At 50.9% G+C, this 102,598-nt stretch overlaps 7 protein-coding genes and 1 pseudogene across 13 annotated transcripts; 6 read left to right on the plus strand and 2 right to left on the minus strand.

Annotated features, from left to right (window-relative positions):
• Nucleotides 1–31,213: 31,213 nt before the first annotated feature.
• On the plus strand, nucleotides 31,214–38,766 carry LOC309836252 (F-box only protein 17; the record flags this gene model as incomplete). Of its 3 annotated transcripts, XM_082676150.1 has the most annotated exons (7): nucleotides 31,214–31,562; nucleotides 32,271–32,382; nucleotides 33,336–33,395; nucleotides 33,912–33,944; nucleotides 34,324–34,419; nucleotides 34,896–35,031; nucleotides 37,193–38,766. In XM_082676150.1, 7 exons carry the CDS (start codon nucleotides 31,214–31,216, stop codon nucleotides 37,334–37,336), a joined length of 930 nt encoding a protein of 309 aa, XP_082532276.1. In that variant the 3' UTR covers nucleotides 37,337–38,766. The 3 variants fall into 3 exon arrangements, with proteins under 3 accessions (XP_082532276.1, XP_082532278.1, XP_082532277.1); XM_082676152.1 differs by lacking the exons at nucleotides 33,912–33,944; nucleotides 37,193–38,766 and adding an exon at nucleotides 35,594–35,787 and having other exon boundaries at nucleotides 33,366–33,395; XM_082676151.1 differs by lacking the exons at nucleotides 33,336–33,395; nucleotides 33,912–33,944.
• Nucleotides 38,767–38,927: 161 nt separating this feature from the next.
• Nucleotides 38,928–42,118, minus strand: MRPS12 (mitochondrial ribosomal protein S12). 3 transcript variants are annotated; one of them, XM_082676154.1, is made up of 3 exons: nucleotides 42,059–42,118; nucleotides 41,705–41,772; nucleotides 38,928–39,740 (listed from the first exon to the last, which is right to left on the minus strand). In XM_082676154.1, the coding sequence occupies exons 2-3, from the start codon at nucleotides 41,751–41,753 to the stop codon at nucleotides 39,370–39,372; spliced, it is 420 nt and encodes a 139-aa protein (XP_082532280.1). In that variant the 5' UTR covers nucleotides 41,754–41,772; nucleotides 42,059–42,118; the 3' UTR covers nucleotides 38,928–39,369. The 3 variants fall into 3 exon arrangements, with proteins under 3 accessions (XP_082532280.1, XP_082532281.1, XP_082532279.1); XM_082676155.1 differs by having other exon boundaries at nucleotides 42,068–42,111; XM_082676153.1 differs by having other exon boundaries at nucleotides 42,064–42,109.
• A 230-nt stretch (nucleotides 42,119–42,348) lies between these two features.
• Nucleotides 42,349–53,171, plus strand: SARS2 (seryl-tRNA synthetase 2, mitochondrial). The gene is made up of 16 exons (XM_082676335.1): nucleotides 42,349–42,635; nucleotides 46,599–46,694; nucleotides 48,216–48,245; nucleotides 48,824–48,964; nucleotides 49,047–49,101; nucleotides 49,445–49,508; nucleotides 49,747–49,852; nucleotides 50,538–50,585; nucleotides 50,833–50,941; nucleotides 51,260–51,305; nucleotides 51,390–51,477; nucleotides 51,575–51,684; nucleotides 52,352–52,445; nucleotides 52,541–52,633; nucleotides 52,746–52,811; nucleotides 52,899–53,171. The coding sequence occupies exons 1-16, from the start codon at nucleotides 42,369–42,371 to the stop codon at nucleotides 53,040–53,042; spliced, it is 1,557 nt and encodes a 518-aa protein (XP_082532461.1). The 5' UTR covers nucleotides 42,349–42,368; the 3' UTR covers nucleotides 53,043–53,171.
• Nucleotides 44,977–45,190, plus strand: LOC309836362 (large ribosomal subunit protein eL39-like; annotated as a pseudogene). The gene has a single exon. The product of its transcript is annotated as a large ribosomal subunit protein eL39-like (transcript).
• Nucleotides 53,172–55,485: 2,314 nt separating the features above from the next.
• CCER2 (coiled-coil glutamate rich protein 2) lies at nucleotides 55,486–57,472 on the plus strand. The gene is made up of 4 exons (XM_082676688.1): nucleotides 55,486–55,516; nucleotides 55,678–55,765; nucleotides 56,094–56,557; nucleotides 57,222–57,472. The coding sequence occupies exons 2-4, from the start codon at nucleotides 55,717–55,719 to the stop codon at nucleotides 57,309–57,311; spliced, it is 603 nt and encodes a 200-aa protein (XP_082532814.1). The 5' UTR covers nucleotides 55,486–55,516; nucleotides 55,678–55,716; the 3' UTR covers nucleotides 57,312–57,472.
• Nucleotides 57,473–57,612: 140 nt separating this feature from the next.
• On the minus strand, nucleotides 57,613–66,462 carry NFKBIB (NFKB inhibitor beta). The gene is made up of 6 exons (XM_082677141.1): nucleotides 66,197–66,462; nucleotides 60,188–60,293; nucleotides 59,772–60,105; nucleotides 58,880–58,968; nucleotides 58,532–58,789; nucleotides 57,613–57,790 (listed from the first exon to the last, which is right to left on the minus strand). Exons 1-6 carry the CDS (start codon nucleotides 66,373–66,375, stop codon nucleotides 57,695–57,697), a joined length of 1,062 nt encoding a protein of 353 aa, XP_082533267.1. The 5' UTR covers nucleotides 66,376–66,462; the 3' UTR covers nucleotides 57,613–57,694.
• A 280-nt stretch (nucleotides 66,463–66,742) lies between these two features.
• SIRT2 (sirtuin 2) lies at nucleotides 66,743–86,168 on the plus strand. The gene is made up of 16 exons (XM_082676413.1): nucleotides 66,743–66,834; nucleotides 67,668–67,714; nucleotides 70,862–70,910; nucleotides 71,170–71,283; nucleotides 74,766–74,807; nucleotides 74,968–75,074; nucleotides 75,203–75,259; nucleotides 75,931–75,999; nucleotides 81,272–81,401; nucleotides 83,201–83,260; nucleotides 83,585–83,640; nucleotides 83,794–83,870; nucleotides 83,957–84,008; nucleotides 85,032–85,102; nucleotides 85,250–85,316; nucleotides 85,437–86,168. Exons 1-16 carry the CDS (start codon nucleotides 66,819–66,821, stop codon nucleotides 85,590–85,592), a joined length of 1,170 nt encoding a protein of 389 aa, XP_082532539.1. The 5' UTR covers nucleotides 66,743–66,818; the 3' UTR covers nucleotides 85,593–86,168.
• Nucleotides 86,169–87,624: 1,456 nt separating this feature from the next.
• On the plus strand, nucleotides 87,625–94,810 carry RINL (Ras and Rab interactor like; the record flags this gene model as incomplete). 2 transcript variants are annotated; one of them, XM_082677889.1, is made up of 11 exons in its annotated part: nucleotides 87,625–87,713; nucleotides 87,913–88,072; nucleotides 89,328–89,430; nucleotides 90,387–90,459; nucleotides 90,543–90,607; nucleotides 90,864–91,013; nucleotides 91,099–91,497; nucleotides 91,899–92,216; nucleotides 92,477–92,608; nucleotides 92,760–92,923; nucleotides 93,006–93,121. In XM_082677889.1, the coding sequence occupies 11 exons, from the start codon at nucleotides 87,661–87,663 to the stop codon at nucleotides 93,066–93,068; spliced, it is 1,680 nt and encodes a 559-aa protein (XP_082534015.1). In that variant the 3' UTR covers nucleotides 93,069–93,121. The 2 variants fall into 2 exon arrangements, with proteins under 2 accessions (XP_082534015.1, XP_082534014.1); XM_082677888.1 differs by adding an exon at nucleotides 94,267–94,810 and having other exon boundaries at nucleotides 87,704–88,072; nucleotides 93,006–93,053.
• Nucleotides 94,811–102,598: the final 7,788 nt, after the last annotated feature.

Consider the following 102,598-nt stretch of genomic DNA (forward strand, 5'->3'; position numbering starts at 1 on the left):
CTCTTTATTTTATTGTGGTAAAATAAACATAGCATGAACGATTTTTTTTTTTTTTTTTTTTTTTTTTTTTTTTTGCGGTACGCGGGCCTCTCACTGCTGTGGCCTCTCCCGTTGCGGAGCACAGGCTCCGGACGCGCAGGCTCAGCGGCCATGGCTCACGGGCACAGCCGCTCCACAGCATGTGGGATCTTCCCGGACCGGGGCACGAACCCGTGTCCCCTGCATCGGCAGGCGGACTCCCAACCACTGTGCCACCAGGGAAGCCCAGCATGAACGATTTTTAAGCATACAATTCTGTGGCATTAGGTACCTTCACAATGTTGTACAACCACCACTAACCATTCCAGAACTTTTTTATCATCTCAAATATATATTTTGTACCCACTAAACAATAACTCCCCATTCTTCCTCTCCACCCCCAGCCCCTGGTAACCTCTATCCTACTTTCTGTCTCTATAAAATTGCCTATTCCAGGCACCTCATAAAAGTGGAATCTTACAATATTTGTCCTTTTGTGTCTGGTCTAATTCATTCATCTTAACTACTCCATGACATAGCATCTGTCTCCTTGTTGAGGTCATCTTTGTCATCCTTTAATGAAGTCTCATAATTTACTCCAAAATGAACTTGAACATCTTTTCTTGGCATTTAGGCTCTGCACCTTACTTTTTGTTGTATAAGAGAATGGAATCTTTTCTAAGAATTATATTTTCTAATTGGTCACTGCTATTATTAGAGGAGTCTTAATGATATTTTTGTATGTTGATCTTTAATCCAGCAGACTGGCTGAAATTTCGTTTTTGTTTTTTACAGGGAAGTTTTCTAATTAACTTGGATATTTTGAAGGTTTCCAGTGGGGTCCTTATATCACGCTGATGCTTCCCTTTTATCTCTAGTTGGTCACAAAGGTTTTGTTATAAATGAGTGTTGAACTCCATCTAATGTTTCATCTCCCTTAATTTGATAATATGGTGTGTCACATTAGTAGATTAAAAAAATTTTTTTTGATGTGAAATTGTCATAGGTAGGAAAGCGGACTGGTTGCTATGATATGCCACCCAAATACCCTCTTCAGGATGGAGGAATTGTTTCCACCAGCTGTCAGGAGTGTTGGCAGCTGGTGGCTTAGAGCTGAGCATCTGTCTGGTCAATGCCCTCAGCTGAAGAAAACCATCTCGCTTAAGCTTATGTCCCTTTCCTAGGGGCAGCCCATATTCCATGTCTGGTCAATGAGGGGACAAAAGCCTGGCTCCAGGGACTTCCCTGGTGGCCCAGTGGGTAAGATTCCGCGCTTTCAATGCAGGGGGCCCGGGTTCGATCCCTGGTCGGGGAACTAGATCCCACATGCCGCAACTAAACACGCCACAACGAAGATCTGCGCAGCCAAAATAAATTAATTAATAAAATTTAAAAAAAAAGCCTGGCTCCATGCCTCAATTAGGGACAACCCAGAAGGCCAGCCCACTCCAGTTTCCCTGTAGGATGGACTGAGGCCCTGCTGCAACCACGTCAGCTTCTCCCTGTGCCTTTCCTGCCTCCTCTCTTCCTTATAAATGTTGCCCCAGAGAGCTCTTCCCAGAAACCAGCTGTTTGGGCTGCAAATCTCTACCTCAAAGTCTGTTTCCTAGGAAACCCTACATGTCAAAAATGTGAATGTTATGTGTGTTTATTTATTTATTTATTTTTGGCTGTGTTGGGTCTTCGTTGCTGCACACGGGCTTTCTCTAGTTGCGGCGAGCAGGGGCTACTCTTCGTTGCTGTGCACGTGCTTCTCATTGCGGTGGCTTCTCTTGTTGCGGAGCACCGGCTCTAGGTGCACAGGCTTCAGTAGTTGTGGAGCACGGGCTTAGTTGCTCCGCGGCATGTGGGATCTTCCCGGACCAGGGCTCGAACCCGCGTCCCCTGCATTGGCAGGCGGATTCTTAACCACTGTGCCACCAAGGAAGTCCCATGTGTGTTTATTTTTAAACAAAAATAAAATAAATATTTATGTGTCCACCAACTAAGTTCTGGAATAGAACATTGCCAGTGCCTTAGAAGCCCCTTGTGGGTCCTTCCCCGTCTTTCCCCTTCCAGCTTACTCAGATATCATCAACATCTTGATATTTGGTAATAATCTCTTGGTGTGTGTGTGTCTGTCTGTGTGTGTGTTTAGTGTTTTGTACCTATGTATTGCATCTATATCTATATCTATCTATCTATCTATCTATCTATCTATCTATATCTTTGCTTTTGAATTATACAGCATGTATTCTATGACCTGCTTCTTTCATTCAGCATCGAAGTGAGATTCACCCATTTTGATGACATAGCTATCGCTTGTTAATTTTGTTCATTATGTGAATAAACTACAATATGCGCGTCTGTTCCACTCTTGACAGACATGTGTGTTGTCTCCAGTTTCGCGACTATTATTACTCACTGCTGCAATGAACGTTCTCATACCTGCCTCTGAGGTCATGGGCACAAGTGTCTCTAGGGCAGGGTTTCTTAACCTCAGCACTACCGCCATTTTGGCCTGGATAATCCTTGGCCGTAAGGGACTGTCCTGGGGTTCGTAGAACACTTAGCAGCATCCTTATTTTCATATTTAAACAATCATAAAGAATTTCAATCCAGGACTTCCCTAGTGGTCCAGTGGTTAAGAATCCACCTACCAATGCAGGGGACATGGGTTCGAGCCCTGGTCTGGGAACGAAGATCCCACATGCCATGGGGCAACTAAGTCCACACGCTCTGGAGCCCTTCAAAATACATGCAAAATCTGCTGCATCTCTGCCACCACCTGGCTCTGGTCCTGGGCAGGATTACCTCTCACCTCAGTTATGATTCATCTAGTTCAGAGACAGCAGGACCCAGGAAGGCGCCCCGCACGTAGTAGGTGCTGCATGCAGTAGGAGCTCATGTCCAGGCTGACTGATTGGCCTCCTCACCCCCTCTTGGCTGGGCTGTGAATTCACTTGGCCAGCGTCCTGCCATCCTTCCACTGTCCCCCTCCAGCACCCCCGCAAGAGCCCGATCTCTGATCTTCCTTCACGTCGACCCCTTGCATCCCCTCCTCCAGGCCATGGGGCCTCTGGCGTTTTTAAGAATTTGAACCTAGAGAATTCCCTGGTGGTCCAGCGGTTAGGACTCAGCGTTTTCACTGCCGTGGCCCGGGTTCAATCCCTGGTCAGGGAAGTAAGATCCCCTAAGCCACATGGCACCGCCAAAACAAAAACAAAAACAATTTGAGCTCAGCTGCTCCCCTCACACCCAGGGTGGTTAATTCCAGGCTGGTTGTACCCTTGCCACACTCCCATTCCGTTGACATAATAGTGGGAGTTGATCCATCCCAGGGACAATCTCCAAATCTCTGGTCTCCAATCCCTGTGGGACCTTCTAAGACATCCCCGTTCATCTCCGGATCACAGCCCTGACTTCAGCCTGGTCAGGAGCAGAGCCAGGCAAAGGGATGCTACATGATGCCATTAACACACTGGACGTCATTTAACTACCTCCTGGGGTTATGGCCAGGCCCAACAGTGAGACTTAGGAAAGAAGGCAGAATAGAGCTGGGCAGTAAACAGACCAGCTGATGCCAATCCAGATGTGAACCACCCGGCTAGTGCCGCAGACTTTCTCTGATTTCACTGGCTGTGAAATTGTACACATGTCAGGTAATGGTACAGCCCGACATGGGATGCAACCCAGGGGACCAGAACTTGGTAGCCTGCGAAGCCGCTTTGTTTTGGTAACTATTTAAAAGGGGCCCCGTGGGTTTCTTCATAACCAGCAAGTCAGAGCTCCTGTTCCAGTCCCAAATTCCCGGCCAAGAATCACCCTCACCTCACTAGTAAAATTTTCCTTATGAGTGTCTTTTAATGCCCAGTTAGTTGTAAGAAGGCTTACAATCAGAGAAAGTCAGGTGAACCCACAGAATTAATAGTTTTGTGTTATGTTTAAGAACCATCTGGGATATTTGGTATTTAATATATTTGAAATGTTTAAGAGAATCTGGCATAGGAGAAAATGTGACGAATGTGTCCTGCAAATGTAAGTCTTCCAACTTGAAGTGTGTAATTGAGTAATACATTATTTTAGACGTGTAATTTGTCACTGAAATGTGAAAGGGATTTTTTCAAACAGAGTAAATGGTACTAGAATATTTAAAAGATCTTGACACTCTTGTAATTTATTGTAAGAGTTAAATACTTGGGAAGGTTTCGCTTTGTAGAAGATTCTGTTGAGTGTCCAAAGAAAATTAAACAGTTAAGGACTTCCCTGGTGGCACAGTGGTTAAGCATCCACCTGCCAATGCAGGGGACATGGGTTCGAGCCCTGGTCCGGGAAGATCCCACATGCCGCGGAGCAACAAAGCCCATGCGCCACAACTACTGAGCCTGCGCTCTAGAGCCCACAAACCACAACTACGGAGCCCGTGTTTCACAACTACTGAAGCCCGCGTGCCTAAAGCCCGTGCTCCGCAACAAGAGAAGCCACCGCAATGAGAAGCCCGTGCACTGCAACCAAGAGTAGCCCCCACTTGCCGCAACTAGAGAAAGCCCGCGCAGCAAGGAAGACCCAACGCAGCCAAACATAAATAAATAAATAAATATATTTTAAAAATGTAAGTTGGGGTTTTATTAAGCCACACTGATGAAGGGCTTTGGATTTGACTGTATAGAAACAGGTCCTGCTCAGGGACTTCCCTGGTGGTCCAGTGGTTAAGAGTCTGCCTTCCAATGCTGGGGACTTGGGTTCAATCACTGGTTGGGGAACTAGAATCCCACATGCTGGGGGGCAACTAAGCCCAGGCGCCACAATGAAGAGCCCGCGTGCCGCAACTAAGAGCCGACGCAGCCAAATAAATATTAAAAAAAGGAAGAAAAAGAAACAGATCCTGCTCAGAACAAAGAGTGCCAGCCTATCTGCTTGTTCAGAGCCAATACCGTGGACAGTTTTGAGGAAAGACCACATCAGTGAGCTGCTGCGGTGGGTGCCCCCCCATCTCCTCACTGGTCCTGAATCATCGGCCATCCCGAAACTGGCTCCACCTCCACCCAGAACCTCAGCAGCTCTGAGGCAATAACTCTGACTCTTTACATTGGCAAATAAAATCATACTCCCAACAGGAAAGAAGAATACACATTGGAACAGCCACGTAAAGAAACAAATTCAAACCCACGGTGTCAGCACATTTGTGACATGTGTCAGTACAAGTAATTAGTTTTATAATCATTATAATATCACACAATTGCCTCATCTATTCGTTAAGGTATTTACAACGTTTGCAAAGATCTGATATGAGACTTGTGAAGGGTTTAAGTGATTACATTTGGAAGGAGTGTTTAATTGGTTAGGGAATTCTGATATAGAAGAATAACTGCTTAACGATTTTATCAAAGAACAAAGATTAGTTAGTATTGCTGTTGACACGCAAGCCCCATGGTTGTGAGCAAATCCAGCAGCACGGAAAAATGGCTGCTTGCATACATTCCTGGTGAGTAATGGGTAATTCTGCAGTAGCTAAGAAAATTTTATGCTGCACATACTTTTTCATAAGTATCACTTTTTTATTGAGATAGAATTCACATAACAAAACAATTAATCATTGTAAAGTGTTTGAGTCCGTGGTTTCTAGTATATTTAGAATCTTGTGCAATCATCACCACTATCTAATTCCAGAACATTATCATCTCCCCGTTCTCTGCAATTCCCCCAGCCCTTGGCAACCACTAGTCTACTTTCTGCCTCTGTAAATTGGCCTATTCTGGTCATTTCCATGTAAATGGAATCGGTACAGCATGTGGCCTTCTGTGTCTGGCTCCTTTAACTTATCAACAGGATTTCAAGGTTCACCCACGTGGTAACATGTGTCCATACTTCCTTTCTTTTTCTGGCTCAGTAATCCCATTTCAATAATTCCATTGCATGGAAATATCACATTATGCTTATCTATTCATTAATTAATGGACACTTGGGTTGTTTCCATCTTTTGGCTATTATGAATAATCCTGCTATGAACACTTGTGTACAAGTTTTTGTGTGGAGATAAGTTTTTCTTTCTCTACAGTATATACCTAGGAGTGGAATTGCGGGTTTTATGGGAACTCTAAGTTCAACTTTTTGAGCAACTGTCAGATTGCTGTCCAAAGCAGCTACACCGTTTTATGTTTTCACCAGCAGGAGTGTATGAGGGTTCTGATTTACCTGCACCCTCAGCAACACCTGTCATTGTTCCTTTTTAAAATTACAACCATGCACATATCTTGTGATCCAGCAGTTCCGCTTTTAGAAATATACACATACGATGATGACACACACTGTATATGGCAACACTGTTGGTAACAACAAAATATTAGAAATACCCTGTATTTCCATCAGTAAAGGATGAGAGTAAAACACGGGGTACCCCCATACATAAAAGTAAATAAATAAGGAAGCTCTCTATGTAATGATACAGAAAGATCATCAAAGTATATTAAATGAGGGGAGGTGGGGGAGGGATGGATTGGGAGTTTGGGATTAGCAGATGCAAACGATTATATATAGAATGGATAAACAACAAAGTCCTATTGTAGAGCATAGAGAACTATATTCAATATCCTGTAATAAACCATAAAGGAAAAGGATTTTTAAAATATATATTATACGGTAAAAGCAAAGTGTCAAACAGGGAGTACATGGTATGTTATTGTTTATTTGAAGAGAGTGTGTGTCTGCATAATTCCTTGTACATGTATAGAAAACCTCTGCAAGAACATGTCTGAATCGAGGGGAAAACTGGGGTAGCTGAGGGCAGTGGCAGAAGAGAGATTAGCCCTAGAAACCTTCTTTATACTTTTAAATTTTTATACCTTGTAAATATATTATCCAATTCAAAATAAATACAATGAGAAACTTTAAAACACTGAAAGCTAAACAAAACAGATCTGTAGGCCTGACAGAAGCTGGAGGCGACTTCTGCGTCATCCAGTTTGACCTTCACGCCACAAGGAAAATGACAACACGGTGAGACAGCAAAGTGACCTGCCTCGGGTCACTCAGTAATCAGCGGTGTCACCAGGAGATAAAGTCTGACCCAGAGCCCCCCCCCACCCCCACCCCGGGTCTTAGCACCTTAGAGGTTATGATACATTCCCATTTCTATAAAGTAATGGAATAGAAAAGGAAATCAGCTGACAAAGGGCTGGGGGAGGAGACTGGATTCATTTCCTGTTGCTGCTGCAACGAATGACCATAAACTCAATGGCTTAACACAACAAAAGTTATTCTTTTACAGTTCTGGAGGTTACAAGCCTGTAAAATATTTCGTGCCGCATTCGGCAGTATTCACAGGTCCCAGGGATTAGGGCACAGATATGTTCAGGGGGTCTTTACTCAGCCTACTGCAGAGACCACCCACATGTAAGAGATTCCCACACTTTTCTGGTAGGCAAACCTGCTAGAGGCTTGGGGATATGAATCAGAGTGAAGAGGTCATCGCACTCAGGACAGGACTGCAGGGAAGAGGGAGCCCAGCATGACCCGGGCTGTAGGAGACAGGCAGGAGTGAGAAAAAAGGGCCAAGGCAGGCTCAGATGATAGTTTTTCCACACTTCCTGCACCCTCTCCTCCCCCCTTCCCCAGGGCACAGGCCACCCAACATTCATGGGCAGGAAAACAAGAATCGAAGGGCGCTTCCCTAAAGAGATCCAGCTCTCTGCCAGCCTGAGGTGGTAACTAGGCTAGGTGTCAGCTTCTGGAAAAAGCCAGTCCTATTTCGGCACTTGTGGAGGAGGGGAGGGGCAGCCGGAAGTGGGGCTTCTGGTCTCTCACCATCCACATGTGAGGCTGGCCCGACAGCAAGCCCCACGCCCAGACACAAAGCTCCCATTCACCCTGAGACCTGGCGGGAAAACAGTCCAACATTTATAACAGGAAGCACAGTCCCATCACCTACCAGACACCAGCCTTGCTCCTCAGTTGAGAATGGCAAGGAACAAGCTAGATCATCAGACAGGAAAAGAAAACTAGCCCCGAGCAAGACAGAACCCAAAGGAAATCACCAATTCAAGACCCAATCAAGGGGACTTCCCTTGTGGCGCAGTGGTTAAGAATCCGCCTGCCAATTCAGGGGACATGGGTTCGATCCCTGGCCCGGGAAGATCCCACATGCCACGGATCAACTAAGCCCATGTGCCACAACCACTGAGCCCGCTCTCTAGAGCCCGGGAAACACAACTGCTGAAGCCTGCACACCTAGAGCCCATGCTCTGCAACAAGAGAAGCCACTGCAATGAGAAGCCCGCACACTGCAATGAAGAGTAGCCCCCGCTCACCACAACTAGAGAAAGCTGGCGTGCAGCAACGAAGACCCAACGCAGCCAAAAATAAATAAATAAATAAAGTTATTTAAAAAAAAAATAGGGAATTCCCTGAAGGTCCAGTGGTTCAGACCCTTCACTTCCCCTGTACCGGGCCTGGGTTCCATCCCTGGTCAGGGAACTAAGACCCCACAAGCTGTGCAGTGAGGCTCAATAAATAAATAACAACTTAAAAACATTGTTATAGTTTCTTACCCACAAACTTTCTTCATAAATTAGGCCCCAATCTCTTCAAGCAATAAGACCTGACTGAACTGACATCAGGTACTCATAACTATTCCACTAAGTAGTTCTTTCTACACACAATTTAACGCAGAAATATCACATGATCATGGAATGCTGCCCTGATCCTGCTGGGAATACTGCAGAATGCTGTATGTATGTTATATGCATTCTACTGCCTTCTAAATTTGAAAAGTAAAAAATAAACAATCCGGAATCCAAACCATCCAGTCCTAGGCCTTTCAGATAAGGGACTGTGTGTGGAGCGATACTATACATGCTACCAATAATACAACAATTTTACAACCCACCGCAGAAAATGCTTCGAAAGGCAGATGGTACAAATAACGAGAGCTGACGTTTACTGCGCGCTGCAGGCACGGACCTCACGCCGTCCTCACGATGGCGTTGTGGTGCCTTTCTGAGGCTTCCGGCGGAGGGGACCTGGGGAACCGAGGCTTAAACCCTTTCCTGTGTGACCACCAAGCCAGTGACTTGCACCTCGTGCAAAGCCTACGTATCTCTGGGCCTCAGTTTCTCAGGAGAGGTGTCCATGGAATAATGCATATTCCATTTAGCATAGTTGATAGGGACAGAGTAAAGGGACAAAGGAGGTGATTAGTTAATCCCACTAGGGGATTTTAAGTAGAGAAAAAAGTATGGGAGACCCCTGTAAGTTAATGATCACTCAAGAAAGCATGTTTGCTTAACTACAAAACCAAGCAGCCTCGCTTAGCAACAAAACCATGCAACAGAAGCATGAGACATGCCCCAAAACAATAAAACGATGGTGGCATGAGACCCATGTCTTGCCCAGTGAGCTCAGTAGGTTAATGATTCCTAGGATATGCTCCTCTGGGCACACTGAAAACAAAAATATAAGGAAAGGGTGACATTATACTGAACCCTGAGATGATTTACATTTTTTTAGCATACGTTACCGCCTTTTTGCTCATTTCCATTGTGCCGTGACAGTCCCGGCTTGACCATGGAGGGACAAGAAAACTCCCCCACCTCACATGGAGGAGGAGCTGATGATGGAAGCTCACCATCTACTCAAGAATGAGGAAAAAGGTGGTCTTCTCCCCCTCTCCACTTTTCCTTTGATTATAAAACTGTAGCCCACTAAGTTCTCCAGGCGTGGCACTCCCTTGCCCACCAGCTTGTAGGCCTCAAAAGCGTCCTATACTAATACTGTAAACTCTCTTCTTACCTGTCACTCTGCCTCTGCCTGAAGTCTCTCTGCCGGGAGACAGAGGAACCTACGCTCTACTAAGTACAGAGACGTGTTCTATCGGTTTCAGTGCCCGCGATGAGTGAGCGCTGGGGTAACTGGGACTGGTGACGATTTCCTAGGTTGTGGGAGGCCTGGAGCTCAGAAGACTGGCTCTGGGGAGGCTAAGGTCAGTCCTTGAGGTTCCTTGCGCAGTACAGGGCAATCCGAAGAAACTGTGCAGGGCCAAGGGCAGAGGTCAAGAGAGAAATGGGTCTTGGCCCCATCCTTACTGTGAACCTCGGATTAATTACCTTGTCTGCAATTTAGGGGAGGGGGCAGGTTTCTAATGTAGGAGCGCCCAGGTTGTCACCCCAGAGAGGTATGTTTGGCAGAGAGGCTCAACTTAAGAACAAGCCTGGGCTTCTGAGACACTACCACCCTGGGGACACAATGTAAATTCGAGAGAACCCCTGTGGATAGAAGCTCCTATCCAAGTGTTTCACACCAAGCCCAGGGTCGAAGTCACAGCTCGGCCATTTACTAGAAGTTGACGTATGGTGGGAGAGATGTTGTGAACGGCGAGGCGGTTGTAGGCAGGTGGCGGGAAAAGGAAGGAAAGACATGATTTAGGGGGGTGGGGGCAGCTGGGACCATTTCCACGGCGGGAGGCTCCCCGGGAGGTGGGACTCGCCCACCGGAGGTGCCTGCGCTAAGAGCCGGGGAACCCGGGTCTCAGATCGCGGGGCGCCTGGGCAGCACGTAACCACGTGGAGAAAATGTAGACTCTCAGAGGAGCGGGCCCCGAGATGCACGAGGGCGGGGGCTGGGTCTCCTCTCCGCCAGCCTTGCGGCAGCTGGGCCCTCCTCCCAGCTCCTACAGCCTCCCAGACCCCGCCCCTCCCTCGCCCCGGCTTCGCGCAGCCGCCCGCCCGCGGGATCTCACAGCCGTCCGCCCCGGAGAGGACCGACTGCCCAGAGCGCGGGTCCCGGGGCTCCCTGGGCGCGGCCGTTCCCGGGGAGCCCCCCGACTGCCTCTCAGAGCAGGGTGGGGAAGGGGATCCTAGCCCGCCGCCGCCTCCGAGCAGGCCGCCAGGTGAGCGCCGGGACAGGTAGGGACCCAGGTCGGGACCGGTGTCCCGTCCCCACTCGTGGCTGAGGCGCCCCGGGAAGGATTTCCGCCCCAGGCCCTGCCCGGAGGGGCGTGTCCCGAGAGTCCTGCGCCCTAGTGCCCCTTCCCGGCCTGCCCCAGCCAGCTTCTGCCCCTTTAAGTCCAGAGTTACACAATCGCACGTTTGAAAGCCCCAGATCGTTCGGAAAGGGCTTTGCTAAAAGCAATCCTCTAAAGTCCTCGCCTCTCCGCTCGGCTGCTGGCCCGCGGAGGCCACCATTAAATAAATCCCCCTCCGAAACGTACCCGACCAACACGTGTTCGCAGCAGCTGGTGAAAGGCCAGACCACTTTTTACCAATTCTGGTTTTTGTTTCCTCTGACTGGCGGAAAAATCTGTGAATCAGAAGATCTTAGAGCGCCGTTTCTCGATTTAGCAACTTGGGCACAGTATGTTTTTAGCTGCGGCCGCTCCACCCAATTTAAATTTTGTTCTAAGTTAACCTTTGCAGTGTTCAGTAATATTTGTTAACACTCCGTATCTTGATCCTTCAACTTTAGACAGCAGCTGTTTACCCCTTATTTTGAATATTACCAATATTCAAATTTACAATATTACCAACCTACTTTTAAAATAAATAATAACAATTTTTTAAATGTCCCAGTAACACAAGAACAAAAGACAAACGGGACAAAGCTTTGCATGAAATAGCAATCGTTTAAACAGCGCACCCTCCCCCGCAGCCAGTTTTAAAACTTTGTAATTAAATTACTTTTCAGAAATGGCAAAAGTAACTTGTGATCCGTGGTGCATGGTTTTAAACCTTTCTCTGCTTTTTATTACTCTGGTAGTTACTTCCAAATTTTTAAAGCAGATTCTTCCATTGTTATTTCTTAGTTTATCAATCATCTCCACGGTTTCCCTCCTTCCTAAATAATCATGACATTCCTTTTAGTTTCTCTATTGGCACTTTTGTAACATGAAATAAGTTTTGTCAACTTTTGTTTTCTTGTTCCATTAAATATATCTATATATAACTATATATATTTGTTATATATATATATGTATATAATCTGTTGACTCCCATTTTTGTATGGCCTGACTGAGGAATCTACTTTAAAAAATACACATATTTTTAATTTATTTGTTTGGTTGCACTGGGTCCTAGTTGTGGCTTGCAAGCTCCTTAGTTGTGGCACGCGAGCTCCTTAGTTGTGGCATGCGAACTCTTAGTTGAGGCATGCATGTGGGATCTAGTTCCCTGACCAGGGATCGAACCCGGCCCCCTGCATTGGGAGCGTGGAGTCTTAACCACTGTGCCACCAGGGAAGTCCCTAAAATATTTTTAATAAAGTATTTATATTTATTTAAATGCTAATTTTTCAATCCAGTCAAGTTATACATATGATTCACAAATCAAATAGAAAAATCTGCCTTAGTTTTTTCCTATGATAAAAGAAATATAATCTCTTTAAGAAAAATGGAAAAGGCAGGGGCAGTGTTTTAGATTAAAAGAGATTAGAGAGACATGAGCACCCCCAGCAGTGTGTGAGCCCCATCTTTGTTAGGAAGATACAGCTCCAGAAGACCTTGGGACAATGGGAAAAAGTGTTCATGGAGTGAAGATTAGATGGTAGAATGGATTTCTCTTAGTGGATTAAATGTTAGTATAGACTTATAGAGGGTCCTTATTCTTTCTTAGAAGATGCATGTTTAATAGTTCATCAAAAGAGACATTGTAAATCAACTATACGCCAATAAAAAATAATTTAAAAAACAAACAAAAACCCCTGTGGATCCCTGAAGTTACCCAAAGTCATCTTGCCTTGGCAACAGTAGCTAGTCCTCTGGAGTCACAACATACCAAAACAGAAAATGTAAAATGCAATTCAAATAAAATGCCACGTGGTTCAAGACCATCAAAAAAAAGAAAAAGGTTAATCAAAAGAGAGGGAGGGAGAGAAAGCCAATATGGCAAAATATGGAGCACATTGAGATATTCGTTTTAACTATTTTTTTCAACTTTTCTGTACGGTGACATTTTTATGGTAAAATTTGACGTAAATAAAGTAAGACAGTATAGAAACTCAGAGATGAAGACGTGCACAGTGGCACAAACCCTGGAGTCCTCCACACTGAGGTTCAAATCCCCGACCTGCTTGCCTGTCAGGCGACCTTGGGTCGGTTGCTTCCCTCCTCCAAGCCTCAGTTTCCCCAGCTGAAAAATAGCGCCTGCCTCATGGGGTTGTTGTGGGGCCTTCTGTGAGATCTTGTAAAGCACTTTCCACATGCCTAGAGCAGTTAGAGTGCAGTTAACATTAGCTGTTAGTATTTTGTGAAGGATTTTTCTTAACTACCATGGTCTGCTCACCTGGGAATAACTACTCATAACATCATCACTGCTCTTGAGCCCTTCCTTCTACTCCTTTTCTTTTCTGGAGATAGATTTTGAACTTGCCATTTTCTTTTTTTTTTAATTTAATTTATTTATTTTTGGCTGCATTGGGTCTTCACTGCTGCACACGGGCTTTCTCTAGTGGCGAGTGGGCGCTACTCTTCATTGCGGTGTGCGGGCTTCTTATTGCAGTGGCTTCTCTTGTTTCAGAGCATGGGCTCTAGGCGCGTGGGCTTCGGTAGTTGTAGCTCGCGGGCTCTAGAGCTCAGGCTCAGTAGTTGTGGCGCACGGGCTTATTTGCTCTGTGGATGTGGGATCTTCCCGGACCAGGGCTCGAACCCATGTCCCCTGCATTGGCAGGCGGATTCTTAACCACTGCGCCACCAGGGAAGTCCCAACCTTGGCATTTTCTCTTGCCGTTTTAAAATTCACTGAATGGCTCTGACCTTGCCGTTGCTGCAGTTTCATGTCCTGCTGTGCTTCGTTACCCCCTAAGGATCCCCTTAGCCCACATTCCTCCAGTCATGGCTTTAATGGCTGCGTGATTCTGACATAAGGAGGTGCAGCCACAGACTCCAGTCCCATAGATGGACTTAAGTGCTAATCGTCGTCACAGCGTTCACAATGGCAGCTAACACTTGTCGAGGGCCAGGCCTTGATCTCACTGAATTTCCCCATCACCATGAGAAGTGAGAGTTACTACAAGTCCACAGTGTCTTAGCCAAAACTTTTGAGGCCCAATGCGTTTGGGAAGTGACTATGAGGCAAGCCATAGGAACCATCCTGTACCTTAGATAAGATTCCTAGTGGGGCTGGAGAGTAATCAAACACACGGACATTTCTTCAGTGAAATGCAAGTTCATACCATAAATAAAACCTTCCATCAGTTCCAGGCAGCTCTGCCACCAAATGGGTCTGTGAAAGACTTAGTTTGCAGAGCTTTTGGATTTAGGGATTGTGGACGGGAGATGTGGACCTGCACATTTCCCACTTTCCAGAGGGGAAATCTACGCTTAGAGAGGGAAAGCCACATGCCCAAATTCACGAAGAAGTTTGAATTAGGGCTGGGGCGAACCCGGGGCTGACTGAATGTGGAACTGGCAACATTTCACCTCTCCCCAGTGCCACCTCCTCTGCAGGCTGTCACCAGCAGTTCCCAAAACCAATGTCCCCGGCTAGCCCTGTGAGGCCCCAGAAATGTCAGTGCTGCCTCCAGGGAATGAGATGATGCACGTAAAGAATTTCTCAGGATGCCTTACACAAAGAAAGCATCGACAAATATGAACTATTATTTGCACTCAGATGCAGTGCGACTGTTTCCTTCTTTGACTTAAATAATCATGGTGTTCACTGATAGCACTAATAATTGTTAAATGGCGAAATATAACACTCATACAGAAAAGTACATAAAATATACATGTACAGTTTAACAAATAATTATAAAGTCTATAACCAGCACCCAGGTCAACAAGGAGAACATTACCAGCCCCCAGATGCTCCTCTGGTTAGTAGCCCTTTCCATCCCCGCAGAGGGAACCAGCGTCCCGACTTTTATAATGCTCGTCTCCCTGCTTGGTTTTTTTAATATGGTGTTAGTACCTTTTAATATGTGTGTACATCCATGAGTAGTATTGATTGGTTTAGCTTGTTTGTAAACTTTCTAAGAGTAGAACCACTGGTGTGAGTATATAATTTATCATCTAAACCAGGGAATTTTGGAAGCGATAGGGGTCACTATTAACAATGACCCTAATTACCCTGGGACACTAGGTGTAGACAGGACTGCCCCAGGCCACCCAGCTGTCTGGTTGTCCTGGGACTCGCACTCTGGGTGACTTGTTGTGTCTGGCAACTTCACCCAAAATTATGCTTTTGAGGTCCATTTGTGTTGTTGTGTTTACTTGTCGTTAACTCTTTTTTATTGCTACTTAGTATCCCATTCTGTGACTGCCTTAATTTGTTTATACACCTTACAGTGGATGGGCACCTGGGTCATTTCCAGGCTGAAGCTGTTAGGGGCAATGCTGTCGTGAATATCCTAGTATGTGTTTCCTGGCTCTGGGGTCGACTTCCTGGGTCATGGAGAAGGCACATTTCTAACTTAAGTAAAAAATGCCTTGGGGGGCTTCCTTGGTGGCGCAGTGGTTGAGAGTCCACCTGCCAATGCAGGGGACACGGGTTTGTGCCCCATTCCGGGAGGATCCCACATGCTGCGGAGCGGCTAGGCCCGTGAGCCATGGCCGCTGAGCCTGCGCGTCCGGAGCCTGTGCTCTGCAACGGGAGAGGCCACAACAGCGAGAGGCCCGTGTACCGCAAAAAAAAAAAAAAAAAAATGCCTTGGGACTTCCCTGGTGGCGCAGTGGTTAAGAATCCGCCTGCCAATGCAGGGGACACGGGTTCGAGCCCTGGTCCAGGAAGATCCCACATGCCGTGGAGCAACTAAGCCCATGCGCCACAACGACTGAGCCTGTGCTCTAGAGCCCACAAGCCACAACTCCTGAGCCCACGTGCTGCAACTACTGAAGCCCGTGCGCCTAGAGCCCGTGCTCCGCAACAAACAAAAGCCACCACAATGAGAAGCCAGTGCACCGCAACAAAGAGTAGCCCCCGCTCACCGCAACTAGAGAAATCCCGCATGCAGCAACAAATACCCAATGCAGCCAAAAATAAATAAATTAAAAATGTCCAACTAGGGAATTCCCTGGCGGTCCAGTGATTAAGACTCCGCACTTCCACTGCAGGCGCGGCGGGTTCAATCCCTGATGGGGAACTAAGATCCCACATGCCCTGTGGTGCGGCCACATAATAAATAAATAAATAAATAAATAAAATTAAAAATACCCAACTAGTTTCCAAAGTGGTTCCACCAATTTTTACTCTCGTCAGGTGTGTATGGGAGTTCTCACTAGTGGCATTTTAAGTAAATTATGGTGACATTGCACTAGTTGGCTGGTTGGTTGATTGATTTTAATACGCATGATGTTCATGACATTTAAACTAGAATATATCAAAATCAGAAGTAACTTTGCCTCCCATTTCACCCATGCTGTGGCCCAGAAAGCAGCTGAATAACTGAGAGGGTGATGACAGTGAAAATGACAGAGAAATAGGGAAATTCAGTATGGTCTATTACTGTCTGCTATGAAAGATGGTGTTTAGCTCACTGTGTATTCGCTCCACTAATTTTTAATAGTTGTACTTTTTAAAAGATCATTTCTTATTTACCTTTGTAACTTTAAATTTTATGCTTCACTTGTATTTCTTATTCTGGCAACTTTTGATTCCCATGATACTGAGTGAGTGAGAGAAGCGTCTTGGCTTCCCCTCCTCCCACCTTTTCCTTTCCCATCTTTTGTCAGTTGTACACTTGCTTTCACACTGTCAAGGTTGATTACTTCTACAGTCTGTTCTGTTACACTATTTAAGTCTTACATGCTTTAACTGTAAAGTTTGCTGGGTTGGGGTTTTTTTTTTTTTTTCTTGGACAGCTTTATTGAAGTGCAATTTACTTACCATAAAATTCAGCCCTTTTAAGTGTACAATTCAGTGATTTAGTGAATTTACAGAGTTTTGCAGCCATCGCCACAGTTTTAGAGCATTTCTATCACCTCCAAAATATCCCTTGTGCCTATCTGTGATCACTTCCTGTTCCCATGTCCAGTCCCAGGCAACTACTAATCTTTCTGTATGTCTTTTCCGGACATTTCATATGAATCCATCATACGATATGTGATCTTTTGTGTCTGGTGATTTCACTTAGCATACTGTTTGGGGGTTCATTCTCATATTGTAGCATGTACCAGTACTTCATTCCTTTATTGTTGAACAGTATTCCACTGTATGACTATACCACATTTTGTTTATCCATTCACCAGTCGACGGACATTTGGATCGTTTCCGAAGATATAATGTTGCTATGCACTTTTGCAGTCAAGTCTTTGCGTGGACGTGTGTTTTCATTTCTCTTGGGTAGACAGCCTAATAGTAGAATTGCTGGGTTTCATGGTAAGTTTATGTTTAACTTTTTCTTTTTTTTAATGTTCAACTTTTAGATAAACTGTTTTCCAAAGAGGCTGTACCATTTTACATTCCCACCAGCAGTGTGTGAGGGTTCCAGTTTCTCCCCGTCCTTTGCCAATCTTTTGGACAATAGCCATTCTAGTGGGCGTGAAGTGGCATCACATTGTGATTTCAAATTGCATTTCCTTAATGACTAATGATGTTGAGCATCTTTTCACGTGCTTATTAGTCATTTGTATATCTTCTTCAGTGAAATGTGTATTCAAATCTTTCATCAATTTTTTTTTTTTTGCGGTACGCGGGCCTCTCACTGCTGTGGCCTCTCCCGTTGCGGAGCACGGGCTCTGGACGCGCAGGCTCAGCTGCCGCGGCTCACGGGCCCAGCCGCTGGGCGGCATGTGGGATCTTCCCAGACCGGGGCACGAACCCGCGTCCCCTGCATCGGCAGGTGGACTCTCAACCACCGCGCCACCAGGGAAGCCCCTTTCATCAATTTTTAAATTGGATTGTCTCATTATTGAATTTTAAGTGTTCTTTATATATTCTAGATACAAGTCCTTTATCAAATATATGGTATGCAAATATTTTCTGTTAATCTATAACTTGTCTTTTCATTTTCTTAATGATGTCTTTTGAAGTACAAAAGTTTAAAATTTTGATGGTGTTTAATTAATCCATTTTTTCTTTTATGAATCATACTTTTGGTATTGTATCTAAGAAATCTTTGCCTAACCCAAGATCATGAGATTTTTCTCCTGTTTTCTTCTAAAAATGTCATAGTTTTAACTCTTACATTTAGGTCTCTGATTCATTTTGAGTTGATGTTTGTGTATGGTGTGAGGTAAAGGCCTAAATTCATCCTTTTGCATGTAGATTTCCTAGCACAATCCAAAAGATTGTCTTTTTTTGAAAAGACAATCTTTATGTTAAGAGACCAGATCTTAAATGTTCTCACCAAAAAAGGAAATAATTATGTGAAGTGATAAAGGCATTGCTAATAAATAATCATATTGCAATATATAAATGTATCAAATCAACAGGCTGGAGAGTTCCCTGGCTGTCTAGTGGTTAGGACTCCTTGCTTCCACTGCCGGGGTCCAGTTTCGATCCCTGGTCAGGGAACTAAGATCCCACAAGCCACGTGCTGCGGCCAAAAAAAAAAAAAACAAAAACAAAAAACAGGCTGTACATCTTAAATTTACACAATATTAATTATATCTCAATAAAACAAAAACAATATTTTCCCCATGAAAACCAATAAACAGAGCTAGTATAAGGAGAATGCCCCTAGCCTCCAGGTCAAATGGATTCCTTTTTCTTGTACGTTATCAAATGGATATAACATGGATATGGTTTAGTGTATATCATATTTGTGCCATGACTTTCTTAAACAATTTTTTGTTTTTCCTGCAGTTCTTTTAAATAGCTTTACTTTTTCTCTTTTGAGAGAAGGATTTTCCTGTTTTTAACTCATCCCATCTATTTCTTGGAATTCTTTTTTTCTTCTTGACGACAGTCTTCCTTTTTTTTTTTTAAAAGACATTCTTCCTTTTTTAGTATCCTGTTCTTGTTTTGCTTTGAATTTCTTCTCAAATCTACGCGTACTCAGGACCAGCTACATAATTTGCAGGGCCCAGTACAAAATGAAAATGTGGGCCCCTTGTTCAAAAACGATTAAGAATTTCAGGTTGGCAGTAGCAGACCATTAAACAGGCATGGAGCCCTTCTAAGTACAACTCCAAAGGTCACACACCCATGAAGCCTGAAGCCGGCCCTGAGTGTACGAATTAGGGTTTTTCTTTTCCTTTACATTCTTTTGGCCCTCTGAACTGTCTCTGTTACCTCTGGGGTCAGTTCACTTTTGCTCTGCATGTTTATCTTTTTTTTTAAATTAATTAATTTATTTATTATTTATTTTTGGCTGCATTGGGTCTTTGTTGCTGTGCGCGGCTTTCTCTAGTTGCGGTGAGCAGGGGCTACTCTTCGTTGCGGCGTATGGACCTCTCATTGCGGTGGCTTCTCTTGTTGTGCAGCATGGGCTCTAGGCGTGCAAGCTTCAGTAGTTGTGGCACACGGGCTCAATAGTTGTGGCTTGCAGGCTCAGTAGTTGTGGCGCACGGGCTTAGTTGCTCCGCGGCATCTTCAGGAACCAGGGCTTCAACCCGTGTCTGCTGCATTGGCAGGCGGATTCTTAACCACTGCGCCACCAGGGAAGCCCTGCATGTTTATCTTACTGGTTCTTTTTCAGGCTGCTGGTTTTCTTTAAGCATCTGGTGATCCCTGCTTGTCCAATCACATTTTCAAACGAACAAGGGGCTGGGTGACTTATTTAAGTAACTGGTATGAAATTTGGGGCTTTCGTAAATATGGTCCTGCTTTCCCACTGGCCTCTTTGTCCAGCTGAAGGTATGACTGAGAACCCTGTGTTTGGAGGCAGCACTTGTCAGTGATAACTTGGGGGAAACCAGGCTGCTGGGACCTCACTCCCAGATGCCAGAGTGGGGAAGGCTATCCTCAGGAGCACCAGCAGCCTGGGCTCTTCCTGGATGCTTCATGCAATGTTTTCAAAGAACAGTCGTCCAGTATTGTTTTGTTTTTCCTGTATGTGAATGTTGGGCAGCTTGAGATCTGTGTGGCAAAGCATGGGGGAGGAAGATGAGGGAACAGGGAACCAACAGGCACAGTTTTTCAGAGATGGACTAACCTCTGTCCTCCCTCTGCCCTCTCGACTCCTGACCTGCACTTCTACCACAGCCTGGGCCCCTCTGGATCCTCAACTCTGAGTCCAGAGCCTCTGGGGGTCCTTGAGGCTCCATTGTCCCCACCTTGAGTTCTGTCCTAGCCCCTACACTTCTTTCTGCTTTCTGTCTTGCAGAAATTTATCAACATTTCTTTCTTGGTGATGATCTCCCTCCTGTTCACTTTGCTTTTTAATTTCTTTGCTGTACATAGGGAGGATGCCCTTTGAGAGGGAGATCAGACTGCCCAGATTCCCATCGCCACTCCACTTCTGACTGCTGTGTGACCTTTTGTGCCTCATTTCACCTCTCTGGGCCTCAGTTTCCTCATGGTGTGAAGATCAACTGGGATAATACAGAAGCCACAAAAGGCTACCCGCAATCAGTTCCTGGGGCTGCAGATCTGTCTCACCTGGCCCACGCTGTTCTTTATTTTTTTCTTTAAATGCACTGCTAGCATTTAAAAATTGGGTGATTTCACATAAAAACAGGGATTTCCAACCACTTGACAAACTGGAAAATGTAGCCGAACTGGGCCCACCTTCCTACTGGGCAATAAATCAGCCCCAGTGAACACTGGCACAGCCTCCAGGCTGGGCTCTTCTCTCCGGTTTGCTTCCACCCAGTTGGTCTCACTTTGGATACTGCCTGTCTCTTGTAGGCATTTGAACTTGGGATTCCTGGGATTCTGTTTTGAGAGCCTCTAGCACAGAACCAGCTATTATTATTATGAGGCCAGCCGGGGGCTTGAACGCAGCCCTTGCTCTGATCACCAGGCCCTGCTACCCCAGGCTTGCATTCACCCAGAAAGGGTACCGTTTTTTAAAAATCTACCTAAAAACTCTTCCAGGCCAGTAGAGGCTCTGATTATCAATAGCTCAGTCTGCCTTCTTAAAGGAGAAGACACACCAAATCTCTGTACATGCAAATAATTCCCAAAAGCAAAGAATTTTCAATCTTGTTTTATTGATGGTTTTTCTGTAACCATTTGTCACAGGTTAGAAACAACACTGGCACCACAGTTCAGAGTCAAGAGTTAAAATTAATAAGGGAGAGAATTCCCTGGCAGTCCAGGACTGCACACTTCCAATCCTGAGGGCGCGGGTTCGGTCCTTGGTCGGGGAACTAAGATCCTACAAGCCGCAAGGGGCAGCCAAAAAAAAAAAAAAAAAAAATTAATAAATGAGGATGTCAGGTAGAGGAAAATCTCCCCGGGGCATCAAAAGGAAGCCGTTCTGTCTAAAACTGAAAAGATTCACAATACGAGGTGCTGACAGCTGCAACTCTCATACATGGTTGATGGGATCACCGATCGGGCGTGTTCTTGTAAAGTGAAATACACACTTACCATGTGATCCAAGAATTCCACTCCTACATAGTTACTCATGAGAAATGAAAACATATGTGCACACAAACACTTGTGTGTGCATGTTCATAGAAGCTCTATTCATAATAGCCTCAAGTTGGAAACAACCCAAATGTCCATCATGCTGGGTGGGTAAACAGGTCGTGGTTTAACCTGTTCAATGGAATACTACTCCGCGATAAAAGGGAGTGAACTACTGATGGATACATGCAACGATGTGGCTGAATCACAGAATGTGATGCTGAAGGAAAGAAGACACAGGGGCACATTCTGTAGTTATCAGTCAGGGTCCAATCAGGAGGCTGGAACCACACAGGAATTTGAAGGGAGAATGTTTAATATACAGAATTATTGATTATAGCAGAGGATTAGAGTTAGAGGGATTCGCTGCTAAGAAATAAGAGAACGCTAAAGAATATAGAAATAGCAACTACAAGGAGCAGCCTCTACCCCTAAGATCTGAGACAGAGAGCTTGAGAAGGATGCCAGTCCCAGGCCGTCCGTGGCAGCCCCAGAATCCCTGCTGTTTTTGGAGAACACTTGGAGATGGCTCACTAAAGGGCAAAAGAATCCCTTTGGTGCTGCACCTGGAGAACTTGCTGGAAATCCACCCTCTGGTACTTGTCAGAAGTCAGTCCTCTAGGATGCCAGGGAAAGCAGTTCCCAAGGAAGTATCTCACCAGCGGCACTCAGCTAGGAAACCAGCTGAGGTGGGTGCCAGGGGAGGGTGCTGGCTGAAGGTTGCTGCTGACTGCCAGACACCGGAGAAGCATGCATGTACGCCTGGGAATGGGGCAGGAGAAGCTGCCTATCCCGGCAGTCTGGAAGTGGGAAGCAAAACCCCTTCCTCTGTATCACAGACTCTAGGTCCATCCACCTTACTGCAAATAACACATATATATGGAATCTAAAAAAAAAAAAAAAGGTACTGATGAACCTAGTGGCAGGGCAGGAATAAGTACGCAGACATAGAAAATGGACTTGAGGACACGGGGTGGGGGGAGGGGGAAGCTGGGACGAAGTGAGAGAGTGGCATGGACATATATACACTACCAAATGTAAAATAGCTAGTGGGAAGCAGCCGCATAGCACAGGGAGATCAGTTTGGTGCTTTGCGACCGTCTAGAGGGGTGGGATAGGGAGGGTGGGAGGGAGGCTCAAGAGGGAGGGGGTACGGAGATATATGTATGCATATTCACTTTGCTGTGCAGCAGAATCTAACACTACTTCCTCCTGCAATGCCTCTCTGGCTCCCTCTACTGGAAATATTTAACATGTCAGCCGGCAAAGGGAAAAGATTTACACGCCCAGATTCCAATTTCTCAACTTGGAGCTGTGAGGAAGTAAATTAATAACTGGCACACCATATGATTCCATTTATATGAAATTCTAGAAGAGAAAACTCGAATTTATAGTGACAGAAAGCAGATTAGTGGCGGGGATGGAGGTGGGGCTTAACTGGGAAGGGGTAAACCTTTTAGAGTGAAAGAAATGTCCCACATCTTGGCTGTGGGCATGGTTGTACAGTTGTACGCAGTTGTTAGAACACAAATTGTACACTTGAAATGTGTGCATCTTATTGGACGTAATTTATACATCCATGAAGGTAATTTTTTTAAAAAGGTACCCATTCTGGGAAACAGGGCTCCCTGTGTGCAAATATAAATGGAACATGTACGTGTACACACACAGCGGAAATGCACCACAAAACCCACCACCAAGATTCCCCAGCTTATGCAGGTGCATATCTCTCCATGGGGTGTTATTGGAAGTAGTTTCTGGCTTTGGCTTGGTGGTTTGCTCATGCATTCTCCCTGAGGAATTCAAGTTCAACATGGGTGCCCTGGGTAGTTGGCAGAGTTTTGAAAGGGTGATGAGGTAGATGTGTGCCCACCCCCTCTCCCATTTCCCTTCTCCCCAAGGGGGATCCACAGAGAGCATCTCACTAGGTTCCTACTTCTTTCAGATTATCAAATCCTCATCCAAAGAGCGAAAGCCTACAGCTCTTTTATGACCATTGAGAGTTATTCCTTGAGTCCCAGGCATGGCTTAGGGATATTTGTCCTTCACTGCTCACATCCATCATTTGAGGTAGAACAATAGTTATCCCCATGTTACAGACGAGAAAACTGAGGCTCAGAGGCCAGCAACATGCCTAAGTGATGGCCTGCCCAAGAAGAGGCAGAACCAGGATTTGAACGTTGATCGTCTGCCTCCATAGTGGGAGCTCCTGACCATCAGCTATCCTGCTGGGAGCAGCAGCCCAGGATCCTGGAAACCTTCAGTTGCTCCCTGCCCTCGGCAGAGGGTCCTAATAGGCTTTACAGACACTGAATCTTGTTTTTTTAAACTTATTTATTTTATTTTTGGCTGCATTGGGTCTTCGTTGCTGCGTGTGGGCTTTCTCTAGTTGCGGCGAGTGGGGGCTACTCCTCGTTGCGGTGCGCGGGCTTCTCATTGCAGTGGCTTCTCTTGTTGCAGAGCATGGCCTCTAGGCATGCGGGCTTCAGCAGTTGTGGCATGCGGGCTCGGTAGTTGTGGCTCATGGGCTCTAGAGCGCAGCCTCAGTAGTTGTGGCATCCGAGTCATGTGGGATCTTCCTGGACCAGGGTTCGAACCTGTGTCCCCTACGCTGACAGGCGGATTCTTAACCACTGTGCCACCAGGGAAGCCCGGACACTGAATCTTTGGCAGTTGGGTCTTTTCTACCCCCTTGATTATATTCTGAAAAAATTCAATGATACAGAAAAGCGAATTCAAGCATACAGAAAAGCTGATTTTTAAAATTTTTTTATTTTTATTTTTTGCCACGCTGCACAGCTTGTGGGATCTTAGTTCCCTGATCTGGAATGGAACCCACGCCCTCGGCAGTGAGAGCTCCGAGTCCTAACACTGGACTGCCAGGAAATTCCCAAAGCTGAAATAATTATACAGTGGATAAACACTGACTCCTAAGAAAGGGAGACAAGGACCATACCCATGTATTTTTTTAGACCGATACTGAAATATTACTATTCACAGTAACTGTTCAGTCTTCCAAATTCATAAAACAAAAGTTAACGACATGATATTTCAAATACCAAAACGTACCAGGGTTTGATCCCTGGTAGGGGAACTAAGATCCCACATGCTGCGCCGCACGGCCAAATAAAAAGAGAGAGAGAAGGACAATTCCATCATCGTGATTTGTACAACAACAAAGAAGATGAAGTGTTTACTTTTATGTGGCAAAAAGCATTAAAAAAAAAAAAACAGTGGCTACTCAGGGAAAAGTATGTGCTAGCAGGAGACCACGTGGAGACGGAGAAATGCTGGGGAGCCCCCAGCTGTTTGAGTCCCCACCTCTGGTGCTCGACAGAGTGATGAGCCTTCAGGTGACCCAGCACCAGCCCCTGCCTGAGGACCACTGCATGAGAGCCGCTGAGAACTGACTGGCTGAGCCCAGTCAGTCCCTAGAGCCATAAAAAATAATCATAAATAATGGTTATTATAAGTATATGCCACCAAACCATGGCAATGGTATCACCACTGAGTCACGGAGGTATTTTTGTGCAAAATTTTCCATCACTATAAAAAGGCCCTACTTGATTGGAGGAACCACTGAGGAGAGAGAGAAGCTACCTCTTAATACTCTCATGGGGTCCTTAATTTAAAAATAATCCTATCGTGCTCACTTTGGCAGCACATATACTAAAATTGGAACAATAGAGAGAAGATTAGCCTGGCCCCTGCACCAGGATGACAAGCAAATCTGTGAAGCGTTCCATATTTTAAAATAATAGTAATAATAATAATCCTATCTTTTGTTTGATAACAGTGGGGAGAGCTTTTTGGACATCCCTTGGTTCCTTTCCATGGACTACCATCTCTGTTTTTATTGTTGTTATCGTTTCTAGTAAACCTTTTCTAGAAAGTACACAAACTGTACAGCCTGATGAATTTTTACAAACGAACGCACATGTAACCAGCCCTCAGATCAAGAAACAAGAAGAGGCCTTCCCTGGTGGCGCAGTGGTTGGGAGTCCGCCTGCCGATGCAGGGCACACGGGTTCATGCCGCGGTCCGGGAAGATCCCACATGCCGCAGAGCGGCTGGGCCCGTGAGCCATGGCCGCTGAGCCTGCGCGTCCGGAGCCTGTGCTCCGCAACGGGAGAGGCCGTAACAGTGACAGGCCCGCATACCGCAAAAAAAAAAAAACAAAAAAAAAAACAAGAAGAAAAAAAAACCTTTCTAAATGTTTCTAAAGGCAGTTCCTCTGCCCAGATGGAACTTTTTTTTTAACTTATTGAAGTAGAGTTGATTTACAATGTTGTGTTAATTTCTGCTGTACAGCAAAGTGACTCAGTTATACACATATACATTCATTTTCATATTCTTTTCCATTATGGTTTATCACAGGATATTGAATATAGTTCCCTGTGCTATACAGTAGGACCTTGTGGTTAACTCATTCTATAATATTTATAATAGTTTGCATCTGCTAATCCCAAACTCTCAGTCCATCCCTCCCCCACCCCCCTCCCTCTTGGCAACCAACCACAAGTCTGTTCTCTATGTCTGTGAGTCTGTTTGTGTTTCACAGATAAGTTCATTTGTGTCGTATTTGAGTTCCACATATAAATGATATCATATGGTATTTGTCTTTTTCTGATGTGCTTCACTTCGTATGATAAGCTCCAGGTCCGTCCATGTTGCTGCAAATGACATCATTTCATTCTTTTTTATGGCTGAGTAGTATTCCATGGTATATATGGACCACATCTTCTTTATCCATTCCAGATGGAACTTTTAATGCTGACTGGAATTCTCTTGGCCACCCTTTGTGGGTGGTACCTGTCCCCTGAAATACAGGTCACTGAGCATCGTTTCATTTAGCAAGTGCTGCGTAACAGACCACTCAAGATGCAATGACTTAAAACAATAACCATTCCTTTATTATTCTGGCGGCTCTGGGGATTGACTGGGCTCAGCTAAGCAGCTCTCAGGGGCTCTAGTGCAGGTGCCATCAGGCAGTGGTTGGGACTGGGTCATCTGAGGGCTCACTCACTCCTCTCTGTAGCACCTTGGATGGGGAGACCCAAACGGCTGGGGCTCCCAAGCATGTCTATCTCCCTGTGTATCTCCAATGTGACGACTTCAGGGCAGCCAGACTTACATGGTGACTCAGGTCGTGGTGTGCTGGAGCTGGCTCGCACCGGATCCTGGAAGCACGTTGTGGACAGCTCTTTCCAACGCCAAAGTCCAGGGACGTCGTGTTGGTAGCTTGCTGTCAGCCATGGAAGGTATATTCACACCACAGAAATCAGCAAATGTTACAACCCAGACTCTTTTCTTTTTTTCCCCTACAGAGCCAGTTGTTAAACGTTTTAGGAGCACACCACTGGACTCACGGCTCCCCATGCATGCATCCCCAGAGAGTCAGGCAGAGGCTGTATCCTCTTTCCTGACCCAGCCTCTGAAATCCCTTAGCAATGTCACTTCTGCAATGCTCTGAAAGGCGAAACAATCCCAAAGGCCTGCCCGTGTCAAGGGGAGGGCTGTGGACGCCACTCCTTAATGGAGAATGACCAGTTCCTGGAAAAGAGCACATCAGTTTGCATACGTTGTTATAACCATCTGGGGAAGATGTCTGCCATGCATCACAGGTCCCTGGAAACCGAATATCAGTAGCATCCCCCAGTCACTGTGACAACCAATACAATATCCTCCCCACCAAACACACCCACACACACACACACTCCCAAACACCCTAGCAGCAGGCAGCGCCGTGCCATTCTGACCCAGCCAGTCGTTGGCATTCAGCCGTGTTGGACACGTTGGCTACAAGGCACCTCGTGGTCCTCAGGAGAGCATCACACACAAGCATTTTGAATACCCAGGGCTCGTATGGTACATCACGTGAAGGTCCTTGCCCCTCAGTGAAGTCTGGCTGCCCTCGTTGTGTGAGGGGACCACCCCCAGCTCCAGGGATCCCCTGTTTGCCAGTGATCGGCACACATCCATACCGGGCAAGCGGGTGGATTCGCTTGTAAGTTGCAGCTAATTATTAATGCAGCTAATAACCACCTGGGGCAAAGCACACCCTAGTCTCTAAAGCGTGTCTCCACAACTTCAGTTCTCTGTTGTGGGGGTGAAGGGGAATCGGGCTTTGTGCCACGTCCACGGACCACTGGCTTGATAGAGCCTTAATCCTTAACAAGACCTTAATCAATTTATTTCAAAATAGTAACCGCTGACATGAATGGAGCACTTACTGGCATTAGATAGTATAACAAGCATTAGATCATTGAAGCCTCTTAACCCAGGGCAACCTCCAAGGATTGTTTTGGACATTAAAACACGGTGATGGGATTCAGTGCGATGATCCAGCTTAAATGCTCGGCACGGGTGGTTTAGTCAGGGCTCAGTAAATGTCACCAGATGAAAATATTGTAGCTAAATCGTTGCTCACCAGCTTTTTATGGTGTGTAATAATAATAGCAACTAACATAACTTAGTGTCTAATATTATATCAATACCACTTTTATTTATGAAACACCAGCGATTATTTAAGCGCTTTACAAATAAATATTAATTCGTTTCATCCTCACAATAACCCTATGAAGTGGGTAAGGTTAACATCCTCATTTTCAGAAGAGGAAACTGAGGCATAAAAAGTTGAAGTGATTTGCCCTTGAGGCAAGAGGCTTAGCTGGGACTCAAACCCAGGCTGGCTGGACCCAGGCATGAGCATTTCATCACTAAGCTCTTCTGCCCTGATGGGGAAATGAAATGCGTTTCTCACTAGGTCTTGAGCTATTCACTGAGTTCTTGTTAAATAAAGGTGTTTCACCTTGCTATGCCTCAGTTTGCTCATCTGTGAAGTGGGTTTCTTTAGGGAAGAATAAAGTAAGAAAATGGGAAGGAGGAGGAGGTGATGGTCATGAGGCCCTGAAATTGTAAATAATGTGGCCAGGGACAGTCTCATGGAGAAGTTGACATCTGAGCAAAGATTGAAGGGAATGTGGAGGTGAGCCAAGAAATGCTCTGGTTCCAGGTGGAGGAAACAGCCTGTGCAAAGGCCCTGAGGTGTGGAGGCCGGTGTGGCTGGGGCAGAGTGAGTGAGGGGGAGATGAGGGCAGGGAGGTGATGGGTACAGATCGTGTGGGGCTTGTGGGCTGCATTGAGGACCTTGCCCTGACCCTGAGTGAGGTGGAGCCACAGGAGGGCTCTGAGCAGGGCAGGGACAGGACCTGACTCAGGTGTTCACACCTGACACCTGGGGAAAGGAGCAGGGAGACAGTAATGGTCCAGGTGAGAGGTGATGGAGAATAGAGGAGGTTCAAAGACTCATCCCTGGGACTTCCCTGGTGGTGCAGTGGTTAAGAATCTGCCTGCCAATTCAGAGGACACGGGTTCGAGCCCTAATCTGGGAAGATCCCACATGCTGCAGAGCAACTAAACCCGCACACCACAACTACTGAGCCCGCGTGCCACAACTACTGAAGCCCACACACCTAGAGCCCGTGCTCCGCAACAACAGAAGCCACCTCAACGAGAAGCCCATGCACCCCAACAAAGAGTAGCCGAGTAGCCCCCGCTTGCCGCAACTAGAGAAAGCCCATGCGCAGCGACGAAGACCCAACGCAGTCAAAAATAAATAAATTTGTTTTTTAAAAAAAGACCGATCCCTGACACTGAAATCAGAGGGAGGAGGAAGGAACAGCTGAGGAGACCGACTAGGAGCCACAGGCAGACGGGAGGGGTCCAGAGAGACATGCTGGCCCAGAGCCAAGTGAGAAGAGCGTCACCTCACTGTGTCAGGTGCTGCTGACAGGTCAAGCAAGGTGAGGATTGAACAGTGACTACTGCCTCAGCACCAAGGGGGGGTCATTGGTGACCTTGACATTTCAGGGTAGAGAAGGAGGGCAAAGTCTGATTAGAGAAGGTTTGAGAGAGAATATCAGTAGAAAATATGGAGGCAGTGAGTGGGACAACTTTTTGGAGAAGATTTACTATAAAGAGGAGCAAAGAAATGGGGTCAGAGCTGGAAGGGGAGGTGGAGTCAAGAGGAGTTTAATTTGTTTTCAAATGAGAGATGACTCTGCGAGCTGACGGGAATGATCCAGTGCAGAGGGGGAAGCTGAAGGTGCAGCAGACAGAGGGGAGAACTGTGAGACGGTGACCTGGGGTGGGCGCAGTCACGGTGGGAAAGCACAGTGGTACATGGGCGGTGGGGGTCTCTGGATGTTCACTTCCCATCGATTTTAGTTTTTCTGCAAAATAAGAAGCAAGGAGGGAATTCCCTGGTGGTCCAGTGGCTAGGACTCCATGCTTCCACTGCAGGGAGCATGGGTTCGATCCCTGGTAGGGGAACTAAGATCCCCCATGCTGCGTGGCGCGGCCAAAAAATATATAAATAAGAAGCAAAGAGAGAGTGAAAAGGTGGAAGGAAGTGTGATGTGTTGGGGATAGGGGAGAAGGTGTGAAATAGTTATCTACAGAGAGGAAGAGCAAGAGGATAAGAGAAATGTAATCTGATTGCCAGGCAGCACTGTGGGTACACTTGAGCATCAAGTGCACAAACTTAAAGTGAGACCAGCCAGTGGAGTTGTGTGTTGTTCTTCAGCTGCTTTAAACTGTGCGGGTACAGGCACAGGTAGGTGGAGGGCTGGATTTAACCGGGGCACGCGTTGGAAGAAGCCAGAGGAGGCAAGGGTGTATGCAAAGAATGTTTTAAATGATTAACCAAGGAATTTAAGCTGGATAAGGAAGACTGAGGACTTGAGGGGGTGTGGGGCAGTGAAAAAGAGGTAGGGACAAAGGATGGGAGATCATAGTGGGTTGGAAGGACTGTGTGTGTGTGGGGAGGGGGTAGGTCTAGGGCACTGGAGGGAGAGAGCTGGAAAGAGAGGAGGTGATGCGTGGGGAGTGAGAAGCCTGAGACTGAGGTTCTGAAGAGGCTGTGGTTACTGAGACAAGGTGTAGGTGCGACCACGGGATGGAGGGGCTAGAAGAACAGCTGGTCAGGGAACAAGAGAGGCCTGGTGGCAGAAGGAAGGATCGTCATCCTGGATACGGAAATCACCAAGAATGTTGATAAGAGCAGCTTGAGTGGCTGTGAGCCTGGAGCTAAAATCATGGAGAAGTGAGGGGTAGTCATCTGGGTCAGCAGATGATGATGACAAGGTGACAAACGATCTACCCTGATGATGAGATTCATAGCTGCGGCATTTGGGGGAGGATGGAGGGAGAACCTCTGGAAACAGCACCAGGGAGCAAGGAGATTTACCCACTTGGAAGGCCCACAGGACGGCTGGGTTCTGGTTAGAGCAAAAATGTGACAAGAATCTTCAGCGAAGGGATTGAAGAAATAGATTTTGCTGAAGGACAGGTCCTGGATGCCAAAGGCCCTAGAGTTGGGACAGGTTGGGGGATGGGATGGGAATGGTTTCCTCCTCGGTGGATTTTTCTCATGGGTCTTCAGTGTGCATATGGTCATATGTAAAGTGCTTAGCCAGACACAAGTGCACCGGCCAGAGACAGAAGTCGTGGTTAGCAGTCCTGGTGGGGTCGTGATCAGGCCAGGGGTTTGTTGCTTGAGGGGGAAAGGTGGGGGGAAACCGGTCCCCGTCCAGAGCCAAGTGGTAGGAAATAGATGCTGCATTTTCTTGGTTATGACAGTCCCCCGGTCGCCCGTGTACCTGGTGAGGTCACGGTCAAGTCGCAGGGGACTTGCGTCCTGGAAGGAGAGGTGGAGGGAGGCCGGGCTGCTCTGACCCGCCGACCCCTCTCGACCTGCAGGACTCTGGCGGCCGGAGATGGGCGCCCGGCTTTCGCGGCGGCGGCTGCCCGCGGACCCGCCCATAGCCTTGGACGCGCTGCCGCCGGAGCTGCTCGTGGAGGTGCTGAGCCACGTGCCACCGCGAGCGTTAGTGACACGCTGCCGCCCAGTGTGCCGCGCCTGGCGCGACGTGGTGGACGGGCCCACCGTGTGGCTGCTGCAGCTGGCCCGCGACCGCAGCGCGGAGGGCCGCGCTCTCTACGCGGTGGCCCAGCGCTGCCCGCCCAACAGCGAGGACGAGGAAGAGTTCCCGCTCTGCGCCCTGGCGCGCTACTGCCTGAGAGCGCCCCTCGGCCGCAACCTCATCTTCAACTCCTGCGGAGAGCGTGGGTGCCGGGGGCAGGGGCTAGCAGCAGGGGCGGGGAAAAAGAGACCAAAAGGATGTGTGGCCTGGGGACCCAGGCGAGGTGGAGTGAGTGGGCGCGGCCAGGGTGAAGCAGACAGGGGCGGGGCCGGGAGCAAGGGGACGTGGTCGAGGCTCTTGGGAAACTGGGTGGGAGGAGCCAGGGGCTGTGGGCCGTATAGCGAGCCAAGATGGCTGGGCGAGACAGAGCAGAAGGATCCAGGGGACTGGGCCGGGAAGCTATGCTTGAACTGTAGATTAGGTGGGCGCGGTTAAAGGGGGAGGAGCCCGGGGAGGCCTGGGGAGAAGCCGATTGGGTGCTGGCAGGGGCGGAGCTCGCATAGAAATATAAGGTCGTATTGAGAGGCTGTGGGGAGGGGAATGAATGAGTGGGTGGGACCAAGGGAGGAGGGGCCCGGAAGCGGTGGTGTAAGGAGCCCGGGGCGGGGCCAGAATTGAAGCCCAGTAGTTTGAGAGTGAAGGGAGGCAGAACAGGGGGCGGGGCCTAGAGAGGCTGGGGAGAAGCTGAGTGGATGGGCAGGGCTGAGTGACGCCGTTGTGGGGTGGGACCACGAATACAGCCTGCTGGGAGGGAGGAGCTGGTGGGCGGAGCAAGCTAGGTGGTGGCGGGTTCTCTGCGGGGCGAGCTGGCGGGCGAATTCCTGGTGTTCAACCCTTTTATATCTCACAGAGGGCTTCAGAGGCTGGGAGGTGGAGCACGGCGGGAATGGCTGGGCTGTGGAAAAGAACCTAATACTGGTGCCGGGCGCTCCTTCCCAGACCTGCTTCGTGACTTCTTTCGAGTGAGTGGCCCTTGATCCCTGGTGCGAGGGAGGGGGACTCTACCCTACCGTCCTCATCCTCACCCTCACCCACTTTCAGCCTCTCCTTCGCACATTCATTTGTTCAGTCAGTCAACCAGCTAATATTTGTTAAGGGCCTACCAGGTACCAGGCACTGTTTTACATGTCAGAGACACAAGGAAAATTCAGAAAGATCAGGAACCTGCTCTTTTTTCATTTGCATTTTAGATGTAGGGTTGGGGAAGCCATTAAACGCATAAACAGTAAAAAAAAACAAAAACATAATAAACATTTAGAGGGCTTACTCTATGCCAGATGCTTTACAGTAAATTTTTAAATCCTGGCAATAACCCTATGACACAAATACCATTATTATAAATGGTGGATCTGGGATTCGAACCCGGGTAGTCTGACTTCAGAGCTTCTGATGGTGATAAATGCTGTGAAGACATAAAAACAGTTTGATTGGCTGATTCTCTATCCTCATACCCCATACCCATTTTCCTTGTGCCCTGCCCCCACAGTCAACCATTCTCGTGGCATCTAGCTTTCTAGTAGTTACCAGTATATTAGGGGTGACGGGATATCTCATTGTTATTTTAATTTGCATGTTTCAGTTTACTAATAATTAAACATCTCTTCATGTGCTTGTTAGCTTTTTGGATTCCCTCTTTTGTAAGTTGCCTGTTCATATTTTCTATTAAGGTTGATATCTTATTCTCGTTGATATACAAGAATTTCTTGTATATTCTAGCTGTCAGTCCCTTGTCCATCCTGGACATTATAGAAATCCCCCACTCTACCATCTGCATTAACTATGTCCATGGTGTTATTTGGTATTTACATATGATCAAATTCATCTTTTTGCTTTAGAATTTGTTTTTTGAAATTTTGTTTAAAAAATCCTTCCCTACCCTTAGATCCTAACAGTGTTCTCTTATACTCTCTTCTAGTAACCTCATAGTTTTATCTTTTACATTTAGATCTTTAATCCACCTTGAATGTGATGTTCGGTAAGGATCCAGTTTTCTTTTTATCCCCCTCCTTATATTGAGCCAGTTTCCCCAACACCATCTACTAAAGAATCCTTCCCTTCCCCCATGGAATGGCGGTGCCACCTCTATCATTTATGAAGTTCCCATACAAACCTAGGTCTGTCCTTGAGCACTCTGTTCAGTTCTGGTCAATTTATCAGTTCTTCTGATAAATCACTATTTCTGTTATTATGGCACATTGAAATTCGAGGAGAAGGACTGTTTACAAAGGTGCAGGCAGAACACAAGAGATACTACAGGACTCTAGGCTAGTAACAGTGGGGGGAAGGGACTTTACCACCCCTAGGCCTGGCAGGGGTAAGGGGAGGAAGCAATTACCGAAACATGAAGACAGAGAAGGCTGGGAGGAGAGGGCACTGTGGAGAGGGCCCTTTCGTTGAGAAATACAACAGTCCCACGATGATCCCTTGGGAGGGAGCCAGGAGAATAAATACCCTGATTTCACTCTTTTCTCCCTTCTATCTGCTGCTGGAGCTTCCCATTGACTGACCCAACAGGAAGTAGAGGGTAAGGGAGACCCTTCCATACAGGCAACACAACCTTAGACCATGGGCCTCTTGGTGCTTGAGGAGACCCCAGAATTCTCTGCTCAGATGTCTAGTATGTGGGCCTCCATTTGTATTCATGTCCTGGTCCCCATAAATATTAGGGGCAGGCCTGCATACAGTCAGCCTCCTGGAGTCCACAGCAGAGTGAAGGGTGGAGGGGATCTGAGAGGCCAGTGGGGTTGCACAGCCCGTCATACATCTTGTCTGGTAGAGCAACCCTGATGGGCTGCTTTAGACAGGGTAGTCAGGGGAGGCTTCTGGGAGGAGGTGATTTCTGGGCTGACTTGAATGATGGGACTCTCTACCCCCCCACCCATCCTATCATCCCCCCTTCCTAGATGGTGCTTCAAGAGGCAGCTTGTGGACTTGGTGATGGAGGGTGTGTGGCAGGAGCTGCTCGACAGCTCCCAGATCGAGATCTGTGTGGCCGACTGGTGAGTGGAGAACCCCCCGTGGTGGCAGCAGTTCTGCAGAAGGGAGTCATTTCACACCCCCATCGACCCCACGGGCTGGCACTGCTACTGTGCCCCCTTCATAGTGAGGCTGACAGAGGGGAAGCGATGCTCTCATAGTAGCAGAGCCAGGGAGGGGCGGAACTTTGGTGAGCCCAGAACCCCCAGATTCCTACACCCTCAAGCTCCTCCCCAAGGTTGTGGTTCCTCCCCAGAACACCATTACCTCCCCACCCCCATCCATATACACCTGACCCACAGCCTCCTGAATCTGCCCCCAGGAGCACCCAGGCTCTTCCCCCAGGCCCTGGCTCCACCCCAGGGGCACCTAGGCTCCTCCCCCTAGGTTCCCAGGCCTAACCTCATCAAAGTGCAGGGAGGCCAGACCTCAGTCGCCCTCCCCAACCCAGAGACCTGAGCGGGTGGTGAGGCTATCAAGGCTCACTGCCACCCGGCAGGTGGGGTGCCCGGGAGAACTGCGGCTGCATCTACCGGCTCCGGGTCCGCCTCCTGGACATGTACGAAAACGAAGTGGTCAAGTTCTCGGCATCACCCAACCCGGTCCTTCAGTGGACTGAAAGAGGCTGCCGACAGGTGGGTCCAGACTACCTTCCCTCACCCAAAGGCACACCCACCTCTCACCCTGCTCAAATTCTGCTCTCAGCACTGCTGGGTATCTATAACAACAGCTAACAGTCATTGAACCCTTATTACAGGCCTGCCCAAGAGTTTCACCCATTAATTCATTTCATTAGCACAATGGCCTCATTGTTCAACAGACATTTTTGAGCACCTACTGTGTGCCTGCTATGCTCTAGTTGCTAGAAATGCAGCAGTGAACCGAAGTCCTTGCTCCATCCCCATTCTAGAGTTGGGGAAACTGAGGCATGGGAGGTTAGGTGACTGGCCCGAAGTCACCCTAAAGCGTGCAGGGCCTGATTCAACCCCAGGCTGGCTCCTGAGCCTAAACTGTCATGGTCATCATACCTCACTTATCAAAGTAACCTTTTAGGTGGTCTTTTGGTTTCCATTCCTGATCTCTTCCCACCCACCCCCAACCCAACACACAGACTCAGCATCCAGAAAGCTCCTATTAAAAAGTGAGTCAGGGGCTTCCCTGGTGGCGCAGTGGTTAAGAATCCACCTGCCAATGCAGGGGACACAGGTCTGAGCCCTGGTCTGGGAAGATCCCACATGCCGCGGAGCAACTAAGCCCGTGTGTCACAACTACTGAGCCTGCAGTCTAGAGCCCGCGCACCTAAAGCCCATGCTCCGCAGCAAGAGAAGCCACCGCAATGAGAAGCCCGAGTACTGCAACAAACAGTAGCCCTCGCTCGCCGCAACTAGAGAAAGCCCGCGTGCAGCAATGAAGACCCAATTTATTACAGCCAATGAAGACCCTATTTATTACAGCCAAAAGTAATAAATAAATAAAATAAGTTTATTTTTATTTTATTATATTATTTTTTTTGCGGTACGCAGGCCTCTCACTGCTGTGGCCTCTCCTGCTACGGAGCACAGGCTCCGGACGCACAGGCTCAGCGGCCATGGCTCACGGGCCCAGCCACTCCGCGGCATGTGGGATCCTCCCGGACCGGGGCACGAAGCCGTGTCCCCTGCATTGGCAGGCGGACTCTCAACCACTGCGCCACCAGGGAGGCCCATAAATTTATTTTTTAAAAAAGGTGAGTCAGACCACGGATCTCACCTGCTTGTAACCCTTCCGTGGCTACATCTCAGAGCAAAAGCCAACATCCTATCATGCAGCTATAAAAAGGAATGAAGTACAGATTCACACTTGAACATGCGTGAGCCTTGGAAACTGTGCTAAGTGAAACAGAGGCCAGACACAAAAGGCCACTATTGTATGATTGCATTTATATGAAATTTCCAGAATAAGCAAAGCCATAGAGACAGAAAGCAGATAGATTACTGGTTGCCAGAGGATAGGGGGAGGGAGGAATTGGAAGTGACAGCTAAGGGATTCGAGGTTTTCTTCCTAGGGTGATGAAAATGTTCCAGAATTAGTGGTGATGATTGCATAACATTACGAATATACACACACACACAAACAAAAAAACCACTGAATTGTACAGTTTTAAATGGTACATTTTATGTTAGGTGGATTTTAGCTCAATTTAAAAAATTAAAGAAGATTAAAAAGCCAGAAGCCAGGGACTTCCCTGGCAGTCCAGTGGTTAAGACGCCACGCTTCCACTGCAGGGGGCGTGGGTTCAATCCCTGGTCAGGGGAACCAAGATCCCACATGCCAAGTGGCGTGGCCAAAAGAAAAAAAAAAAAAGTCAGAAGCCAGAGTCCTTCTGTGGCCGATCTCAAAGGCCCCACACGATCTGCCCGCTACCTCCCTGACCCCACCTCTTACTTCTCCCCTCACTCTGCTCCAGGCACACTGCCACCTCAGGGCCTTTGCACTGACTGTTCCTCTGTCTGGAACACTCCAGATCCCCACTTGGCTCCCCTGCCCCATCAAGTCTCTGTCATCTCAGTGGGGCCCTTGCTTTACAATCCCACCCTCCTGCAGTATTTCCTCCGCCCTTTCCCCCATCTGTCTTCAGCGTCACAGTCTAGACTCAGCTTCGCCAGGATATGATCTTTTGGCTGCTTTCTTCACGGCTATATCCCCAGCGCCTGGAGCAGGGCCAGGTACCTACTTGGTGTTGGGGAACATCTGTTGAGGTTGCGGAGGAAGAGGAGTCCATGGAGCCTCACTCCCTCACTCTCCTTCCCTGCACAGGTCTCCCATGTCTTTACCAACTTTGGCAAGGGCATCCGCTATGTGTCTTTTGAGCAGTATGGAAGAGACACGCGTTCCTGGGTGGGGCACTATGGTGCCCTCGTGACCCACTCCAGCGTGAGGGTCAGGATCCGCCTGTCCTAGCTAACCAGCCTGATCCAGCCTTCGGGGACAGACTGCCATCTGCCAGACACCATCGTCAATCAAGGTCGGCTCTGCAGCCACGAGCCAGAGGATGCCCGAGGACAGTGGGGGTCCCGTGTAGCCTGTTCCCGGAATGTTTCCAGTGAACCCCACTTGCTGCTGCTTCAGCGTGGTGGCCCCCATGCTATTCGAGAAACCAGGGATCCAACCAGGCTGGTCACTTGCTTCCCCAGCTTCCCAGGGGGAGTGTCAGAGAGTAACTCAGAGACCTGTACGTTACTTGCAAATTTTTTTCTCACATGTGTGGATATCAGTTGACAGACTGAGTCAGAAAACAAAGGCCAAACCAGGATTCCAGACAGAGGAAAGCTGCGGGCAGTCGTGGACAAGGACTCTTATCAGCGTGCTTTGGGGGCAAGGTGATTGCTGGCAGGGAGCAGAGGTCCTTGAGGGGACCAGCAGCAGCCTCAAAGTGAACTCTTCCTGTTGTTTTGGGGAGTCTCTGGGATTTGGCAGTGGGGCCCGTGCAACCGCCTCCAGCACCACGCCCATCAGCACCTCCCCTCTGGGCCAGGTGCCATTTCTTTGAGAATTTCTGAGGCCAGTTCTGTGCTGACCCCCAAACTGTATCCTCCAGCCCCACCTCCTGCTCCTGCCTCGGGGGCAGCTCGCCTCCTGTCAGGCGACAGCCTCCTTTTCTCCACACTTGAGCCCGCTTGGAGATGGACCCCGGGAGCAAGGCATGCTGTGAAGGAAAGCTCTCCTTTCCCCAACTGAGCGCAGCCAACAAGCTCGCTCAATAAACTCGGTGCTAAGCATGACGTGATGGGGGATTTTTGTCTGTAACTGATGCACTTGTTTGCCCCTAGCTCCGATCCTAAAAGGCCTTGTGGGATGTTTCCAATCGTGAGAACTTCAGGTGTGCTAAGTGCCGTGCAAGAAACAGAGGTGGGCTTTGAGAACCCAGAGACGGGCTACAAGGGCTCACCCAACAGCTCCTGTGCCCGATCTCAGCTGTTCTCCCAGCAGCTCTCACGGAGGCACTGTCATCACTGCCATTTAGTCCAGACAGAAACGGGCTCAGAGTTTAAAAGGCCTGCCCAGCGTCACCTGGCCAGGAAACAGGGGAAGCCGGACTTATACCAGACATTGGGTTCCAAAGCCTGATGATACAAGCTCAGCTCCCCAATTTTCAAACCTAACATGGCCAAGCACATGATCGCGTGAGGGCAGCATCACTCTCAGTGCCATTTTCCAAGGGAGGAAACTGAAGCCAGAGGGGGAAGCAAATACACCCAGAGTCACAGAACAAGGAAGAGGTGGAGGCAGGATGTGAATCCAGGTGTGTGTGAGTCTGAGAATAACAGAAGAGCAGCACACACCATTAATCCTTGCAACACCCCTTCGTGGCCAACATTACAATTACTGCCACTTTTCAGATGAGGAAGCTTGACAGCAGGGCTTTCGTGCCCAGGCCCTCAGCCTGCAGGAAGGGGAACTGGGCCTCAGTGCTGCCCACTAACTCCAAAGTTTAAAACAGAGTGGCCACTGCATGTGTTATACACATAAAGCACCCAGTTTAATCTTCACCAAACCCAACAAAGGCGATACTGCAAGTGGAGCTATTTTTTTCTGCAGGAGGAAACTGAGGCCAGAGGGGATGTCGGTGCCCAAGACCACACAGAGGGCAAATACCATGCAAATACCACAAGGGGGTGGGGGGGCGTGTCTGTGTTTATTGCAACCCCTTCCCAGTAGATGGCACTACAGTGTCTCGTCCCAGCAGAAGAGGTCCCTGGCGCCAACATGGAAACCAAGAGTGTTGGGAGAGGGGCGCCTTTTTTCTGACTCACACCCAGGACCACTATGGGTTAAGGGTGGTCCTGATGGAAGAGGCGGCCAGGCTTTGAACCATGACCAGCTACTTCTAGAGTTGTACTAGCTTCCCAAGGACACTGCAGGGGCCCCGAGGGGAAGGTTTTGTTCTGCGGTGATCACCCACCCGCCGTGTCCCGGGGGAGGTGGGGAGGGAGTCACTTCTTCTTCTGCACGTGGCCACAGTCGTACTTGCCCCGCACGATGGTGAGCTTGACGCCGGGCAGGTCCTGCGTGCGGCCGCCCTGCACGAGCACGATGTGGTGCTCCTGCAGGTTGTGGCCCTCTCCGGGGATGAAGCAGACGGCCTCCCGACCGGTGCTGAGCCGCACGCGGCAGCATTTGCGGTTGGCCGAGTTGGGCTTCTTGGGCTTGCGGATGAACGTGCGCAGGACCACGCCCTTCAGCTGTGGCCGGCCCTCCGTGGGGCCCACTTTCGTAGGCGGATGCTTTGGAGGCCCCCGGCGGTGCATCTGGTTCAGGGTGGCCATGGGACGCGGGGCAAAAGGCCGCGGGGCCAGGGCTAGGCCTGGAGAGACACAAGCGGGAGGGCCGCGGTTATTATCCCAGCGAACAGATGACAGCATCAGCCGCTCCGCTCTGGTGCTCTCGGCGCCGCTCCAAGCGCTTCGCCAGGGTGCATTTGTGTACGGCTGGGGTACTCACGGCTGAGAGTAATGTAACATTTATGGAGGAGCCAGCACGTGTCAGGTCCTATTTTAAGCATTTTCTATGAGTTAACTCATTTTATTCTGCAAAGAAGACATTAATTTAATGCTGTTTAAACAACAGTAAACGCAAACAGGCTCCCACTGTGTCCTGTACTGTTCTATACATCGTACCTACGTTAATTTATGCTGCTCCACAGCGACCCCAAGGGGAGGTGTCACTCCTCCTCCTCCCGTGGCACCCTCTCCTATCCCGGTGAGCAGATCCTATCAACTGAACCTTCACAACTGATCAGAATCCCTTTTCTCCCTCCCCCATGGCATCCACCCTGGTCCTGTCCACCCCCGTCTCCCACTGGACTCTCCTGTCCTCCTTCCTCCTCCTCCCAGGTCTCCCGACTCCTACTGTCTGCTCCCCACTCGAAGCCACAGGGACCCCATGGACACCTGGGTCAGATCACATCCCTCCCCTGCTCAGAGCCCTCTTGTGGCTCCATCTCAGTGAGGGTAAGAGCCGAATTCCCCCCCGGGGGCCCACGAGGCCCCACCACGAGGCCCCACATGGTCTGCGAGCTATTTCTCTGACCTCATCTCCTCACTTGCCCCCTCGTTATCCCTGCTCCAGCCTCAGCCTGTGTCCACAAACACATCAACAGAAAGGAGGGCAGTGTGGCTGCAGTGCAGTGAGAGGAAAGGCAGGTGGGGGAAAAGGGCAGGAATATGGTTCTAAGGTAGATGACAGGATGTGCTCATAGACAGGAAATAGGACATAAAAAGACTCAAACAACTGGATTCTCTTCAACAAACATTCATTGAGCACCTACTGTGTCTTGGCCCCAATCAATAATGGAGATGCAGTGGTGACTGAGACAACCCTGGGCCATGTCCTCTTGGAGCTCCCAGGCCAGAGCTGTGAGGTGCATCCTCTCTCTGTGTCACTAGCACGAATGCCCTCTCACACCCAAACGTCACACTCCCCTCCAGATTCAGGGCAGGTCCTGGCCCTACAGTCCATTTCCATGTGTCCTTATGCCTCAAGTTACAGCACAATCCTCAGAGAGGACGAGACATTCCTAGAAGTCTCTTCCGACGGGTCTGCCCTTGACCAAGACTGTTCACCTCTCAGTGCCTCAGTGTCCTCATCTGTATGGTGGGCACCACAGTCAGGTCTCCCTCCTGAGCACCGTGTGTGAGAGGCTTCCATGAAATATGCATGTCAAGCCAGCCCAGATTCCCCAAGCAGGGCACAGATCTGTCTTGTCCAGTCCTGTGACCCTTGGTGAATAAAGGTCTGCAGAGTGACTGAGTGGAATATTTCTCATAAGGGCATGGCCCAGGAGAATCATTTGATGTTTGTGGAAGAACTAGGTTCATAAATAAAGTGTCCCTCTCAGTGCCTGGCATGTAGTAGGCTCTTGAAAAACATCAGTTGGGGACTTCCCTGGCGGTCCAGTGGTTGAGACTCCACGCTTCCACTGCAAGGGTGCAAGGGGCGCGGGTTTGATCCCTGATCAGGGAACTAAGATCCCACAAGCCGTGTGGCTCGGCCAAAAAAAAAAAAAAAGGAAAAGAAAACGTCAGTTGAATGAATGACTTCAAAGTCTTGCTTGGATGTCTCACCCATGGGAAGTATTTAATATCATTTGCTGAAAAAAATAACTGATCCGAACTCCTGATACCCACCAGACGCCTAAATGCTACTTCCTACCTCTTGCCCTTGCAACCCCTGCTCCGCCGAAACTCGGGGCTATGGCAGAGGGACACAAGTCCCAGGGGAAATAACCCTCACGCAGCCTCGTCTCTGCAGCCCAAGCCCCCCATTTACCATGATTTAGGGACGTGCGGAGGCCACGGAGAAGGCCGGACCAGGACATCCCGCCGCCTGCAGCGTCCCTGTGTTAGGGGATAAGAGACTCATTAAGCAGGAGGAGGGGAAAGTGGCCGTAGTCGGGGGAGGGTCCAAATTCTCCCCATCCCACTCTCGGAGCCTTCCGGTTAAATCTAAGGAATTTCCTCTCATTGTAAAACCACAACCCCTAACGCTGCTAACAGAAAATCCCTCCGTAAGTTTAGTCTTGCTCTGAATAGGCTCTCCCAACCGCCCCCGCTCACAAACAGAAGGAAACTAGAAACTGAGAGGAGGCCCGGGAAGTTTGGAGGACCCGAGAACTCTGCCCACCTTACCGACCCTAGCCGGGTCCACAGACACGCCGAATACGGCCTCTAGCACGGTCTAGGGATTATCCCGGCAGGGATTGGCTGGTTCTGCCTCTCCCGTACACTGAAGGGGCGGGGAACAGACGACGATTGGGCAACGACAGTGTCAATCTCGGTCAACTGTTCTCGCTGATCTTTTTTCTTGAGGCATGGGAGAGGGCTCACCCCTTCCAGGCTCTGATTGGCTAGTCCCAAGAATAGCTGCTTTGCAATTAGTCTAAACGCGTAGTGGGCGGGACGAAGAGTGCGTGACTCTTTGTCCCCCTTCCAAGATGGCTGCGTCCATAATGCGGCGCTTGTGGCCTCTGGTGGCTGCTCGGGGCTTGCGGCTCCGGGAAGGCTGCGTTTGCAACCAGAGCCCAAGGAGAAGTTTCGCTACGGAGAGACGAGACCGGAACCTTCTGTACGAGCACGCGCGTGAGGGCTACAGCGCGCTCCCTCAGCTGGACATGGAGCCGCTGTGCGCATACCCGGTAGAGGCCGCGCGCGCCCTGGAGCTCCGCAAGGGGGAGCTGCGGTCGGAGGATCTGCCCGCGATCGTGAGTGCGCTTGCGCCGGCCGGTGGTTGCGAGGCCGGGCCGCTTTGTCTATTGGCTGTTCGTTTTACGGACGAAATGGGCTAGCAAGAAACTCTCCAGCAGGGGGCGGTCTTATCGCAGGAATTTTAGTTCCTTCCCAAGTTTAGCCAACGTGTTGTACTTGGCACCTAACTACGTGCCAGTTAGCCAGAGTGCTAAGACCCTACTGTCTAGATACCCATGATGCGCTTGCCCCATAAAGCGTGCTGGGTACCCACTCTGCGTTAGGAACTTACTGTCTGCCAGCGTCCTCTGTGCTTAGACCTCATGCCAGGCTTATCCTAAGGCCACGAAGGAAAATGGGGGACAGGGATGTGAATCAGCGGCGGGGGGTGTGAATCAGCGGTAGGGGCGGGGGTTACCTCTTGCCTTTGGAGAATGAGAGGTAGAGTTGTGCACCTACCCTACAGGTAGTAGGCAGTTAAATAGTGTTATTTAATGAATGAATGTGCTTTTGAACAGATATGTAGGGAGCACCACTGTTGTGTTCCAGATGTTGAGAATAAGGCAGTGAATATTATTATTAATAATAATAAAGCTAGCACTTATATAATACTGCATGCTGGGGAACTAGAACCAGGGTCACCATACTGCTAGACCCTGCTGGGGTGCTGAGGATGATGGGGACCCCAAATCCTCCCAGCCCTCTCTTGGGCCCCCCCTACCATCCTATTTTAAGTGCTTTACACAGATGAGTCTCATTTAAATTTCACAACAACTTTATGAGGTGGGTACCATTATTTCCCCTATTTTATCAGAGGGGAAGTTAAGGCTCAGAGAAGTTAATTAAAAAAGAAAAACTAGGAACTTCCCTGGTGGAGCAGTGGTTAAGAATCCGCCTGCCAACGCAGGGGACACGGGTACAAGCCCCGGTCCGGGAAGATCCCACATGCCGCGGAACAACGAATCCCGTGCGCCACAACTACTGAGCCTGTGCTCTAGAGCCAGCGAGCCACAACTACTGAGCCCGTGTGCCACAACTACTGAAGCCTGCGTGCCTAGAGCCCGAGCACCGCAACAAGGGGAGCCACCGCAATGAGAAGCCCGCACACTGCAAGGAGGAGTAGCCCCCGCTCGCCACAACTTAGAGGAAGCCTGTGCACAGCAATGAAGACCCGACGCAGCCAAAAATAAATTAAAAATTAATTAATTTTTCAAAAAAGAAAAACAAAAAATATATGGCAGTTCCTCAAAAAATTAAACATAGAATTACCATAGAATTACCAAAAAGAACTGGAAGAAGGGACTCAGATATTTGTATGCCCATGTTTATAGCTGCGTTAGTCACAGTGACCAAAAGGTGGAAGCAACCCAAGGGTCCACTGATGGATAAATGGATAAACAAAATGTGGTAAATACATACAATGGAATAGCATTCAGCCTTAAAAAGGAAGGACATTCTGACACATGCTACAACGTGGATGCACTTTAAAGACGTTATGCTAAGTGAAATTTGCCAGTCACAAAAGGGCAAATACTGTGTGATTCCAGTTGTATGAGGCACCTGGAGCAAATTCACAGAGACAGAATGTAGAATGGTGGTTGTCAGGGGCAGGAGGGGAGAAAGTTTAATGGGTACAGAGTTTCAGTTTGGGAATGTAAAGAAGTTCCAGAGATGGGTAGTTATGATGATAGCACGACGATATGAACGTACTTAATGCCACTGAACTGTACACTTAAAAAAATTTTTTTATTGGAGTAGTTGCTTTACAATATTGTGTTTCTGCTATACAGCAAAGTGAATCAGTTATACATATACATATATCCACTCTTTTTTGGATTTTTTTCCATATAGGTCATTACAGAATATTGAGTGGAGTTCCCTGTGCTATACATTAGGTCCTTATTAGTTATCTATTTTATATAGTGTGTATAGGTCAGTCCCAATCTCCCAATTTATCCCTCCTCCCCGAACTGTACACTTAAAAAATGGTTAAAGGACTTCCCTGGTGGCACAGTGGTTAAGAATCCACCTGCCAGTGCAGGGGACATGCGTTCCAGCCCTGGTCCAGGAAGATCCCACACGCCATGGAGCAACTAAGACCATGCGCCACAACTACTGAGCCCACGTGCCACAACTACTGAAGCCCATGCACCGTGTGGAGGCCGTGCTCCACAACAAGAGGAGCCATCGCAATGAGAAGCCCTTGCACTGCAACGAAGAGTAGCCCCCGCTCACTGCAACTAGAGCAAGCCCACATGCAACAATGAAGACACAATGCAGCCAAAAATAAATAAATTTTTAAAATACTTTTTAAATTATTAAAATGGTAAATTTTGGTGGTTGGATTTACTCCTCGCCATGTCTTCTCACAAGACTTTCAGGATCAAGCGATTCCTGGCCAAGAAACAAAAGTAGAATCGTCCCATTCCCCAGTGGATTCGAATGAAAACTGGTAATAAAATCAGGTACAACTCTAAGAGAAGACATTGGAGAAGAACCAAGCTGGGTCTATAAGGAGCCTCACATATGAAGTGGCGCACATTGTCAGAACATCACTAGTGTCTGGAACAACTGCCTGTGTTTGATGCTCTCTCCTCTTTTCTTGATCTTTCCTCACCACTGCTCACTGTGTAGCTCAGTAATAAACATGTGAACCTTTTGTTGGGAAAAAGAAAAAAATAAAAAGGTAAGTTTTATGTATGTTTTACCTCAGTTTACTAAAGTGCTGGTTTAGAGACCCTAAGTTAAATTTATAACCCACAAACGGATCACATTCCAAAGCTTGAAAAACACTTCCTTAGGGCATAAGTATGGAGAGGAGTATGGCGTGTGGCTTGTCAGGCAGTAGCAGGGCATGCAGTTTGTTCCTGGGGGCGCTGGGGGCCAGGGGTGCTCTCAGGCAGGAGAGGATTGTATAAGAACTCTGGCTGGACTGGAGAAGGTGAGCCTGAAGGCCAGGAGGCTGGCACAGGGCTTCTGGGGGGTGATGACGGGATCTGGGGTGGGGCAGGAGTGGGGAGATGAGGAAGGACAGAAAGGTCAGGACGTGGTACCTGGCTGCGGGACTGGGGTGGAGGGTGGGCGTTAGTGGGGCTGTCCCTGAGGAGGAGCAGATGTGGGGGAGATACTTTTCCCAGAGTCACTCTTGCACACGGTGAGCTGGGAGGTGTCCAGGAGACATCCAGGGGGAGCCACCAAGTGGGTAACAAACCATCCTGTGATCTCCCTCTCTCCCCTCTGGCTTCCCCTCCCCCTTCCAGGGATGTAGGACAGTGTTGCTTGCACCATTTTGTCGAAGGGAAAACTGCAGCCAGAGAGGACAGAGGGCTTTGCTCGGGGATCTGGGCTCACAGAGGGACTCCACAGCAGTAGGTGTGCCCAAAGAGTGAGGGCTGGAGGGGGCTGCGTCTCTTCCGCCCCTCCTGACCCTCCTGACCCCCCTGGGTTGGTGAGTGCAGGTGTAGCTGCCGTGGCCGCCCCATAGGACAGAGGCTGTTTTGCTCTCACATGAGAGTCAAGAGGTAAGTGCGGCTCAGCTCCACGTCCCCCAGCGTCCAGGTCCTTTCGTCTTCTTGCTCTGCATCCCTTAGGGGGTTGTCCTGTTCACCTCTCCTCAGGGTCCGTCGTCCAGTCCAAAGGGAGTGAGAAAGTCCAGAATGGGGGCTTATCTTTAAGGAGGCAACTCAAGAGTGACACCTACCACTTCAGCTCATGTCCCTTGGTCAGTCTTGGGCCCACAGACACATGTAGCTGCCCGGGAGGCTGGGAGTGTGTCTTAATTCTGGGCAGCTGTGTGCCCGGCTAAACATCAGAGGGTTCAAGTACTGAAGGGAAGGAGGGGAGAATGGCTACTGGGGGACAGTGAGTGGTCTCTACCTCACCCCACTGCTGGTCCAGGGGGCCGAGGGGACGAGGCTCCAGCCAGAAGGGGCAGGGGACAGTGGCCGCTTCACATCTTTCCCTCCTGTGTCCACCCCCAGATCTCAACATGGCAGGAGCTGAGGCAGCAGCGGGAGCAGATCCGGAGCCTGGAGGAGGAGAAGGGGGCCGTGGCTGAGGCAGTGCAGGCCCTGCTGGTGAGCGCGGGGGTCCTGGGTGGGTGGGGTGGGGTGGCAGGAGGATGCCTCTGGCTGCAGGTAACAGGAAACCCAATTTATGGAACGTGAAGGAGGTGGACATTCATTATGTCACACAACAAGCCACCCAGGGCCAGGCATCCCTGGGACTGATGAATTAGCAGCTCCCCCCAGCATCCCTAAGCCAGGTTCCTTCCCTCTCTCTCCACCTGCAACCTCACCATGTTGATTTGACCTCAGTTGCCCCCTCAGGGTCCCAGGGTGCCTGCCGTAGTACAGCGTCTCCTGGCATGTCTCTGCCAGAGGCAGAAAACAGGACTTCTCTGGCTTGAGTGCCTTTTCCAAGAGCAGGGAGACCTTTCCTGAAGCATCCAGCAGAGTCCCCTCATGTCTCACGGGCCCAGACACCCCACAGCCACACCAGTCAATGACAAGAGGCAACCTTGGCTGGGCCCACGTTCCCTGAACTGCAGGCTACCCAGGGGAGGGTGAACTGAGTCAGGGATCTCTGGCTAGAAGGAGGAAGGAGGGCAAATGGTCTTGGGTTAGACAGCCAACAGCGTCTGCCACAGAGGGCTGAAAAGCAATCATCGTAATAATAGCAGACGTGTCCATAGCCATCGCTGCCTGCCAGGCGCTGTCCTAGGTGCTTTCCTTACTCTCAATCGTCACAGCTCTGTGAGTCAGGAAGAATACAAACCCGGTTCTACAGCTGAGGAAACAGAGACCTCAAGAGGTTCAAATGTGCCTGTCTCACAGCTAGGAAGCAGGAGAGGTGGGATTGGCACCCAGGCATTTGGGCAGCTTTTCACCACTCTCCCAACCCTAACTACATCTCCCAGTGACCTGCTGTGTCTTGCCAGGCCCTGGGCTACATGCATCACAGGCGAGCAGCCAGTGAAAACAACAAGATTGATCACAGTTCATGTTCAGTGAGCACTAGCTCATCTTCTCAGGAAGCCAGGCAACAGCCCTACTAAGGAGCTCCCGTTAGCCCATTTCACAGACCAGGATACCAAGGCTCAGAGAAGGGAAGAGATTTGCCTAAGGGCGCACAGCTGGTAGGCACCCAACATTCAGACCCAGATCTGCCTGATTCCCTCTGGTGCTCAGGACCACAGAAGGTTCAGAGTATCACAGACCCTTGGTCTCAGGCCTCCAAATGCATGCTCACAGACCTTACCGTTCCGAGCCTCAGTTTTCTCATCTACAAAACGGGCATCACATTGACGCGCGAAACTCATGGTGTGGGTTATGAAGAAATAGGATCATATGAGAGTCCTCTGCACCTGGCCAGGCATGAGGCAGCACTCAATAAATGGAGCTGCAGGCATGATTACTATTATGTTACCTTGCCTCCTCCCAGCTTTACTGACAGAGAAACTGAGGCACAGAGTGGAGGAGGGTCCAGCCAGGCACCAGCAGAGCAAGGAATTCAGATCCCCTGGCCCTGACCTTTCACCCCTCCTCCCCATCCCCAGCTTCATCAACCTGATCACCGCCTCCTTCTCTTTTCTACAGGTAAACCAGGACCACAATCAAGTGCAGCAGGTACTACAGGGAGTTGATATCCTGTCCCTGGTGAGGGGTGGGCAGCAAAGATCCCATTATCAGCCATGAAGTCTCCATTGTATGTAATAGAAAACATAACTCAAATAGGAGTAAGGAAAATAACATCAAGAGGCTCTATTGATTCATGAAACTAAAAAGATTGGCTTCAGGTACAGCTGGATCCAGGTCCTGGCCCATATTTGCTTCTGCTTCCTTCTTATTCCCAGACCAGCTTTCTCCCCTTGGGGCAAGGGGAGGCAGGGTCTGGTGCAGAGAGGACCATTTTCCTGACAGCTCCAGACACAGCCCTGGGGCTGATTCTCATGAGTTCGTCTTGGGTCATGTGCCTGTCTTTAAGCCAATCACTATGGTCAAAGCAATGGAATGTTCTAGTAGACCAGGCCAGAGCCATGTCCCTGTGGTGGTGAGGGGAGGTTCCTGGAAGGAAATACAAGATGTTGAGTGAAAACAGGCAGCAGCAGACATCCACCACAGAGGTTGTGCTAGCTGGGATCAAGGTCAAACTGGTTGAGGGACCCCACCCGCTCCTGGGCTGACCCTGCCTGCCCCACTCCCAGGACCCCCAGTATCAGAGTCTGCGGGCACGTGGCCGGGAGATCCGGAAGCAACTCATGCTCCTGTACCCCAAGGAGGCCCAACTCGAGGAGCAGTTCTACCTGCGGGCGCTGAGGCTGCCCAACCAGACCCACCCAGACGTGGTGAGCGTCACGCTGGGCAGCGGGGGAGGCCAGGGCTCCACCTAGTGCCACCGTCCCAGTGACACCCACTGTTTCCCTGCAGCCCGTCGGGGACGAAAGCCAGGCCCGAGTGCTCCATGTGGTTGGAGACAAGCCAGGTGGACCACAGCCCAGGCCAGGGGACCCCAGGCTGGGGGCGGGGGCTCCTGGGGTCTGGGACCATGGCTGGAGCCTGTAGAGCCCCAGGGCTTTCTCATTTCTCACCCTGTCTCGTATGTGTGTGTGTGCGGGTACACGTGTGTGTGTGTGCGGGTACACGTGTGTGTGTGTACACGCACACATGTATTTGTCTTTTTTTCCTCCCCCCTCTCTTTTCCTCTCCTTTTCTCTCCCTCCCTCTGTCCTCCTCTCCTTCCGCTCTCTCTCTAATCCTCTTTCTCTCTGTCCCTGTTCCCTGTCTCTCCTCCCCCTCTTACCCCATTGCTTTTCATCCGTATATAGCTTTCTCCTTCCAACCCCGGGGCCACCTGGAAATAGCTGAGAAACTCGACATCATCCGTCAGAAGTGAGCCCCCCTCCCAGCCCCCATCGCCCAGCCCTCCCAACCCAACAGCTGGCTGCCGGCTCCACCTCATTGGGCTCAGCATGGGATGTGGAACTGCCAGGGCCTTGCCCGGCATGAATGTTTGATGCCTGGCCCCCTGCCTGGCAGCTGGGCCTCTGCCCCGGGGTGCTTGAGTCCCTCTCTTCCCCCACCAGCCCTGGCCCACGTGCCCCCGCCTGTCTGCCCATCTGTCTCCCAGGCGTCTGTCCCACGTGTCTGGCCACCGCTCCTATTACCTGCGTGGGGCTGGGGCCCTTCTGCAGCACGGCCTGGTCAACTTCACACTCAACAAGCTCATCCACCGGGTATGGGCCTGGATGGGAGGGTTGCCTGGAGGGGGTGGCATTGAAGCTGAGCTCTGAAGGCTCAGGGTGGAGAGGAGGGGGTGACCTCTGCTCCAGTCACTGTTTTCAGAGCTTTACATGTATTATTGACATATTTAATTCTTAGGGCAACTTTACGAGGTGAGTGCTATTATTATCCCCTTTAAAGATGGAGGAGGGAGTAACTAGCCAGGGTCTCCCAGCTAGCGTGTGGAGCCGCACCTGTAACCACTGCCCCTCACTGCCTGCTTGCAGTGTACAGGGAGTGTTGGGGAAATACAGCATCCGTTGAAACTGGAGGGGTCGGCAAGGGATGAATGCAGGGGATGTTGGCCATGGTGAGGGACTCAGACATTTCCTGAGGGCACTGGGGAGCCACAGAAGGCTTTCAGCAGGGGAGGGACATGGTCAGATCTAAGTGGTATATCCAAGTGAGGAAACCAGGAAGCACCAGCAGAGGGGGCCCCAGTGACAGGGGCCCAGGACCCCAGGTCCAGCTTCAAGCCCACTGCTCAGGCCTGCCTCGATTTCCTCTGAAGTGAAATGGACTTTGGAGTGACACGGGGGAGCCATTGGCCCACCCTGCAGCGTCCTTTCTTCAGGCCTGAGCTTGGGGTCTGGTGGGAGTCCTGGCTGTGCTCCTCACCCCTCCCGTCCCCCCTCACAGGGCTTCACCCCCATGACGGTGCCAGACCTTCTCCGAGGAGCTGTGTTTGTGAGTGAGGACTCTGTTCCCCATGCCCAGCCGTGTGTCAGGCCCCATTCTGAGGGTTCCAGGTGGAGAGACCAGCCTGTCTCCCCCGAGGAACCTGCCCTGGGGCTGCGTTGAGGGGGTCAAGCCATAACAGGGAGCTCAGGGTGATTCCAGATGCTTTTAGGGGAGGAGCAGGGGTTGTGACTGCAGAATGGGGGCCACCCAGGTTACCTGACCCCTGACCTCTGTGGCCTGGCCTCCTCCCCAGGAAGGCTGTGGGATGACACCAAATGCCAAACCATCCCAAATTTACAACATCGACCCCTCGCGCTTTGAAGACCTCAACCTGGCCGGGACAGCAGAGGTGGGACTTGCAGGTGAGTTCCTACCTGGGGGCAAGAGTGGGGTGAGGACACCTCCAGTGTCCTCAGAGCAGGAGGGGATCGAAAGGGGACAGCCAGGAGCCTCCTGGCGGGTGATGGCTGCACGCCCAGGATATCTCAGTGACCCCAGGGCCTACGTGTACAGTTGTGTAGGTTGTTTACTGCACAATGGTACGGTGAGGATCCAGCCACATGTCCTGACTTGAGGTTGCGTCTGCTAGAGGGGACACCTTTCCTAATTCTCACAAAGGTTTCCTGTGGCTGGATGGATGGTGGCCTTGGCTGACCCATTCTGTCTTCCTCTCCTCCCAGGCTACTTCATGGACCACTCTGTGGCCTTCAGGGATCTGCCAATCAGGTGATGCCCAGTTCCTTTAGACCTTGTCCCCACCAGTGACATTCCCTCTCCTCTCCCTGACCCCACCTACCCTGCTCCCCCCAGGATGGTTTGTTCCAGTACCTGCTACCGGGCGGAAACAGACACGGGGAAGGAGCCGTGGGGGCTGTATCGAGTGCACCACTTCACCAAGGTTGGCATAGCTAGGACTGGCAACAGCCCAGCGCCCCAGCCCGTCAAGCCCAACAGCCTAGCGCCTCCTGACTCCTGTGCCCCCCGCCCTGCCCCAGGTGGAGATGTTTGGGGTGACAGGCCCTGGGCTGGAGCAGAGCTCGCAGCTGCTGGAGGAGTTCCTGTCCCTTCAGATGGAGATCTTGACAGAGCTGGGCTTGCACTTCCGGTGCGGGGAGGGGCCGGGGGCTGAGGTGGGTGGCAGAGGATGGGGGTGAGGGAGGAGGGAGGGAAGGGCTGGCTAGGTGCTCCCCCATCTTGAAAATCCTCACCACCTCTTCTCCCTCTGCCCCCTTTTGCCTGTGTTACGATTATATATAGGATGTCCGTCTACCTATCAGTCTATAAAATCCCGCATAGGATCGTAATGGCCGCATAAGCTGCGCAGGGCACTCCAGTGTCCAGACCAGGCCCCTTCCCTCCTGTTGCTCCCCATCCCTAGGGTGCTGCCTCATCTGCATGGTCCAGGATGGCTCTTCACCCTCCAGGGGGCGAGGGCACACCCCTTCCCTTTAAGGGGGTGACTGGACGTCACAAGCCCCACCTCCTCGCACCCTGTCAGTCACACGGAGCTTTCAAGAGAAGCTGGGAAGGGTGGACTTTTATCTGGGTGACCCATTACAAAAACCTGAGGGTGCTCCTGTTACAGAAGGAAGCACGGCGATGGTGAACAGCCCACTCGGCCACCTCTTCCCCTTTGCCACTGTCCTCTACTTTATCCCTTGCATTTCCCTCTTTTGGCTGCCTCCTCTTCCATCGCCTCCCCTTGCCCCTGCCCCGCTCCTCCACCACCTCTCACCTGCTGGCCCTTGCCATGTCTTTCTCCTGGGCTGCAGGGTCCTGGACATGCCCACCCAGGAGCTGGGCCTGCCCGCCTACCGCAAGTTTGACATCGAGGCCTGGATGCCGGGCCGAGGCCGCTTTGGCGAGGTGAGCCCCCTGCCCGGCGGGGCGACAGGGTGGGAAAGAGGACCCCACCGCCGCCGACGGCCCATCGTCTCAGCCCACCCCACCCCCATGCCCAGGTCACCAGTGCTTCCAACTGCACGGACTTCCAGAGCCGCCGCCTCCACGTCATGGTCCAGACGGAGGCCGGGGAGCTGCAGTTCGCCCACACGGTGAGCCACACACCCTCGCCCACCCTCCCCAGTGCCCCGGCGCCCCGGGCCCACCACCTCAGCCCCTCCCTGGGCCGGCCGGCAGCTGGGTCTGAGCGTGCCCCTCTCGCAGGTGAACGCCACAGCCTGTGCTGTCCCCCGCCTCCTCATTGCGCTCCTGGAGAGCAATCAGCAAAAGGTGAGGGGGCAGCGGGAGGATCTCACGCAGGGAGGCGGAGGCTGCAGGGCTGGCAGGGCAGCCACCTGAGGCCTGCTCTCTCCCCAGGACGGCTCGGTGCTCGTGCCCCCTGTCCTCCAGCCCTACCTCAGCACCGATCGGATCACGACCCCCACCCACGTGCCTCTCCAGTACATCGGCCCCAACCAGCCCCAGAAGCCCAGGCTCCCGGGCCAGCCTGCCTCGAGCTGAGGACTCATCCTCGTTGGCCAGTAGGGTTGTCGCTGTTTCCTGGAGCTTAGGGGGTCGCTGGGCCCCTGGGACCTGTTGTCCTGAGCCATCCCGACATTTGCCTTCCTCATGTCAGCTCCCCGCCTGGGCCCCTGGACTCCAGGGTCCACCATTCCTGTGCCCCTACTTCCTCAGGATCAGTCAGTGACCCTGTTGTCGTTGGAGCTCCCAGCCTGTGCTGGGAAGCAGTGTTTCCTCCAAGCGGACTTGGAGGTTCTAGGGATGGGGGAAGGCCTCCATCCCTCCTTCCTTTCCCGCCCTCAGTGCTTAAGAGAAAGTCCCCCAATAAATAGTGGAACAAAGGCCTTTGTGGGTCTGTGAGTTAGGGGGGTGGCCTGGCCAACCTGCTAGGGATGCTGGGCTATTGCTCAGAGGTGCTGAATCCTCAGGGGGTCTGTGGCTGCAGGAACCAAGCCAGAAGTGTCCAGCATCCCCAGAGCACGTGGAGGGTAGCTTGGGGGCCACTGAGGGAATTGAGAGGATGCCGAGGCCTCTCCCCTGACTCTGGGACAAGTGGCACCTCACGTCCAACCTACCCCCTCATTCCCCAGCTCCGGGTGGGGTCCAGGAAGCAGCCCAAACTCGGTGAAGCCAGAACTCACTCCTCCCCTAAGTGCCTCTGTCTCAGTACCTGGAACTGCTCTCCCAGCTCCTCAGGCCGCAGCCCTGAGAGTCATCCTCGACTGTTCTCTCCTGTCCACATCCACATCCCATCCTTCAGCAAACCCCGGCAGCTCCTCCTTCAAAATATTTACAGAACCCTCCTTTGCCCTCTCGTCCCTGGCCCCTCCCTGGGCCTGTCCACTGGTATCTCCCATTTGGAGAGTCGCGGCAGTCTGTTGGCCGTCTTCCTGCTCCCTGTCCCCCGCACAAAGCCAGAGGGACCCTGTGGACACCTGCGTTGGGTCACATCCCTCCCTGCTCAGGGCCCTCCTGTGGCTCCATCTCACTCAGGGGAAAGGGCAAGCTGTCACCATGGTCCACGGGGCCCCACGTGACCTGCCCCCCACCTTCCTCTTCAACCAGCCTCTTCCCTGTCGTGCTCTGGCCACCCCCCAACCTGCCTTGCTGTTCTCATTCTCAGACTTATTCCCAGCTCAGGCCTCTGCACTTGCTAGACCGCTCCCTGGCTACTCTTCCCTAGATCTTGTGTGATTGCTTGCATTTTGTCACTCAGGCCTTAGCCCAGATGTCACCTCCTCCGAGAGGACTTCCCTGACCAGCGTGGCCAAAGTAGAAACCCCAGCACTCAGCATCTATGCCGCTGTGCTGCGCTGCGCCGCAGCCTCCTTCCTTGAGTGTTGTCTTTCCCCATTCTCAGATGTCTGCTCCAAGAGGCCAGGGAAGTTTGCCAGTAGCCCCATTCATTGTTGTAGCACCAGGGTCTAGAAGAGGACTGGGCATGTAATGGGTGCTCAATAAAAATACCTGGGATGAAGGAGCTCGGACCTGTGTAGTTCGCAGTGCCAAGCACTGCCCAAGCTAACATGTGCATTAACTGATTTAATCTTCCCCATCAAGCTGTGGAGTAGGTTGTCACCAGCCCTGTTTCACAAGTGAGGAACAGGTCTTAGATTAAGCAGTTGTCCCAGGGCTGCACAGCTGGTAGTAGAGGAGCTGGGACTCAGGTGGGGCCCAGATACAGCTCTGAGGAAGTAGATTTATGAGACCCACTTTCCAGAGGAGAAAATGGGCCAAGGAAAGGAAGGAGTTGCCTGAGGTTGGTCTGTAAGTGGCTGCCTCTGGATTCAAACCCAGGTCTCGCCTCCCAGTGGGGCCTTAAGCTCATCAGACCCTGTTTACCTGGGCAGAGAATCGCCCCCCCCCCGCCCCCGCGCTGGAGCTCAGGGGCTGGAAGCTGGAGGGGAGGGTGCAGGGAGTGGGCCCCCATGAATAATTGAGGGTCTCAGACGGGTCTCCGCCCCGCAGCTGTTGCCCTCCATCTGGCGGGGAGCGGGTGGTGGTGACGTCACTTCCTCCCGTGGGGGCCACTGGGGGCGCGGGTTATAAGGAGCTGCCTCCCCGGCCGCACGGTGCGAGGACCCTGGTCCGGACGCCCCGCCATGCAGCGCCGCGAGCCCACCGTGCCGCTCTTGCTGCTGCTGCTGCCTCCTCTGCTGGCGCTGCTGCTCGGGGCGGGTGAGCGCCTGAGACCAGGGCGACCCCCCCGGCCAGCCTGGGGAGCGGGGGACTCGGGTGACCGGGGGCGGGGATGGCGCACCCAGCGGGGCCAGACTAGAGCTTTCACGGGCTGAGCTTCCAGGTGGAGACGGCGCACCTGGCAGGGGGGCTGGGGGAGGGGACTTGTGGGTACCGGGACGACCTCGGAGCTGGAATCAGCACCCGGGACAGCGCCCGGAGTGCGAGCCCAGCACCCCCGTCCTTCCTCCACAGCCACCGCGGCTCCCCTGGCACCGCGACCCTCCAAGGAGGAGGTGAGGACTGCGGCCCTCTTGCCCCGCCTCATCTCCCTGGGGCCCTGGTCCCCCCTGCCCAGCCCCCTCCACGATCTTTTGTCTCCCCTCCAACCCTCCCACTGTTCTCATGCCCCCCATCTGCCCTACCCTCAACCTCCCCTCTGACCCTTCACCCCCAGCTGACCCGCTGTCTGGCAGAGGTGGTCACAGAAGTGCTGATGCTGGGCCAGGCCAAGCGAGGCCCCTGCATGGCTCTGCTCCACAAAGGTAAGGAGGGCCCAGGCCCCAGTTCCTCTTAGGAGCTCCCACCCCACCAGGGCTGCCTGGAGGAAGGGGTGTCCTCTTCTCATCCTAGAGCCATTGTCTGGGCTGGCCCGGCATTGTCAAGTGTGTCCAGACTGAAGGAGCCTGGCCCCTAGCCCCACCCTCGGGGCTCCCTGCAAGGGTACAGGATGGGGGCAGAGAGTGTCTCCCAGCACCTGACTCTCCCCTCCCAGGTCTGGGCAGTGCCCCTGTGGGACCTCGGGCAGCCCCAGAACTCCTCTAGGGCTGTTTTCTGTTTGGCTGCACAGAGAACATTCTCTCTTTCCTCTAGAAATGTGTGAGACAGAGTCCTGCGGCTGTGGGTCCACTGAAGAGAAAGGCCTCCTGGTTGGGGATTTTAAAAAGCCAGAGGCTGGGAAGACAAGGTCCAGCCAGGAGGTGAGGGACGAGGAAGAGGAGGCAGCAGAAAGGACCCACAAGGCCAAAGTGCGGGAACAGGCCATCCGCGGGCAGCTCCACGGCCAGCTGCGCCAGGAGGACCACAGAAAGGAGGAGGAAAAGGAGAGGGGGCCCGTGGAGACCATTGAGGGCCCGTGGAAGCGGGTGGCAGAGCAGACCAGCGATGAGGAGACGGCCCAGTTCGAGGCAGAGGAGAAGGGGGTGCAGGTGCTGGGCAGGGGCCACAGCCTGTGGCCGGGGGCTGAAGCGGGTGGAGAGAGGCACGAGGACCGCCACCACCTCCATCAGGCAGAAGCTGAGCCCAAGCAGGAGAAGAGAAAGGCTTCGGACAGGGAGGTGAGTGGAGGAGGCAAGGGGGGAGTGGGGTGGAGCAGATGTCCGTGGACTTCCTACCGAACAGCCACCGGTGTTGGGCCATAAACAGCAAGGTCCACCACAAACGGGCCGTAGTGACCAGGACTGACACGAGGACTAGGCAGCAACATCTAAGTGGGGCCTTCACTTGACCAGGAGGGCTTCCGTACTTCCATTGCAGTAACCAAGAGGCCACCATTACCACACAGAAGTGCCCGAGTTAGCCACCACTGCTAGCCTGTGACCAGCAAGCTGGCCACCATGAGAAGTAGCTGCCGCGGCTGGTTCACTGGGCTCTAGATGGACACCACTGCTGGGTCATGAGAAGCAAAGGTGGTGGCAGTGACCGAAATGGCCATCACCTCACAAATGGGTCACAGCATCCCAGCGGAGCGCCTTTGCTAGTCCTCTGTCTGCCGCTGTTGGCTATGGCACACACCACAGGCCTCACCGCTGGCCACGTTAGCTGCCGTGACCCTTCCAGGGTTGCAGCAACCAGCAGGGCGACCATCGCGGCCCACGATGACCAGGATGACCACTGCTGGTTGCCACTAAGTGAACTGACCTGGCCCACATTCATGGGCAACCACTGAGGTGGCCTGCCTTTGAAGGTGGGTGCTGAGCACCCCACTTCTGATCCCCCCAGGAGCATGACGTGGAACGGCTGGAGCACACGAGAGATGAGCTGAAGAAGGCGACGGAGATGCTGGGAGAGGAGCTCAGGAGGGCGGGCTGACCCCTGACCTCGTGTCCTCCTTCCTCACACACCCTACGGCTTAGGACTGTTGACACCCAAACCCTTCCAGTCCATCACCCCATTCTGCTCCCCAACCTGCAGGAGTGGGGAGAAGGGTGCGCCTCGAAACCAGGCCTGAGGGGCCAAGTCTGAGCTGGGTAGAGGGGCTGGGCTCAGACTGACTCAGGAAACAGCCCTGACACCCGTCTAACGCAGTCCAACCCTCCCGAGTGAATAAAGCACAAAGAAAACCACCAAGGCTTATCGTGTAGCACTTGATTTTAGAGGGACAGGAGCTGAGGAGTGGGCGGGAGGCCTGGGAAGGAGACTGTTGTCAGAACTGGGATTTTTTTATTAAATTGGAAACTCTATTCACAATTAAGTCAGATGGGGTCATCAGGGAGCAGTTTCGAGGCTGGGGTGGGAGGTAGCTGGTTTGGGCTCCGGCCACTGTGGACCACGATGTCGTCATATTCATCCTGGGGGCAGAGGGGGCCAGGCAGAGGGGCTCAGGTGGCTGCCACCTTGCCCGCTGCCCAAGTTCTCCCACCCACCCTGAGAACCGGGTGCTGCCTTGAAGCCCAAGTTCCCCGCTCCCAGTTCAACTTCCCTGCTTCTAGTTCTCTAAGCACCACTTTCCAGGTCACCTGTGTTCTCCCAGCACTACTGCCTGGGCTCCAGCCCTTCAGCCGCCGCAGCCTGAGGTCTCCCCCTCCGCCCCTTCCCTCTGCCTCTACCCAAATTCCTCAACCCCCACTGTTCAACGACAGCCCCTGCCCCCAGCAGTGTCTCTGCTGCCTGGGTTCTCCAATGAAGCCTCCTCACCGCTGGCTTAGGTCTTTCCCCACCGCTGCCCGTGTTTGAATCACTGCTGCCCAAGGTCATCTTCCCACAGCCTAAATTCTCCAGCTCTTGCTCCCACAAAACAACTCCCCACGCTGCCACCCTCTGCTGCCTATGTTTACCAACCACTAGGACCAAGGTCTTTTCTCTCCCTCTGCCTGAGTTCTACCTCTGCCACTGCCTGAATTCTCCCCGCCACCCCTGTCCAGGTCTCCCCTGATCGCTGTCTGGTATCACTTTCACTGCTGCCTGAGTTCTCTAATCACAGCAGCCCAACGTCAGTCTCAACGTGCTGCCTAATTTCTCTTCTCCCCCGTCCACCTGCCCGTTTACTCTGACCCCCAAGCTGGGCCGCCCAGTCTTTCCTCCTGACTCACGCCCTCGTCCCCGCTGTCGCTGTCGCTACTGCTGCTGCAGGGGCCGGGCTTGTCCTCGTCCTCGGGCTCAGGGGCTCCGTGTGCACGGAGGAGGCGGGCGAGGATGGGGTTGGTCCGGAGCATGGCGCTGCCGAGTGGGGTGCGACCACCGTACATGCGGGTGGCGGGGTTGGCACCGGCCTTCAGGAGAAGTTCCAGCACATCGGCTGCCTGGGCCTCCACTGCCAAGTGCAAGGGGCTGCGGCCACATGTGGGCTCCTGTGGGGTGCAGCAGAGAGGTTAGAGGAGACCCTGCCCCGCTCGGGGACGATCTCCACCCTGCCACGCCTTCTCCCTAGGGCAGCTCACCGGTTTGTTGAGGTCAGCTCCGGCCTCCCAGAGCAGTCGGACCATCTCCGCGTCTTTGTGGATGACAGCCACATGGAGTGGGGTGTGGCCTGGGGACAGAGTGACCTATGTCAGATGATGGGGGGGTGGGCCTGGGCCCCCAATGCCACGATCCTAGGGGATGGTTTTGTGGCCTGAGGGTGATGGAGTTTGGGGTCTGGCTCCTGAATGCCTGGGTGTATCAGAGAGGCTCCTGCATCCCAAATGCCTAAGTCTCAGGTGGTCTGGAACTTGCTGGTAGTGCCAATGCCTGGGTTGTGGGATGTCTGGGGCCCATGCGTGAAGAGCCCAGGGGCTTTGGACAGGAGGCCTGGATCTTGGGGCTAGGAGACCTGAGTCTCTGGTCTTACTTCACAAAGAACCAGGACCTCAAATTCCTGGGTCCTGAGTAGTTGAAGGGCCTATGACCTTGGGGGGTGGGGTGGGCCCTGAACACTGGGTCCCGCCCTTCTACCTGTGGAGGGGCCTGGTCCCAAGTAGTTGGGTGGGCTTAGAGACGGGGGAGGTGAGACTCAGATGCTAGGGCCCTGGGTAGACAAGGTCTATTTTCCCATGAGGCCTGGCTGAGGAGGGCTGTCCCTGAATTCCAATGTCAACCTCTGGGAACCTGGGCTGCCAGAGTTTCCCAGAGGGCTTGGCGCTTGAGTTCCCTTGTCCTGGGTGGCCTGGGGCTTGTGGTTCTCAATAAGCTGGGACCTGAGCAGGAGTCCTTGGGCCTGATGCCTGGGTTCCCTAAAGCCTCGGTATTATTTCCCAAGGGGCCAGGCTTTGAGTCAGGAGAGCCGAGCCCAGAGCCAGGCACCCTTACCCTGCCTGGGAGCCCGGGCCCTTCCCAGTGACAGAGGACACTCACCCTCATAGTTTTCAGCCTCCAACTGCAGTTTCCAGTCCTCTTCACTCTCATCCTCTTCCTTCTCCAGGTCAGGTTCAGGGTACAAGGCAACAGAGGTGTGGTTGGTGTCAGGGGTGTGGTCAGAGCCCTGAGCGAGGTAGGTGTTGGGGACTCCCCTGGGGCACCGGGGGCGGGGCTGGAGCAGCACACGAGCGCAGGCGTGTGCCCCGACGCGGCAGGCCAGGTGCAGCGCCGTGTGGCCCCCACGCTCCGCCACCAGCAAGCTGGCACCCGCTGCATACAGCTTCTCCACCGTGGATGCCTCTTCCAGGATGGCTGCCAGATGCAGGGCTGTCTGCAGGAGCAGAAGGCAGGGGTTAGGGGGTCACACAGAGAAGCCTGGCCCCCAAGCCCTACGGTGTGTACGGGTGGCTCACCTGGCCCAGGTCATTCTGCAGGTACAGGTACTCAGTACCAGCGGCGAATCCTAGGAGGAAATCCAGGAAGGGCTCGTGCTGGTGAATCACGGCCAAGTGCAGGGCCCTGAGGACAAGGACGGGGTCAGAAGGCAGAGGTCTGGCACTCTCTTTTTAGTTTGCTTGGGTGTTTGTTTGTTTTTTTTTGGTTTGTTTGTTTTACTTCTTATGAGGTCACGTACTCTAGCGTGCGTTCATTCAACAAACGTGGGGCACCTACTGGGTGCTAGGCATTATGACCACAGTTTTGGAACCAGCTGTCAGGAACCTGGGAGGGTCAGGTCAGAGTTAATTCAGCAAATTTGTTTAATCAATGTTTTGGTTTGGTTTGGTTTGGGGGTTTTTTGGTTACACCGCACAGCATGTGGGATCTTAGCTCCCTGACCAGGGACAGAACCCGAGCCCCCTACAGTGGAAGCGTGGAGTCTTAATCACTGGACCAGCAGGGAAGTCTCCAGTGTTTATTAAGTAGACTTCTACTCCCTCCCAAGATGAAGTAACATGGACCAGATTTCACTCCCATCTCCAACCAACCAAAAAAAACCAGACATAATACAGTATATGAAACAACAGTTCCCAAGATACTGGACATCATGCAATGAATGACAGCAATTCTAGGGAAACAGGCAGCACACTCGATGAGCCCTTCAGTTGACTGCCACAGCTTTCTGTCTTGACAGTTTCCAAGCCATGATGCAGAAAGGGGAACGCAGGCAGATTTGCCTGAGGTGAGGAGACAGAGCTGAGTCTCAGGAGAGCAAGGCAGCTGGAGTCACAGGACAGGGAACCAGAGAGGAGACAGCTGCCCAGGGATCGCAGAGGGGCCTCTTGAGTATTTAGAAGAATACTGGTCAGTGCAAGGGTGTAAGGAAACTACCCCAGGCTGGGGGAAAACCATCCAAAAGGATTAGAGAGATATGCCTGGTGCTCACACAGGGCCGGGACTAGGACAAACCCACAATTCACAGGATATTGGGTAGAATACTCCGGAAGGTCTTACTTCATCAGTAATGAGGAATAATGAGCCCCAGATTAGATGGGTGCTCAGGACCCACCTAACAAATCATAAAAGCAAAACCCCAAAGGATCAAACTACTTACAAGTAATTTAACCGCATCCCAGAACAATATTTAAGAGTATTTATAGGAATACAAAGCTAGCTAGCCTGACAAGGTAAAAATTACAATGTCTGGCATCTAATCAAAGATTAGATGGTTAAGAATCCGCCTGCCAAAGAAGCAGGAAAGCATGATCCATAGTGAGAATAATCAACCAATGGACATTGACCCAGAAATGACTCAGACGGCAGAACTAGCAAACGAGAACATTCAAACTGTATCTTACACACGCAACAAGTTAAGTAGAGACATGGATAAAAAAAAGAAAAAAAAAAAAGACTCAAACTGAACTCCTAGAGATAAAAACTACAGCACCTGAAATGAAAAAGACACTGGATGGAATTAACAACAGATTACACACTACCAAAAAAAAAAGATTAGCAAACCTGAGGACTTCACAATAGCAACTCTCCAGAATGAAACACAGAGAACACTTCAGAACGGAAAGGACATCAGTGAGCCGTGGGCCAACTTCAAGCGGCCCAGTCTATCCGTAACAAGTTCCTAAAGGAGCAGGGGGATAGAAAAAACGTTTGAAGAAATAATGTCTAGAAAGTTTTCCGAATCTGATGGAAACTATAAACCCACGGCTCCAAGAAGCTCTATGACTCCCGAGCACAAGAAATATGAAAAGTATACCGAGGCCCCACATGAAAAACCTGTTCAAAATCAACAACTAAGATAAATATCTTCGGAGCAGCCAGAGGAAAAGATACCTTAAGTATAAAGGAATAAAAATAAGCACGACAGCAGGTTTCACAAAGGAAATAATACAGGAGAACACGATGCGGCCACATCTTTAAAGTACTCAAAGACGGACTGTCAACCTAGAATTCTTTAACCCAGCAAAACTATCTCTCAAAAATGGAGACAAAATACAGCTGCTTTCAACTATACAAAAGGCACTCATCACCAGCAGACCCACATCACAAGAAATGTTCAAGGAAACCTGTAAGCAAAAGGAAAATGACGTCAAACGAATATATGGATCTATACAACAGAATAAAGAACACTGAAAACAGTAACTATACGGGTAAGTACATAAGATTTTCTTTCTTAATATGTAAATTTCTTTAGAAGATAATTTTTTAAAAAGAATTGACTGTTTAAGCAAAAATTATAACAGTGTCTGGTGGAGTTTATAACACACGTATAAGTGAAATGTGCGACACCAATACAACAAAGGCCAGGAAGAGACAAATGGACATATCCTATTCTAAGGTTCTTTTATGCTATGAGAAGCGGAATCACACCCCCTGAAGGCAGACCATAATAAGTTAAAGTGGCACACTATAAGCCCTAAAGCAGGAGTCAGCAAACTTTTCTGTAAAGGGACAGATAAATAATTCAAGCTTAGTGGACGACATGGTCTCTCTTTCACCTACTCAGCTCTCCCGTCAGGATGCAAAAGCAGCCATTGGCGATATGTAAATGAATGGGCATGGCTGGATTCCAACAGAACTTACTTTATGGCGTCTGCAATTTGGATTTCGTATAATTTTCACTTGCAATGAAATGTTTTTCTTCTTTTGATTTTCTTCCAACCTTTTAAAAATGTAAAAACCATTCTTAGCTCACAGCCATACAAAAGCAGGTAGCTGGCTGGATTTTGCCTGTCTTTGTTGGCAAAGACCATAGTTTGCCAACCTGTCTTTCAGAGCAATCACTAAAATAAAAAACAAAGAGTTAAAGGTAATAAGCCAACAAAAGAAATACAACGGGGCTTCCCTGGTGGCGCAGTGGTTGAGAGTCTGCCTGCCGATGCAGGGGACACGGGTTTGTGCCCCAGTCCGGGAAGATCCCACATGCCGCAGAGCGGCTGGGCCCGTGAGCCAGGGCCACTGAGCCTGTGCGTCCGGAGCCTGTGCTCCGCAACGGGAGAGGCCACAACAGTGAGAGGCCCGCGTACCGCAAAAAAAAAAAAAAAAAGAAAGAAAAGAAAAAGAAATACAACGGAACAAAATTTGCTCGTTCCAAAAGACAGAAAAAGAGGAAAAGGTAAACAAAGAAGAGATAAGTAGAAAACTAATAACGAGATGATAGACATAACTATATCAATAATTAAATTAAATGTAAATGGTCTAAAAGCTCCAATTAAAAGGTAGAAACTGTCAGATTGAATAAAAAAGCAAAACCCAACTATATGCTACCTACAAGTAACACCCTTTAAAATAAATTTTAAAATAGGTTAAAAATAAAAGAATGGAAAAAGATATACCATGCTAACACCAGTCAGTCAAAAGAAAGCAAGAGTGAAGGACTTCCCTGGTGACACAGTGGTTGAGAATCCGCCTGCCAATGCAGGGAACACAGGTTCAATCCCTGGTCCGGGAAGATCCCACATGCCACGGATCAACTAAGCCCGTGTGCCACAACTACTGAGCCCGCGCTCTAGAGACCATGAGCCACAACTACTGAACCCATGCGCTGCAACTACTGAAGCCTGTGCGCCTAGAGCCCGTGCTCCACAACAAGAAGCCACCTCAATGAGAAGCCCATGCACCGCAACGAAGAGTAGCCCCCACTCGCCGCAAATAGAGAAAGGCTGCCCGCAGCAATGAAGACCCAACGCAGCCAAAAAATAAATAAATAAGACAGCATACACGAAAGCCCCTAACGTTGGCTAGCATAAAAAACAGATACTCGGGCTCCCCTGGTGGCGCAGTGGTTAAGAATCCGCCTGCCAATGCAGGGGACATGGGTTCGAGCCCTGGCCCGGGAAGATCCCACATGCCGCGGAGCAACTAAGCCCGTGTGCCACAACTGCTGAGCCTGCGCTCTAGAGCCCGTGAGCCACAACTACTGAAGCCCGCACGCCTAGAGCCCGTGCTCCGCAACAGGGGAAGCCACCGCGATGAGAAGCCCGTGCACCACAATGAAGAGTGGCTCCCGCTCGCCGCAACTAGAGAAAGCCCGCACGCAGCAACGAAGACCCAACGCAGCCAAATATAAATAAATAAATAAATAAATGAAATTTATTAAAAAAAAAAAAAAAAAAAACAGATACTCAATGAAAAACAAGTTTAAAAAAAAAAAGAAAGCAGGAGTGAGTATTTTAATATCAGAGTAGATTTCAGAGCAAGGAATATTACCACGGATAGAGAAGATTATTTCCTAATGATAAAGAGGTCAATTAAGGAAGAAGACATAATAATCCTAAACATTTGTGCCCCTAATAACAGAGCGTCAAATTACACGAAGGAAAACCTGATAGAACAAGGAAATCCACAAATCCACAATTATTGTTGAAGATTTCAATACCCCTCTCTCAATAACTGATAGAACAAGTAGACAGAAATCATCAGCAAGGATACAGTAGACCTGAACAACAGAAGAACCAAAGAAACCAATACAACCTCTAACTGACACTTGGAGAACACTACACCAACAGCAGCAGAATACACATTCTTTTCAAGTGCACACACAATGGAATTAAACTAAAAACCAATAAAAGGAAGATATTTGGACTATCTGGAAACTAAATAACATACTTCTAAATAATCCACCAGCCAAAGGAGAAATCAAAAGAGAAATTAGAAAGTGTACTGAATTAAGTGAAAATAAAAACACAGCACACCAGAATTTGTGAGATACTGCTAAAGCACTACTCTGGGAAATTTACACGAAACACCTATACTAGAAAAAAAGAAAGGTCTCAAATCAATGACCTCAGCTTCCACCTTAAGAAAATAGAAAAAGAAGAACAAATTAAACCTAAAGTAAGCAGAAGAAAGTAAATAATGAAAGTCAGAAGAAAGATCAACAAAATAGAAAGCAAGAAAAAAAAAAAACCTATAGAGAAAATAAATGAAACCACAGCTGGTTCTTTGAGAAGATCGGTGTTTCTTGAGTGCCTCCTATGGGCCAGGCACTGTTCCGTCACTGGGGATACAACTGTAAACACAACACACAAAAACCCCAGGGACATTCCCTCAGTTGGGCCTTTACAGCATTGTTCCTTCTACCTGGAATGCTCTCCCCAGATTATCTACTTACCTCACTTTCCTACTTTATTTTTCTCCAAAGAACTTACTATCTTCCGACATACCATTTTTCTTATTTTTTTTTCATTTTTCCATCTTTGTTTCTTCCTATCTTTCTTCTCTTCTGTCTCTCTTTCTTACTTTGTGTCTATGTGGCTTTCTGTTTCTTTCTTTCCTTCTCTCTACCTTTCTTTCTCTTTTGTTCCTCCCACCCTTCCTCCCTTCCTTTCTGTAAGTCTGTCTGCCCTGCCATCTATATACCCCCACTAGAATGTAGGCTCCACAAGTCATAAGTTTTTGTGCTTTCTTCACTGCCTTATCACCGGCACCTAAAACAGGGCCTGAAACGTTGTCGGTGTCGGATAAATATTTGTTTAACAGATGAATCCCTGCTGTCATGGAGTTTACATTTTCTGTTTGAATGTAAGGTTTGAAGATTAGTGCTCAGAAGGTGGGATCTTAGAGTCAAAAGCCAAGTATTAATTTCAGAAATCAAAATCTAATGCGTCTAAGTTAGGAGCTAAGGATCAAAGATCATATTTAGAGGTGAGATGTCAGGAGGAGCCTGCCTGAACTTCAGTTCTAACATAGGTCTCAGGACCGCAGTCAGGAAGGTCAAATCGAGCCTTGGATGTGGAATCAATCAATGGATGTGGAGCTCTGAGAACCAGAGTTCCAGAAAGGAAGGGGTTAGGATCAAAATTAGATTGGAAATTGATTTATCAAAGGTTAGACTTGGGGGTTAGAGGTCAGGGAAAGCATTAGAAGACAGATTTAGGATTGAGAGGTTGGGAAGTCAGGATCAGAGACTAATAGGGAGTCAGATGTGGGATTTTAGGGCCCGGTGTGGCAGCCTAAGGTTCACTCACGTGTCGCCATCCTCAGTGACGTAGCCAAAGACGAGGGGCGCCCACGACAGCCCCGGGCCCAGCTCCGCGCCTAGCCCCGGTCCTCCGGGGGCCGCCGCGTCCGGACCCAGAGAGCCCAGGCCGCTGTCGCACCATTCGTCGGCATCCGCAGCTTTCCCCAAGCACGCGACCCCGGCCATGGCCCCCAAAGCCTCAGGGGACCCCAGCGGCCGCCCGCCAGTCGCTGGGCTCTGCCTGGAATTCTAGCGCTTCCGCCCTGGGGGGAATTCCCCAACACGCCCCCTGACTCAGCCAATCAGACTGGGTTAAATAGTAAACGCCCCGCCCCCATACCACACCGTGACCAATCAGAGTATTCAGATGGACTGCGACTCTCTACTCTTTCCCACTCTTTCCGCGCGCCCTTTACCAACATGGCTGCGGGAGCGGGGCACTCTGGGATGCGTAGTCCAGCCCTCTCGTGTCTTCCTTACCCCAGAGGGGCTAGCTCCGGGAGTTGTTGGCGGCCGCGATGGCTCCTGGGAGTTGTAGTTCTTTGCCCTGTCTCGGACCCCTCCTGTTTCCGGTGCCGTCACGGGGCAGAGCAGTCGGTGACAGTACCGAGGGCCCCCGCCCCGCGCCCATGGCTGAGCCGGATCGTGAGTCGGGGGCCCTGGTGGGAGGGTCGGGCCGTGCCGGGGCCTGGCTGAGGGCTGCAGGCCCCGGGGCCCGAGGGCGGGCGTGGTGGGGCAGGAGATGGGGGCTGCACGGGGGGGAATGGAATTCAGGGGCCGTTGCAAAATGATCCATATTGCTAGCTTGGTGGGTTTCTGGGTCGCGAGGTTTTAAGGGTCCGTTTGCCACGTCCCCCAGGTTACTAATGATCGCGTCTTTCTCTCACCTTAGTTGCTAAGGACCCTCGTTGCTAGAGACTTAGAATGCCGCGGTCCAGGTTGCTGAGGGTACCTGGTTGTTAGTGGGAACTGTAGGATGCTAGGGGACCCCTGGTGTCCCCTCCTATCTCTTCCTTCCTCTCCTAAACCTACCATCCCACCCTCCCTGCCACCCACCACCCAACACCTCTTCCAGGCGGAGTATCTCTTCTTATCTTCTCACTTGCTTTCTACGCTTCCCTCTGCTTGTAAACCTAACCCTCCCCGTACACACTCACACACTACTGCGTCCTTCCTAACTCCTCCTAAGTCTTCCTCCATACCCTGTATGCTTTACTTTCTTTTCTCTCTCCTAAACCTTCCCGTCCCAGCCTCTTTGTCCCTCACTAACCACCTGTCCTCCCAGCACTCCCCACTCTGATAAGATCTGCTTTTCCCCATTCCCTCCCTCCATCTACTCCATTTTTACACTTCCACCCCAGTATAACTAGGTTGGTGGGTCTTCTTGACCCCCTCTGCCCCCCGCTGCTTTGAAACCCTTCATTCCCCCTTAACCACTCCCTTCACCATAACCACATCTGCTCCCCCTCCTCCCCCAGCCTCTGACCCTGTGGAGACCCAGGCAGGGAAGGTGCAGGAGGCTCAGGTGAGATGGAGGGAAGGGTGGAGGGAAGGAGAGAGATGGACTTCCAACACCCCACACGGGGGGAGGTGGCAGAGGGGAGACAGATACCCCAGGGCCCTCAGCTCACTGCCCCAGTCCCTCACCCCACCTCCTGGTTCATCCTCCCGGGGAATGGTGGATTCTGGGGACTGTCAGAGAAGGGTGTGCAGCCTCAACCCCAGGCCTGCCCTTCCAAACTTTCCTTTCTCCTTGCCCTCCCCACCGCGGCCCCCATCCCTTCTGAAACTCATTTGCACTGGGCATGGAAGAGCTTTGGTCCCTGAACTCACAGATCTCACAGGACAAGTGACTAGACAATGACCCTATGGGGTGATAATGAAAGTAGCTCAGGGCACTCTGGGAGCCCAGAGTAAACTTTGTGGGGTCACACAGATTCCTGCCAGTCCCTTCCCTGGAGGAATCCACAGGCTGATCTAGAGTCAGATCGAGATACAGCACATGGTAGTTAGTGTAGAGTGATTTAGCATTTTCTCAGGCAAGGTGAGAAATGGTGTCCCAGACAGAGGATACAGCTTTTGCAAACACTGAGGGGCATGAAAGAATGTGATGTGTTCAGTAATCAGGTGGCTGGGGAGGTCAGCTAATTATATTCATGGTTAGCATTTACTGAGTACTTACTCCAGCCGGGTACTCTGCTTAGTGTTTGATGTGCCTCATCTCATTTCATCTTCCCAGCATCCCTGTTGGGGGGCAAGGTCTACTGTAGCCATTTTATAGATGAGGAATTGGAAACAGAGTTGTTCAGTAACTTGTCCACTGTTCCTTGGCTAGAAGGGCAGGGACGGGTTTGCCACCCATGGCACCCGGCACATTGCGTCCCGGACACTTCGCTGGAAGCAGGCTCACAGAGGCCCCACCAGCACCTCCAGCTCCCTCTTAGGCCCTGTTGCTCCCACGTTCTCAGCAGGGCCCTGAAATCCTTCCACAGAGCCTCACTGTCTGCAACCTGAAATCATGCCAGCCCACCCACAGACGCGAGATCGCAGTTCAGATGTAGGCCAGTGCAGAAGCAGTGATGAGAGCACCCCACAGAGGCACGGCAGAGCCACACCGAGGGGATAAGAGCTTCCTGTCAGGCCGGGCTTCTCCCTCGCCTGGCTCCCAAAGCACGACCACTGTCAGGGAAAAAGGTTTAATGTGAAAAAGCGATCCTCGTCCCAAAGAGAGAGATTCGAGGATGTAAATTGCAGCATTGTCTCATACAGAAAAACTGGAAACAGCCCAAACAGCTATCAGTTGATGGGTTAAATGAACTACGGGGCATCCTTACACTGCAAAACTATGTAGCTGGTAGGTCTATGATACATTGTTTGGCGCAAAATGCAAGTTGCAGCATCGTACTGTGGTATGACCCATTTCTGGGGAAATAACGAGTTTTACCCGCAGAGACGAAATCTGGAGTAATTACCATTGTACTGTTAATAAGAGTGGTTAGCTTGAAGTGGGGGAATGGGACGGGGGTTGTGGGTGAGGGAATCATGAAGCAAGTGCCCCCAAGTTATACATTGTCTAATGGTCGAAGTTTTTGTGCAGCATACGTAGTCCGAAAGTAACGAAAAGTTTTCACTATGTTTGGAAGGGAGGTTTCTATTCAAAAAGGCTTGGAACCAGAGTTGTGAGTGATGGAGAGGGGTCGTTGGAGGGGTTTTAAACAGGAGAGCGAATTGGTTAGATTTTTTTTTTTTTTTTGGCTGCACCACTCGGCTTGCGGGATCTTAGTTCCCCAACCAGGGATTGAATGCAGGCCCTTGGCAGTAAGATCGCGTAGTCCTAACCACTGGACTGCCAGGGAATTCCCCAGAATTGCATTCCTACCATTGCATGAGGTCCATGACAGGGCCCAGGCCTGGGCTAGCACACAGCACAGCCGGCGTCCGTTTGTTCAGTGGTGGATAGTTCTGGAACTCCCGCCGAGTGCCAGACCCTGTTCTTGGTGCTGGGCTGCCAGCGGTGATGACGAAAACTCCCAGCCTTCTTGGAGCTGACATCATGGTAGACTCCATAGATGTTCGTGATCAGATGACTAGACTGGAGAAGCCACAGAGAAGGGCCTTTGAAGTGGAGGGGAGCGGGCCGACCCAGGCAGGCCATCACACACAGGGCAGCAGAGTAGATCAGAGGTGAAGACTGAGGCTGGGAGCCTAGGGAGGAGGTCGGGGCAGGACCGCGGGGAGGACAGGCTGGGCCACGTGGAGCCCTGGAGAGGGGACGTGTTATGGCAGGAGGGCAGGGGAGGGAGGCAGGAGGCGTCTGGCAGACCGGGGGCCGGAAGCCACACTGAGATGGGGCCCAGGAGGAGGAGCAGGTTTGGGGGAGATGCTGAGGCCAGTTTGGGACACGGTGGGAGTGAGGAACCGGGGATCACTTAGAAGGAGGCATACCAGGAGGCTGCGGGAACCCTGGGTCTGGAGGACAGACCAGTGGCGTGGATGAGGCCGACCAGGGAAGGTGAACAGAGAAAGTAGGTAGGGCCCAGGACAGAGTCCCAGACCCTCAATTTGGAAGTCTGGCTGAGGGGAGGAGTCGATAAAGGAGATGGAAGGGTTGGAAAGGTGGAGTGGGGGGCTTCAGGCAGGAGGGCTGACGGCCGCAGGGTGAGGACCGAGGCGGTATTCACAGGAGTGACGTAGGTGAGGAGGGCTGCAGGACTGCTGGCCGGGGCAGGGGACTAAGGGGTTGTAAGGCGAGGCCGTGGACACCGGGAGGTGATGAGAACATAGCCAGTGCTTTCTGAGCGATCACCACCACACACCCGCCCCAGGGCTGTTCTGAGCACCTCCCAGAGGTGAACTCACTTCATCTCACAGTAGCACTCTGAGATGAGTGTCCTCTGAGCTCCACTTCTAAGAGGAGGAGCTCGGAGACTCAGAAAAGCCAAGTCACCCACCGGAGACTGTGCTCCTTGCAAGTAGCAGAGCTGGGTTTTCCAACACAGGCAGCCTGTCCCAGAGCCCACACACTGGCCCCCAGCACTGTCCCCTCCACCCCTCACTTCCTCGGGCCCAGCTCCCAGCCAGAGCCTTTTCCCCAAACCCAGTGTCACCCCCACTTCCCTCCCTCCCTCACCCCACTTCTGGGGCCTGATCACCCCACCCCCACCCCTTCCAGGACTCAGATTCAGACACTGAGGGAGGAGCGGCTGGCGGAGAAGGAGAGAGTGAGTATCTTCCTTGAGAGCACGGTTCTGGGGGGCGGTTTAGGGCAGGGATCTGGGTGCTCACCTCCGCCAGGGGTGACATTCAAAGTATGTAATACCAGATGCAGTGCGAGCGCCTGGAGGCCCCTGACTGGGCCAGGCATTGAGCTCTTAGCTGCGGGAAGGCGGCGGGGCCCCAGGGCTGGGCAGGGGCACTCGGGGCCTCTGGGCACCCTGACTGAACACCCACCCGGCTGCTGTCTCTCTTCTTTTTGGCCAGTGGACTTCCTGCGGAATTTCTTCTCCCAGACACTGGGCCTGGGCACCCAGAAGGAGCGTCTGCTGGACGAATTAACCCTGGAAGGGGTGACCCGCTACATGCAGAGTGAGCGCTGTGAGTCCTCTGCCTGCACTGGGCCCCTTCCCCTCTCCTGGCCCCAAGTGACTTAATTCACAACTTTCATCTGCAAGTCACAAGAACCGCAACTCAAACCGGCTTATGCCAAAAAGGGAGTGTGTTGATCCTGTAACGAAAACCCCGCTTTAATCGTGGCTGGATTCAGCGGCTTCCACGCTGTTGTCAAAAATCTGAACCCTCTCTGGTGCAGCTCTTCTCTGCGTTGGGGTCAAGGTTGCTCCTGGCAGTGGCAGATACAAGTTCCAGCAGCCTAGTGGCTCCCACTGAAGAGAGGGGGAGCCACCTTTCTCCCAGTAGTTCAGGCAAAAGAGCAGAGATCGGCTCCAATTGGCCCGGGTTGGGTCACATTCCTACCCCTGAACCAATCACCGCGTCTCTGATTGGCCAGGCCTGTTTGACAGAATGAAGATGCTAATAATAGTAATTACCTTATAGGGTTATGAGGGGGTTACATAAATTCATAGATGTAAATGCCTGGAACCGGGCCTGGAACAGAGCAAGGGCTGCCTAAGTGTTCCCTGTGACGATTATTACAGGAGGCTTGTTTCGGGTGTGGTGTAGAGGTGCCTCTTTATGGGGTCACCATGTAATTTATATTTCTCGCCACGAGTTGAGGTCACCAGAGGCTGAGAAACCGAGCCCTCGGCAGTCCTCCACTAGAACAATCCACTCTTTGAGGGTCCTGGACAGCCTTTTGTTGAGGACGTCTTCTCCAGTTTCCCTGTCCTCCAGCTGCTGCCGTCTCTCCGAGGGCAGCCAGGCCGGCCGTCCTGAACCTCCCTCTCCTAGGGCAGGCCAGACAGCTGTCTGCAGCCATCTCTTGGCTTGGGTGGGCCCCCAAGAGAACGAAGGCAGTGGCATCAAAGCTTTCATTCCTTCTGTCCTCCTGCACATGGGTTTTAGGATAATTGATTCATGAGGGCGCCTATGAGGGGATAATAGTAATTAATAACAATGAGGACTTGCATGGCGGTCCGTTGGTTAAGACTTCGCCTTCCAATGCAGGGAGTATGTATGGGTTCGATCCCTGGTTGGGGAGCTGAGATCCCACATGCCTCACGGCCAAAGAACCAAAACATAAAACAGAAGCAATACTGTAATCAAAATTCAATAAAGACTTTAAAAATGGTCGACAGAGGGGCTTCCCTGGTGGCGCAGTGGTTGAGAGTCCGCCTGCCGATGCAGGGGACGTGGGTTCGTGCCCCGGTCCGGGAAGATCCCACATGCCACGGAGCGGCTGGGCCCGTGAGCCATGGCCGCTGGGCCTGTGCGTCCGAAGCCTGTGCTCCACAACGGGAGAGGCCACAACAGTGAGAGGCCCGTGTACCACAAAACGAACAAACAAAAAAAAAATGGTCCACACCAAAAAAATCTTAAAAATATAAAAATAATAATAACAATGAATTGAGCTCTCGCTGTTTGCCAGGCACTGGGCTAAGCACTTGACAGGTGTCCCCTCCTTTGATCTTCACATGATACCTGTGAGGAGTGATCTGGACAGAGGAGGAAACTGAGGCGCAGAGAGACTGTGACTGGGTACAGGGTCACACTTCTGGCAAGAGGCAGAATCAGGGCTCGATGCCAGGCCGCCTGAATCCAGGGCGCACGCTCCCTTCCACATGGCCCCTGGTGGGTCCACTGGGCCGAGTCCAATGGCATTCCGAGACAAAGCCAAGGGCTGTGGCTGTAGCAGGCCTCAGCCTTTGTCACCCTTGCTGTCCTCCTTTGCACAGAACACCCCAGAGGCGCCCGGTTCACAGGCGCCTCACACCCGTGTCTGTCCATCAGCTGAGGGGCAGATGCCAAGGGTGCTGCGTGGCAGGGCTGCCAGCCAGCCAGCCACCGAAGAGGCAGCTGGGCTATTTCTGCACAGCCCCACATGCTTGTGAAGTGATGCCACCCCTACCACGCCTCCCCATCTTCTTCTCTGAAAGCTGGTGACGATGGGGGAGCAAAGCGCTTATAGGTGTACGAATCGTGGGGCTAAAGAAGTTGAGCACGAGTGACTTGTAGAATCATCAGCGCTGGGCACTGATCTAAGCTTCACAGGGATGAATTCATTCTCTCAACAGCCCTGCAAGGTCAGTACTGTGATTATACCCATTTTACAGAGCAGGAAGCTAAAGCCCAGAGTGGTGATCTGAACTAAGACGCCCCCGCTGGTGTGCAGAAGAACTAGGATTGGAAGCCCTTATCCACTCTGCTGCTCACTGGGCATGGGCTGAGAGTGGCCAGTCTTTGGTCTTCACCTGAAAATTACCAGACTTCCGGCGGCTGATGTGCGTTTGATTATGGAGGGAAGGAATAGGATGAAGGAATGTGTATCATATGCTGGAAATAGATGGCCATCCAAGATTATGTCCAAAAGATGAGGGGTGGCCAGAGATTTTTTTCACAGTAACCTGCAGCTCTTCTGGGCGAACCCCCCACCCCACCCCTCTCACTAAGATCTCATGCATTTTTGTCTAGATCTAGCGAGGAGAAATTTCTCTCCAAGTGGCCTTTTCTTGAATCTTACTACATTGCTATAATTTCATTTCTTTTAATATAAATTTATTTATTTATTTTGGCTACGTGGGGTCTTCGTTGCTACGCGTGGGCTTTCTCTACTTGCAGTTTGTTGCGGTGCGCATGAGAACGTTGTGGTGGCTTGTTGCGGAGCACAGGCTCTAGGTGCGCGGGCTTCAGCAGTTGTGGCTCGCGGGCTCTAGAGCGCAGGCTCAGTAGTTGTAGCACACAGGCTTAGTTGCTCTGTGACATGTGGGATCTTCCCAGACCAGGGCTCGAACCCGTGTGCCCTGCATTGCAGGTGGATTCTTAACCACTGCGCCACCAGGGAAGTCCCCATTGGTGTAATTTCAAACAGTGGATTCTTTGACCCCATGCTGGCTCTTCCATCAGTCACCTGTGTGACCCCTTCCCCTATCTGAGCCTCAGTTTCCTCATCTATAAAGTGGGATGTTAACACCTCCCTCCTTGAAATGGTTGGGAGAGCCATTCAGGGATCTGAAATGCTTGCCCCAGGGCCAGGCACAGAGTAAACGCCTTCAGGGACTGTGGTGGGTGGTATTATTTAAGGGTAAGAAAGGGAAGGGGAAACTTTGGTCTTTTAATGTAATCATTACATTCAGTCTGTGATGATATATTTGATTATTAGACAGAAGAGCCACTAATAATTTTTTAAGCTGTCAGAAGTTCATTGTGAACACCAGCTCAGTACTTAGTTTATGGCAAAGACAACTGGTGAACACCAGCTCAGTACTTAGTTTATGGCAAAGACAACTGGTGAACACCAGCTCAGTACTTAGTTTATGGCAAAGACACCTGTCTTAAGATAAATGGTCACATTTTGGAGCAGTGTTTGATGTTCAAAACAAACTGTTACAACAGTAAACAAACGTAAACTGAAAAAAAAACAGAAACAAAAAACCCACGCTGCATAAACTCTTCTCCTCCAGGTCGCAGGGTTATCTGTTTGGTGGGAGCTGGAATCTCCACTTGTAAGTGCCCCCCTCCCCCAAGAGAACTCCCTGGTTGGGGGTGCCCCTTCGAAGAGCTGGGGAGGAGCTGTGTGGGGGCCCTTGCCTGGGAGGGTCAGTGTGGTAGAGAAGGGGCCAAGGTCCCTCATCGATTGAATGCCCGCTGCCACTCCTCCCCCAGCGGCGGGCATCCCTGACTTCCGCTCCCCAAACACGGGCCTCTACGCCAACCTGGAGAAATACCATCTTCCCTACCCGGAGGCCATCTTTGAGATTGGCTACTTCAAGGTACGTGTCCTGCAGGGAGGAATGTCTGTAATGGGGGTGGGGGGTGGAGGTGTGGCCGCCTCTCTCCAGCTCTCATCTCACCAGGGCCATCTGGGTGCCCACCTGCCCTCCGGCTCTCTCTCCCACAGAAACACCCAGAGCCCTTCTTTGCCCTCGCCAAGGAACTCTATCCTGGGCAGTTCAAGGTGAGCTCTCTTTTGCGGAGGCGGTGACAGGAAAGGTTGGGGGCCAGCAGGCATGGGAAAGCCCCCTCCAGGGCCCTTCAGACAAATATGATAGCCATTAAACACGTGGGCTCTGGGGAAGTTCCCTGGCCTAGTGGTTAGGATTCCGGGCCTTCACTGCTGTGGCCCGGGTTCAGTCCCTGGTTGGGGAAATGAGATCCTGCAAGCCGTGTGGCACCGTCCAAAAAAAAAATATATATATATATATATACACATGGGCTCCGGGCCCAGACGGCCTGGGTCCAAGTCCTGGTCCCTCATTTCCTGCTCTTGTGTCCTTGAGCCTCTGTTTTCCCTTATGTAAAATGAAGCTGTTAATAGTCCACGAGAAGAGTTGTCGTGAGGCTTAAATGAGTTAACGATACGTGCAAGAGCCCAGACCCCAGAGCCAGTCCTCTCTGTGCAAACCCCAGCTCCACAACCTGGGTGACTCTGGCAAGACAGTCACCCTCTCTGTGCCTCAGTTCCCTCACCTGTGAAATGGGGATAACAAAGGTGCGCGCCTCGCGAGGTCAGTGTGACGATTCCGTGAGGGAAAACAGGCGTGGCGCCTGGAACGGTTCCCGGCGCACGGCGGTGCGCAGTCAGTGTCTTCCGTCTTCATCGGCACTGTCATGATTGCTCCCCTCCAGCCCACCGTCTGCCACTACTTCATCCGCCTGCTGAAGGAGAAAGGGCTGCTCCTGCGCTGCTACACGCAGGTAGGCGTGACCGCGGGCGTGCTGGGAGGAAGAGCGCGGGCTGGAGGGGCCCCGAGAGCTCAGGCCACGGCTTCTCTGTCACGTGACCTGCAGTGACTCACGTCCCCTCTCTCAGCCTCAGTTTCCCTTTCTATAAAACAGAGGCCAGAACAGCTTTGCCCTCTCAGGCCTGTGGTGGTGTGGCAGTGACCTCCCTCAGGGCCATCCCAGGAGTACTTCTCTGAGCAGACACTATTGGCACCATAAATTTCATATTTGACAGGGCTTTCCAGCAGATGACTCCAAACTGAGTTGATCTAATATGATCACTACACCTGACAATTTTCCGGCTGGTAGCTGTAAACTCTTAAGGAAAGAGCACTATTTTTTTTTTTTTTTTTTTGTGGGGCACCTTTTAAAAATATATATATTTATTTATTTATTTGGCTGTGCTGGGTCTTAGTTGTGGCAGGCGGGCTCCTTAGTTGCGGTTCGCTGGCTTATTAGTTACGGCACACCAGCTCCTTAGTTGCAGCAGGCGGGCTCCTTAGTTGTGGCATGCATGTGGGATCTAGTTCCCCAACCAGGGATCGAACCCCGGCCCCCTGCATTGGGAGCGTGGAGTCTTAACCACGGCACCACCGGGGAAGTCCTGGGACACCCTTTTGTAATTTGCACAAAGGCCTTGTGCGTACCGTGGGGCCGTGGCTCATACAGGTCAGGTGCTTGGCGGAGGGCCTCGCCGGGGTGTCCTCAGGGAAGGACAGCTCACATTGTTGGCTTCCGAGTTGGTGAGCCTTTTAGGATCTCGCACCCCTAATAGTGAAAAATGTTTGCACCTCTACCTTTGTTTCATAAATACGTATTCAAATTACATGATGTACTATAGCCCTGATACCATGCCTGCTCTAATTCATACCTCAGAACCCAAAATTATAAAATAGAGAGAGAACACATGGATAGAAATAGGTGTTCTATTATTTTCTTCCTGCGCCTGGCAATCGGGAGTCTGCAGCCTCAGAAGTTGCCACCAGGGGGAGGATGAAATCTTTGCAGGTCCGGAATTCACAAGTGGGGTAGGTGCTCCCACCCAGGGCTGGCGGGGGAGGGGATGGCCTCCTCCTTCCAGCAGGAGCCCCAGCTCAGAATAAACCTGACCTTTCTTCCCAGAGAGTCAGTTTTTTCCATGAGATGTGACTCAGACTTGATACGAACAGCTCACCTGAAGCCAAGTGCCTTCATGAAATCCTCACCATAGCCCTGCTGGCAAACTTGTTTGTAAGCTTCTGTCCCAATGTTTACTGAGTGCCAACCCAGTGCCAGGCCCTGCAGGCAGTGAACGGAGGGAGCAGACATCCCTGCCCTCCTGGAACTGACACTGTAGTGTGGGGAGAGACAACGGACGAGATGGGTGAGTTGCGTATCTACGCTGATGCTGAGAGGTCTATGGCGCGCAGCTGAGCAGGAAAGAGGACTCAAGCTCTGTGTGTGCAGGGTCGGGGGTGCTGTAGTGAACAGGATGTCAGGGAAGGCCTCACTGAGAAGCAGGACATTTAAACAGAGACCTGTAGGAGGGGAGGGAGGGAGCCATGGGATCATCTGTCGGGGGAGAGTGCATTCCAGGCAAAGCGAACGGCCAGTCCAGAGGTCCTGAGGGGAGGCTGCATTTGGCGTGTTCAAGAAGCTGGATCTGGACTTCCCTGGCGGTCCAGTGGTTAAGACTCCACGCTCCCAATGCAGGGGGCCCAGGTTCGATCCCTGGTCAGGGAACTAGATCCCACATGCCACAGCTAAGACCCGGCACAGCCAAATAAATAAATATTTTTAAAAAGAGAAAAGAAGAAGAAGAAGAAGCTGGATCTGAGTGAGCAGGGAGGACAGTAGTAGGAGAAGATGGAGGAGACGAGGTCAGGGAGGTGACAGGGGTGGACCGTGTGGGGGCTTGGGGGCCACAGGGAGGGCTTTGTCGTTTCCCCTGAGTGAGATGGAATCACAGGAGGGCTCTGAGCAGGGCAGGGATGTGACCTGACCCAGGTGTTCACAGGGTCCCTCTGGCTGCGTGAGGGGGGCAGACTGTGGGAGCAGTGGGGGGCGGGTACCAAGACCAGGGAGGAGGCTGCAATGATGTTCTAAGCAGGAGAGGATGGAGGCTGGGCCGGGGAGGGGGCCGCCGAAGGGGAGAGGTGGGCGGCTTATGAACCCGTTTTGAAGGTGGAGCTGGCAAGACTTGCCAATGGGTTGAATGTGAAACGATTCGTGAGAGAAGGAAAGGAGTCAGGGATGACTGGCTCCCTCTCAGCCTGAGCACCTGCTGCCTTTTATTGAGATGGTGGGACGTGCAGGCGTGGGGGGCAGAGGAGGAGCTTGGCTGAAGGCATGTCGGGGTTGAGATGCCCATTAGACAACCACCTGGGGACATGGGCAGACAGCTGGACACAGGAGTCTGGACTCGAGCTGGAGAGCAGCAGATAGACGACGTTTAAACCCTCCAGACAGGATGAGATCACAGGGGTCCCAGCACGAGAAGCCCAGGCCCAGGACCAGGTGGCTCATGGGGGCTGCTCAGAGGGCTTGCTTCCCAGCTCTGTCTGAGGCAGAACCCCCTGCCCCAACCACGAAAGCACACCAGCTGTAGGCTATTTTTAGACGAAAGCCAACACCAATGCGTTGTGAGGTCAGCGTGAAATGTGGTGGCATTTCCCCCCAGTTGCAATTCTTCATGTGTGGATTTAAGCACGCATACGTATTCAAAATGGCGCATTACGTAACATAGACAAAGGTGGAAAAAATTTTTCCAGTCTCACGTTTCACGAAACCTTTTTTTTTTTTTTTTTAAACTCATCACCCTCTTCTTTAACCTCAGCCACTTTTTGAGTCACTGACCCAGTTTTCTGGAACACATTGTCTTCACGTCTTTCTGAATTGTGACGATGCAGCACTTTCGAAGCCACGCGCGATGCTATTTTTATCTCAAGACACAAGTATCCATTCAAACATGAGAACAGTTGTCGCCTTCGTTCAAGTCACTGTGATCTCCTCAGCAAACCAGCTTATCGCTCTTTTAAATCTATATCTATGGCATTTACATCATACATAGGGTTTGTACTTGGCTTTCTTTCATTTAAGCCCTGTCTGGAGGATCCTTCCATATCTGCACCCACATAGCAGCTTCATGCTTTTTTTAAAAAAAATTATTTATTTATTTTATTTTTGGCTGCGTTGGTCTTCGTTGCTGCAGGTGGGCTTTCTCTAGTTGCGGTGAGCGGGGGCTACTCTTTGTTGCGGTGCGCGGGCTTCTCATTGCGGTGTCTTTTCTTGTTGCGGAGCACGGGCTCTAGGCGCACGGGCTTCAGTAATTGTGGCACGCGGGCTCAGTAGTTGTGGCTCGCAGGCTCTAGAGCGCAGGCCCAGTAGTTGTGGCACATGGGCTTAGTTGCTCTGTGGCATATGGGATCTTCCCAGACTAGGGCTCGAACCCATGTCCCCTGCATTGGCAGGCGGATTCTTAACCACTGTGCCACCAGGGAAGTCCCAGCTTCATGCTTTTTAAAAGCATGTCAGAGACGTGATGTCTTGAAACCAGAAGTGAGCCAAGGTTTAAAATTCAAGAGATTGCAGATGAAAACCCAGACATCAGGCTCCTCTTGAAAATCGGGAAGAGCTGGCTGTACCCTGGGTGGCTTTCTGTGGGGGAGAGTGGTTGGCTGGAGCTGAGTGGCCGCTGCCCACCTTGCCCAGGGCCCGCCTCCTCACCATGACCTCTTTCCTGCCTGATGCTGAGGCCAGACGTCAGTTGCTGTGTGTTGCCATGCATTCATTGCTGCTTGGCCTTTATAGCGAACCTCTTGGGCCATATTCCCCAGCCCCAGCTTCCCTCCCGGGGGCCACGGCTGCTGCCTACTTCTTGGGTTTCCTTTGAAGATATTCCATACTTAGGCAAGCAAATACACAAATTCATATATTGATTTTTTCACATCCTGTACACACTGCCTTTGTGCTTAGGGCTTTCTAACATCTTGGAGAGATCCCTTCACACCAGTACATACGGGTTGACCGCATTCATTTTTGTTTGTTTGTGGTTTCTCCATCAAAAGTGGCATCAAGGGAATTCCCTGGTGGTCCAGTGGTTAGGACTCTGTGCTTTCACTGCTGAGAGCGTGGGTTCGATCCCTGGCCAGGGAACTAAGGTCCCGCAAGCCGCACAGCATAGCAAAAAAAAAAAAAAAAGTGACATCAAAGGGTAACACAGAGGCATGTAGGTAGACCTTTGACGTGCCATTTAGTTATATGCATGCACACTGCTTGCTTACGTGCCAGGGAGTTGGTAACTAAGTCAAGAAACAAAGGCAAAACTAGCATTTCTAGTAAAGGGGGGAGAGGGAAAGCCACAGAGAGTCTGGGAGCAGTGACTCTTGTCTGCATGTGTTGGGGATAAACTGATGGCTGGCTGGGAGCAGAGAGGGCAGTTGGGGCTGCCTGCCCTTGCAAGGGAACCCTCTCAGTTGTTCACGGAGCCTCCAGGAAACCTCGTCGGGTCAGCTGTGGGCTGCATATGCCCGGCCATCTCTGTAACGTCTGCCAGTGTCCTCCAGCAGCACCTGCCCCAGCAGCATTCCTCATGGGCAACAAAAGCTGCTCCGGAGGGGCTGGAGAAAGCGCAAGTGTCTATGTGAAAGAGAAGAATATTCTTGCCTGTTGAATAAGGAAAGTATCTCTGTCTGAAAAGACTACAAGTTAATATACTATCAATGCAGCAGATCATAGTAAGGTTAAGTACGAAAACAGTGTGATGAAAACCCAGAAAACCCTCCTGATTCATTGATTTATGTTAATGCCTGGCCAGGGCTGCCACAGACAGCTGTGCAGGTTGGGTACTGCACAAGGATGCCATATCTGAGAGGACTGCGTTTACAGTGGAGACACTGGAGCGTTGTACGTTTATTTCACCAAATTTCTGGCAGGTGCCACTAGAGTGTCTGGTTCTAACAAAACACATTTGCAGCAAAACGGAAGCAAAGTGGCCCAAATTTGCCAGGGCTGGTTTGTGGCAGTGGGTCTGGGCTCATAGAGATTTGAGTTTGGGCCCCTGCCTTTAAGTGTCCATGACTTACCTTTTCAGAGGCACCATCAGGATGAACAGAAGAGTTTTAGACACACCCTGCCCCTTGCTTCTCCCTCCCTTCCTTCTTCCCTGTCCCACTTGCTTTCCTCAGCCGCAACTCCTGGCTATGCCTTCTGCCCCTTGGGGGGTGTGGTTCGCTCCTGACCCTCTCTCCTCCATCTCTCCCTCCAGAACATAGACACCCTGGAGCGAGTGGCGGGGCTGGAGGCCGAGGACCTGGTGGAGGCCCACGGCACCTTCTACACGTCTCACTGCATCAGCCCTGTCTGCCGGCAGGAGTACGCGCTAAGCTGGATGAAAGGTGAGGGGCTGGAGGCTATTATCCCCGAGGGCAGGCCTCCCGTCCCCTGTCTGCTCCCCAGCGCCAGGGACAGGGTCTCCACGCGCGGACGCCAGCTCTGTCCTGCACAGCTCTGCAGCTCTTTTTAGCAGATAATGGCAGCCCCCAAAGATTGGAGTTGGCAGTGGGGGTTCATTTCTCCCAACACCACCTCACAGCCAGGTTATGATGGATGCAGACTCCAGACACAGAGACGTGCGTTAGCAGACAGGCCCCCACGTGGTCCTACAACTTGTTCTGTGAGGTCATGAAACCTAGCTCTTTGTCCTTTGGGCGCTCTGACCCCGTCTCACATGAGGGGCTCATCCAGGCAAGCGCAGCTACACTCCAAGAAGAGCAGAAGTATCTGAGAGAACATTCTGGGGTGAGGGGAATGTCCAACACGGCAGCCACTTGCTACATGGGGCTGTTGAGCTCTTAAAATGTGGCTAATGTGACCGAGGAACTGAATTCTTAACTTTCTTTAATTTGTATTAATTAAAATTTAAAAGTCACATGTGGCTCTAACCAGCATACCGGACAGCACTGCCCCAGAGGCACAGGATTCAACCGGCCGATTAGCTGGATTCAGGCGAGCAGAGGCCGTGGCGTGTGAAGCTGGGCACAGCCCTGGTTAGGAATGAAGCCTGGGGGCTGTCCTTAAGGATGCAAACTCCAGGGCTTGCTAAAGTCCTCATCCCTGTTCTTGCCTGGGCAGAGTGTCCGAAAAGAGAAGGAGGAACAAAAAAATCCACATTTCCTGAATGCCAGTGAGAGCTGATTTCTGACATCCATTGTGCTAATTAAGAAGCCACTTACTTCATCCATGGAAACCCATTTCTGACGTTCTTTATGCTGATTTCACAAAGCCTCTGGTGTCCCTGTGTGATAAGGACAGCTGCAACGCTGATAGTAGGGCCCCTGGAGTGTGGCCCTTCTGACCACATGCCAGCTGCCCGCCCCTGGGGTGAGGATTCCTGAATAGCCCAAGTGCACGCAGCTGGGGGTGATGGACAATTAACATTACCCCATTATGTCTCTCTTACAGCAGTAGCACAAGCATCACTCGCAAAATGTCATGTACTGTCAATGCAAAAATATTCTCAAGTAAATGACAGACCTTAAAGCAGTGCTCTGTAAATATCTGTTGAAGGAATGAGTGAATAGTTGAATGAACAAGCCAGGATTCTGTGGGTTGCAAGTGACAGAATGCTTTCAAGCTTCCTTAATCAATAGGCAATGAGGACGATTGTCATAAGCATGGGGTGTGCGTGGGGGCAGGGGTGTGTCTGTCACAGAGCCCAAGAGTGGGAAGCAGCTGCACCTAAGGTTTTGTCCCTGTCCCAGCATCATCTGCATAATTCTTCCCTCTCTGCCGCTAGGCCTGGCACCTACCAGGCCTCTCTGACCCACGGTGAAGTAGGGCTGCCCTCAAAGACCCACTGGACGAGCTTCACTCCCAAGTCCAGATCCCCCAGGTCGGGGGTTGGTGGAACCCAGCTGCCCCTTTTAGGGGCGAGTGTCTGCTCATTTGTTTGTTTGTTCATTTAATAGCTATAGGCTGGTGCTGGGAGCCACCCCAGGAATGTTGGGGGCGGGGGAGGGACAGCTGTCTAAGAAGGGCGGTCCCTCCTGAGCAGGGCAAACACCCCAGGAGGCCCGCCCGGTGACTGAGGTGTGTTTGTGTTGACAGTGAAGGAAGGATGGGGTGGGCAGGCAGGCCGCGGCCCCAGCCCAAAGCCTCTTACCCCGTCTTCTCCCACCCCGTTCCCCACGCTCAGAGAAGATCTTCTCCGAGGTGACTCCCAAGTGTGAGAAATGTCGGAGTGTGGTGAAGCCTGGTGAGCCTTGGGGCCGGGGACCAGCCAAGGCGGACCCAGGCTGGGAGCCCCTCAGCCACTAGCCCCTTCCCAAGAAGGCCACGCGCCCTATCCGTCCACCCACCCCCGTCGCCCTCTCTCCCTGACCAGTGCCCGGAGTCTGCCCCAGGGAGAGTGGGTACCATAGCCCCTAGTCTGTCCCCAGCGCTCCACACTCCCGTCCCAGCCCTGCGGTCCACCTTCTGCTCCTGCCTGTCCTCTCTCTCCCTCCCTGTCTCTGCCCCCCTGCTTTTTCACTGTCTCTATCTCTCCCTGTGTCTGTCTGTCCATCTATCTCCACCTCAGATATCGTGTTCTTTGGCGAGAACCTCCCAGCGCGTTTCTTCTCCTGCCTGCAGTCAGTAAGTATACCCGCCGTGCCCCCCATCTCGGTCCACGCAGGGGCAGCCTGGGTCCTGCCCTGGGGAAGGTGGCTTCCCCAGGTAGCTGCGGGTGGGCTTGCAGCGGGGGCCGGGGACCGCAGCCCAGCCTCACTGGCCGCTCCCCCTTCACAGGACTTCCTGAAGGTGGACCTCCTCATCATCATGGGCACCTCCCTGCAGGTGCAGCCCTTCGCATCCCTTATCAGCAAGTAGGTTGGGGTTCGGGGCTATGGGGGGCTGCTGGGGACTGGGGGAGCCGGGACAGGCCCTCACCACTCAGCTCGCCCTCCACCAGGGCGCCCCTCTCCACCCCGCGCCTGCTCATCAACAAGGAGAAGACTGGCCAGGTGAGTCCTTTTAGTCACACCCTGCCACCCCCACACAGGGGCCCCACATTGCCTCCCCCCGGCCTCCTCAGGAACCAGGGGACAGGTCTCTGGAGAATCCCGATACTTTGGACCCCTCAGCTCAGACCTAAGGATTCTGGAATCCACAGTGTTCAGGTTCCAGGCTGCCCTGACTCCAAGATTCCACAGGCCTCTGTGTCATTCACCCCTTTTTTTTTTTAATTTATTTATTATTTATTTTTGCCTGTGTTGGGTCTTTGTTGCTGCGCATGGGCTTTCTTTAGTTGTGGCGAGCGGGGGCTACTCTTTGTTGCGGTGCACGGGCTTCTCATTGCAGTGGCTTCTCTTGTTGCGGAGCACGGGCTCTAGAGCGCGCGGGCTTCAGTAGTTGTGGCACACGGGCTCAGTAGTTGTGGCTCGCTGGCTCTAGAGCACAGGCTCAGTAGTTGTGGCACACGGGCTTAGTTGCTCCATGGCATGTGGGATCTTCCCGGACCAGGGCTCGAACCCGTGTCCCCTGCATTGGCAGGCAGATTCTTAACCTCTGCTCCACCAGGGAAGTCCCTCATTCACCCTTTTGAACGAGTGACAGAACCCCAGCTCAAAGCGACTTAAGCCAAAACGAGAATGTTGTGCTTCCCGTGACTGAAGGGTCAGGGCTAGCTGGCCCCTGGGCCTGCAGCAGTTCTGTCAGGAGTTACCTGCTCCCTCTCTCATCTCTCTTTTCCTGAGGTAGCTTCACTCCCAGGCAGGGGCTCCCTCCTGGGGACAGATGTTTCTCCAACAGGCAAAAAACGTACGGTGTGCCAGATACCGTGCTAAGCATTTCCTCTGTATTAACCCGCTGACAGTACAACCCTAGGAGTGGGTTTGATGATCACCCCCACTCTACAGAGAAAGAAACTGACGTTCAGAGAGACCAGGCCACTTGAGCAAAGTCACAGAGCTGGGATTCCAACCCAAGCCACCTGGCTCCAGGGTCTGTGCTCTTAGCTCCCCCCGACTCCACCCCCTTCCCCACAGATGGACCCTTTCCTCGGGATGATGATGGGCCTCGGAGGAGGCATGGACTTCGACTCCAAGAAGGCCTACAGGTGAGGCCCTCCCGCGGCAGTGCGGGGGCAGCGGAGCCTTCAAGGGACAGGGCCAAGGTGGGAGGGAGGGCACGGAGGCACAGGGCAGGGCAGAGCCGGCAGGGCCCTGGGACAAGCCTGGGAGCTTTGACTCTCACCCGCCCACAGGGACGTGGCCTGGCTGGGTGACTGCGACCAGGGCTGCCTGGCCCTTGCCGACCTCCTCGGATGGAAGGTGAGGAGCCTGGGCCACCCCCGCCCACCCTGAGCCCAGTCCCTGGACCCCCGTCCCACAGGTCCTCTGACCTTATGATGCATGATGACCTCTGACCTCTGTGAACTTTGTCCCCTGCAGAAGGAACTGGAGGACCTTGTCCGGAAGGAGCATGCCAGCATAGATGCCCAGTCGGGGTCAGGGGCTCCCAACCCCACCACTTCAGCTTCCTTCAGGAAGTCTCCACCTCCTGCCAAGGAGGAGGCCAGGACCACGGAGGGAGAGAAACCCCAGTGACAGCCGCATCTCCCAGGCAGGACGCCCAGCTTTGGGACAGCTGAGCCCCAACCAGGCCTGGCCCCCTCTAACTTACAGCTCTTTTCTGGGGAGCTCAGAACATTTCCTCAATCTACTAACTACTCCCTCCCCAAACTGGGGTCCCAGCACCCCTGACCCCGGCGAATCTCTAACAGTCTTAGGGGCTGAGGCTTGGGCAGCCGGTCTCTAACAGCCCGCAGCCCCTAATCACCCTTAGGGCCAAGGATCAGCCTCCCCTAATCTCTAACTGCTCAGGGGGCCAGGGGTACCTCCAAACTGCTAACTGTCCCAGGACGAGAGCCCCAGGGCCCCCATGCTCTCTACTGTTCCCAGGGGCTTGAGGCCAAGTCGACGAAGTCTAACCTACCCTGGGTGGGGAGGTGCGCCCTCCAGACGTAACTCACACCCAGTGGGGGGATCCAAGCCTCAAGGCCTCCCAAGTCTCTGCCTACAACTCCCAAAGTGGGTGCCAGGCCTCCCAACTCGGGACCCGCTTCCCAGACTGGGGTGGGCAGATGGTGTCGCTTATTAGAGACAAATTAAAAACAAAAAACAACTAACCATCAGCTGTCTGGCCTCGCTGTTCTTTCCTGCGGGCCCACAGGGAAGCTGCCGGAGGAAGGGACTAGACCTTGGGCCCCTAAGGAAACAAGAACATCCACAGGCTCTCATGAGAAAGGGTGCAGGGTGCCGAAGGGTGCCGAGAGGGGACTCCTGGGGCCGTGGGAGCCTCATGGTTCTTACCCCTGGACTCCCAGACTGCCAGGGTCCCTTCCTCCAGAGCCCGGTCACCTAAGGCCTGAGCCCCCGGAAAGAGGGAGGAGGGTCGATTTCAAATACCCCCAGCCCCGCCTCTTCCCCCTGCCCACTCAGCTTCCTCTCTCTGCGAGGAACACTTTCACTTCCTGCTACTCCAGGCCTCCCCTCGGAGAACAGGTAGGGGTCCCCAGGGACTGAGCAGCTGGCATCATCACCCCCCCACTGACCCACTGCCTCCCTGAGGTATCAGGCAGCTGCCGCCGTCCCATCCTGCCCAGCACCACCCATCTCCTTCTCCCCTTCTCATGGGACCCAGGCAAGCATCTGTCTCCCTCCCCCCACCCCTCCTGACTGCTCTCCCCTGGCCAGGGCACCTGCTCTCTGTCCCCCACTTCCTAATACCCTGGTCAGTGGGCTGATTGATTTGTTTAGCTGTTTATTTTCCATCCCCTGTACCCACCCCAAGAAGAATGGAAGCCTCTGGGAGCAGGGGCCTATTCTGCCCATCACCCTCTTCCTCAGGCACCCTTTTACCCTACTCTGGGCCTGTACTCAATAAATATTTGTTGGATGTATGGGTGCACGGATGGATGGATGGGTGCATGGATGGACCTAGGACTCCTACTCCTGGGACTGCTGCAGGGAAAATATTTTAGAATGCCCACCTTAACTGATAACCCACTGTAGGACTCTCTACCTGGTTAGAAGGGTTGGGGTCCGATGGATAGAGGGACAGATGTGTGATAAAGCAAAAAGAATAATAGTAAAATCTAGGTAGCGGGTATGTGGATGTTCCCTGTAAAATTATTTCAGCTTTTCTGAATGTTTTAAATCTCTCATAATAAAACGTTGGGAGAAAATATCTGAGGGCTCCTCTGTGGTCTGGGAAGGGAGGGAGAGGAAATGTGGTATAACATTTGTCACCGTTACAGAGTGCCTGCTGTGGGCAGAGCCCTTTTCCGGGCACTGTATTTTGACAAGGTTGTTAGTTAGCTGGTCCACATTCATAAGGCTGCACCGGATGTTATAATCTGAAATATTACCCTACCGCTTGGTAAATAGCTATCAGTTTGAGTCATCTTCCTCCCCCACTACGTCAAGACTCAAGACTCCTGGGATCCCCAGATCGCCCCACCATCCAGCAAATAAAGAATTAATACCTGGCACAGCGACGGGTCTCAAGTCCATTCTGATTGGTCGAGGTCTCTGCCATGCGGGTTGTAAATAGACTTATCTTCCTCCCTGCCAGAGGCCAGACCATGGCTCACTGGCCTTCTGCAACCTGAGGATGATGGTACAGCCAGAGGACAAGGCCTCAGCAGGCCCCACCGATGGGGAGAGGTGAGGGCTGCTGGGGCTGTCTCCAGCTCCTGCCCCTGGATTCAGAAGCCCCTTCCATCCAGTTCCCACCCGCCACAGGACCCAGAACCCCATCTCTGACCCTTTGCCCCTGGGCTTCCCCTTCCTGTACCTTTGACCCCATCTCAGTGTCCAACTGCCTTCCTCTGTCCCCTGGTCTCCTGGTCCCTGCGTGTCCCAGACTAATCCCATCACAGGCGAATGGAGCAGGTGAGACCCCCTTAAGAGTCCTTGGGACCCCAGAGCCACTCCTTCGCCTTCAGAGGACATGGGGGGTGTGGCAGATCCCAGAGCTGGATGCCCAGGATGCAAAAGCCCTTCTGGAGCTGTGGCCACCAGGGGTAAGTGCTCACAGCCGGGGACCCTCTCTGACCCTCCCCATGACACTCTGAATCAGTTCGGACCCTGCTGGTTGCTAGTGACAACCACAACACAGACCAGGCAAACTGAAAGGCTACTTATTGATTCAAATGACTGAAAAGCCCAGAAGTAAAAGTAATTTCAGGAATGTCTGGATCCTGAACATCAGACAATGTATACATTTCTCTTCATTCCACTTCTTGGCTTTGTTTTTCTGTTTTTCCCTTTTTTTTTGTTTGTTTTTGTTTTGCCACAAGGCTTGTAGGGTCTTAGTTCCCTGGCCAGGCGTTGAACCTGGGCCCTCAGCAGTGAAAGCGCAGAATCCTAACCACTGGACCGCCAGGGAATTCCCTTGGCTTTGCTTTAAACTGCAGGGAATTCTACATATTTGGGGATGCAAGTAAACACTTGTTCTATAATAGCTTAGATAAATAGGCATTTATCTTTCTAACATAACCAGAAAGGTAGCTGCAGGCTCCAGTTCTGCTCCTCGGGTGACATCAAGGCCATCTTCTCTGCAATTCTCCTGGACTTCCCTCATGGTCGTCCAGTGGCTGCCCCAGACCCAAGCACATGTGTGCACTCCAGGCAGGAGGAAGGCAGAAAGGAGGCACCAGTTGCATTGTTTTCTTTTACTAGGAAAAACAAAAGCCTTCACAATTGATTCAGAATATACGGATAAGGCCCAGGTAGCAACATTTTTAACAGCTCACCTGGGAGTTATACAGAGGTGAGAACCACTGCCTACATCAATCATTATCCCTGAATAAAGCTGGAGTTCTGCAAGGAATAGGGAATAGATCTGGATAAAGCAACTAACAGGTATACCACAGTTTCCTCCTCAGGGAGGCTTTCTCTTTGTAGTTAGAGAGATGGCTGGCCCCAGCTCAGGGCCACATCTCGCCAGCTTAGCAACCTCAGTGTAAAAAGAGGCCTCTTTCCAAAGAGCTCCAGCAAAAATCCTGTGGAAGATTTCCATTGGCTGAGCTTGGTGCACGTGCCCATCTCTGAACCAATCACAGTGGTCAGAGAACACTGTCAATCCTATTGGCTAGGTCAGGTCATGGACCCACCCCTAGGGCTTGATGGAGAGTTAGTCACCCACAGGACCTAGAGTAGAGAGTGGAGTAGAGAGTTTTCTAAAGGAAATTTGAGGTGTGGAACCCCAAATAAGGGCAATGGATGCTAGGCAGGCACAAATCCTCTTCAAGCTGAACTTTGCCTCCATTCCCCCAGAGTTTCCTGGTCATAGGACATGATCCCAGACAGGTCCTTGTGTTGAGGACAGGACCTTCACCAGGGGAAATCAACACCTACCAGATCCTGAAGCTTCCTGGAGGTGAGGAGCCTATACCCCCAAGTTTGCAGTCCACAGCAAATTTATCACCAAGATTGGTCAGTTTTAATTCTAAAATATCTCCTGAATCTCCCCAATGCTCTCTACCTCCATCACCCTAATCCTAGCCACCATCACCTCTTGCCCAGACAATTTCAGTAGCCTCCTCTCTGGTCTTCCTGCTCCCACCCTTTTCTTCCATTCTGAACACGGCAGCCAGAGTGATATTTTCAAACATCAATCAGATGTTATACATTCCTGCCCTAAACCCTGCAAAGGACATGCAACATCTTTAGATAAACATTAAACTCCTTACAGCCCATCATGGCCTATAAGGTGATGAATGATTAGCTCCTGCCCACCTCTCCATCTACAGCCCTTCATTCTCTCTACTCTAGACACACTGTTTTCTCTGTTTCTTGAGCATGCTAAATGTGTCCTAACTTCAGGGCCTTTGTATTTGTTTCCTGCATGAATGCCCTTCCTTGAATGGTTAGTTTAGTCTCCATCGTTTAGGCCTCTGTAGAAATGTAATCTTCCTTGGCCACCACAGCTAATGAGAGCCCTGGTCACTTTCAATCACTCCATTTCATTCATAGCACTCAATACATTATACACTTATCTTTATTTGTTTACTCATTCATTTTTGTCTCCCTCCACTAAAAGGTAAACTACAGGAAGACAGAGAATGTATCTGCCTTTTGACAACTGTATCCCTAGTGCCTGAAAATGAATAGGTGCTCAATAAATATTTGTCTAATGAATGAATCCTATTTGGTGGCATAAGTGGAATGCAAGCCTAAAGTCACAGGAAAAGATAGGGACTGCAAGGGTAGAAATTTCCTTGTTCTGAAGGTTCTTGGGGGACCTGCAGGACTGGGGAAGGGAGAGTCCCAGGGAAAAGAAGGCTGCTACCCCTCAAGTTTTCTAACTTGTTCCTCCTTGCCCTCTCCCCGCAGGTGTGTCTCTGGAGTCCTCTAACCTCTGCATGTCAGACCTGCCCCATCTCCTGGCCTTCCTATCAGCCAGCAGGTACAGGTCACCTTTCAAAAGGGCTAAGGGGGATCCTTCCCTATGACACCTCACCCATACTGTGACTCCTCATTTTTTCTCAGGGATGTTTTGCCCAGAACACTGCTCTTGCCCCCTCCCACTCTAGGGCCTGGAGACCAAAACACAGGTGAGGCATGATTCTCTAATGGAGGAAGAGGCCACCTTTCCACCTCCTTAGTCCAGGAGGATGGTACTTGAGGGACCAAACTACAGGGTTCGAGGGAAGATAAGGCTGGGGTTTGAGAAAGGTGGGGGGGGTGCTCGACTCCTGGGCCCGAATGAGGAGGTGCCAGGGACCAAGCCTCAGTTCTTCCAGTAACGAAGCTGGACACTAAGGCTGGCCCCTTGGACATCTGGGACACCTCACTTCTGCTGGCCCCCAGATCCTCTGCAGATTGGCAGCATCCAACTCAACACCTCAGGGAGGGTGTTCTTTGTGGTGAACAAGCTCTACCTGGAGACCCACAGAGGGTGGGAGATGGAGCAGACGCCCCCAGAGACAACTCCAGAGACTGCCGAGAGACATGGTCCAGGTTAGATGAGCAGGGCCCCGGGCCCCTGAGGGATGAAGGAGCTGCCGCCACTGTTTTGTGGAACTCAACCCTCTCTCCCCATCAGCCCCCAGGACCCCAGCCCCTCACCAGGTCTCCTGGGTGGAAGGCCCACTCAGCCCAGAAGTACACCATCCTAGGCCAGCTCTGGCCAGCCTAGTGGAAGAGAAGAAGGAGGATGACTACAAAGATGAAGAAGAGGGAGCTGAGGATGCGCTCACGCGTCACATCCGGGCTCTAGCCAGGGCCCGGAGCAGCTACGTGGCCAGGCAGTTCCGGGGCTTTCGGGTGCGCCTCACCTCAGAGGCTGAAGGTCCCCACAGGCCTGGGGACCCGGCCACAGAGCTGCTTCAGGATATGCGGCACCTCCTTGCTGACCTCCAAGATCACTTAGCAAAGGACCCCGATGTCAGGGCTGTCTTTGAGAGCAGGGCTCCCGGGGCCCCCCAGAAGGACGAGGATCTAGGTAATGAGGAGGGCTGAGAGGGAACTTAGGGCCACTCTCCCAACCCGCACAGGTTCACGTTTGCCATCTCTTGGCCCTACATAGGTGTTCACACCCAACTTCCTTCTCTCCATCTGTGTGCATACCTGTTTCCTTTTCTACTCACACGCCCTTTCCTACATGTAATAATACCTATTCTGTTCACCACTGCTCCATCTCACACACGTGTGACAGCCATACTCTCTCTCCCACGCGCTCGTTCACACCCAGGCTCCTTCCACACGTGCTCACACCTAAGTCTACACAAGTGGGTGGCCACAGGCTAGGAAGGTGTTGCGGTTGGCGAGGATGGGTCGCTGGAGAGAGAGGGTAGGCATAGGTCAGCCTGACGACCCTTCCTTCACCCATCTCAACCCCTGCAGGCCCCGCGGTGGAGGCGGCCCTGTGCCGGGCGGTGCTGGCGCCTCTGAAGCCGGCCCTGTGGACTCGACTCCGCACGCTCCGCGCCCCAGCTCTGCGGCAACTGCGGCGGCGACAGATAGCCCTGCGGGCGGAGGCGGGGCCTCCGGGAGCTCAGGGGGCGGGGCATGAGAGGCGGGGCCCCGTCCCCGCCCTGCGAAGCCGCATCCACGCGCGCCTGGCGCGCCTCCACTCAGCCTGCGCCCCACGCCGCAAGGTGTCGCTCCTGCTGGCGGTGTGCAGTGACGTCTACGAGGGCCTGGCTCGGGACGAAAACCAAGGTAAAGGAGGAGTCTTGAGTCTACCTGAATGTGGAGTGGCTTGAGGGTTACAGGAGCCAGGTAGAAGGCTCCCGTGCACACGTGGAGGGGAAGATGGCATGCTCTAGCAGGAGGCGTCTACGCGGGCCGCGGGAATCTAGTAACGGGCGTTTGCATGCCCGGCAAAGTGGAAGGGCAGCCAGCACTTGCGGTTCTGGGGATCGGATGGAAGGTGCCTGCACGCCCCGTCCACCCCAGAGCCTGTCCTCCGGCTCCCCTAGAGCCCCTGGGGGCCGACGCCTTCCTGCCAGCGCTAACAGAGGAACTAATCTGGAGTCCGGACATTGGGGAGACTCAGCTTGACGTGGAGTTTCTCATGGAGCTCTTGGATCCGGACGAGCTACGGGGAGAGGGTGACGCCCCAGCCCCAGAACGCCGGGACCCAAGAGGGGGCGCCCTAGGCCGCCCGCCTGCAGCGGGAGGGAAGGCGGTCAACCTGCAGGGAGCCTGCAGGCGGCCAGGGAACCTGAGGGGACTGCACTGACCTCCCCTTCTTGCCCCTAGCCGGGTACTACCTGACCACGTGGTTTGGGGCCCTGTACCACATTGCCCACTACCAGCCCGACACGGTCCGCGCGCCCCAGGGGCTCAGCTCTGAGGCCCGGGCCTCCCTGCGCCAGTGGCACCGCAGGCGGACGCTGCATAGACAGAGCCCCACCGAAGCCCAGGTGATCGCCCCTCTGGACTGCGGGTGGAGGGGAGGGCTGGATCTGTTGCCTTTCTGACCCAGGCTCCTGCCTCTCCCCACAGGCCAAGTTGCCCTTTGAGGAACCATGGGCAATAGAGATTGTGCAAGAGGCCAGTGATGATTAGAGTCTCAGACCCTTCTGCTCCGCAAGCAAGATTCGGGAGGCACCTAGGGCAGCACCAACTTCTGACCCCTGTAGTTTAGACTAGAGGCAGCAAGAAGGAGGGGCTCCCAGGAAAAGGAAACGGGTCTGAGGGAAGACCTCTGAGCCTTTGCATTGGCTGTCCCTGCTTCCTGGAATGCCATTCCCGGATATCCACACTGCTCCTTCCCTCCCTTCCTTCAGATCTTTAGGCAGATGTCACCTTCTCAGTGAGGCTCTCTTCCAGACACCCCTGTCTAAAACCACAGCTTCTCTGGCTTGCCCTTTCTGTGGTAAACAGAATAATGCCCCCCCAAGATGTTCACCCCCTAATCTCCATACTCTGTGAATATGTTACCTTAAGTGGTAAAAGGGACTTTACAGATGTGATTAAATTAAGGATCTTGGACTTCTCTGGTGGTCCAGGGGTTAAGACTCCGCGCTTCCACTGTGGGAGCTGGGGGTTCGATCCCTGGTGGGGGAAGTTCCGCATACCGTGGGGTGCGGCCAAAAAAAAAAAAAAATTAAGGGTCTTGTGATGGGAAGATTACCCTGGATTCAGGTGGGCCCGATGTAATCCCCAGGGTCCTTATTAGAGGGAGGCAGTGGGGTCAGATTCAGAGGAAGAGATGTGATGATGCAAGCAGAGGTCGGAGTGATGTGTCCAGGAGCCAAACAATGTAGGCATCCTCTAGAAGCTGAAAAAGACAAGGAATGGATTTCCCCCTGGAACCTCCAAAAGGAACTCAGCTTTCGATTTTGTTTTTTTTTAATTAAAGTATAGTTAATTTACAATGTTGTGTTAGTTTCAAGTGTACAGCAAAGTGATTCAGTTATGTATATATATATTCTTTTTCAGATTCCTTTCCATTATAGGTTATTACAAAATATTGAGTATAGTTCCCTGTGCTATACAGTAGGTCCTTGTTGTTTACCTATTTTATGTATAGTAGTGTATATATATTAATCCCAAACTCCTAATTTATCTCTCCCTCCCTCCCTACCTCTGCTATCCCTTTTGGTAACCATTAGTTTGTTTTCTATGTCTGTGAGTCTCTTTCTGTTTTGTAAATAAGTTCATTTGTATCTTTTTGGGGGGAAGGGATTCCACATATAAGTGATACCACATGACATTTGTCTTTCTCTGTCTGACTTACTTCACTTAATATGATAATCTCTAGGTCCACTCAAGTTCAGCCTTTGATTTTAGACCCTAAGACACATTTTGGACATCTGACCTTTAGAACTGCAACAGGTAATAAATGGGTGTTTTTTTAAGCCACTAAGTTTGTGGTAATTTGTTACAGCAGCCATAGGAAACACTCCCCTACCCTGATCTTTTTTTTTCCATAGAAGCTTTCACTTCCAGTCATTCCATATAATATACTTATTTACTGTGTTAATTGTCCATAATCTTCTCCCTCCCCTTAGGACAGTGCTGTCCAATAGAAATAGAATACAAGCTACACATGTAATTCTAAATACTCTCATAGCTACATTAAAAAATAAAAAGAAAAAAAAAAGAGAAAAATAAAAATAAAAAAAATAAAAAGAAACGAGTGAATTTAACTTTAATAACATATCCAATTTAACCCATTATATCCCTTCAACATGTAATCAATATTTTTGAATTATTGAGATATTTAACATTCTTTTTGTGTGTATCCTAAATCTTCAAATTCCAGTGTGTTTTACACTGCAGCACATCTCAAGTGCTCAATAGCCACTCAGGGCCTGTAGCTACCATTTTTAAACAGTGAGTACAGCCTTAGGACGTCAGCTCCAGGAGGCTGTGGATCTCTGTTCTGTTCATAGCTGTATCCTCAGTGCCTAGACAAATGCCTGGCACACAGTAGGTGTTCAATAAATACTTGTTCAATGAACACATTTTCTGTGGTAGGCTGAAAATGGCTCCCCGCAAAGATATCCATGTCCTAATCTCTGGAATCCGTGAATGTTACCTTATTTGGAAAGGGGTCTTTGCAGATGTTATCAAATTAAGGATTTTTTTTCCCCACGCCCTGAGGCTTGCGGGATCTTAGCTCCCAGACCAGGGATTGAACCTGGGCCCATGACAGTGAAAGCGCTGGGTCCTATCCACTGGACCTCCAGGGAAGTCCCAAATTAAGGATTAAAATGGAGGGATTATCCTGGAATATCGAGGGGGGCTCTAAACGCAACCACATGTGTCCTTATAAAAGGAAGGCAAAGGAAGACTTGACACAAACAGGAGAAGGCACTATAAAGGCAGAGCAGAGAGAGATCTGAAAATGTTGGCCTTGCAGATTGGAGTGATGTGGCCACAAGCCAAGGAACACTTTCCAGAAGCTGGAAGAGGCAAGGAACGGAGCCTGCAGAACAAGTGTGGCCCAGCTGACACCTTGATTTCAGCCCAGTGATACTGATGTTTAATTTCTGGCCTCCGGAACTGGAGGAGAATAAATTTCTGTTGTTTTAAGCCACCGAGTTTGTAGTCATTCGTTACACCAGCCCCAGGAAACTTACAGAGTCTCAGCACTATTAATGAAAAGGAAAAATAAGAGTAGAATTAATACTCAACCTCATTCCAGCAACAAGGACATTTGTCTACTAGAAAAATAGGAAAATCCCTCTTAATCCATCTAATGAAGAGATGCATTGCCATTAAAATTTTACATTTTATAATGATCAAAATGCTGTAATTTTAGATGTCAACTGAAAAATGTCCCAGGGAATAGAGTTTTTTCACAATTGTTTTTGAAAGCCAAGAACCTTGAGGATGGCTGCATTAGGCAGTGAAGCAGGAAGAAGGGATTGGAGAGACTGCAGGACACAGTATCTGATCTTATGTTCATACAGCACTGAGGGGGGTGGTCAGACCCCAGGAGATGGGAGGGGTCATGTCCTGTAAGAAGGAGCTGACCTCCAGGGCAAGCAGGGCATCAAGAATTTCATTGGTTTATTATGTGTTTATGTATGTACATATGTATTTATTTATTTTAAATTGTAGCAAAAATATATAATTTACGCTCTTATCTTTTTTAAATTTTTATTTATTTATTTTTGGCTGTATTGGTTCCTCGTTGCTGCAGGCGGGCTTTCTCTAGTTGGGGCGAGCAAGGACTAGTCTTCGTTGTGGTGCACGGGCTTCTCACTGCAGTGGCTTCTCTTGTTGCGGAGCACGGGCTCTAGGCGCGTGGGCTTCAGTAGCTGTGGGTCGTGGGCTTAGTTGCTCCACAGCCTGTGGGATCTTCCCAGACCAGGGCTCGAACCCATGTTCCCTGCATTGGCAGGCAGATTCTTAACCACTGCGCCACCAGGGAAGTCCCTACACTTTTTTCTTTTTCTGTTTGTTTGTTTTTGTTTTTTGGCCATGCCGCATGTGGCATCTTAGTTCCCCAACCAGGGATGCGACCCGAACCCACTGCACTGGAAGCTCAGAGTCAACTACTGGACCACCAGGGACATCCCCCATCTTACACATTTATAAGTGTGCAGTTCAGTAGTATTAACTATATTCACATTGTTGTGTAACAGATCTCTGGAACGTTTTCATCTTTTAAATCTAAAACTACCCATTGAACACAGCTTCTATTTCCCCTTCCCCCCAGCATCAGGCAACCATCGTTCTAATTTCTGTTCCCATGATTTTGACACCTCTAGATATCTCATGTAAGTGAAATCATACAGCATTTGTCTCTTGGTGAACTGGTTTATTTCACTAAGCATAAAGTCCTCAAGCCTCATCCATGTTGTAGCATAGGACAGGATTTCCATCTTTTAAACTTTTTTTTTTTTTTTGCAGTACGCGGGCCTCTCACTGCTGTGGTCTCTCCCGCCGCGGAGCACAGGCTCCAGATGCGCGGGCCCAGCGGCCATGGCTCACGGGCCCAGCAGCTCCACGGCATGTGGGATCCTCCCGGACCGGGGCACGAACCCATGTCCCCTGCATCGGCAGGCAGACTCTCAACCACTGCGCCACCAGGGAAGCCCTAAACTTTTCTTTTTTTTCTTTCTTTCTGGCTGTACCACACGGCATGCGGGATCTTAGTTCCCCGACCAGGGATCAAACCCATGTCCCTGGTAGTTGAAGCGTGGAGTCTTAATCGCTGGACCACCAGAGAAGTCCTCCATCTTTTAAAAGACTGAATAACATTCCATTGTTTGTATATATCACATTTTGCTTATCTAGTCATCCTTCTGTGGACAACTGGGTTGCTTCCACCTCTTGACTATTGTAATACTGCAATGAACAAGAGGGTGCAAATATCTTTTTTGAAATCTTGCTTACATTTCTTTTGGATATATACCCAAAAGTAGCATAGCCAGATCATATGGTAATTCTATGTTTAATGTTTTACAACAGTTTTTAATTTAATTAAAATTAATTTTTTAACAGTTTATCTCTAGGCTGTTTTCCTGAACAGCTGCACTACTTTACATTCCGACCAAGAATGCACAAGGGTTCTGATTTCTCTACCTCCATGCCAACACTTACTTTTCTCTTTTTTGGATAGTAGCCATCCTAATGGGTGTAAGGTGATTACCACTGTAGTTTGGGCTTGCATTTTCCTAATGATTAGTGACGTTAGGCATCTTTTCATATGCTTGCTGGCCATTTGTACATCTTCTTTGGAGAAACGTTTATTCAAGTCTTTTGCTCATAATTAAATCGGGTTATTTGTTTTGCTGTTGTTGTTGAGTTGTGGAAGCTCTTTATATCCTGCGTGAGTATGTCTTGTGGACAGCCCCACTTGCTGGATTTGTCTGATGTTTCTTCACGATTAGATTCCAGTCCTGCAGTTAAATGAAGAATACTGTGGAGGTGAGGCTTGGTCCTTCTCAGTACCTCCCATCAGGCACCCCGTGATCTGTGATGCTAAGTTTGCCCATTGAGTTAAAGAGTATATTAGTTTGATTGGACTGCTGTAGCAGAATACCACAGACTGGGTGGTTAAAGAACAGAGATTTGTTTTCTCATGGATCTGGAGGCTGGAAGTCTATTAAGGGGTCAGTAGGGCTGATTTCATTCTGAGGCCTCTCTCCTTGGCTTGAAGATGCCCATTTTCTCCCTTTGCTTCATATGGTCTTTCTTTTGTGTGTGTCTGTGTCCTAATCTCTTCTTCGTATAAGAACACCACTCACGTTGCATCAGGGCCTGCCCATATGATTTCATTTTCACCTCTTAAAGGCTTTTTCTCCAAACATAGTCACATTTGGAGGTACTGGGGGTTAGGACTTCAACATATGAGTTTGGTGGGGACACACAGTTCAGCCCATAATAGGAAGTGACTGTCAGATTTCTTCCCATTTGAATTATGATGTTATCCGTAGGTGGTACATTGAGACCCTGTGAATAACCTGTCCCCCAACAACTTTTTTACCCAATGCTTTCAGCACCTTTTTTTTTTTTTTTTTAGATATTGGGGGTAGGAGTTTATTAATTTATTTATTTATTTTTGCTGTGTTGGGTCTTCGTTTCTGTGCGAGGGCTTTCTCTAGTTGCGGCAAGCGGGGGCCACTCTTCATCGCAGTGCGCAGGCCTCTCACTATCGCGGCCTCTCTTGTTGCGGAGCACAGGCTCGAGACGCGCAGGCTCAGTAGTTGTGGCTCATGGACCTAGTTGCTCCGCAGCATGTGAGATCCTCCCAGACCAGGGCTCGAACCCGTGTCCCATGCATTAGCAGGCAGATTCTCAACCACTGCGCCACCAGGGAAGCCCCACCTCTTTTTGATCCTTGCTGAATCATTGGATTTATTTGTACTATTATATTCTATTCATGGCTGTTTTCCACTTCCTGGAGTAAAATGATGTTTCCTGTATAAATAAATGTGTTGAATTTTTTAAAAAAAACAGTGAATCGATTTAAAGAAAATGATTAAGTAGCTAAGCGTACAGGTGATGCGTGGATATGAGGCAAAGTATGGGAAAGTGAAACCAAATGGCTGATGTTTGGGGTATCACTGGTTTAGGGCTTTGGCTACACTTTGGAGCTCTGGGCTTCGTGCTGGATGCTTCCTCTTGGCCTCCCATTCCCACGGTGTCCCAAACTGGCCACAGCATCTCCCTGAAACCCATTCCTTCTAGTGCCCATCTCAGGGGGCCCCCCGATCCCCTGGTCCCTAGGCCAGCCAAAGCCTGAGCCTCGTCCTGCACCCTTCCTCTCCCCACTCCCTCCCACCCCATCCTCCCTTTCCACAGCCCCATCCTGGTCCAGCCCCAGCCTCCCTCTGCCTCCTGGTTCCAAGTCCTGGGGATCCTCTGCGATACCCACCCACGTGGCAGCCAGAAGGGAATTTTAAAAATAGATCTCAGAGGTCTATCTCTCAGACCAGAAATTAGGTTTGCAAGAAACACTATTTTATTTTTTATTTAGAGAGACACACATTCCATAGGCAGAATGTGGACCATCTCAGGTGGCGTGGGGGGTAGTTGGTTTTTAAAGGCTGGGTAATTTCATATGCTAATGAGTAGAAGGAATAGTCTAACTATTTTGGGGAAGGGGCAGGGGTTTCCACGAATTGGGCCACTGCCCATTTTTTGACCTTTTTTGGTCAGCCTCAGAACTGTCATGGCACCTGTGGGTGTGTCTTTTAGCATATGCTTATGTATTACAATGAGCATATAATGGGGCTCAAGGTTTATGGGAAGTCACATCTTCTGCCATCTCTGGCCTAGTTGATTCTAACTAGTTTTTGTTGTATTCTCAAATGGCTGCGTCATTCTTTTAACAGTTGTGCCCTGCCCCCGTCCCTCCTGCCTCACCTGGAACGTCTTCCCCAGACGCACGCTTGTCTGACTCCCTTGTGTTTTGCAGGGCTTTGCTCAACTATCACCTTTTCTATTACTTCTCAAAAAGTACAGCCTCCCTTCCTGTTTTATTGTTAATCTTGTTAGGGAGCTGTTGACCAAAACCGCCCAGCTTGGCCAGGCAGGATGATAACCGCTTGCCTGAGTTGTCTCACAACAGAAGGTCCTAGTAAAGAACGAGGTGCTGCCACTGAAAACTAACTGGGAGAATTCGGGAGGGGCTGAAAGGAGGGAGGACGTGCCCGCCCATAGTATCTCTCGTAAAACCAGCCCAGAAAAGTTTGGGAGGGGCCAAAAGGTGGAGGGAAGAGATGATATATCCTGCCAACCTCCCAGAAACGCTCACACTGGAATCCATCTAGGCTGAGTGATGTGCGCGCCACCAGGAAGGACCCTGAGTCAAAATGATTGGCCAGGGACAACCTGGAAACTAACCCTATTATAAAACCAGAGACTGTGAGCCACGTGGCAGAGCAGTTCTCCTGGGTTCCCTAACCCTGCTGCTCTCCACCCGGATGCCCCTCTCCAATACAGTCTTTTGCTTTGCAGCGTGTATTTCTCCTCGGACAATTCATTTCTGAGTATTAGACAAGAGCCCTCTCTTGGGCCCTGGAAGGGGTCCCCCTTCCTGCAACAATCTGATACTATATATCAATGGTTTTCAACAGCAACTTGTTAAAAATGCAAATTCTAGAAATAAACCCTGGCACGTATGGTCAAATGATTTTCGACAAGGGTGTCCATATCATTCAATGGGGAAAGGACAGTTTTTTCAACGAATGGTATTGGGGAAACTGGATGGATATCCACGTGCAAAAAAGAATGATGTTGGACCCTTATCTAACACCCTATATAAAGATTAACCTAAAATGGATCAAAGACCTAAATGTCAAAACTATAAAACTCTTAGAAGAAAACATAGGGGAAAAGCTTCATGATATTGGATTTGGCAATAATTTCTTGGGTGTGATGCCAAAAGAACGGGCAACAACAAAAAAAAGTTAATTGGACTACATCAAAATTTAAAAGTGTGCATGAAAGGAAACAATCAACAGAGTGTTACATCAACCCACGGAATGGGAGAAAATATCTGCAAATCATAAAGGGTCAATATCCAGAATACGTATAGAATTCCTAAAACTCAGCAAAAACCCCACAAAAATCCAATTTTATTTGTTTGTTTGTTTATTTATTTATTGGCCACGCTGCATGGCTTGCGGGATCTTAGTTTCCCGACCAGGGATCGAACCCGGGCCCGGTGCCCCCAGCTCTCCCCTGGGCAGTGGAAGCACAGAGATCCTAACCACTGGACTGCCAGGGAATTCCCTACAATCCAATTTTTAAATGAGCAAAGGACTTAAATAGATATTTCTCCAAAAAAGATATGCAAGTGGCTGATAGGCACATGAAAAGATAATGAACGTCACTAATAATTAGGGAAATGCAAATCAAAGCCACTATAAGCCACTATTTCACGCTCATTAAGGGACAATGTATGTTTTGTCTGTTTATTCTCTGGCTCCCCCCACCCCCCAGCACAGATAATAGCTAATGCTTAGTGGCTTGTATGCCTGTTGGCGGAGGTCATCAAGAGGACACACGTGACTGCCAGTTGACCTGAGAGCTGGGCCCGGGCAGTCAGAGTCTCCTCACCCGCTCCCCTGTCCTTGGAATGTACGCTGCCCACTCTTCCCACAGTGGGAGCTGTTCCAAAGACACAGCCTTGGGAGAGAAGGGTTTTGTTGAGACCATCTCGACGGTATGTGTGACTGAGCCCAGTTAAGGCCTCTGTATATAAACTCTGAAGATTCTGGCAGGTGGGTAAGGAGATCTACTTATCTTGTGGCTGCCCAAGATATGAAAAAAGTTCGTATGAACTTTCCCTTGCTTCTTAAACCTGCCATCTACCAATCTGGACATGCCTCTTTCTTGGGTCTCTCCTTGCCTTCTGTGTACAGGGGCCAGTTTGCAAACCAACAATGCCACAACCTTAGGAGGTAAAGATTGTATTATCAGCACCCCCTTTTAACAGAATAAGACTCAGAGATAAGGGGTCTTGCCAAGGCCACATAGCTAGGAAATGGCAGAGCCAGGATTTGGACCAGGCCATCTGGCTCCTCAGCACGTGTGTGGCCCCAACCTAGAAAACCAAATCATCTGGGCTGAGAGAGGATAAGTCAAACATCATCTCCCCGAGGGTGGGAATTTTGTATGCCTTGTTCACTGCTGAATCCCCAGTGCCTAGAACAGGGTCCGGCACAAAGCAGTACCCAGTAAATATTTGTCAAATGAAGGAATAAATGAATTAAAATAAATACTAAATTTTCAGCCGGTTTTTATTGTTGTTGTTGTTAATAGTAATAGTAGTTGGACACCGTGGTACAACTACTTTGGAAAATAACTTTTCTTTAAAAGTTAAATATATACCTACCACATGATCCAGACATTCCACTCCTAGGTATATACACTAAAAAAATGAAAACATATCCACACAAACACGTGTACATTGATGTTCATAGCACCTTTATTTGTATAATTGCCAAAAAATGCAAACAACACAAACGTCCATCAGTGGGTGACTTGATAAACAAATTGTGGTGACTTGATAAATAAACTATTCCACACAATGGAACAGCACTCAGAAATAAAATGAATGGGCTTCCCTGGTGGCGCAGTGGTTGAGAGTCTGCCTGCCGATGCAGGGGACACGGGTTCGTGCCCCG

The sequence above is a fragment of the Grampus griseus genome (genome assembly GCF_964374135.1).
Source record: "Grampus griseus genome assembly, chromosome: 19".
Classification (NCBI taxonomy): Eukaryota; Metazoa; Chordata; class Mammalia; order Artiodactyla; family Delphinidae; genus Grampus; species Grampus griseus.

Bases quoted from the DNA above. Each gene is read 5' to 3' on its own strand.
- MRPS12 (XM_082676154.1), bottom strand. From the start codon at position 41,753: ATGTCCTGGTCCGGCCTTCTCCGTGGCCTCCGCACGTCCCTAAATCAT. The intron at 39,741-41,704 runs GTAAATGGGGGG...GTGTCTCTCCAG, and splicing joins CCGCACGTCCCTAAATCATG to GCCTAGCCCTGGCCCCGCGG.
- SARS2 (XM_082676335.1), top strand. From the start codon at position 42,369: ATGGCTGCGTCCATAATGCGGCGCTTGTGGCCTCTGGTGGCTGCTCGG. The intron at 48,246-48,823 runs GTACTACAGGGA...CCCCACTCCCAG, and splicing joins ACCACAATCAAGTGCAGCAG to GACCCCCAGTATCAGAGTCT. The intron at 50,586-50,832 runs GTGAGTGAGGAC...CCTCCTCCCCAG, and splicing joins TTCTCCGAGGAGCTGTGTTT to GAAGGCTGTGGGATGACACC.
- CCER2 (XM_082676688.1), top strand. From the start codon at position 55,717: ATGCTGGGCCAGGCCAAGCGAGGCCCCTGCATGGCTCTGCTCCACAAA. The intron at 55,766-56,093 runs GTAAGGAGGGCC...TCTTTCCTCTAG, and splicing joins CATGGCTCTGCTCCACAAAG to AAATGTGTGAGACAGAGTCC. The intron at 56,558-57,221 runs GTGAGTGGAGGA...TGATCCCCCCAG, and splicing joins GAAAGGCTTCGGACAGGGAG to GAGCATGACGTGGAACGGCT.
- NFKBIB (XM_082677141.1), bottom strand. From the start codon at position 66,375: ATGGCCGGGGTCGCGTGCTTGGGGAAAGCTGCGGATGCCGACGAATGG. The intron at 60,294-66,196 runs GTGAGTGAACCT...CCTTGTCCTCAG, and splicing joins GTCACTGAGGATGGCGACAC to GGCCCTGCACTTGGCCGTGA. The intron at 60,106-60,187 runs GTGAGCCACCCG...CTGCTCCTGCAG, and splicing joins TGCAGAATGACCTGGGCCAG to ACAGCCCTGCATCTGGCAGC.
- SIRT2 (XM_082676413.1), top strand. The intron at 67,715-70,861 runs GTGAGATGGAGG...CACCCCTTCCAG, and splicing joins GGAAGGTGCAGGAGGCTCAG to GACTCAGATTCAGACACTGA. The intron at 74,808-74,967 runs GTAAGTGCCCCC...CTCCTCCCCCAG, and splicing joins GGGAGCTGGAATCTCCACTT to CGGCGGGCATCCCTGACTTC.